This window comes from Symphalangus syndactylus, chromosome 21 (genome assembly GCF_028878055.3).
Source record: "Symphalangus syndactylus isolate Jambi chromosome 21, NHGRI_mSymSyn1-v2.1_pri, whole genome shotgun sequence".
Classification (NCBI taxonomy): Eukaryota; Metazoa; Chordata; class Mammalia; order Primates; family Hylobatidae; genus Symphalangus; species Symphalangus syndactylus.
The window spans coordinates 49,555,063-49,676,958 of record NC_072443.2 but is presented as its reverse complement, the minus strand read 5'-3'; the positions used below and the strand labels follow the sequence as shown (position 1 = coordinate 49,676,958).

The 121,896-nt window shown below is 44.9% G+C and overlaps 2 protein-coding genes across 10 annotated transcripts in view; one reads left to right on the top strand and one right to left on the bottom strand.

The window, feature by feature from the left end:
- The first annotated feature begins 5,389 nt into the window (after nucleotides 1–5,389).
- On the top strand, nucleotides 5,390–87,611 carry SLC41A3 (solute carrier family 41 member 3). Of its 6 annotated transcripts, XM_055259196.2 has the most exons (12): nucleotides 5,391–5,573; nucleotides 21,914–22,213; nucleotides 42,650–42,757; nucleotides 59,684–59,755; nucleotides 66,860–67,004; nucleotides 70,393–70,539; nucleotides 76,417–76,561; nucleotides 77,718–77,797; nucleotides 80,539–80,673; nucleotides 84,703–84,851; nucleotides 86,741–86,852; nucleotides 87,404–87,611. In XM_055259196.2, exons 2-12 carry the CDS (start codon nucleotides 21,941–21,943, stop codon nucleotides 87,559–87,561), a joined length of 1,524 nt encoding a protein of 507 aa, XP_055115171.2. In that variant the 5' UTR covers nucleotides 5,391–5,573; nucleotides 21,914–21,940; the 3' UTR covers nucleotides 87,562–87,611. The 6 variants fall into 6 exon arrangements, with proteins under 6 accessions (XP_055115172.2, XP_055115171.2, XP_055115175.1 ...); XM_055259197.2 differs by lacking the exon at nucleotides 42,650–42,757 and having other exon boundaries at nucleotides 5,390–5,573; XM_063630201.1 differs by having other exon boundaries at nucleotides 5,572–5,612; nucleotides 86,741–87,611.
- Nucleotides 87,612–109,484: 21,873 nt separating this feature from the next.
- ROPN1B (rhophilin associated tail protein 1B) overlaps nucleotides 109,485–121,896 on the bottom strand; it is a 14,278-nt gene continuing 1,866 nt past the window's right edge. For 2 of the 4 annotated variants that reach the window (XM_055260241.2, XM_055260242.2), the window contains 5 exons: nucleotides 120,834–120,962; nucleotides 117,332–117,449; nucleotides 115,846–116,007; nucleotides 110,497–110,672; nucleotides 109,485–109,689 (listed from right to left, as the gene is read on the bottom strand). In XM_055260241.2, coding sequence (XP_055116216.1) covers nucleotides 109,623–109,689; nucleotides 110,497–110,672; nucleotides 115,846–116,007; nucleotides 117,332–117,449; nucleotides 120,834–120,962 — 652 coding nt within the window. In that variant the 3' untranslated portion in view covers nucleotides 109,485–109,622. Of the gene's footprint in view, nucleotides 109,690–110,496; nucleotides 110,673–115,084; nucleotides 115,535–115,845; nucleotides 116,008–117,331; nucleotides 117,450–118,847; nucleotides 118,942–120,762; nucleotides 120,963–121,896 lie in introns of those variants that run through there. The other 2 variants (XM_055260240.2, XM_063630203.1) reach the window with 2 other exon arrangements.

Below are 121,896 nucleotides of genomic sequence, written 5' to 3'. Positions count from 1 at the left end.
TCTAGTTTAGTTTTTGTCATTGGGAAGTACTCAGTCTTTTGCCATCAGCCCCAGTAAATGTTCCACAAAGGATATGAAATGGAGGATTTGTCCTGACTAGTATTCCAGCTCTACCCTATAGCATGTGAGTTCAGACAACCTTACTAGTTCCCATTTGGTGTGTCCAGTTTCTCAAAAGAGCAGATTTACATGCCCTTAGTTTTATAGCACTAGAAAGGGGAGACATCCCCCAGACAGATGCAGTACCCATTTTCATAAGACATTTAGGTAAAAGGGTGTTACAACTACTTTACATAAAGCTTGTTTAAACATCTTAAATTTCATTATTTTATTAACCTGTACGTTTTTATGTCCTGGTCCCAGGAACCTTTTTCTACCCCAAGACCATTTTACCTTTTCTGGTGAAAAAAGGTTTGGGTTCCTAGCAGCAAGTTGCATCTGCAAAACTCATGAGGGAGAGCAAATTTGATAAGGCTTCTCAAGCAGTCATTATGATTCTGTGGGAGGAGCATCCATGTAAAAGGGACCCCCTCAACCCCCAAATTTACCATGACTTGGGTAATAGGCATATTTGGTGGAAGGATATACCAGTTATCCTAAATCCAGTTACATGGCTTGCATATGAAGCATATTAACTGCTTGTGAAGCATATTAACTGAGGTGCTTGTTTCACTTGGTATTTTATACGGAGAGCTGGGCAGTCCCCTTCTCATGACAAACAGACATTATGGTGGCATTTATCTGGTCCACTAGACTAACTGCTCTCTCAGGAATGACCTCTTCTGCATTTGGATCATATATACTCATTAGTGATTGTTCAATAGTGAGCTGCATCAACCCAAACAAGCTCTTAATTTCTGTAGCATTTAAAATTAAGGATTTTGTCCTAAAAGTGGTTATTTTTACAATCCACTATACACTTTTTTAAGAAGCTGAGAAGCTGATGATACAAATCTACAAAATGAAACAATTTCTTTATATTATACCCTCTGGTTTTAAATAGTTTTGCCCTTCCTCCACATTGACTATCTTTTTGATAGCCACAGGTCTCAGTTAACTTTTGTTGCTCTGGCTTAATTGTTCTATTTAGTTTTAACTGTATATATTTTTTTCTTCATTCTAAAGCAACTCTTAAGTAGTTTTTTACTAGAGAAGAAAAATCTACTTTCCTTTTTTAGCAAAATCAACATCTTTGTGTTGTATAAACTTCCCCAAAAACATATTTTATGCTCCTATTTTAACTTTTAGTAACTCAAAATTTCCAGTGATAAAAACTGAGGTTTTAACATGACTTTAAGATTTTAAATTACTAGAGAGAGTTTTGAGATTAAATTTGCCAAATTAATTTTACCAAAGATTACAAGATCATGTGAATTAAAAATCATCTGAGCTAGCCTCTACCGATCTGATAAGCACTTACATTTTTAAAGTTACCAGGTTAGAGCTCTTTCATGTAGTTTGGTAGTGAAATATCACTTCTACATGACACATATAAAGATAAAGATATAACAGGCATGCAGAATTAAAAGGTCTACAAGATCTAATTTTATTGGCCTGTTTTCAAAAAAAATTATCTCCCTTCAGATAATTTTGTTAATTATCCTATAACTATTATTAAGTTACGGGAACCAACAAAAGGTGAAGGAGAGATCTATTATCCAAGGCCTTTTCAAAAGAGAAAGAGCTGAACTTGTGAGATACCAATCTGCAGAATGTCAAAGAGACAGATTATAGAGTTTATAAATTAAAAACTTATTACATTAAAAATAAGTCAATATTTGTAATAAAATATTGTTTTAGCCAATTATTTAGTTTTGTATTAGTGTATTTTTTAAATATCAAAGACCAATCTCTAGAGAGACTACTATAATTTCTTCTTAATCATAGCCAACTGAACTATACAATCTTTTTTTAAACCAAATTCCTTTTACTAACCTTATTACAACTTACATAGACCATTCACAACATGCTTAAATTTTATGTTGTGTCCTAAATATCTCTCTTTCTTGAACAACTTAGTCATTTTATTTTAGGACAAAAATTCACTACACAAGATTCTTCCTTATATAGTATCACTTTCCTTTTTTACCTTCTTTACCAAAAATTACCTCTTTATGTCTTATCTTTCTCTACATCTCTTATTTCCTAGTTCCTTTTATCTTGTTTTATACATAACCTGTAAATAAGCTTTGAATTAGAAAAAAGATATTTACCATTTAAAAAAAAGTTTTCCTATAATTTTTAAATTGGAAATTACCCAGATACTTAATATTTATTAATAACCTGAGGTCCTAAATTATATGACAAGTTTATTTACAAACACTTATTCCATTACCTTTACCTGATTAATTTATTTGTTTACCTGGATTATGAACAAAAACTGTGACAGTCATTATTTAAGTTATTTCCCTGTTAACAATTTTTATAGCTGTGAATTTCAGGTGTTTACTTCAATAACGAATTTATGATTAAATATGAGCATTTTTTTCCAATAACTCATGATTTAGCTGTTTTTATTAAACCAACCATATTCCATGTCTTATTTATCAAAAATTATACAAGCAAAGATCATTCTGTCTTGGGCTGGGTTTTATAGTTTTATAACCCTATGGCTAATCTTATAGTATTCTGAAGGAATAAGCATGAAGCCACTGGATCAATAAATGCAAACAAAAATACTAACAATTCTTAGAACATTTTAGTATTTTTTACCAATGATTTTAAAGACAGCTTATTTATTAAATATTTTACTTGTCATGTGAACTTGAAAAGCATTTGATTAGTATTTTTTGATAAAGTATTTAAGTGCTTTTATTTTTACTTAAGCTAATTAGAGCTCTTTTACATATTTTTAGTAGTGAAACATTGTGTACACAACACATAAATACATAGTGTATTAGGCATGGCAATAGAAGTACATCTTATGCATTTGTAAGACCTCTTTTTCCCTTAGACTTTTAAATTCATGATAGCCTGTTTCATCACCCTAGGCAGTTGTCAGCTAAATAGTCCTATATTTGCATATTAAAGGAAACAACTCTTAGGTGAAAAATTAGATAGCAAAATTTACATCTCAAAGTACCAAGAGACAGTCTGGTGTGCTAGAGGGAAATTAAAATGGATTTAATTTGCCAATTAAACAAAATTATAGACGTCTATTATAAAATCCTTTTAAACACACACACACACACACACACACACACACACACACACAGATCCTATAGCTTTTACTTCAGAACTTTAGCCATGAGATAAATACAAATTCCCCAGCTTGCAAAAAAAAAAAAAAAGAAAGAAAAAGAAAATAGGCTAGATCCAAACGTGGTTTTTAATCTCAGTACAAAAGTAAAAGCAGATTTAAAGCAGGCAGAAAATATAGAGAAGAAGAGAACTTAGGAACTCTATGGTGTATTGGTCAACCTTAGGGCTCTTTTCCTTAATGTAAATGTGCACAAGGATCATTATATTTCCATTTTACATAAGCTCTGAAAAGTAGAGGCACCATAAAACCAACAGAGTGCCCAAAATGAGGTCATTCTCCTTGTTTTCTCCTCATTCTTAGATCATTTGTTTCCCACTTATTTTTTTCTTAAAGGTAGGAACTGAGCTGTGGCCCAGGGTTTTTGTGTGGTGGATCAATGTGTGCTGCTTGTGGGCAGGACCCCACCATGTGTCACCACTGAGTCGTTTCCACCCTTTTACATGTCTCAGTTTCTCTCTCCAGAGGTCTATTACCTTTGAGAGGGCTCAAAATGACAGGTGATCAGTCCTTATATGCATTCCTGGACAAGCCATTTTTAAAATTAATTTTTGTTGGGGATTTCCCCATAGGGCTGCTGCATGTCGCAGGATGTCAACCCCCCAGACACTCCTGCAAGGCCCCCAGTCACCCAGGAGCACCTTTTGGCTGGGAGGAGCAAATGCCTTTTCTCTTCGGAGTTGAGAAAACTCAGTCTCTCATTTACCTATGAAAACAACAGTTCAATTCCTCACACAAATGTGCAGACAAGCTGAATCAAGATTAATTTTGGGAGGAAAAAGCAATGAAGAAAACCCTTTAGAATGCATCTCTGAACTAGAATTAGAATCCTTAAACAACAACTTCCTAGGAGAAAAACCAGCTCACACTAAACGAAGGACTGTCAACCAAAGGGAGATCTGGGGCTCAGGAGGACTTACCAGTTCCATCCGGGGAGAAGCTAGAAGTCTGGGAGGCTTCGATGGGGCCCACTGGTATCTTAGCTCCGAGTTCAGGCAACTCCTTTGGGGTCCTGAGTCTTCTCTGAGGCCCCACGTTGGGTGCCAAATTATTGTCGATGAAAACAGTCAGACTCTGTAAAATATTTGAAGAGATTTATTGTGAGCCAAATATGAGTGACCACAGCCAGTGACACAGCCTTCAGGAGGTCTTGAGAACATGTGCCCAAGGAGGTTGGGGTACAGCTTGGTTTAATACATTTTAAGGAGGCATGAGACTTCAAGTTTAGTTCATTTAAGAAATAAATTGTTTGATCCAGAACAGCGGGAAAAGTCAAAGAGGGGGAGGGTGGTTCTAGGCCATAGGTCAATTTAAACATTTTCTGGTTGACAATTGGTTGAGTTTGTCCAAAGACCTGGGATTAAAGAAAGGAATGTCTGGGTTAAGAGATTGTGGAGACCAATGTGTTTTATCACGCAGATGAAGCATCCGGATAGGATAGCAGGCTTCAGAGAGAAGAGGCTGTAAAATGTTTCTTATCAGTCTTAAAGTCTGTGTTGATGTTAATGCAGGAGAGGGATAATGAGGCATGTTCGGCCTCCACTTCCCCTTATGGCCTGAACCAGTCTTTCAGGTTAAATTCTAAAAGCCCTGGCTGAGGAAGAAGTCCATTCGGATGATTTGGTGGTTGGGGACGGAGGGTGCCTTATCATTTATTTTTTGGTTTGAAATATAATGATATATTTTACCAAGTCTAGTGAACCATCAGGCCTCCCTCAGGCCAGGACTGGGAATTGCCAATTTCGTTAGGAGTGATGATAATACTATGAGAATGTTTAAAAAATAGGCCTTACTGATTAAACATACTCGAGTATTTAAAGGAGAATTTATCTACTGGGATGCTTTAAAATTACTCTGGGAAAAAAGGGAAAACGAAAGGCATGTGTGGGGTGAAGCACAGACTTTTTGTTGTTGTTTTTAAAGCAAAAGGCGGGTCCCAAGGGAAGCTGGCTGTCGGTGGGTTCCCTTCTCTGTACCTTTCTACCTTGACAGCTCCATAATAAAAACCTGCAGCCGCACGGGCTCCTCTCCCTTAGCGCTCCCGCGGGGGCGGCCAGTGGGGCCCCAGCTGTGAGGAGGGCTCGGGCTCGCGAGCCTCGGTCCCCCACTTCCGTCCCCGCGGTCCCCGGCGGGGCTCTGCGTTGCCAGGGCTTGGGCGTCTGCTGCCGTCCCCAAACGCCAGGTCGTCCGAGGTCTGGCCGCCCGCCGGGGCGGAGCCAGGGAAGCCCGACCTTCCCGCTTCCTGCCTGAGCCGCAGGCCCGCCCCTGCATCCTCCGCCCGCCTCTTTCCTGCCGCTGCCTGGGAGGGGACCCGGTAAGCGCGGCCCTGTTCCGGGCGGGGTTGAGGCGGAAGGTGGGGTCAGCTGGGGCCCGAGGGGGGTCGGGGAGGCGCGCGGGAGAGGGCGCCCGGGAGGGGGTGCGCGGGAGGCGGGTGAACCGGGCGCCGGGCCCTGGGGGCCAGGTGGGAGGGGGAGCCAGGTGGGGGCCGGGATTTGGGGGACTAGGTGAGGGGAAGGCGCGCAGGAGATGAGGTAAACCCGAGGGATCGGAGGGGCGACCTGGGGCGGGGTGGGGCCATGCCTGGGGTAGGCCACGCCTCGAAGAGGCCGGGGGAGGACCCAGGCGCTGGGGGTCGCGGGGGAGAGGGCCGGTCCTACCCTTAGGTGTCTGAGGCCGCTCCCCACACCGCGGCGGTGTGCATTCAGCGGCCCTGTCTCCTCCTTCCTGGCCTGCTCAGGGCACGGCTCCTGGTTGGATGTCACACGCGTGACTCCTGCAGCTGCCCTCAGCGCCCGCGCGCAGGGAGCCCTCGCTGCCTCAACCAGACCTCCTGCCAGCCTCTGCCACAGGCTCAGCCCACTGTCCTGGGTGGGCTCGGTGCAAACCTTTGGTGAAGAAAGCCTCCTGGGGGTGCCCAGCCGGGAGTCTCTCTCAGAGTCCCACACTCTCTCCATCCAGGAGAGCCGGTGGGATAGATCTCTTTAAAATCCCATTATTGCCGGGCGCGGTGGCTCACGCTTGTAATCCCAGCACTTTGGGAGGCCGAGGCGGGCGGATCACGAGGTCAGGAGATCGAGACCACGATGAAACCCCGTCTCTACTAAAAATACAAAAAATTAGCCGGGCGTGGTGGCGGGCGCCTGTAGTCCCAGCTACTCGGAGAGGCTGAGGCAGGAGAATCGCGTGAACTCGGCATGCGGAGCTTGCAGTGAGCCGAGATCGCACCACTGCACTCCAGCCTGGGCGACAGAGCGAGACTCCGTCTCAAAAAAAAATAATAATAATAATAAATAAAATCCCATTATTTATGTATTTATTTTTTCCTCTTTCTTCCAGTTTTTTTTCCATATGACTTTAGTGATCAAATCCCACTTTTTTTTTAGAAGGCTTTTACACCAGTGGTTTTCAAACTGTGGTCCCAGGACCAGCAGCACTGCCTTTCCTGAGATCTGCTAGAAATGCGGGTTCCCTAGCCCCACCCTGACCGTCTAAATCCTAAACCTTGGGGGTGGGTCCTCATACTTGTCTTTAGCAGGTCCTCCTGGTGGTTCTGACCATAACTGAAACCTTAGGGCTTTGAGGAGTCTGAACTGGGGTTGAGGATGGGCCAGGTGCCCTGTGATGATAATGCATGACTCCATTTAATCTTCACAGCCCTACAGAGTAGGTAGTATTACCCCATTTCACAGATTAGGCAACAGGGGTACAGAAAGTTTAATTTTTCCAAGGTCACAGACCTAGAAAGAGGAGGAGCTGGGATTCCAACCTTGGGTTATGGCTCCAGAACATTCCCACTGAGGTGAGGTCCCCTGTGAAAGTGGGGAGGGGTGAAGCCCAGAGGCCGTGGTGGCCTCCCTGCCAGGCAGAGACCATTAGTTCCAGAATCACGACCAGCCAGGTGCGTGGTCAGCAGTGGCCCTGCCTGCCTGCCTTTGGGTGAGCCCTGGTCTGTGTGAGCTGCTGGGACCAGGCCCCAGGGCAGGATGTGTTCACACTGGGGTGCTGACCGGGCGCCCAGAGTCCTGGGTCCAAGGCCAGCCTCACAGGGTGACACAGGGATGCTTATGGGTGACAGTGTTTCCTCCTCAGTCTGATGGGGGTGGACACCCCCCAACCCCATGCTGGCATCTGGGAGGGTGGGCAGCCTCACATACTCAGGCGTGGCTCTGACCTGTGGCCCCAGGTGGGCCATGACCTGCCTTGCCCAGCCCAGCCCCTTTCAAGGCACAAGGGTCTCTGACCACTGTCCCATAGCAGGGTTTCTCGGCCTCCACACTACTGACATTTGGGGTGGGGCAGTTCTTTGTTGTGAGGGGCTGTCCTGTATCACCCCCTCTGTCGGGACAACCAAAACCATGTGCAGACATTGCCCAGTGTCCTCTGTGGGGACCTTGGAGGCGATGCCTCCACTGGCATCTTGGCTCCTCCCTGGGGCTCTGGGATTAGAGGTTTCCTGGCCCACGGCCCACTTTCCCACAGGAGCCTCCTCCAGCCTGTGCTTGGTTGTTCATCTGCACTAGCTGTCAGTGACACAGGGACATTGGAACATGTTCTCCTTGCAAACACTCCAACATTCAGGTGGAGCTGAGGGGCCTTTGGCCACGTCCACAGCTGTGAGATCCCCCACCCTGCAAGGGGCACAGAGCAGGTGGGAATGACTGTGGTGCTGACACCAGCTGGGCCCTGCTCCCGGGTCACCCTGGCCAGGCCTTCCTCTGGCACCATGTGCAGGCGCAGTGAGGGTGGACCCAGGGCTGGGGCTCTCTAGGTACAGCTGCATGCGTGTTCCCAGCACGAATCACGGATCAGGGCTGCACTAGCACCTGCTGCTCTGGTGTTTGCTATCACCAAGCACAGTGGCTGTGCACTCTTGGGTTAACCTCCTCAGGCACGCGTGTAAGTGACTCACCAAGACTGGGGCTGAGTGAGGATGTGTGGCCTGGAGTGGTCACTGCCCAGTTGCCTCTGGCAGGGGCAGACCCAGAGCCTTGTGGCTGTGTTCCAGGCCCTTCTCTCCACCCCTTGCCCTAGTGGTGGCAAGGTGAGGTGCCTCACACCAGGTTCATTTATTTATATTAAAAAAATTTTATTGACACATAATAGATGTACATATTTTTGAGTTGCCTGTGATAATTTAACACGTTCATGTAACTTGTAAAGATCAAATCAGTGCAATATAGACATCCATCATTTTAGAGATTGGTCTTTTATTCCAGAAACATTTGAATTTTAGCTATTTCAAAGTATAAAATAGATTATTGTAAACTATAGTCACCCTATTGATTCATCAAACACTATTTCTTATTTCTTCCATCAAACTGTGTATTTCTAGCCATGAACCATCCTCCCTTCTTCCCCCTGTCCCGCCACAGGCTTTGGTAACCATTGAACTTTCTACCTCCTTGAGATCCCCTCCTTCAGCTCCCACATATGAATGAGGCCATGTGATGTTTGTCTTTCTGTCCACGGCTTATTTCACTGAATGTAATGACCTCCAGTTCCATCTATGTTGTTGCAAATGACAGGATCTCATTCTTCTTTATGGCTGGATATTGTACTCTGTTGTGTATATGTACCACATCTTCTTTATCCTTTCATTTGGTGTGGAAACTTAGGTTGATCCATATCTTAGCTATTGTGAATAGTGCTGCAAGAAACATGGGGTACAGATATCTCTTCAATATCCTGGTTTCCTTTCTTTTGGATATGTACCCATTAGTGGGATTGCTGGATCATATGGTAGTTCTGTTTTTAGTTTTTTGTTTTTTTTTTTTCAGAGATGGAGTCTCGCTCTGTTGCCCAGGCTAGAGTGCAGTGGCACAATCCCAGCTCACTACAACCTCCACCTCCTGGGTTCAAGTGATTCTCATGCCTCAGCCTCCCAAGTATCTGGAACTACAGGCATGTGTCACCACACCCAGCTAATTTTTTGTATTTTAGTAGAGAAGGGGTTTTGGCATGTTGGCCAGGCTGGTCTCAAACTCCTGGCCTCAAGTGATTCTCCCACCTTGGCCTCCCAAAGTGCTGGGATTACGGGTGTGAGCCACCACATCTGGCTTGCTTTTAGTTTTTAAAGGAACTTCCATACTGTTCTCCATAGTGGCCGAACTAGTTTACATTCCCGCTGACAGTGTACAAGGAATGCTTTCTCCACATCCTTACCAGTGTCCATTATTCCCTGTCTTTTTTATAAAAGCCATTTAAAATGGGGTGGGATGATATCTCATTGTGGCTTTGACTTGCATTTCTCTCATGATTAGTGATGTTGAGTACTTTTTGCATATATGTGAGCCATTTATGTCTTCTTTTGAGAAATGTCTATTAGATCTTTTGGCCATATTTTAATTGGATTTTTTTTTTATATTGAGTTGTTTGAATTCCTGGTACTATATATTCTGGTTATTAATCCCTTGTGAGATGAGTGGTTTCAGATATTTTCTCCCATTCTGTGGGTTATTTTTTCACTTTGTTGTTTCCTTTGCTGTGCAGAAACTTTTTAGCTTAATGTAATCCCATTTGTCTATTTTTGCTTTGGTTGCCTGTGTTTTTGAGGTCTTACACAAAAAGTCTTTGCCCAGACCAATGTCCTGCAAAATTTCCCCAATATTTTCTACTAGTAGTTGCATGGTTTTAAATCATATAAGCCTTTAATCCATTTTGATGTGATTTTTTAGTATAGTGAGAAATAGGGGTCTAGTTTCATTCTTCTGCACATGGATATCCTGTTTTCCCAGTCCATCTATTGAAGAGACTGTCCTTTCCCCAGAGTATGTTCCTTGTGCATTTGTCAAAAATGAGTTGGCTGTAAGTGTGTGGATTTATATCTAGATTCTCTCTTCTGTCCATTGGCTTATGTGTCTGCCAGTACCATGCTGATTTGGTTACTATAGCTTTGTAGTATATTTTGAAGTCACTATGATGCCTCAAGCTTTATTCTTTTTGCTCAGGATTGCTTTGGCTATTTGGGGTCTGTTGTAGTTACATATAAATTTTAGAATTGTTTTTTCTATTTCTGTGAAGAATGACATTGGTATTTTGGTAGTGATTGCATTGAATCTGTAAATTGCTTTGGGTAAAATTGTCATTTTCATTGAAATTCTTCCATTCCTCAAACATAATGTATCTTTCCATAAGCTTTCATTTTTATTTCCCTAACCTCTCCTCAGGTGGCTGTCTAGGCTGTCTTTGTGTTTCTCCAGCTGAGCTCTTGTTCCCATCCTGTGTCAGTTTCTTCATGGTTTTCTCTGTAGGAGTTCTTCATTCTGTTTGCACACTTATCCTTTGTCTCTTGTATTGGGTCCAACTATTTTCTCCTAGGCTTTTGCTTGCTTTTAAATTTTATTTAGAAGTTTTGTCCTACAGAATATTTAAACTTCGATGCAACTAAGTTAATCATTTTTCCCCTTTGGTTTTTGCTTTCAATTGTGTGTGTGTGTGTGTGTGTGTGTGTGTGTCCCTTACCCTTAAGGAATTTAAATCCCTGATTGTGTGTGCGTGTGTGTGTTTCCCTTACCTTAAGGAGTTTAAATCCCTGATTTAGGTTCAATTTTTTTTCTGACTGTCCACTTCCCTGGTTGCTCAGGAGATCTAAGCCCTGCCTTTCTGGCAGAGGGAGCCGGGAAGTTAACTGCCTCTCTTTGTTCTTTCTGTAAGCCTTGGGCATCTGGGTGCCTGTAGCATTGCTAAGGTGACCGCGGGCCTTGGGAAGAACAGTTTGCATCAGGAGAAGAGGAGGGGAGGTGAGAACACACTGTGGGCATGATTCTTTGTATAATTTTGCCATGAAGAGGAGGAGGGGAATGAAGTGAGAGCTAGCTTGAGGTCAAGGCTGGGTTTATAGAGGCAGATCCTAGAGCAAGTTTCTCTTCTCATCAGATGATCCCACAGAGGTAGAGGGGAGAAACTGAGGAGGCGGGAGAGAGGGGTTCCTTGTAGGTGTGACCCCTTGAGAGGACCCCAGTAGGGTCCTAGGCCTAGGGGAGACACTGGCCTTTCTGGTGCTCTTTTAATCCTGTTTCCTCTTCTGCGTAAAGTGGTCGATAATAGTCTAGCCTTCCCACGGTCCCATGAGGATTAAAGGAGGTAAAGGCATACTGCACAGGTCATCGGTAGCTGTGTCTGTTATTTTTTGAAAAGATTAGGGATCTGGCACTGCAGGGACCCCTTGATCCCCACCCTGTTCTGCCAAGCATCCTTCCTCCTCATGGTTCTGGGGCTGCCACCCAGAGAAACAGAGTGGAGCCTGGAGAGCCGGCCGATAGCTCAGCTCTGTGTGGTACGGGTTCCTCCCAGTGTGGGCAGGGTCCAAGTCCTCCTCCTCTCCTTTTTTCTCCACTAGCTGTCTCTCCATGATCTCTAGGCTTCCAATGTGAGCCTGGCTCAGTTTTACCAGCATTGCTACAGAGGATGTGATAGGAATTTAAAGAAAATGGCTGGTCTGGCCAAAGGGGTCAGGCTGGAAGTTTGAGGATGAGAAGGTCATGAGGAAGGTGGAATGGGTTCTACTGTTAGGACTTAAGGGATGCAGCAGTGGCCTTGCCCAGCCAGGAGAGTGGCCATTCCTGCCTGTAGGAGTGGGGCAGAGAGTTGGAGGGGCCTGGCGTGGTGAGAGGGAGGCATTTTCTGCCCCTGGCATTAGGCCCCTGCAGGTCCTTCAGGGAAGTGGGAGGCAGGTGAGAGTAGGCAGTTCCCATCTCTGTTTATTGCCTCTTGGAGCCACACCGGTGCCGCCTGGGCCCAGGTTGTCTGGGCTGGATGAGGGGCACCGTTCCTACCGGCGAGGGTGCCGCTGACTCAAGAGGCCTCCCCGTGCCCCGTCCCAACTGCACGTTGCGGTCGCCCAGGCCGGCGGCTCCTTTGCTAACTCATCACCTGCTCCATTCAGGCCCCTGAGAAGGAAGCACGGAGGAGGCAGGAGGTGCCGTGACTCTCCACTTCTCCCTGCTGCAAGGCACAGTGTGGGGCACACATCCCTGTTCAGTTCTTCCATCAGCTCCTGCTGAATCCATAAATTCCTTGAGAAAATGTTTTACCAGCAGTTGGGTGGCATAAGCCTACCACCTCATTCCTTGCCTGAAACTGTGATTGACAAGCAAGGATGACAAGCAGGCATGTAGACATCTTACTGAAGATGGGCCAGAGATGTATACATTCTATCAAATAAAATCCAGGATCTAGAACATGGATTAAAAAAACACAGTGAGTGTGTGGGCCTGTGTCTGTGTGGGTAAACATTGGAAGGATATACACTAGACTTGCACTGATTATTTTGGAATAGTGAAATTGTCAGTGATTTTTAAACGGCGTTATTTTATTTATTTATTTATTTATTTATTTATTTATTTATTTATTTATTTTTTTTTGAGACAGAGTCTCACTCTGTCCCCTAGGCTAGAGTGCAGTGGTGCTATCTTGGCTCACTGCAGCTTCCACCTCCCAGGTTCAGGTGATTCTCCTGCCTCAGCCTCCTGAGTAACTGGGACTACAGGTATGCATCACCACACCTGGCTAATTTTTTGTATTTTTTGATAGAGATGAGGTCTTACCATGTTGGCCAAGCTGGTCTCAAACTCCTAGCCTCAAGTGATCCACCTGCCTCTGTCTCCCAAAGTGCTGGTATTACAGGCATGAGCCACCATGCCCAGCCTCGTTATATTATTTTATATTGTCTAAATTATATTTTTTATTAACACATGTCACTTTTGTAATTAGAAAAATAATCCAGTTATTTTCATTTTGGAAAGGAAAGGAGGCAGAGGTGGTTTATTGATTGTAGAATAGAGGAAGAGATTGTGGGGCAGTCATACAGTTCAGTTTTCTACAGCAATAAAATAGATTCAGCAGCATGGCTGAATCTCAGAAATCTAATGTCAACTGAAAGAAACTGGACATGAAAAGAATCCGTGGAGTGTTACTTTGTTGATCTAAATCGCAAAGTAGGCCAAACTCAACTGTAACACTTAGGGCTGCACACATTGTAAAACTAAAGAAAAAATAAAACAGATCGAGGAATGGTCATCCCCAGAGTGAGGCTAGTGTCATCTCTCATAGGGAGGGATGAGTTGTTATCAGAGAGGGGCTCAGAGTGGAGAGGCTGGTCATGCTTTGCTTCTTGAACTTAGTGGGAGTATAAGGGTGCTTGCTTTAATATTATCTCATAAATGATTCATAATTTTTTTATTGTGATATAAAGTTCATACCATAAAATTCACCCCTTTTAAATGTACAGTTCAGTAGAACAGAAAACTCATATTCACACAAAGACTTGTACATGAATAGTCATAGGAGTATTATTTATAATAGCACCAAAGTGGAAATAACCCAAATGTCTGTCACTCATTAGTGAGTAAGCAAAATATGATATGTCCATATAATGGAATGTTACCCAGCTGTAAAAAGGAATGAAGTACTGATTCATGTAACAACATGGATGAACCTTGACAACATTATGTTAGGTGGTATCTTACTGTAATTTTGATTTGCATTTTTCTAACAATGCAGCTGAGCATCTTTTAATGTTAAGTGAAACCATCGTTTCATGTGCTTATTGGCCATTGTACATCTTTGGAGAAATGTCTGTTCAATTCCTTCGTCATTTAAATTGTCTTTTTATTGTTGAATTGTAAGTATTCTTTATATATTTGGGATACTAAACCCTCATTAGATATAATGATTGGCAAATACTTGCACATTTTGTGGATCGTCTTTACTTTCTTGAGAATGTTCTTTGAAATACAACTTTCAAATTTTGATGAAATCCAATTTGTCAATTTTTTCTTTGGTTGCTTGTACTTCAGATATCACATCTAAGAAACTGTTGCCTAATCCAAATTCCCTGGGATTTACACCTGTATTTCATTCTAAGTGTTTTAGGTAGTTTTAGCTCTTATGTTTAACTCTTTAAGCCATTTTGAGTTAGTTTTTGTATGTGGTTTGAGGTAGGCGTTCAAATTCGTCCTTTTGCATGTGAATACTCAGTTGTCCCAGCACCATTTATTGAAGAGACTACTCTTTCCCCATCCAATGGTTTTTATACCTTCGTAATAAATCCATTGGCCATAGATGCATGAATTTATTTATAGACTCTCAGTTCTGTTCTATTAATCTATATTTCTATTCTTTGCCAATACCAAGTTTTACAATAAGTTTTGAAATTAGGAAGTCTGTGTTCTCCAACTTCATTCTCTTTTTTCAGGATTGTTCAGGATTTTCTGTTCCCTTGCATTTCCATTTGCATTTTAGAATCAGCTTGTCATTTTCTCCAGAAAGAAAGAAAGAAAGAAGGGAGGGAGGGAGGGAGGAAGGAAAAAAAAAGACCTCTGGAATTTGAATAGGGATTGTATTCAACCTGGAGATCAATGTTTTATACTTTTCAGGGTACAAGTTTTGGACTTCTTTTGTTAAATTTGTTCTGAAGTTTTCTTCATTTCTTGCATTTCTATTGCAAATGTAATTGTTTTATTTGTTTACTTTTAGATTATTCATTATTAGTGTATAAAAATAAAACTGGCTGAGTACAGTGGCTCACAGCTGTAATCCCAGCACTTTGGGAGGCTGAGGCAGGAGGATCAGTTGAGCCCAGGAATTTGAGACCAGCCTGGGCAACATAGCAAGACCTCATTTCTACAAAAAATAAAAAAAGTAGCCGAGCATGATAGCATATACCTGTAGTCCCAGCTGCTCAGGAGGCTGAGGTGGGAAGATCACTTGAGCTCAGGAGTTTGAGACCAGCCTGGGCAACATAGCAAGACCCTGTCTACAAAAAATAAAATATTAGCTGAGCATGGTGGAATATGCCTGTCGTCCCAGCTACTCAGGAGGCTGAGGTGGGAGGATTACTTGAGCCTAGGAGGTTGAGGGTGCAGTGAGCTATGATCGTGTCACTGCACTCCCGCCTGGGTGACAGAGTGAGAGCCTGTCTCAAAACAACAACAACAAAAACAACCAAACAATCCAAAAACCCAAACAACAACAAAACAAAAAAACTGACTTTTGTGTATTGACCTGCGTCCACCAGTCCTACACATTGCTGAACTTGTTTACTGGCTGTAATAGTTTGTGTGTATGTGGATCCCTGATGATTTTTTACGTATAAGATTATGTCATCTGTGAACGGGGATAATTTTACTTCTTCCTTTTCAAGCTGGATACGTCTCATTTCTTTTCCTTGCTGAACTGTGCTGGCTAGAACCTCAGGTACAGTGTTTAATAGAATTGGCAAAAACAGCGATTCTTGTCTTGTTCCTAATCTTAGTGGGAAAACTTTCAGACTCTCGCTAACTATGTTAGCTTTGGGTTTCTCACAGATGCCCTTAATCAGGATGAGGACATTCCCTTCTATTCCTCTTATCATTATCAAATATCCTTCTTTGTCTGTGTTAAGAATTCTTGTCTTAACGTCTAGGAATAGAAGGGAATATCCTCATCCTGACTAAGGGCATCTGTGAGAAACCCAAAGCTAACTTTTTAAAGTGTTTTTATCGTCAAAGAGTGTTGGATGTTGCCAAATGCTTTTTCTGTGTCTGTTGAGCTGTTTTCTCCCCATTATTCTATTAATTTGGTGTATTCATTGATTTTCATATATTGAACCAACTTTGCATTCCTGAAATAAATCCCACTTGGTTATATTGTAAAAGTCTTTGTATGTACTGGTGGCTTGAGTTTATTAGTATTTTGCTGAGGATTTTGTGTCTGTATTCATAACATACATTGGTCCGTAACTTTCTTGGGTTGTCTTTATACTGGTCTCATACAAGCAGTTGGGAAGTGTTCCCTTCTCCAATTTGTTGTTGAGAGTTTATGAAGGATTGGTGTTTTTTTTTTAAAATGCTTGGTAGACTTCTCTAGTGAAGCCATCCGGTCTTAAGCTTTTCTTTGTGGGAAGTTTTTTGATTACTAATTCAATCTCTTCAATTGTAGATCTATTAATATTTTTTATTTCTTCATGAGTCAGTATTACTAGTTTAAGTGTTTCTAGGAATTTGTACATTTCATCTAGGTTTTCTAATTTTTTTAGCTTTATTTTTTAATGTTTAGGTTCAGGGGTACATGTGCAGGTTTGTTATAAATTAGGTATCATGGGGGTTTGGTGTGCAGATTATTTTGTCACCCAGGTAATAAACATAGTACCCAATAAGTCGTTTTTTGGATTTTTTTTTTTTTTTTTTTTTTTTTTTGAGACAGGGTCTTGCTCTGCCACCCAGGCTGGAGTGCAGTGGTGCAATCTCGGCTCACTGCAACCTCTGCCTCCCATGCTCAAGCGCCTCCTGCCTCAGCCTCCTGAGTAGCTGGGACTACAGGTACACTCCACCATGACTGGCTAATTTTTGTATTTTTTATAGAGGGTTTCACCATCTTGCCTAAGCTGGTCTTCAACTCCTGAGCTCAAGCAATCTGCTTGCCTCGGCCTCCCAAAGTGCTAGGATTACAGGTATGAGCCACCGCATCGGCCAGATAGGTAGTTTTTTGATCCTCTTTCTCCTCTCACCCTCCGTTCTCAAGTAGGCCCTGGTGTCTGTTGTTCTCTTCTTTATATGCATGTGTACCCAATGTTTGGCTCTCAGTTATAAGTGAAATGTGGTACTGGGTTTCTGTTTCTGCATTAGGTTGTTTAGGATTATGGCCTCCAGTTCCATCCATGTTGCTGCAGATGACATGATCCTGTTTTTTCATGGCTGCATAGTATTCCATGGGCATATGTACTACATATTCTTCATTCAGTCTTCTGCTGACAGGCATTAGGCTGATTTTATGTCTTTGCTATTGTGAATAGTGCTGCGATGAACGTACCTGTGCATGTGTCTTTATGGTAGAATGAAGTATATTTCTTTGGGTATACACCCAATAATGGGATTGCTGGGTTGAATGGTACTTCTGTTTTAAGTTCTTTGAGAAATCACCTTCACTGCTTTCCACAATGGCTGAACTAAATTACATTCCCACAAGCAATGTATAAGTATTCTCTTTTGTCCACAACCTCACCAGCATCTGTTATTTTTTGACTTTTTAATAATAGCCATTCTGACTGGTGGCTTTTCCAATTTGTTGGCTTACAATTAATCATATATTCTCTTATAGTTATGTTTAGTTTTGGTTGTAATGTTTCCTCTTTCATTCCTAATTTAACTATTTGAGTCTTCTGTCTTTTTTCTTCATCAGTCTATGTAAAGGATTGTCAGTTTTGTCGATCTCTTCAAGGACCCAACTTTTGGTTTTGCTGGCCTTTTTTTTTTTTTTTTTACAATTCTCTTTCATTTATTACCAGTCTAATCTATATTAATTCCTGCCTTCTACTTTTTTGGGTTTAGTTTGCTCCTCTTTATCTTAAGGTGGAAGATTGATTTATTAATTTGTTCATTTCTTTTTAAAGAAATTGATATTTATAGCTATAAACTTCCCTCTAAGCACTGCATTAACACATGCCATGATTTTTTGGCATGTTGTATTTTCATTTTCATTCATCTCAAAGAAATTTCTAATTTATCTTGTGATTTTTGTCATTGACCCATTAGTTATTTAAGAGTATGGGCTGGACATGGTGGCTCATGCCTGTAATCCTAGCACTTTGGGGGGCCAAGGTGAGCAGATCACTTGAGCTCAGGAGTTTGAGACCAGCCTGAGCAACACAGTGATATCCCATCTCTTCAAAACTTTAAAAAATAATTTAGCAGGGCATGGTGGCACACACCTGTAGTCCCAGCTACTTGGGGGGCTGAGATGGGAGGATTACATGAGCCCCAGAGGTCTAAGCTGCAGTGAGCTGTGATCACGCCATTGTACTCCAGCCTGGGTGCCAGAATTAGACCCTATCTCAAAAAAAAAAAAAAAAAGTTGTGTAATTTCTGCATATTTATAAATTTCCCAAATCTCCTTCTGTTATTGATTTCTAATTTTATTTTGTTGTGGTTGGAAAACATATTTTGTATGATTTCAGTCTTAAATTATTGAAGTTATTTTTCCTAAGATAGAACAAGCCTGCAAAATGTTCCATGTGCACTTGATAAGACTGAGTATTCTGCTATTGTTGCACAGAGTGTTTTGTATAGATGTGTTTGATCTAATTGATTTATAATGTTGTTGAAGTCCTCTTTCTTTTACTGATATTCTGTTAAATTGTTTTATCAATTATTGGAAGTGAGGTATGTCCAACTATTATTATTGAATTGTCTTTTTCTTCCTTCAATTCTGCCACTTTTATGTATTTGGGGGCTTTGTTGTTAGGCATATGTATGTTTGTAATTGTTATAGCTTCTTGATAGATTGACCCTTTTATCATTATCAAATATCCTTCTTTGTCTGTAGTAAGAATTCTTGTCTTTATGTCTGTTTTGCCTGATATTATTAATAGTATTAAAGCCACTCCAGTTATCTTTTGGTTACTGTTTGCATGGTATATTTATTTAAATCCTTTTACTTCCAATCTATCCATTTATACTTAATGTAATAATTGATAAGATGGGATTTATGTCTGCCCTTTTGCTATTTGTTTTCTGTCTGTTTAATGTCTTTTTTCCCTGTTTCCCCATTACTGCATTGTTTTGTACTAAGTAGATCTTTCCTAGTGTATCACTTTTATTCACTTGCTATTTCTTTTACATTTTTTTTCTTAGCAGTTGCCCTGAGGATTACAATCAGCACCTTGGTTTATAATAATCTTGTTTGGATCAATAACAACTTAATTCCAACTTGATTTATGTGGTTGTCTTTAAATTGAATAAGAGTAAAAAGAGTTACTAACAAAAATGTGTTTATACTTAAAAAAAAAAATCTGTCTAGGTGGTTACCTTTGCCGATGCTCTTCGTTCCTCTGTGTGGATTCAAGCTAGTGTCTAGGATCCTAATTCGGCCTGAAAGATTCCCTTTAGTGTTTCCTTTAGGGCAGGTGCTCTGGGGACGAATGCTCTGTGTCTGTTTATCTGAAAATCTCTTAATTTCTCCTTTACTTTGAAAAGATAATTTTGCTAGTTAAGAATTCTTAGGTGACAGCTTTTGTTCTTTGAGCACTTTGATGCCATCCTGTTGCCTTCTGGCTTCTATTTCTGATGAAAAATGAGCTATTAATCTTACAGAGCAGTGGTCCCCAACCTTTTTGCCACCAGAGACTGGTTTCGTTGAAGACAATTTTTCGATGGACTGGGGCGGAGGGGAGGCACTGGTTTGGGGATGAAACTGTTCCACCTCTTCATCAGGCATTAGATTCTCATACGGAGCACACAACCTAGATCCCCTGCGTGCGCAGTTCACAATACGGTTTGAGCTCCTATGAGGATCTGATGCTGCCGCTGATCTGACAGGAGGGGGAACCTGATCAGGCAGTGATGCTCGCCAGGAGCCGCTCACCTTCTGCTGTGTGGCCCAGTTCCCAACAGGGGTTGGGGACCTCTGCTCTAAAGGATCCCTTGTACATCATGAGTTGCTACTCTCTTCCTGCTTCTAAGATTCTTGGCAGGTCTTGGTGTGCTCTCTCGGAGTCTATTCTGCTTGGAATTTGTATGGATGTGGAAATTAATGTTTTATGAAATCAGGAAAGTTTTTGCCCATTATTTTTCAAATATTCTTTCTGCCTTCCCCCTTTTCAACATTTATATTGTTATGCTTGATATTCTTCCATAGTTCTCGGAGGTCCTGTTTCTTTTTCTTTATTCTTTTTCATTTCCGTTCTTCATACTGAATAATCTCTCTTGATTTATCTTTCAGTTCAGCAATTCTTTATATTCTCCCTGCTCAGATCAGCCATTTGCTCTTCTAGGGAATTTTACATTCCAGCTCTTGTACTTTAAAACTCGTGGCCGGGCGCGGTGGCTCACGCCTGTAATCCCAGCACTTTGGGAGGCCGAGGCGGGTGGATCACGAGGTCAGAAGACTGAGGCCATCCTGGCCAACACAGTGAAACCCCACCTCTACTAAAAATACAAAAAATTAGCCGGGCGTGGCAGCCTCCCCTCAGCTACTTGGGAGGCTGAGGCAGGAGAATGGCATGAACCCGGGAGGTGGGGCTTGCAGTGAGCCGAGATCGCGCCACTGCACTCCAGCCTGGGTGACAGAGTGAGACTACGTCTCAAAAAAAAAAAAAAAAAAAAATTAAATAAAACTCGTGAATTTCTATTTGGTTATTTTTAAAAATAATTTTTATCTCTATATTGATACTCTGTATTCAAGTAGACATCATTCTGAAGCTTTCCTTTGCTTCTTCTGGTACGGTTTCTTAAGTTCTTGGAACATATTTAAAACAACCAATTCAAAGTTTTGGCCTCCTTCAGGGACAGTTTCTATTAATTTTTTTTAATGGGCCATACTTTCTTATTTCTTGGCATGTCTCATTTTTGTTGTTGAAAACTAGACCTTTAACAGTATGTAACGTGACAGGTGTGGAAATGAGATTCCCCCCTCCCCAGGATTTGCTGTTGCTGCTTGTTGTTGTTTGCGTAGTGATTTTTCTGGACCAATCCTGTAAACATCCTCCATTCTCTGTTGTATGTGGTCACGGAAATCTCTGCCCAGTGCCAGCTGATGACCAGTTACAGATTTCCTTGAACTCCGTGCCTGGAACTCCATGCCGGGAATGAGTGTGCCTCCCGGTCTTTACCCAGGGGCTCTGTGTACACACTGGGTATATCCAGTCCGGTGCTCACCAGAGCCTCCCCAGCCTTTACCTGCTGCTTGTGCAAAGTGTCCAGGAGGTACAAACTTGGGGCCTTCCTAGGAATTTCCTGAGTGTGTTCCTAGCCATGAGTGTGGCACTATCCATTGGTGGCCTATTAGGTTGGTGTGAAAGTAATTGCAGTTTTTGCTGTCAAAAGTAATAGCAAAAACTGCAATTACTTTCGCACCAACCTAATAGATTCCCAGAGTGTGCGGTAATTTTTCGAAACCGCTGTTGACATCCCCTTCCTCAGCTTTTCCTTTTAAGTGTTTTCATTAGTCTGTTTTTCACCCCAGCTGGTAGCCACTGTGCCTATAATTGTTTTCTACTAACTTCTCCCAGGGCAAAAGGTTTTGCACCAGGTGAACTCCAAGTGGGATTAAATATAGACAGCTCTCCAAGTGGGGTCTTCCAGGGATCTCCAGATGGGTCAAAAAATAATTCTTTGGGCATGGGGACTTGAAAGAACTCCAGCCTTGTCATGCCCTTCAGGCTGCTGCCTCTCACTGCAGTTGTAGGCTGTCAATTTTCAAGGCTAGGGCAGAGCTGGAGAGGGTAGCGGGACCCGGCAAGTCAGAATGTCACCAGCATCTTGAATGTTACAAAGTGATCTTTCTTGCTGAGAGTCAGCAATTTTTCTTGAATAGGTACTCCTGGATGCCTTGAGCCTTTGGTATCAGTAAGAGTTCTGAAAAAGATGATTTTGACAGTTTATGCTGGGTTTTTTTTAATTGCTTTTATAGAAGAGAGGATTTTCAGAGGCCCTTTTTTGCTGACTTCAGCCCATATATGTTTGTGCTCTTCTGTATGTTTTGTGCTCACGCATGTGCATATTAAACAACAAACTATTGTAAATTGGGGTGCAGGAGGCTGGTGGAGCAGGTGCTGATTAAGGGCTGTGGGTTGGATGGCACCATGCCGGCCTGGGGCTGGACAGGTGCCTGAAGCTCCTTAAGTGTTAGTGCCAGGGGAATCAGGAACTTGGCCCTACAACTTTGTGTCTCCCACTGTAGGGCTGCCAGGTGCCCAGCTGTGCCCAGATGGATGGGACAGAGACCCGGCAGCGGAGGCTGGACAGCTGTGGCAAGCCAGGGGAGCTGGGGCTTCCTCACCCCCTCAGCACAGGAGGACTCCCTGTATCCTCAGAAGATGGAGCTCTCGGGGCCCCTGAGAGCCAAAGCATGACCCCCAAGCCACTGGAGACGGAGCCTAGCAGGGAGACTGCCTGGTCCATAGGCCTCCAGGTGACCGTGCCCTTCATGTTTGCGGGCCTGGGACTGTCCTGGGCTGGCATGCTTCTGGACTATTTCCAGGTAAGAGGGAACTAAATGGGGACAGGGAGGGGGGCACTGCCAAACGTCACCTATAGAGTAGGTAGCTGCATGCAAGGTTGAGCTTAAAGGTTGTCGGGCAGTCCTCTCAAAAAGCCATTTTTTTTTTCTATATATTGGGCAAGATTCTTTTAGTCTCTGCTGACAGAGACTAAATTTTACCCAAGTTAATCTTCAGTAGACAATTTATTAGCCCATATGACTGATGTAGACCAAAACTTACTTAATCATTTCCCTTCTAATGTACTTTGAAGTTTAACAACTGTGTCAGTCAACTGCTGCTGCCATAACAAAGTCCCACACACTGGGGGGCTTCAACAACAGACATTTATTTTCGCACAGTTCTAGAGGCTGGAAGTCCAAGATCAAGGCGTTGGCAGTGTTGGTTTCTCCTGTGGCCTCTTCCTTGGCTTGCAGACGGCTGCCTTTTCTCCATGTCTTCACGTGATCTTTCCTCTGCATGTCTCTGTCCTAATCCCTCTTCCTAAGAGGACACCCATCAGATTGGATTAGGGCCAACCCTAATGACCTCATTTTAATCTAATTACCTCTTAAAGGCTGTGTCTCTAATTGTAGTCTCATTCTGAGGTACTGGGTGTTAAGACTTCAACATACGAATTTTTGCAGGGACATAATTTAGCCTATAACCGCTTAAAAAACAAATGCTGCAGTGAATCATCTTGACATAAATCATTGTATACATCTCTGAATAAATTGGTAGGATAACTTGTTGCGAGTAGAATTGCTGGGTAAAGAGCATGTGCGTTTGTGGCTTTGATGGAGATCACCAAATTATCTGCTTAGTGGTGGGAGGGTCCCACCCACGTACCCTGACCTAGCGACGGGTGAGACATGTACATTGACACAGATATTTTGCCTGTCAATCCAGCTAAGGGGCTCTGCTCTGAGTCTGCAGCATCGCTCCATAAGCCGGCGAAGTTCGTATTTATTTAGTACAGATTAAATGACAAAGGCTTTGAGTCAACACACCTGTGGGTAATTAATTTGGTTGCCCTCCACCAGAGAGAGCAGTCCTACAGATGATCAAAGGTTTGTCTTAGGACCACATGAGTAAACAAGCTATTTAGATAAACTCCCCCACATTCCCTTGTTATTTGCTCTTCTGCTGTCAACTCAAGGTAAAGAGGATTAGGCTGCCTTCAGCTAAATCTTTTACTGAAGCTATGCAACACCCCAGCCTTCCAAGAAGGTTTGTGACTATTTCCTATAACTATCTTTATAATTTTTCCTCTATAATTTTTCCCACTACCCTGACTGAACTCTCACATAGTGGTAGGATGTCATACTTCCTCCAGTACCACAGGGAAATGCTCGTTCCCAACACTCACCAACACAGGTTTTTTCAACCTTTTTGATCTTTAGTAATCTGCCAGCTGGAAATTGCATTTCATTGTATTAATTTAATTTCTCTTGATGCCTAACAAGTTATCTCAAAACTCACACATTATATTAAGCCTGTGTGTATCCCAGTAATACACACAGGCTTCATATAATAGCATGTATTATCTCATGGTTACTGTGGGTAAAGAATCCAGGTGAAGTTTAGCTGGCTTTTCTGCTTCATGGTCTCTCCTGAGGCTGTGGCACCAGCCCAGCTCACTTAGAGGGTGACATTCCTGGCAGATACTGGACTGCGAGCCTCAGTTCCTCACTGCTGTTGCCCAGAGGCCCCCTCAGGTCCTGTCCATGTGGACGTCTCCATCATGGGTACAGTCCAAGACAGAAAAAGAGTCTGCTGGCGAGACAGACATCACTGTCCTCTGTAACCTAGTCATAGAAGCGGCATGGCCTTGCTTCTGTTGGTGAGAATCAGGTCACCAGGTTCAGCCACATTCCAGGGGAAGCAATTGGCTAAAAGCATCAGCACCAGGAGGTGGGGTCGGGGGCCTTCCTCGAGGGCTGCTGCCCGTTGTGGTCATTATAGTGTGATCTGTGCTTCTTATTATGAGTGAGAGAGGTTGAGGATCTTGATATTTCTATTTATATTCTTTGCTCATTTTTCTATGGGGTGTTTTTCTGTTTTCTTATTGATGCCTAGGGGCTTTGTATATATTAAGGAAATTGGTCATTTCATTGTGATGTGGATTATAAATGTTTCCTATTTTTTTTCGTTTATCTTTTGACTTTGCTTTTGGTGGCTTTTTGCTATGCATTCATTTTTTAAAATACAGTCTCTGTCATCTTTCTTCTAAGGCTCTGAGCTTCTGCCCTCCTTAAAAACAGAAGCTGCTTTTTATACAGGTGCCCATCTGCCCGTGTGCGTGCACAGGGCAGCACATATTAGAGACTAGGGATGTGTTCCCATGAAGAAGAAAACTGTATGCTACAAGTCTGCTTTCTTTCCATTGCATATATGAGAGGTTCAAAGTGGATGTACACAGCTGTCATGCTGGTCTGCATCGGATTGTTGGCTGGTTAGTGTTCAGTTCAGTGCAAACATTTCAAAACTGGAAGCTTTTCATTACAGTGCTTATATTCAGCTCCTCTTTAAAACTCAGAAGATTTGGCAACATGTGGTTTATGTATCAGTTTTATATCGCTGTGTTCCACATTACCACAAATTTAACAGCTTAAAACAACATGCATTGATTAGCTCATAGTTCTGTAAGGCAGAGTGCAGGCATGGTATGGCTGGGATCTCTGCTCAGGGTCTCAACAGCTGAAATCCATGTGCTGGCCAGGATGCATTCTCTTCATGAGGCTCTGGGGGAACATCCACTTCTAAGCATAGTCCTGTGTTCGGAACTCACCTCCTGGTGCTGTGTTCCTCCCTGAGGTTGAAGGACTGTGGTTCCATTTCCTTGCTGGCTGTCAGCCAGGGGCTGCACTTCACTTCTCGAGGCCACTCCTGTGTCTTGCCATGTGGCCCTTCCATCTTCAAAGGCAGCAGTGGAGAAACCTCCCTTGGGTGAAATCCCTCTGTGATTTCAGGAAGCGCCTGCTCCCTTTAAAGGGTTTACCTGATGAGGCCAAGTTCATCCAAGTTAATCTTTCTGAAATTCCACCAGGACTTCTCACTGGAATGCGTCGAGCAGGCAGGAATGCCAGCAGTCTCCAGAAACTGATCCAGTCCTGGACTCTGTGGGTGGACTGGGATGAGCATTGTGTGCATGTGCCGGGAAGAACGGGGGTCTCCAGGCAAGCTGTGGCCTTACAGAGACATGCAGCAGTCTAGAAAGGCCAGGAGGGCAAGAGGGCTGGCTGGAGGGGTGTTCCATGTGGGCAGAGAGAGAAGACTGGGGGTGCAGGAGAAGGTGAGAGCAGCCTGTTTTAATTACCTTGTCTTTACTCTGCTAGTGAGGGTGGGGGGTCCTGCCCTAGGGTTATGGGGATGGTGGACACTCAACACCTGGCTCTGGACAGGTGAGGACCACGGCAATTTGTTAGTCCTCATACCAATCACCCAGGCAGGAGGACGCTGCACACCTTGCAGGGCCACTGGGGAGCAGAGTGAGCCAGCAGGGGATGTGGGGGGCAAGATTTGTCATAACGAGAGTGGGAAACCCGCCCTCCATTCCTGACTATATGCGTAATTCCACAGGGTGGCAGAAACTGAAGCATGCTCCTCGGGGATGTGGAGGGACAGTTCCTGCCCTGAGATAAGGAGGCTCTTGGGCTGGGAACCTCATCCACAGGAGCAGAGTCAGGAGGGGAACATGCCGCTCACAGCATCTTGCTTTCTCCAGGTGCTGACGCAGCACTTCGTAGTTTTAGGCCTTACCCCACCATTGACCCATTGATGGCTTGATGCCAGCTTAAGTCTTGATGGTGACTGAGACTTCCAGGTAATAGAAGAGCCTCTCCAGGAAGCAGGGTAGACCCTTGGCCAGGAGGGAGAGTGCCATGTGGTGCCTTTGAAAAGTGTCTGTTTTGTGTCTAGGAAGGGCAACAGAGGGATTTAGTGGCCTGGGTATGGGGAGTGTGTGTCCCCGGGGGGGTTGGATCTGGCTTAATCAGTGCCTGTGACAGTGGTGACACCCAGTGGAGGTCCCTTTGCCACCTGTCACTTCATCAGAGTTCTTTGAGGGGCCCATGTGCCTCCTGCTAACCCTGGCTGCCTGTGGCCCACCCGGGAAGTAGAGGCTTCACTGGGTGCTTCCTGCAGAGCTGGTGCTCTATATTTCAAGAAGGAAATGAGGGCCTTGGCCACTGTCAGCCATGCCTGAACATTAGAGAGGATCAGCAGTGACTGTCTGAGGCCTTGTGTGTGGCTGTAGTATATGTGTGGGCATTTGTTACCCTGTTTTATGTTTTGTGTGTCAGTGAGGCAGGAAGTTTCCAGAGCTCTCTACCCCCAAGTGGGGCAGCTTTGAGGCCCTGGGCCAACAGCCTGTGCCCAGGTGCAGAGGGAGCTGCCAGCAGGCCAGGGCGCCCATGCTATTGATTGCCTGATGCTTGGCCACTGCGCTGACCCTTGGAGGTTTGCTCTTTATCAGGGACTTCCTGGTTAAGATGGGAAGCAGCAGCCTTCCCATGAGCTCCCTTGCATATTACACGGCAGCACCCTCCATGAACCTATAGCTCCCACCGTGAATGGCCAGCCCATCTCAAGGGGCCTTGGGTAGCCAAGGGGCCCAGGGAGGGGTGACTCCTCTGGCACCATGGCGTCTGGCAAAGGACTGAGGACAGGGGAGACCACCCCTCCTGCAGGTGGCATATGCCAGAGAGCCCAGGTTTGGCTCCATTCTATTTTTAAGGAGACCTCAGTAGCTGTACTGAGCTTGGGGGTGCCACATGTGAAGGCATAATGGGCAGTGGGAATGGAGGGTCACAGGCACAGCGTCTGTGAGAACCTATGCTTCCAGGAGAGCCTAGCATGCGTCCAGCAGCTACTCCTCTGATGGTGCGCAGTGTGGGGTGGAGGAGAGCATTTCCCTGGATCCGCAGCCCCTAGACAACTTACGGCCATCAGCCTGCAGACTCCAGGGCTTGAGGGGAGGTTGCTAATGCCCCTGTCTTCCATGAAGGCGTTTCTGGGGGCACTAATAAGAATGACTGCTGATTTTAACTTGGGCAGATCCTATAACCTTTTGTTGGAGTGGCCCGTTTGAGTTGGCTTGCTTTGCAGATGACAGCATAAATGGGCGTAAGTAAAATTTGTAGATGAGAAATATGTTGCTTCCAAAACCCAAAGAAAACTAAAAGATATTGGAGACTTGTATTAATGTTGTGGATGCTGAGAAGGTTAATAGTTCTTTTGTTGCAGTGTTGGGGATGGCTCTCAGTTTACCAAATAATTTTCAGGCATTTAACCAAGGTGCCAGGCCTCACACCACATGTGGGGTGATGGCCCCCTCTCTCTTTGTGAGTGCCTTTGTGAGTTACTTGTATGCCCTTAATAAGTGTGTCAAAAGAGCCTCTGTGGAGGAGGGCATCATCAGTGTAATGTAACTGTGCTCCTGAGAAAGGCAGATGCAGGGGAGACCTTGGCCACATGACTGTGTGTGATGGCAGAGCTGCGGAGGTCCCCGTGGACCTGGAAAAGGTATCTGCCTGGAAAAGGTATCTAGTGTCCCTTTAGAGGTGAAGGCCAACTGTGTCTGAGAGGCTGGTGAAATAGGCACTGAACAGAACGTGTTGGCCAAGTCTATAGCAGCAAAGTACAAGTTGATCTGGATGGAGTCAGTGATTTCAATAATATTCGGTATTGGATGTGGGGGTCTGAATGGACAGGGTCATGCCATTAAGGCAGTGGTAATCCACCAGGAGGCACCCTTTCGTTCTCTCCAGGTTTAGGAACGAGCCATATTGGCCTGTGTAAAGGAGAAGCAGGGGGATTGACATACCCTATTTAAGTCTCACATAATAAGTTTCCCTCCTTGAAGGTCCTGTTGTAATTTGCATTGGGTAGTATTAACTGTTTTAATGGTGAGCAGGGGAGGGTCTGTGGGGTCTCATCTTGTCAAGCCAATTTGTAAGTCAGACCAGGTGGCAGGAGTGCCAGGGAGCACCCACCAGACTCACACCAGCCTTTAGTCAGTTAACAGTGGTTCTCGTCATGGGAGCGAAAACAACCCTTTAGGGTGTGAGGAGATGACAGAGCCCAAGAGAGACAGCAGAGGTTCAAGCCAGCAATTGGCAGTTGCATCCCACCTGGCTGTGTGGGCTTGTTAGCAAGCAAAGAGCAGGCAGGTAGAGCTGGCCAGGTGTCCTCAGTCACGGTGGGCCCATCTGTTCGTGAGCCAGTTGTTATGGTCACCTCCTCTTCACCTCATCGGTGAGGGAGGGGGTCTCACCCTTGGGTTAAGGGTATGGTGGACCCTTGACACCCAGCCCTGGACAGGTGAGGGCCACAGCAGTTCGTTCATTCATTCGTTCATTCACTCATTCAGGCAGCATATACTCTGTACCTGTGCAGGCAGACAGCCCTGCCCTCATGCCGCTCACACAGCAGGTTCTGGGGTCAACGTTGATAGCAGTGAGGGCTGTGTGCTCCAGCAAGTGGTGGGAGCGGCCCTGAGGAGGGAGGCCAAGAGGATCCCCCTTCCCCAGGAGGAGGTGTTGCAGGGGAGGCAAGAGAGGCTGCTTGGAGACAGTGCGGGAGCAGGCCAGCCTGGCAGGGGGTGGACAAGTCTTTCATCTTCACCTGTGGGTGGGTTCTGCCAGTCGAGATCAGAAGCAGAAAATAAAGAAGAACCTTAACAGTTATTTAAAATTTAATTGGCCTGATCTGTGAGACCTGAACAAGATGGGGGAAGAATTCATGCCTGTAAGAATGACCATCTGGCCCAGAACCTGCCGAAGGTCAAGGTGACCCTGAGAAATGAATTGGATGCCGCATTGGAAACTGCTCCTGGTAGACGAGCAGTTCCCACTGCAGTGTCAGAAATGTACTCCAGAGCCCCTGCCCACGCTCTGTGGACCCTCCCCTGAAAACACACCCCAGTAAGAACGAGGCAGTGGGCAGAGATCAGTGGTCCTCAGCATTCTGATCCTGTGGTCTTTGTGGGGCCTGGGCGGCCTGTTGCAGAAGCCCCTCAGGTGGTCCTGGTGCCCCTGATGGGTGAGCACCACTGATCTTGTGCCACTTGCTCATGCTGTGGGCTGTGGGGTGGGCTGGAGGCCCAGCGAAGGTCACGTAGAAACCGCCAGACCCAGCTTCCACCTGCTGCTCCATGCAGCTGGAATCTAGTTCAAGCTCTTTGAGATTTTTCTGCTGTGCTACTGAGCTATTTTTAAAACCACACTTTTGATTTTCTGGATTATAACCCAGTGAGCTGTGTTGACATGTTTTGTTCTCAGGTTTTCACAGCAAAGTCATTTTTCTTATATAATTACATTGTTTGCTTTTGATAGTTTTTTTATTTATAAAAGCAAATAATCATAATTGTCAGAATAGACAGAAAATTATAAAATAAAGATTACTTATGAACCCACCACCCAAAGGCAACTACTATTAACATTTTGGTATATATCCTTCTGAACGTTTCACTGTGTGTGCATGTGTGTATGTGTATCCTTCCCACTTTTTTTTTTGAGACGGAGTTTCGCTCTTGTTTTCCAGGCTGGAGTGCAATGGCATGATCTCGGCTCACCACAACCTCCGCCTCCCAGGTTCAAGTGATTCTGGTGCCTCAGCCTCCCGAGTAGCTGGGATTACAGGCATGCGCCACCACGCCCAGCTAATTTTTGTGTTATTAGTAGAGACAGGGTTTCCCCATATTGGTCAGGCTGGTCTCGAACTCCCGACCTCAGGTGATCTGCCCGCCTCGGCCTCCCAAAGTGCTGGGATTACAGGTGTGAGCCACTGCACCAGGTCTCTCACTCAATTTTTAAACAGATTTGAGAAACATTTTTGTAATGATTTGTAACTTACTTGATCAGATAACTCTTTCTATATGAGAGTATGCAAATGGTTGTTTATTTCTGCGTCTCCTGTGCTGATGAGGGTGGTTCCAGGATTCACTGTGTATGATTATACGTTGTGTGATGATGTTTAACCACGTCCAAAACTATGATGACACTGCCAGAGGTGCTGACACCTGAAGGAAGTGATCACCTGTCTGGGGGCTGCTCAGCAGGTATGCCTTGGGAATGTGCATCCCACAACAGGCCTTGAGCAGCCAGGGAAACTAGGCCAGCCTTAAAGACAGAGGACTCTGTCTTTAACCAGGTGATGCCTTTAAACCAGTAACCTTCTGCAACACTTCTCTCAGAATCAGGCCATTTCTCTCTTCCTCCTGCTGGTTCAATCTCCTGTTTGAACAAACTGATCCTAACCACGGATGACGGGCAGCGATGGGGTTGGCAGGCAGGAGTGACAGCCCAGAAGCTGAGGGTCTTGGCCTGCCTTTGACACTAACTTGCTGTGTGATCTTGGGAAACTGTTCATTTTCTTCATTTGCAAAACAGAATGCTATAGTTCCTGTGAACATCCCAGGGCTGTTGTGAAAATTATAGAATGTGAGAGAGCTCTGAGAAATACAGAGTGCTGCACAAGGGAACAAATGGGCATTCCTTCATCCATTTGCAGTGACTGTTACAGGCATTCCTTCATTCATTTGCAATGACTGTTTGCGTGTGGCCGAGTCTGCTCTGTGCCCTCGTTATGCCCTGGGTTTGCTTCAGAGCACTTGTCACAGATCATCATTTATTTATTTATTTATTTTTGACTATCTGATAACCTGTGTTCGTTCTGCTCACAGTGTACCCTGGCATTTAGGGCGGAGGCTGGCAATTACTAGGCCCTAAGTACTGATCTGTGGAATGGAGCCATGGAGAATCCCCAAGATTGCAGCAGTGAGAAGGGCTGTGTTCTCAGGAGGGGTGCGTGCCAGGGAGGGAGAGCAGATACACCTGCATTTCATGCTTCTGGTATGGAAAAGTGGGACCCATCTTCAGGGAGGTTCAGAGAGTACATTGGGAATTCTGGGGAAAGAGCCGTTAGGCTCTGGCTGAGAGGAGGTGCCTCAGCTGGCCACGAGGCCTGGCAGACGTTTAGCCTGGGTGATGTATTGGCCTGCAGCAGAGGGGAGGAGCATGGGCATGGCCCCCATGAGGGTCGTGAGAAATTCCCTCTGCAGCTGCAGCATATGACCGTGTACTTGAAAGAAGGAGGCTCACGTGGATGTGTCTTTCCAGATTGCAAGGGGTCCGGATGCTCCTTTCTCAGGCAGTGTGTTGACCGCCGTGGAGGATGTGCGAGCAAGGGCCATCCTCACAGTGCACCTGTGGGTTGTGCCTGCGAAGAGCACACACTGGTTTTGTGAGGAGACAGATTAGAGGGACAAAGGGCCGTGGCGAAGGCAGCGTCTGTGGGCGGGAGTGGGGGACAGCTGTGGGAGAGGTGTGGGGACAGGCAGAGTGGATGTGGGACTGAGATGGTAGGGGCTCAGAGTGAGGCTTGCATTTCTGGCAGAACCTTTCCTTGAAGCAGGCCACCTGGGAGAGGCAGGCTTAGAAGTGGCAGTCCTGAGAGACTGGTGGAGTAAGACACATGCTCATCCCTACCAGAGCCTAGGAATATGATCTGAAAGCTCAGAGGAGAGGTCTGGGCTGTGAGAGTTTTGGGAGTTGCTACATCTGAAATAGCGAGATCACAGATGGGGAAGAGATTCCCCAAATGCAGTTAACTATGGCTACATAACAAAGGACACCAAAGCTTAGCAGTTTGTTTAAAGCCAATTATTGTTTGATGCCGAATCTACAGGTTGGGCAGGGCCCGGTGAGAAGAACCGCCTGCTCTGCGTGGTGGCTGTTGGGCCAGCCCAAGACGGCCCACTCATGTGCAAGGCTGGGCTGTGGGCAGGACCCTGGCCTACGGCCTCTACGTGTGACCACGTGGTCTTCCTCACAGCAGAGTAGGTGGGAGCATGAGCAGCCCAAGAGATAGGACATAGAAGTTGTCAGTTTCTTAAGATCCATGCCCAGAAACTGACTGCCACAGCGTCTCTTCCACTTTGTTCTCTCGGTTAAGCTGTGGGGACAGAGGGAAGCGGGGGACAGGAACTCTAGCTCTCAATGGGAATTGTGCTGGAGTTTAGGGCCCGTTATGCATTGCTCCTATGAGGGGCTTAAAAATATCTGTTGAATGAATGAGTAAATGAAGGGTGTGCACAAAGACGCAGTGCAAGAAATATTGGGGGCACGAGGGGAACAGGTGCTGGAGAAATTCGTCTGGAGTTCAGTTGCAGGGACAGCCTTGGGGAGGCCGGTAGGATCCACACTGGGGAGGGCAGTGGACTCCAGGCCGGGGTCTGCACTTGAGCCTGGGATAGGCTGTCTGACGGGAGAACCAGGTAATGGGCCCACTAGGGTGACAGTTTAGGGATGGGAGTGGAAGTGAGGCCTAGACCCGTCCACAGTGCTGGGTTCAGCTGGTGTGAGTCTGACCCCCAGCTTCGGGCTTCTGCCTGCCCCAGCCTGCCCTCAGGCCTGAACATTCTGTTCCTGGTGCCTGTGGAATGCGCAGAGGACACACCCAACAACAGAACCCCAGGAGCCAGAGGTGGCTTCCCAGCCCCTTCTCCTTCTCTGGGTGAGGAGGGGTCAGCAGGGCCAGTCTGACCTTTGTAGCTGAAGAAAGTGAGGCCACTTTGGAAGCATGTTTATGAGTCTTCCAGGCCATGGAGGGAGAACAGGGCTGCGTTTTTTTCTGTCAACACAGATTCCTGTGGCCATGAACCCCCTGGCTGGACACAACTTGAGATGACCCAGGGCGTGGCTTCCTACTTGGGGACCCACAGACTGCTTGACATTGAGGAATAAAACTCGAGGTCTGTAGAACTGGCCCGAGGAGGCAGCCCCTCTGTGCTGATATCTCCCCAGGCCCTCCTCTGCCAGGAGGGGAACAGCCCAGGACACTTGTACAGGGCGAGGTGGCAGCAGACCTCTGTGTGGGCACTCACCAAGGCCAGGCACCAAGTGGGCTCCAGCTCTGTCCAGCCCAAGCCAGTATGGACCGGCCTGCTGGGCTGCTGATTGCTGTCAAGGCCGGTGCAGAGGGACCGTGAGCCTCCATGGCAGGCTGGCAGAGGGAGGTCCCGGCGGACACACAGCCACTGTCTGACGAAAGCCTGACCTTCAGGGAGGGACAGCAGGGCCTGGCAGAGTCTCTGTAATGAGGCCCTGAGTCACACTGGCCTTTGTTCCTCACTCATCTGTGCTGGCCCTCGGCCAAGGAGCTGTTGGGGAACTCTCTGCAGGCACAGGGCACCTGGTGACTGGGAAGCTTCTGTTTGTGTGGACTTCTTGGGAACAGCATCCTGGTGTGGGCCAGGAGGAGAGGACTGGAGCACCTCAGGCTCCAACTTCATGCTCCTGGGATCGTGGTGCATTGCCTGGCCATGGTGGTCACCCAGCTGAATCTGGAGTTTTGCTTTCAGGGCAAGAAGCTGCGAGGCTTCAGCTGTGAGCTCACCCGGTCCCCACATGGGGTCTTGCCTGAGTCTTTCTTCACCATCATGTGCCAGGTCGTGGTGCCCATTCTGCTGTCCGGCTTGTGCATGATGACGGCCGGCCTGGTGATGAACACCGTTCAAGTGCGTACTGGGTGTTTGGGGGATCAGGGGTGGGAGACACACAGACTGGGTCTCCTGGCACCACAGACAGGGCAGGCTGGAGACATGAGGGGCCTCCACAGTGGGAGAGCAGCCCTCAACCTGCCCTTGCTGCTTGGGCGTCCCGGGTGTCAGTGAGGCTGGCAGGAGGGACCTCCAACGCTGAGACCTCAGCATTAGAGATTCACAGAATGATGGAGGTTTGTCAGAACCTTAGCCTGCATGTGCCTCCTCAGCTCAAGGAGCTCAAACCACCTTCCTCCCAGTGCATGTGGGCTCAGGAGGCAGAGTCTGCCACTCACCAGTGGAAGGGATTTTTAGTCACACTGTTCTTCCTTGATTTCCCCATCTGTAAAATGGGGATAATGAAAGCCCCACCTCACAGAACTGTGAGGACCAGATGACTGAGTCTGTGTGCTGTGGTCCCTGTGGGGTGGGGGCATGGCCGCTGTGGGCAGAGCTGCAGTGTGCCCAGCCCGCAGCATCCTGGTGTGGCCCCTGGTAAAAAAGGACAAGGTTTGGAGCCTCGGGGTGCAGGTCGGAGGGCCACGTCGGTCTCCCTGCAGTGGAGGCGTGTGCTGACGGAGATTCGCTTATCACAGTCTGTTTCTCCCCTAGCATGGTTCAGGCAGCATATTGGAATCGTTGAGAGGTTTGTGCTATCTGTCAACTGAAACATTTCGTACAGTCAGTTTAGAAAAATTGGAAAATACACCCAAGCAATGGAGGAAGGCTGTCCCCTCATCTCTATCACCGCTGCTGTGGACCTTTCAAGACAATTTTCTATGTACATATAAACATATACATATATGGTTTATACTATGCAGTTTTGCTTTTTGTTTTTTTGAGACAGAGTCTTGCCCTGTCGCCCAGGTTGGAATGCAATGGCATGATCTTGGCTCACTGCAACCTCCGCCTCCTGGGTTCAAATGATTCTCCTGCCTCAGCTCCCAAGTAGCTGAGATTACAGGCGCCCACCACCACACCCAGCTAATTTTTTTGTATTTTTAGTAGAGACGGGGTTTCACCATGTTGGCCAGGCTGGTCTCGAACTCCTGACCTTGTGATCCACCCACCTCAGCCTCCCAAAGTGCTGGAATTACAGGCCTGAGCCACCGTGCCTGGCCCGCAGTTTTGCTTTTTAATCTGTAAATATAAATTTAAAATTTCAACCCACGAGGACACCCCAAATGGCATTTCATGTTCCCGAGTGTACGCAGCACCTCCTTCCTAATGGCCACTCAGAGTCTTTCTGTGCCCCTGGGTCCAAGTTGGAGAGGGGCAGTCTGTACCCACCAGGCCACCCAGCCTCCTAATGTGAGCTCACGATGCCTCCCAGGTGGCTTCTGCTTGCTTGTCTCAATTGATGGGACACTCATCCCCTTTTGGGGCTGGGGTGGCCTTTTGCATCCTGGCCAGCCCCCCATTAGAAAGCCTGTGCTTCTGTGGGTTTGCAACCTGAATACCCACTTGTTCCCCCAATAGCCTCATCCTAGAGCTGTGCTGAGAGCTTATCGCTCCTTCCCTGAGACCACCCTGCTGATGCTGGGGAGAGAGACTGTCAGGCGTTCCGGAGGGCTGGGCAGGGAGTGGAGGCCACAAGCAGGTGTTTGCCTGTGAAGGAAGAGGGAGCAGTCATTGTTCCTAGGGGTCAGGGGATCTGCAGAGGAGCAGGACAATTTGATTTGGACTTTAAAGGTAATGTAGCAATTTCCAAGATGCCCTGAAAAGACGTGAACATTCCAAGCAGAGGGATTTGTGTGCAAAGATATGGGCGAATGATAGTGTGCATTTGTGGAAAGTGAGAGACGGGTGGCCGCTGTCATGGGGACAGTGATACTGGGCAGGAGTGAGGGGCTGTGTCTATTCTGCCCAGAGGGTATGCTGTGCACTGAGTGTAGCAGGTGTTTGCTTTATGTTAAATGAGTGTCTTGCTGGTTTTATCGAAGGGTAGCATAGACACGTAGGAGAGCACACAAATCCTGTGTGCGGCTCCATGGACCACCTCAAGGTACAGGGGCCTTTGCAGCCCCACCTGGGGCATCCTCAGCAGAGCCCCAGCAGAGTCCTCTGTGCTCAGCCGTCTCAGCCCCACCTCTGACTCCAGTGCTGTGGGTTTGCACTGACTGTTCTTGACATATGCTTGTGTGTCTTTGGGGTTCATAGGACTTATGTGTTAGGCATACTCAGGAGAGGAGTTGGCAGTGAAGGGTTACAGGTGGCTGAGTGATGGGGTCATATTTGTGCCACAAAACTCACCCCAGGCAGTGGTGTCAAAGATGACCCTGAAGGTGAGGCCAGAGGAGCAGGGGAGAGCTGGGGGACTGTGGGCAGAGTTCAGAGCCCCTCAAGTGCAAGAATCATTATTTCTGATGATTTAGGCCTACCCAATGACTGATATAGGCATCTTTACAGTGTTGCTGGAGAGGGCGATGGCAGAATTTAAAAGTTGTGATGACTTGAATGTCAGATTGGGGAAAAGAAGGCGTTGAGTCCTGGCTGGCAGAGCAGGAAGGACACGGGTGGCAAGGAGAAGTTTGGAGATTTGGGGTTTGAGGTTCTTGTGGGGTGTCCAGGGTTCAGTCAGAGTTGGATGGGCAGATCTGATGCTCACAGAGACTTCTGAGTCATAGACATTGGGAGGCACCCACACAAGCCCAGGGTATCAGTCAGTGTATTTGCTATTGGCTGCAGGTAACAGGAAACCTAACTCAAAGGGACTTTAAAAACAAAGACACTTATTATCTCTGTAAGGAAGTCTAGAGATAGGACAGTGCCAGAATTGTTTAATTACTGGATTAACAGTGTCACCCAGTATTTTTTCACTTTACATTTGTATTAGTTTGCTAGGACTGCCATAACAAAATACCACAGAGAAGGTAGCTTAAACAATAGAAACTGATTTTTTCCATAGTTCCGGAGGCTGGAAGTCTGAGATGAAAGTATTGGCAGGGTTGGTTTTTGAGCTTTGCAGATGGCCCTGTGTCTTCACATGGTCTCCCCTCTGTACATATCTGGGTCCTAATTTCCTCCTCTAATGAGGATGCCACTCACACTGGGCTAGGACCCACCCTCATGACTGCATTTCAACTTAGTTATCTCATTAAAGACAGTCTCTCCAAATACAGTCATGTTTTGGTAGTAGGCATGAGGACTTCACCATACGAGTTTTGGGAGACACAGTTCAGCCAGTGTCCGTAGACTTTGGTCCCATCAGAGTTGTGTGATACCCGATGTGACCAGACAGGACTTCTCAGATCTCACTGACCAGTCATAGCAACAGCTGGTAAGGAGGATGGGACCACCATGCATCAGGATTCAGCTTCCCCCACCCCGTCTCCCACCTAGGCTTCCTGCTGAAAGCCCCGGGAGCATGGAGCAGGTGGGGTGGCTGCTGGAAGATAGTGCTGTGTGTGGAGTGGAAGGGTACTCGAGCTGTGGAAGGGAGAGGGTGTGGGGAGAAAGGAGAACTGAAGAGAAAGCAGGAAGGAAGGTCAATATTAACATGGTCAGGAGGAAGAATAGGGGCCAAGACGGGGTGGATAGTGAGGTTGGCACAGGACTGGGGGGTAGAAGCCCAGAGGCCAGGGGAGAGGGTACAGAGCTGTGCCTATCAGCAGGTGCTATATCCGTGGAGCGGGGGACAGTGCCACCCTGCAGGGAGAGTAGCAGATGGGGTTTACCCATCAGAAGGCCACCACTTCCTTTAGGGAGACGATGAGAGCCATAGAGTTGCAGCACTGAAGGTGATGGGTGAGAACAGGCACTTGTTCAGAGTTAGTAGTGCTCAGAGAGCAGGTGGAAGGCTGTTGGGTGGGGCAGGCTGAAAGGAGGGGTTTGCTGTGACTTTGGGGTTTGTGGGTGCTGGGTCTTGGGTATAGGCAGAGAGAGTGCCCACGAGCACGCTGGGCTCCACAGGAGGTTAGGGAGGGTGTGGGTGGTGGTGCCCGAAGGCCAGCTGGGGAGTACGTGATGGCCTTGGTTCCCCTGCTGAGGACAGAGGCCCACCCTATGTGGAGGGTGTGCAGGCTGAGAGGTCAGCTGCACAGAGCTGTGGCCAGATGCCACCAGGAGACTGTGAGGTGTGGGAGGACACCCTGCCTGGTGGCATTGTTTTCTTCTCAAGTTTTAAGAGAGGGCAAACTCAGAACTCCATCAGAGCTGGAACTGGATTCTGAATTCCACAGCCTAGTAGATAAGGTACAGGAAGAAACTAAACAGTGCTCATCTTCCTTGGTCTGAGAGCAGAAAGGAGTCTTAAAGGGCCTCTGGCCTGATCTCTTCACCTTCACGCCCCATCAAGCCTGTTGCTGGGCAGCTTGTGGATGACTGTCCAAGTCCCTAGAGGCTGGGTGGATTTGCACATCTTTACACAGCTCTTGCCTTGTAGGGGATGGACAGGGCCTAGATCCCAGGCCGCCTTTCTCCTTGATGACAAAGCAGGGATTTGTTTCCAGGTCTAGCATTCCAAAACCAGGAGAAGCTTCTAGTGTTAGGCATCAAAGATCTCTGTAGCAGCCAGACAGGCAAAATAAATCAGTAGGATCAGATGGGGCATTAAAACTGATTTAGGGGAACATCTAATTGCACGTTAAACAGTTAAGAATTGTTTTCACCTCTACCAGTAAATGTTTTCTCTTCCATTTTCCTTGAAGCATGAATCCCTTTCATCTGCCTTTGAAGTTACTGATTTTTCTACTTTTAATGGGATAGAAGCATATTCTTTTTTTTTTTAATTGTACTTTAAGTTTTAGGGTACATGTGCACAACGTGCAGGTTTGTTACATATGTATCCATGTGCCATATTGGTGTGCTGAACCCATTAACTCGTCATTTAGCATTAGGTGTATCTCCTAATGCTATCCCTCCCCCCTCCCCCCACCCCACAACAGTCCCTGGAGTGTGATGTTCCCCTTCCTGTGTCCATGTGTTCTCATTGTTCAATTCCCACCTATGAGTGAGAACATGCGGTGTTTGGTTTTTTGTCCTTGCGATAGTTTACTGAGAATGATGATTTCCAGTTTCATCCATGTCCCTACAAAGGATGTGAACTCATCATTTTTTATGGCTGCATAGTATTCCATGGTGTATATGTGCCACATTTTCTTAATCCAGTCTATCGTTGTTGGACATTTGGGTTGGTTCCAAGTCTTTGCTATTGTGTATAGTGCCACAATAAACATACGTGTGCATGTGTCTTTATAGCAGCATGATTTACAGTTGTTTGGGTATATACCCAGTAATGGGATGACTGGGTCAAATGGTATTTCTAGTTCTAGATCCCTGAGGAATCACCACACTAACTTCCACAATGGTTGAACTAGTTTACAGTCCCACCAACAGTGTAAAAGTGTTCCTATTTCTCCACATCCTCTCCAGCACCTGTTGTTTCCTGACTTTTGAATGATGGCCGTTCTAACTGGTGTGAGATGGTATCTCATTGTGGTTTTAATTTGCATTTCTCTGATGGCCAGTGATGATGAGCATTTTTGCATGTGTTTTTTGGCTGCATAAATGTCTTCTTTTGAGAAGTGTCTGTTCATGTCCTTTGCCCACTTTTTGATGGGGTTGTTTGTTTTTTTCTTGTAAATTTGTTGGAGTTCATTGTAGATTCTGGGTATTAGCCCTTTATCAGATGAGTAGGTTGCGAAAATTTTCTCCCATTTTGTAGGTTGCCTGTTCACTCTGATGGTAGTTTCTTTTGCTGTGCAGAAGCTCTTTAGTTTAATTAAATCCCATTCCTCAATTTTGGCTTTTGTTGCCATTGCTTTTGGTGTTTTAGACATGAAGTCCTTGCCCATGCCTATGTCCTGAATGGTAATGCCTAGATTTTCTTCTAGGGTTTTTATGGTTTTAGGTCTAATGTGTAAGTCTTTAATCCATCTTGAATTAATTTTTGTATAAGGTGTAAGGAAGGGATCCAGTTTCAGCTTTCTACATATGGCTAGCCAGTTTTCCCAGCACCATTTATTAAATAGGGAATCCTCTCCCCATTGCTTGTTTCTGTCAGGTTTGTCAAAGATCAGATAGTTGTAGATACATGTCGTTATTTCTGAGGGCTCTGTTCTGTTCCATTGATCTATATCTCTGTTTTGGTACCAGTACCATGCTGTTTTGGTTACTGTAGCCTTGTAGTATAGTTTGAAGTCAGGTAGCGTGATGCCTCTAGCTTTGTTCTTTTGGCTTAGGATTGACTTGGCGATGCGGGCTCTTTTTTGGTTCCATATGAACTTTAAAGTAGTTTTTTCCAATTCTGTGAAGAAAGTCATTGGTAGCTTGATGGGGATGGCATTGAATCTATAAATTACCTTGGGCAGTATGGCCATTTTCACAATATTGATTTTTCCAACCCATGAGCATGGAATGTTCTTCCATTTGTTTGTATCCTCTTTTATTTCATTGAGCAGTGGTTTGTAGTTCTCCTTGAAGAGGTCCTTCACGTCCCTTGTAAGTTGGATTCCTAGGTATTTTATTCTCTTTGAAGCAATTGTGAATGGTAGTTCACTCATGATTTGGCTCTCTGTTTGTCTGTTATTGGTGTATAAGAATGCTTGTGATTTTTGTACATTGATTTTGTATCCTGAGACTTTGCTGAAGTTGCTAATCAGCTTAAGGAGATTTTGGGCTAAGACAATGGGATTTTCTAGATATACAATCATGTCATCTGCAAACAGGGACAATTTGACTTCCTCTTTTCCTAATTGAATACCCTTTATTTCCTTCTCTTGCCTAATTGCCTTGGCCAGAACTTGCAACACTATGTTGAATAGGAGTGGTGAGAGAGGGCATGCCTGTCTTGTGCCAGTTTTCAAAGGGAATGCTTCCAGTTTTTGCCCATTCAGTATTATATTGGCTGTGGGTTTGTCATAGATAGCTCTTATTATTTTGAGATACGTCCCATCAATACCTAATTTATTGAGAGTTTTTAGCATGAAGGGTTGTTGAATTTTGTCAAAGGCCTTTTCTGCATCTATTGAGATAATCATGTGGTTTTTGTCTTTGGTTCTGTTTATATGCTGGATTACATTTATTGATTTGCGTATGTTGAACCAGCCTTGCATCCCAGGGATGAAGCCCACTTGATCATGGTGGATAAGCTCTTTGATGTGCTCCTGGATTTGGTTTGCCAGTATTTTATTGAGGATTTTTGCATCAATGTTCATCAAGGATATTGGACTAAAATTCTCTTTTTTGGTTGTGTCTCTGTCTCTGCCCAGCCTTTGGTATCAGGATGATGCTGGCCTCATAAAATGAGTTAGGGAGGATTCCCTCTTTTTCTATTGATTGGAATAGTTTCAGAAGGAATGGTACCAGTTCCTCCTTGTACCTCTGGTAGAATTCGGCTGTGAATCCATCTGGTCCTGGACTCTTTTTGGTTGGTAAGCTATTGATTATTGCCACAATTTCAGAGCCTATTATTGGTCTATTCAGAGATTCAACTTCTTCCTGGTTTAGTCTTGGGAGGGTGTATGTGTCAAGGAATTTATCCATTTCTTCTAGATTTTCTAGTTTATTTGCATAGAGGTGTTTGTAGTATTCTCTGATAGTAGTTTGTATTTCTGTGGGATCGGTGGCAATATCCCCTTTATCATTTTTTATTGCATCTATTTGATTCTTCTCTCTTTTCTTCTTTATTAATCTTGCTAGTGGGCTATCAATTTTGTTGATCTTTTCAAAAAACCAGCTCCTGGATTCATTAATTTTTGAAGGGTTTTTTGTGTCTCTATTTCCTTCAGTTCTGCTCTGATTTTAGTTATTTCTTGCCTTCTGCTAGCTTTTGAATGTGTTTGCTCTTGCTTTTCTAGTTCTTTTAATTATGATGTCAGGGTGTTAATTTTAGATCTTTTCTGCTTTCTCTTGTGGGCATTTAGTGCTATAAATTTCCCTCTACACACTGCTTTGAATGTGTCCCAGAGATTCTGGTATGTTGTGTCTTTGTTCTCATTGGTTTCAAAGAGCATCTTTATTTCTGCCTTCATTTCGTTATGTACCCAGTAGTCATTCAGGAGCAGGTTGTTCAGTTTCCATGTAGTTGAGCGGTTTTGAGTGAGTTTCTTAATCCTGAGTTCTAGTTTGTTTGTGCTGTGGTCTGAGAGACAGTTTGTTATAATTTCTGTTCTTTTACATTTGCTGAGAAGAGCTTTACTTCCAACTATGTGGTCAATTTTGGAATAGGTGTGGTGTGGTGCTGAAAAAAATGTATATTCTGTTGATTTGGGGTGGAGAGTTCTGCAGATGTCTTTTAGGTCCACTTGGTGCAGAGCTGAGTTCAATTCCTGGGTATCCTTGTTAACTTTCTGTCTCGTTGATCTGTCTAATGTTGACAGTGGGGTGTTAAAGTCTCCCATTATTATTGTGTGGGAGTCTAAGAGGCATATTCTATCTGTTTTTAAAAACCCGGAGCCCCACAGGGTGCTCAGTGGCAGCGTGCACGCAGTCTCTGGACCTGGGGGCAGAGGGAGGCAGGGCCTGCATGGCCTGTGTGAAGATCCTTGATCCCCGGTAGTGTCAGGGCCCTTCCTCCACCCAGCCGTCTTACGGGTGTTTCTAGGCCTCCCCATTCATGAGAAACTCCCCAACTTTCTCATCTGGGACCTGTGCATGCCTCTACAGAGTCCATGGTGCAGAGCACACGCAGCATGGCTGCCACCCACTGGCCTCCAGCCTGGCCCAGCCCCCGGTGTGCTTTGGCCTCTGATGCTGATTCAGTGAACAGCACTAAAAGGTTTTCACGGCTTCATTTATTTCTGTTTAGTTTAAAGCCATTTAAGAAACTACTTAGTCCTATTTGTTCATTTTATAGGGAGTGAAAAGTGACTTGCTGAAGGTTCTCTCAAGAAATTTCCAGAGATTTGCTGACGTGTGTGTTTGGCTTATCTCCTTACTGTTTCCCTACCAGCACTGGCCTGTGTTTGTGGAGGTGAAAGACCTTTTGACGTTGGTGCCGCCCCTGGTGGGCCTGAAGGGGAACCTGGAGATGACACTGGCATCCAGACTCTCCACAGCTGTAAGTGGACACCTGGACATTCGAGGCGACCACAACGTGGGGCAGGCCCGTCCCTACCACCTGGTCTCCCCTGGCTCATGGGCGGTGGGTTGGATTCTCCAAAACAATGGATATTTCTGGGTTTTGTTACCTCATGATGCTGTCCATTGTCCCTCTCCCAGCCCAACGCCTTGGCTTTCCACTACCAAACTGGACAACTGAGGGATGTGCACAACCCCGTTTGCCCCTGTTCCTCCTTTGACCTAAATGTCAGTGGTTGCCATGTGCCCCAAGTCTGCACACCACCCTGCCACCCGCATCCACCTGGACCCTGAGCTCAGCCCCATCATGCATTCACACAGAAGCCACAACAAGCAATGCAGACCTGATGGAGGGTTCCATGGAGGAGACCGGAAGGGTTTGTCACCCAGGTTAACCTTTCTCAGTGGCTTCTGCTCCCCAGAATGGCTCCCTGAATGCTTGATCACTGGAGGTGTCTTCTCTGGGCTCTTGAACCAACACAGTTCCTAGCTTTGCCAGCTCTTCTCACACCTTCCCAGCTATCCCAGGAGACTGAAGCTTTTTGCCTTCTACTACACAGAATGGTTTCTCCATTTCTCTGATGCCCATGTGATATCCTATAGGTGATAAAGACTGTGACAAGAGGAGGTTGTGGTGTGTTCAAGGAACTGAGAGGACAGCAACGTAGCTATAGAGCAGAGGGCAGGTGGGGTGGGGGCAGGGGGCTGCCAAACATGAGGCTGAAGAGATAGGTGAGGTGCAAGTGGCCGAACAGTAGCCCCAAAGATAACCAGGTCCTGGTCTTGGAACCCATGGATGTTAACTTATAGGGAAGAGACCCTTGCAGAGGTGACTAAGAGAAGCCCCTTGGGATGAGAGATTGTCCTGGATTATCCAGATAGACCCAGTGTAACCACAGGGGTCCTTATAGAGAGGAACAGAGGGACATTTCAGACAGGAAAAAAGACCATGTAGTGGAAGCAGCATAAGAGAGGAAAGATGCTGTGCTCCTGGCTTTGACGACAGAGGAAAGGCCGTGAGCCAAGAGATGGAGCTCTGTGTCCTGGGAAAGAGAAGGAGACAGATTCTCCCCTAGAGCTTTCAGAGGGAATGAGGTTTTGATTTTGACCCCATAAGACTCATTTCAGACTCCTGTCCTCTAGAGCTATAAGAGGATAGATTTCTTTTGTTTTAAGCCACTAAGTTTGTTACAGCAGCGAGAGGAAACTAACACATGGGGCCAGATCATGTGGAGCCTTGTGGGATGTGGAAATGTCTGAGCAGCTGGTAACATGATACAGCCACACATATGCACACACAACTCATGTATACACATGCATACGTGTGTGCACAATTGTTTTGGTCAGTGTTTGGGAGGGAAAAAAATGTTGATAGTAATCTCTGCCATGGAGGCATTTCAGGTGTTTGTTTCATAGTGCTTAACTGCATTTTTTTTTTTTTTTGAGACAGTTTTGCTGTGTCACCCAGGCCAGGGTCCAGTGGCATGATCTCGGCTCACTGCAACCCCTGCCTCCTGGGCTCAAGTGATTCTCATGCCTCAGCCTCCCAAGTAGCTGGGATTACAGGTGTGTGCCATCACACCCGGCCAATTTTTGTATTTTTAGCAGAGGCAGGGTTTCACCATGTTGATCAGGCTGGTCTTGAACTCCTGACCTCGAGTGGTCTGCCCGCCTCAGCCTCCCAAAGTGCTGGGATTATAGGCATGAGCCACCATGCCCAGCCCATAACTACATTTTAAACACTTCTCTACAATGATCATATCTTAATGTTTTAATTCTCTTAAAATATGTAAAACATGAGAGGAAAAAAAGAACTATTAATGTAATTCTTGAACTTCTGACCTCGTGATCCACCCGCCTTGGCCTCCTAAAGTGCTGGGATTACAGGCATGAGCCACCGTGCCTGGCCATATTAATGTAATTCACTACAACAATCTGTCAAAGGAGAGCAGACACATTATCATCACAGTAGAACCTTCAAAGGTTTTACTTTGTTTTTTTTTTTTTAAATCAGTCTTAAGGTATAAATTGATAACAATAAAAACAGAGGGTTTAAGTTTGCAGGTCAATGACTTTTGACGAATACATACACCTGTGTAGCTGTGACCCTAGTTGAGACACAGAACATCTCCATCTCCCTGGAAAGTTCTTGTTGCTGTTGCAGCCCACTCCCCTACTCCATACTGGCCCCCTCTTATCTACCTTCAATCTCTATCTATTAGTTTTGCCTTCAACTCCCATATGTGACTTACAAACATACTCTTAGTGCAACTTGAAACAGAAGAATATTTTATTTATGTTGTTCTGTGTACTCTGGCTAGTATAATAAACTAGGAAAAGAAAGTAAGAGTCTTAAACATTGGAAAGGAAGAGAAAAACTTATTTTATTAGTGATATGCTTGCCTTCTTGGAAAATCTAAGCAAATCACTTAGAAAACTGTAAAACAAACAGTAAAGTGGGCCAGTTTCAAAACATCTAAATGAAATAAAATATATACATTAACATACATAAACATGTCTCTATATACTCCCATACACACTGGAAATAGTGGTTTATAAGGTATAATTTAAAAAGAGATTCCCTTCAAACTATTAACCAGTTTTTAAATAGTTTCAGAATAATCCTCAAAACAAAATGGGCAAAACCTATACAAATAAACTACAAAGCCTTATAAAGAGAAATAAAAATCTGGAGAGAGATGAAGTTCCTGAATGGCAAAAGTCAATGTTGTAAAGTTATCAATTCTCTTTCTTTTAGCTTATAAAATTAATACAAATTTTTCTAATAACTAGTGATGGTGAGCATCTTTTCATGTGCTTGTTGGCCATTTGTATGTCTTTGGAAAACTGTCTATTCAAGTCCTTTGCCCATCTTTTAATTAGTTTTTTTTGGTTGTTCTGTTGTTGAGTTATAGTTCCTTATATATTCTGAATATTAATCTCTTATCAGTATATGCTTTGCAAATATTTTCTCCAGTTCTGTAGGATACCTTTTTGCCTTATGTCCTTTAATGCACAGAAGTTTTTAATTTTCATGTAGTTCATCTATTTTTGCTTTTGTCACCTGTGCTTTTGGTGTCATATCCAAGAAATCATTGCCAAATCTAATGCCTTGAAACTTTTTGCCTATGTTTTCTTTTGAGACTTTTGTAGTTTGAATTCTCGTTTAGGTCTTTGATTCATTTCGAGTTTATTTTTGTACATGGTGTAACATAAGCATCCAACTTCATTCTTTTGCATGTGGATATTTGGTTTTCCCAGCTCCATTTTTCTGAAGACTGTCCTTTTCCCATTGAATGTCCATGGCACCCTTGTCATTTGACCATATATTTAAGGGTTTATATCCGGGATATTTTATTCCATTGATCTCCATGCCTGTCTTTATACCACACCATTTAGATTACTGTAGCTTTGTAATAAGTTTCGAAGTCATGAAGTATGAGACCTCCAACCTTGTTCTTTCTTGAGATTGTTTTGGCTATTCAGGGTCCCTTAAATTCCATAGGAATTTATGAATGTATTTTTCTATTTCATCAAAATACAGCATTTAGTTCTTGTTTGTTTGTTTGTTTGTTTGTTTTGAGACAAGGTCACCCAGGCTGGAGTGCAGTGGTATGGACATGGCTTACTGCAACCTCTGCCTCCCAGGCTCAAGTGATCTTCGCACCTCAGCCTCCTGAGTAGCTGGGACCACAGGCATGAACCACTGCACCTAGCTAATTTTTGTATTTTTTGTAGAGACAGGGTTTCACCATGTTGCCCAGGTTAGTCTCAAACTCCTGAGCTCAAGCTATTTGCCCATTTTGGCCTCCCAAAGTGCTGGGATTACAGGCGTGAGCCACTGTGCTGGCCAGCGTTTAGTTTTTTTGCTTAAATATTTTTTTTTTTTTTTTGAGACGGAGTCTCGCTCTGTCACCCGGGCTGGAGTGCAGTGGCGCAATCTCGGCTCACTGCAAGCTCCGCCTCCCGGGTTCACGCCATTCTCCTGCCTCAGCCTCTCTGAGTAGCTGGGACTACAGGCGCCCGCCACTACGCCCGGCTAATTTCTTTTTGTATTTTTAGTAGAGACGGGGTTTCACCATGGTCTCGATCTCCTGACCTCGTGATCCGCCCGCCTCGGCCTCCCAAAGTGCTGGGATTACAAGCGTGAGCCACCGCGCCCGGCCTTGCTTAAATATTTTAATGTTTAGGTTTTGATGAGATTGTATTAAATTTGTAGATTCTTCAGCTAGTATTGACATCTTTCTTTTCTTTTTTTTGAGATGGAGTTTCGCTCCATCGCCCAGGCTGGAGTGCAGTCGCGCCGTCTCAGCTCACTGCAACCTCCACCTCCCGGATTCAAACAATTCTCCTGCCTCAGCCTCACAAGTAGCTGGGATTACAGGCACCTGCCACCATGCCTGGCTAATTTTTGTATTTTTAATAGAGAAGTGGTTTCACCATGTTGGCCAGGCTGGTCTTGAACTCCTGACTTCAAGTGATCCACCTGCCTCGACCTCCCAAAGTGCTGGGATTACAGGCATGAGCCACCATGCCCAGCCTAGTATTGATATCTTAACAATATTAAGTCTTCCAGTCCATGGACATGGTATGTGTTTTCATTTATTTGTCTTCTTGAATTTCTTCAGAAACACTTTGTGGTTTTTAGTGTACTAGTCTTTTGCCTTCTTGGTTAAGTTCATTCATAAGTATTTTATTCCTTTCGATGCTATTATAAATGGTATTGTTTCTTAGTTCTTTTTTGAATTATTCATTGTTATTGTATAGAAACACAACTGATTTTTGTTTGTTGATTTTGTACCCTTCATCTTTGCTGAATTCATTTATTATAAAAATTTGTGTGTGTGTGTGTGTAATCTTTAGAGTTTTCAGCATATAAGATTACATTATCTGCAAACAGAGGTAATTTCACTTCTTCTTTTCCAATTTGTACACCTTTTACTTTTTTTATTTCTTGCCTAATTTCTCTGGCCAGAACTTTTAGTAGTGTGTTAAATAGAAGTAGTGAAAGCAGGCATCCTTGTCCGGTTCCTGATCTTAGAGCAAAAGTTTGTCTGCCACCATTAAGAGTGATGTTTACTGTGGGATTTTCACATATAACCTTTATTATGTTGAGGTAGTTTCCTTTTATTTCTAGTTTGTTGGGTGTGTTTTTTTTTAATCACAGAAAGGTGTTGAATTTTGTCAGATGCTTTTTCATCATGTGGTCTTTTTCCCCATTGATTCTGTTAACATGGATTGATTGATTTTTGTATGTGGAACTATCTTGTATTGCAGGAACAAACCCACTTAGTCATGGTGCATAATCCTTTTAATATACTGTTGTATTCAGTTTATTAGTATTTTTTGAAGATTTTTGCATCAATATTCAGCAGATATTGGTCTGTAGTTTTTTCTTCCAGTATCTTTGTCTGGCTTTGGTATTAGGGTAACACTGTTTCATAGGATGAATTTGGAAGTATTTCTCCCTCTTCAATTTTTTGGGACAGTTTATGGAGGATTGGTGTTAATTTTTCTTTAAATGTTTGGTAGAATTCACTAGTGAAGCCTTCTGGTCCTGGGTTTTCTTTGTTGGGAGATTTTAATTACTGGTTTCGTTTTCTTAGTTTTCAGTATATTCAGATTTTGTATTTCCCATGATTCAGTCCTGGTAAATTGTTTCTCTAGGAATATATCTATTTCAATTAGGCTGCCTAGTGTGTTTGGATACAGTTTCCTCTCTTGTATTCGTTTTTATTTCTGTAGAATCAGTAGTTATGTCCCATTTTCATGTTTAATTATAGTTTTTTGAGACTTCTTTTTTTCTCAGTCAATTTAGCTAAAGGCTTTTGAATTGTTGATTTTTTTTTTGAGGAACAAATCAATTCTTAGTTTCATTGATTTTTCTCTGTTATTTTTCTGTTCTCTATTTTATTTATCCCTGCCATAATCTTCATTATTTCCTTCTTTCTGTGAACTTTGCGTTTAGTTTGCTCTTTTCTTAGTTTCTTAAGGTATAAGTTTAGGTGGTTTATTTGAGGTCTTTTTTTTAATGGAATTGTTTACAGCTATAAATTTCCCTTTAAAACTGCTTTCACTGCATCCTATAAATTATGATGTGTTATATTTTCATTTTCATTTGTCTTGAGATATTTTCTAATTTACTTTGGAATTTTTTTTTTTTTTGACCCACTGGTTGTTCAAGTGTGTGTTGCTTGATTTCCACATTTTTGGAGATTCTTCAGTTGTCTATTGATTTCTAGTTTTACTCCCTTGTGATTGGAAAATATATTCTGTATGATTTTAATCTTCTAAATATATTAAGACTGGTTTCATGGCCTAACATATGATCTGTCTTGAAGAATATTTCATGTTCACATTTCATTGAGAAAAATGTGTATTCTTCCATTGTTTGGTGGAGAGTTTTGTATATGTCTTTTAGGTCCAGTCGGTTCCTAGTGTTATTCAAACCGTGTGTTTCCTTACTGATCTTCTGTCTGGTTGTTGTATTCATCATTGATGGTGTGGTATTGAAGTCTCCAACTATTATTGAACACCTCTGTGTTTCTTTCTTCAGTTCTGTCAGTGTTTGCATCATGTATTTTGGGAACTTTAATGTTTGGTAAAACGTGTTTCACCATTTGTAATTGTTCTATCTTTGGGGTGATTTCATCCTTGTATCATTGTATAATGTCTTTCTTTGTATCTTGTAATGGTTTTTGACTTAAAGTCCATTTTGTCTTATATTAGCATAGCCACCCCTGCCCTCTTTTGCATCTATTTGCATGGAATATCGTTTACCATCTTTTCACAATAAACCTTTGTGTATCCTTAAATCTAAAGTGAATTTCTTATAGACAACATATAGTTAAATCCTGTTTTTTGTTTTGTTTTGTTGTTAATCCATTCTGCCAGTCTTTGTATTTTGATTGGGAGATTTAACCCATTTACATTGAAAGTAATTACTGATAGGAAAGGACTTACTGTTGCAATTTTATTTGTTTTCTGTGTCTTAATAGCTTTTTTGTCTCTTATTTCTTCCCTATTGCCTTCCTCTGTGGTGTTTTTTTTTTTTTGGCAGTGATATGTTTTGATTGCCTTCTTAATTCCTTTTTGTTTATATTTTATAAGTGTTTTCTTTGTAGTTACCGTGAGGATTACATACAACATCCTAAAGTTATTACGATTTACCTTAAACTGATAGCAGCTTAACTTTAATTGCATATAAAACTCTGCTGTTTATAGTTCTGTCTCAGAACTTTGTTATTGATGTCATAATGTATATCTTTTTATATTGTGTACCTATTAAAATAAATTTATATTTTTGCACTTTTGTGTTTTAAATGCTTATAAAATTTTTTACAAACCAATTTTAAAATAATAAAATTTTTTAATACTTTTTTGTGCATTTGCCTTTATTGGAGAACATTATATTTTCATTTGGCTTCAAGTTCCTGTCTGGCATTCTTTTGTTTCAACTTGAATGACTCTCTTTACCATTTCTTGTAGGGCAGATCTAGTAATAATGAACTCCCTTAGCTTTTATTTAGGAATGTCTTAATTTTTCCCTCATTTGTGTAAAATAGTTTTGCCAGATATAGAATTCTCAGTTGACAGGTGTTTTTATCCAGCTCTTTAAATATATTAATATTATTACCTCTGGACTGCAAGTTTCTGCTGAGAAATCCACTGATGATTTTATTGAGAATCTTTTGTATGTTATGAGTCTCTTTCCTCTGTTGGCTTTGAAGATTCTCTTTTTGTTTTTGACTTTCAAATAGTTTGTTTATAATGTGTCTCAGTATTGATCTTTTTGAGTTTATCCTACTTGGAATTCATATACCTTACATTTCTATATTCATATCTTTTTTTTTTTAATTTGGGAAGTTTTTGGCCATTGTTTCTTCAAATAAGCTCTCTGCCCACTTACCTCTCTCTTTCCTTTCTGAATTCCAAATTGTATTACAATTGAGTGTCCTATAATTCCCTTAAGTTTTATTCACTTTTCTTAAATCTTCTTTATTTTTGTTCTTCAGACTTGATAATTTCAAATGACCTATTTTCAAATTTGCACATTCTTCTGAGTTTGCTGTTGAGTCAATTTTTTTGTTCCTATGACTAGACTGTGTTTCACTTTTTTTTGGTATCCTTTTTCATCTTTTATTAAAAATTAGGTATTTGCAAAACAGCCATCTCTCCCAATCTTTGCAGACTGGCTCTCTGCAGGGAAAAATCTTCACCAATTAGTCTGGCATGAAGACTTAAGGTATTTTCAGGGGTTTTCTGGCATGCATCTCCCAGGGCCTGTGGATGTGCTTTTTCTCTCCAATTCCCCCATATACATGGCTGCTTTTAAATGTCGTACTTTCCCTCAGAGTGTCAACTCTGCTTCTTCTCAGGGCCTTGACATTCTATTGTGTTCCTCTGTCCATAATCTCTTTCCCCCAGGTACCCATGGGCCTACGTTTCCTCCATGGCTCTAACATGTTGGGCACCTCCGTGACTTTCATCCTAGTGTCCAAACTGTGTCACCATTTCCATTTGCTGTTGAGAGAGAGACAGAAACCGGTTATTTGGGCAGTCCCCAGGCAAGCCAGAGGATAGCCAGCAGGTTCTATTCCTTTCTTTCCTTCTTTCTTTCTAGGATTAGGTGGTTCCTCCCAACTGCACCATGCTATGTGGAGGAGGGGGGTGGTGCAAGGGCAAACAAAAACACCATGGAATTTCCTACTGGCTTGAGGGTGGCTTTTTCTTGGTTGGATTTTCTCTTGGTTGTTGCAGATCTTAACTGGTTTCTGAGCTGCCTCAAAGCTATTTTGATCAGTCTGTGTTGCTTATCGGATGTGTCTGTGGGGAAACAAGGGCCTGGAGGTGCCTATTCACCATCTTGCTGGTGCCAGTCTTTCTCAGCTTCCTTTTAAATTTATTTTTGTTTTGATTGAGTACATCCTCTAGTAATTGTTTTAGATAAGATTTGTTGGAAATAAACTGTGGAATTTGGAGTAGGAAAATGCTTTACTTTTTCCTTACCATTGAATGCCAGCCTGGCTGGCTAGGGAATGCAATGTTCACAATTATGTTCCTGCAGTACTGAAGTTATACTTTCAGTATCTTCTTGTGCCCAGTGTTGCTGATGGAAGCCTGTGCCCTTTTGTGTCTCATTTCTTTTCGGTAATTTCCTTATCTTTCTATCTGGACTTTTTGGAGATTTTTTTTCTTTTATCGTCTGTGTGATGGAATTTCACCATGATGTTTCTGGCATAGACTTTTTCATTATCTTGCGTATATCTTGGAGTTTTTTAATCTAAAGACATCTGTCTTCAGCTCTATAGAAAACTTTTTGTTATTTTTTGTATTTTTATATTCATTCCACCGCCCCTCCCCATAACTCCTATTTGGGTACATATTGTAGTTTCTGAGTCTACCTTTTGAGTTTCTTAACTCTCTTTTCATAATCCCTACATTTCTGCTAGAATACTTCTGCTCCATTTAATTTTTCACTGATTCACTCTTCATCACTCTCTCTTCAACCACTGTGCTATTGAAGTCATCTAATGAAAAGATTTTTTGTTTTTTATTTTAAATTCAGAGATTAAGTATGTACTTTCTAGAATCTCAAAAATTATCTTTTTATTTATGAAGGACCATTCTCTGACATCTCATTTAATTAACTTATCCTAGATACTTATTCAGTTTCATACTTTGATTCTGTTTCCCTAGATTTTGTACTTCCATTGGTTGACTTTGATGAGTTTCAAACTCAGAGCCTTGTGATTTGCCTTTAGTGAACAGGTGCTTGTGCATCATTTTATTTTAGATTTACACTTACCTCGTAGATCTGTGAATACTGCCTTTAGAGGAGGCTCCAATCTAAGGATTGGAGGGAGGGCAGTCAGAATGTGTTGCCTAAACTGTGTGCCAGTAACTCTTTTCATGGGTATGGGGGCTCTGTGTCCCTCTTGTCATGGCCACTTGGGGCACTGCCCTGCCTCTCTGACCCCAACATTCTCACTGCATCTGCTTGGAGCCAGGCCACGTAGCCACGTCTCATTCTTGGCACAAACCAAGCAGGCAGGGGAAAGGTCAACCCTCCTTGAAGCTCCTGCAGAGGTCTCTGCAGCAAATGCCCTTTCAGCTGTTCCAGGCTCCCTTCAGCTCCCATTATCCCCAGGACTACCTCTGCCTTTTGCAATAGGCCTTTCCTCTGTCGTTTTCAGTTATGAATTCTCTTGTCAACCCAATTTATCACTTTCATTGTTCAGGGATTCCTTTTCATTTCTGTTACAGTATAGATACCTCTTCTTGTTTTCCAGCACTCTTGTACATTTTAAAAACGATCTCCTCAATGCTAGAATGAATACTGTGATGCTGGATTAGAGTTGGAAATAAGCGTGAACTCATGTTCATTGTAATATGTATGTAGATAGATATTTATGGTATGTATAGATGCATGGATAGTTACTGTATTCTTGAGGTTAAAAGCCAGCGCTCATATTTATTCTATTGTGGAAATGGTTCTAGCTCGATGGCTCTTGCTTCCTGACGTGCCCCTCCCACTCTTGGGCACTCCCTTACTTTTTGGCACTGTCAAATACTCCAGGTACACACCTTGTATTTTCCTTGCCCTGGCCCTAAAATGAGCCATTTTCCTAAAGAAGCTGGTTCCTTTTATTGAAGAACTGAATTTAGCAAACAAGATCTGGGGAGTGGGTGTACTTGTTGCTCCTGGTATGCCACCACTTCTAGTTCCTCTCAGTGCAATGAACTAGGAAACGTAGATATGTATATATGCTAATCTGTGTATGTACACATATCCACAGGTAGGATCCCTTAATACATTATTAGAGTGTGGGACTTTAGAGGGAAGTAGGATCTTTGCATAGCCTCAAAGTATCTCCTTTAAATATGTGTGGATTGCTCTGGTTGTTTTAATGTATGTCCTCAAATCTTGGATATACTGCCTTTGAGGAGCTAAAGTTTAATTCCTTCCCCTTGAGTGTGGGCAAGACCTAATGACTCATTTCTAAATGACAGTATAGGAAGAAAAAAATAGTGTTTGCATTGGAGAAACCTGGCAGACACCACCTCAGCAGTGACCTAGGTCAGCAGCATGGGTGACAAGTCTCGCTGCTATCACCCGTGACAGAGTGCACAGTGGAGGCACCTCACCTCACTGGTCTTCTACCTCAAAATCCACAATCTCAGTTTAATCTTGAGGAAGCCTCAGACAAACTCAAATTGAGGGACATCCCACAAAATAGCTGACTTGTATTATTCTACAGTGAGACTCAGGAGCTGTGGCTAAATGCAATGGGCTATCCCAGTTTATTTCCTGGAACATAAAAAAGGACATTAGTGAGAACACTGGGGACATATGAATACATTCTAGTTTAGTTACTAGTGTTATACCAGTGTTCAATTTTTAGTTTGGTGACTATGTTAGCCCATTTGTGTTGCTCTAAAGGAATACCTGAGACTGGGCAATTTATAAAGAAAAGAGGTTTATTTGGCTTGTAGTGCTGCAGGCTGTACAGGAAGCATGGTGCCAGCATCTGCTTCTGGTGAGGGCTTCAGGAAGTTTCCAATTGTAGTGGAAGCTGAAGGGGAGCCACTGTGTCACATGGTGAGAGACGGAGCAAGAGAGAGGGAGGGAGGAGGTACTAAACTCTTAATCAGCTCTCATGTGAACTCAGAGCAAGAACTCACTCATTACCATGAGGAAGGCACCCAACCATTCATGAAGGATCCACCCCCATGACCCAAACACCTCCCACCAGGCCCCACTTCCAACACTGGGGATCACATTTCAACATGAGATTTGGAAGGGACAAATATCCAAACCAGATCATTCTTTCCCTGGCCCCTCAAATATCTTGTTCTCACATTACAGAATACAATCATCCCTTTCCAGTAGTTCCCAAAAGTCTTAACTCATTCCAGCATCAACTCAATCAAAAGTCCAATGTCTCATCTGAAACCCAACACACGTTTCTTCCACTTATGAGTGATTTACTCCCAAGGTGCAAGTGATTTACTCCCAAGATGCGATGGTGGTACAGGCATTAGGTAAACATTCTCATTCCAAAAGGCAGAAATCAGCTGAAAGAAGGGAGCAACGGACTCCATGCAAGTCTGAAGCCCAGCAGACAGGCATTACATTTTAAAGCTCCATAATGATCTCCCTTGACTCCATGTCCTGCACTCTGGACTTCTCTACCCCTGTGGCTGCTCTCATGGTGGGAGTTAAGTGCCTGCGGCTTTTGCAGGCACACAGTACAAGCTGGCTGGTGGCTCTACTATTCTAGGGTATGGAGAGTGGTGGCCTCCTTCCCTAGCTCCACTAGGCATTGCCCCAGTGGGGGCTTTGTATGGCCTCTAACCCCACATTTCCCCTTGGCACTGCCCTAGTAGGGTTTCTCTGTGGGGGCTCTCCCCCAGTGGCAGGCTTCTATCTGGGCACCCAGGCTTTCACATACATCCTTTGAAATCTAGGTGGAAGCAGCCAAATCTCCTTCACTCTTGCATTCCATGCACTGACAGACTACACCACTTGGAAACCACTAAGGTGTAAGGCTTGCCTCCTCTGAAGCAGCAGCCAAGGCTGTACTTTATGTCCTTTGAGCCATGGCTGGAGCTGGAACAGCCAGGGATGTTGGGAGAAGTGTCCCAAGGCTGTGCAGGGAAGCAGTGCCCTGGCCCCAAAACCATTCTTTCCTCCTAAGCCACTAGACCTGTGATGGGAGGGGCTGCCTCAAAAGTCTGAAATGCCTTCAAGGCTTTTTTCCCATTGTGTTGACTGTCAGCACTGGTTCCCTTTTCTCTCTAGCAAGTGGTTGCTCTTTAGGCCTCTTTGATTTCTTCTCTACCACAGGGCCAGGCTGCAAATTTTTCAAAATTTTATGCTCTTCTTTTCATTTAAATATAAGTTTCAACTTTTAGTCATTCATTTGTCCCCACATGTGTTTGTAGGTTGTTAGAAGCAGCCACACCACATCTTGAGCAATTTGCTCCTTAGAAATTTCTCCTGCCTGATACCCTAAGACAGCACTCCTAAGTTCAACCTTCCACAAATCCCTAGAGCATGGGCACAGGGCAGCCAAGTTCCATGCTAACGTGTAGCAAGGGTGACCTTTTCTCTAGTTCCCAATAACTTTCTCATTTCCATCTGAGACCTCATAAGACTGGCCTTCTCTGTCCATATCTCTATCAGCATTTTGGCCAAAACCATTTAACAGGTCTATAAGAAGTTCCAAATTTTCCCTCATCTTCCTGTCTTCTTCTGAGCCCTCCAAACTCTACAGGCTGTACAAGAAGCATAGTGGTGGCATCTGCTTCTGGGGAGGCCCCAGGAAGCTTTCACTCATGGTGGAGGCGAAGGGGAGCAGGCATCACATGGCAAGAGAGGGAGAAGGAGAGAGGAAGGAGGTGCCAGACTCTTTTAAACAATTAGCTGTCATGTAAACTTAGAGTGAGAACTCACTCATTACCGTGAGAAGGGCACCAAGCCATTCATGACCCAGACACCTCCCACCAGATCCTACCTCCAACACTGGGGATCACACTTCCACATGAGATTTGGAAGGAACACACATCCAAACCATATGCATGACTGTCTCAGGTTATATAAGTATTATCAGGAGAGTTTGGGTACAGGGTATGTAAGAGCTCTCTCTGTTGACTTTGAAACATTTCTGAAGTCTAAAATTATTCCCAAATAAAATGTTAAAAGATTGTCTTACCCCAATCTGGAAAGGAGAAGGATAGCAAAACAGATGTTCCATCTGCCATCTTAATCCAGCAAGTATATTTTGTTATTAGAAAAAAATACGGAAAGTAATGACAAATAATGTGAGTGGGCTAAATGTCCTTCCAAAGGGATGAGTCATCAGATAGGTCAGGATCCTGGCAGGAGAGAGGTGACATACAGGTGGGCACTGAGCGGAGTTTCAGGAAGGGTTCATTCAGAAAACCAAGAAGAGGCAGCAAATCACCCTTGGGCTCACACCCACAGGGAGTGAGTATCACTCCAGTTCTCAAGGGGCAGAGGGAGGAAAGGCAGTTTCCAGATCCTGGCGGGTGGGGTTGGGGCTGTGCTTGTAGCTGTAGGTGAAGGCCGACCCACTGGAGCTGTGGGTTTGGGTGGAAGATCACAGCCCCTGACCCATAGGAAGGGTGCAGGGGTCACATACCCCAGTCTTATTCTCTGTTGGGCCTCCAGTGTCCTCCCAATGGCTCCCCATTGGCTAGAACCAACCAGAAGTGAAAGGGCAAGGGGAGTGTGTTGAGCTTGTTGATGCCATCCTCACAGGGCAGCCTCGCAGGCCCAGAGCTGGTGGAGGGGAGAGCAGGACCAAGGCATGCATGGAGAATACCTGGCGCTGGCGCCCCAAGTTAGTGAAAGCAGGCTGTTTTACGTAGACAGTAAGGAAAGGCTTAGAAAATCTAGAACGGAGACAGGATCCTGTGGGATTTTTCGTAGAAGCCTGGAATTGTCAGATTCAAAGTTTTTTAAAAGATCAATGAAATTTTAAATGCACATTGAGGAAGGGCCTCTGTGAAACCCTTCTGTTGAGGAAAATCTGGGTTGCTCTCCATAGATGCTCCTGCCTCCCACTGGGTTTCTCTTTGAACTCTTCATCCCTATTCAGACTGGCCACATACCTGCAGCTATTTCCCCTAATATCTCTAGGACCTCCATTCCAGGGCAGAAAAATATCCCTATCTGATGGAGACCTGCTCCCCCAAGAGCCCTCTCATGGGTGGCGACAAACACTCCTTCCTTGACCAAACCCAAGTCAGGCTCCTCTGAGCTGTCTTCTCCACTTGCCTTCTGGCTGTGTTCTAGAGAAGAGCCCTGCTAAGCCAGTTTAGTGGAAATCCCCTACCCTGATATCCAGCCAGGCCCCTCTTCTCCACTCTTGGTATCTGATCACGGTGCTCCCCCAATCCTTGATACCCAACTGAATTCACTTAGTAATTTCCATCGGCTCCCTTGCCCTGCATGTTGGCTTTTCACCCTCATTTATCCCTGTACTGTTCAGCGTTGACTACACTCTTTCTCCCTCATGGCAATAGTCTTGGAGGAGGTCCTCTTTGCTGTTTTTGGCAAGCATCAAGATTGTTTCTCTTAGGCAGTGGTCTGTGTTCCTCCACCCAAACCCACAGCTCCCGTGGCTCCTGCTGGCCTGGCTGGCATGCTGCTTCCTGTCTGTCCCATCTCGCCTCCTTCCCTCCTCATCACCAGCTTGGTCAGTCCCCACAGTCCTGGGAAACGTAGTGTTCAGTGGTCTTCTCTATACTAAATCCCACCACCATCCTGGAAGGTTTCAGCATCCACAGGGATGACTCATCCGCAACCCAAGCCTCCAAGTTTTTGGACAGCTCAGCTCTGGTGAGTGCCACCTTCAGTCCACTTCAGCCACCCTGACCCCGAAATACTCTGGACACTCTGAAATCTTAATCCCTTTACACCCTACCTCTTGCCATACTTCTTCCCCTCCCATGTCTCTCTCTCCCACCTCTGTGGATGTCTGAGCTCCTCAGCCTCCTGCCCTCACTGCTTTACCTCTTGGTCTCACTTCCTGCTTTGTGCAGCCTTCACTCAGTGATGTGCTCCTGGATGCCAGTGATGCACTCAGGCTCACTTGCACGGCAAGGGCCAGGCTGCCATGTGGGCTGTACAGGCTATAGATGTGTACATTTATTTTAACTGTTTTATAGATGATAAAAAATATTTTGAGAAAGGAGTGTCTTTTCTGACTCATACTCAGAAATCATATGGGCCAGCACAACTCCCTTATCTGATAAGATCAGCACCCAGGTTGGAGCTGGTTGATTAATACAAAACATGAGTTGAAGCAGCAGACAGGCACACTTAGGTCTCAGTGAACACACAGTGCAGCTGCAGAGCAGAAGAGGGGTGAGTCATTGGCCACGTGTGCTCAGCACACCCTGGGCTCCACTGCGTCTCTACCCTGCCTCCTTCCCTTACTTTTCAAACAGGGACACCTGCGGTGGGTGTCATATCTACTCAACAAGAGTGGACTGAGGCCTACCCACAGTCAGGTGCCACGTCCCAGACATCAGTCGTGCTGAAGACAAAAAGGCTCCCCTTCTCTGTGAAAAGAAAATGAATTATCAAGTGTGTTAGCAGTAGGCGCATTTTTATATTTTTCTCCTTGGAGTTCAGGAACTTAATGAACTGAGTTTAAGGAATCTAGGAAAATATATTTGCTTTGAAAACTTTTCTGATTTATGTCTTGAATTTTATTGGTAAGTGTTATGCTGTTAGGAGCCAAAAACCATTTTTAAAGGAGAAAGTCGTATTTATGATCTCACCTTTTTATCCTAAGAGAAGAGAGACTTATATGTGTTCCTTAAATGGGATGATTTTGCTGAGGTGACATTGAGGGGATTGGTGGTCATTGGAGATAAGGCTAGCTTCAGGGTAGAGGAGGGTGTTGTAGGTGGCAGAGGGACCTGGCCAAAGACTGGGCTTCACAGTAGGAGGCCTTGACTGAGGTCTGCACATGAGTTTGAGAGCTAGAAATGGCCTTCAAATTGCTGGTAACATGAATGCCTGTGTGTGTGCATGCATGTGTGCCTCTATGCATTGTGTGTGGCTATGTGTGCCTGTGTGTACTGCTGTGTGTGTGCAGGTGTGTGCAGTCATATACTTGCATGGTCATGGAGGACTGATCCATGACCCCCATCCAGTTCTCAAAGGGGTCTGTGCCCTAACGTTTCTCCCCACTCCCCATATAAGAAGGCCAGGTCGCTGTTTGGAAAGCTGAGCAGAGTAATTTTTTCTGACGCTGATGAAATGGTATTTGTTGATTTCTCCCCTGAGAGACTGCCTTTCCCAGGAAGGGTTGACCTGGCTTTGGGCCTAGCCAGTCCTACCTTTGTCCTTTTCTCTTCATTCTAGGCCAACACTGGACAAATCGATGACCCCCAGGAGCAGCACAGAGTCATCAGCAGCAACCTGGCCCTTATCCAGGTGAGTCTTCACCTTGTCCGACCCTCCCTTCTGAATCTGTAGCCAGGCTTGCCCAGGTGGGAAGTGTGAAGGCTAAGCGAGCTCTTGTCCCTACACTCTGGCCTGAACTTTGAGAACAGGTAGCTACCTGTCCCTCCCATATCCAATAGACCACATTCACGCAGCTTCTGGAGACTCAGCCCACCTGAAGCAGACCCAGGGTCATCCCTTCAGCTTCCCCACTCCCTCCTTTCCAAGCCCCATTTCTTCAAAGACTCACCTGTACTTGCTCCTTCTCTGTCTCATGGCCTGCACAGTGCTAACAGGCTTCTCTTGCCTCTGATTGTGCTTCCCAGGCCACAGGTGTTCCCCTAACTGAGGCAACCTGTGATTGCCTCTTACATGTGATCTTACTTTTTCTGGGCATCTGTAGATCCTTCCTGCCTGGAAATCCTCCCTTGGCTCTGCTCCTGCCTCTCTGCCGGCTCCTTCTCAACCTGCAGGAGACATCTTAACCCCTTAGCTGCTTCATGCTCCTCTCACTCACACATCCTTCTCCCAGGTCCCAGTTCCACTAAACTCTTATGCTGGGACCTTGCCACAGAGTGTCACTAAGTAAGGAGGCCTAAGGCAGGGGGAGATGAGGAAGAGATTGGCTCAGAGGCAAGAGGAGAGGCTGGGCCTGGACATAGGAGGTAGCTTTATCCTAGAACCTTCTGGGCCTCTCTGGGTGGGGGCAGTCTGTGACAGCACTGAAAATATGGACCCTGAGATCAGATCAGCCCATTGTCTATCCACTGGATAGCCTTGAGCAGGGCTGGCTCCTCCATCCATCACATTAGAATGATACCTACTTTGTCCCTCACCTGGGTTCCAGAACCAGTACATCTAACTGTATGGGGCATCTCCATCTGCCTGTCCCAGAGGCACCCCCAAAACAGCCAAGTCTGGCCTCATTATCTTCTCTGCCCATACTCACCTCTGCTAAAGTCCCCAACTCAGTCTAGTGTGATGGTTGAAAGCTCACTTCGGGAATCAGCCCACTGAGGGGCCTCAGGCAAGTCACTTCACCTTACCTGTGCAGGGTTGTTGTGAAGTTGTCACCATGTCGGAGTGTGGCATCTGGCTGGCACCTGGACATCACCCTGTTCTGCCAGCTGTGCCTTGTGGATGGTCCTTCCCAGTAACCACACCAGAAATCAAGTTGCCCCAGCTGCTTCTCAGCATGCAGGCCCTTTGAGGCTTCTGCCTCCTAGTTGTGCATGAATCCTGCTTCTCCTTCTCCTCCCCTGCCTGGATGATGGTAGACCTCCACACTGCTCTAGCCACTCCCAGGCCAGGAATCCTCCAGCTCCTCCTGGCCACCTGGGTGGCCTTTCTAAAACCCAAAGTCAGTTATGCCTCCTCTCCTTCACTGGCTCCCCTCATCCAACTGTGGGCCTGGCCGCGCTGTCTTACCAGCTTCCTGTCCAGCCCCCACCCCTTCACACCTCCCTGCCATGCATCTTTAGCCATCTCTCCTGGGAAGGTCCTTTCTCCTCTAGTTCAGCTGCCAGTGAAGCTCTTTAAAGGCTCCACTCAGGTGTAAGTTCCTACCTAACACCAGGTGTATCTCTTTCTGTCTTTTACGTCTTTGGTGCCTTATGCATGCTGCTACAGCTGCCCTGATGGTAGTTGTGTGTTTACATGTCTGCTGTCCGCAGCTAAGCTGAGTCTTACAGGCTAGCACCATGTCTTGTGGCTAGGAACTGCAGAGTTGAATGAGATGCTGGGGTTGCCTCTAACACAAGGTCTAGCAAGGGGCAGGTAATAAATGCCTCGACTACAAGTCACACTGGTTGTACTTTGCTGTTTTCCATAAAATCTTTGTCCATATGGATGCACATTTCCACATAGATAATTCTCAACATACGTTTATGAAGCCCAGCTCAGGGCCAGGCACTGGCTTGGCGTATAGTCCCAATCCTAGCATGAATGTAATTTTGTCTCCTCCATTTTTAAAAAAGCTTAATTAACTCTGAATCATCAGCAGTGCAATAAGTTTTATTCATTGGACTTTTTAAGAACTTCAACATATTCTGTCGTATAAATGTGGGGAGGCAGCAGTGACCAAAGGGCAGCCACTAAGAGCCAGTCCCCTGGGAGTCCACTCAGCACCAGCCCTGCCCACTTCCCTGAACCCTGCCACTGAGCGGGGCCTCGAGGTCTTCCTAGCCTTTGACTTACTTGAAAGATTATACTGCATTGAAAGTATCTTTGTGCATGAAATTCTTGAGATAACTTCCCACAAGTTCAAAGGGTGTGAACAGTTCAAAGCTCTAGATTTCCCTCCAAAATGACTAAAAACTATTTTATTTCTTAGTATTAAATAATTAGCCCTACTATTAATATTTGAGCAATATTTGAATCAGTTTCTCTATAACCTCATTAACATTGAAAATGTTCTTCTAAACTACTTTTTGAATTCACCATATATATGTGTGCCCACAGATAATATATATGGTTTTCTGTATTGTTTAAACATAAAAAATTTTACACACGTAATTCTGTGACTTGTACTTTTGTCTTAATAATGACTTATTGAATAAAAATTACTTTGAGCATGGCAGATAGCACTCAGTAAATATCAGCTGTGAATGCTTTATACACATACGCAAATGTTTCTTTTGAGAAAATGCTGAATCAGAAGGTATGTAGATAAATTGTAGCCATAGTTTCCTCCTAAATTCCTGTACCAACATTGACCCCCTTCAATGTATAAGAGAACCATTTTCTCACATACTTGTCAATATGTATTTTATATTATCAACCTTTTAAATTTTAATCTTACCTAATCTGATGAATAAACAAAGTATATCTTGTGCATCCATCCATCTGTCAACCCAGCCACTCACTCACCCACTGACCTACCTGTCTACTCATCCATTTGTCCATCTGTTTATTTGTCCATCCACCCACCCATTCACCCACCTACCTATTCACCCACACATCTGTCATTCATCCATCTGTCCATTGAACCTGTATAAGTACCTGCAGAGTACCAGGCTCTGTGCTTAGAACAGGAGACCCCAGTAGAAAATAAGACAACACTTACCTTTTAAAAGAGGAAGAACAGCATCAGCTGTTAATGAATAAGATAACTTCAAATGGAGATTTTATTTAGAATTTTCCTAACTACTAGAGAAGTTGATCTTTATGCACATCTGTTATCCGTTTGTATTTTCTTTTCTGTGAGTTGCCTATCCATAACCCTTTTGCATTTTTCTAGTTAGTATCTAGAATAATGAAGTCCAGTGTATAAATGGACTTGTGTATATATGTATAATATATATAATTATATATTATATATCATATATAAGTTATAGTTTTATATATAACTTAATATATATTGTTTAAGCATAAAAGGTTAATAATATACATATATTGAGATTTTATTTAGAATTTTCCTAAAATAATAATAACATATATAATATATATTATACATATTATAATTCTATATTCTGTATAATATATATTACATATGTATTATTTTATTTTATGAAATAGTTTTTATGTTCAGGGGTATGTGTGTGAATGGTATGAAGTAGGGACCCATATTTTTCCCAAACCTAGATATCCAGTTTTTCTTACCCTGCTTAATATTTACCCATTCCATCCTGATTTGCAATGCCACCTTTATCCTACTATATATTCATGATTACATTCTTATGTATTAAATTTTCCTATATTCATGGTTCTTTTATTGGACTGTGTTCTGTCCTGCTGATCTACTTGTTTCTGTCAGCACCACACTGCTTTCATTCCTTCAGCTTTAAAATACACTTTGATCATGAATATGCCACAACTCCCTCTTTGACCTTTCTCAAAGCTGTAGCTATTCTTGCACAGTTACTCATTTTAGTGAAATTTAAAATAAGTTGTCAAATGCCATGAAAGATCTTGTTGGGACTTTGACTGGAACTATATAGATTAACTTGGGGAGCATTTTTTAGCTTTAAAAAACTAGCTCTTTGTAGTGTTCATTTTGCATTGCTATAAAGAAATATCTGAGACTGGGTAATTTATAAAGAAAAGAAGTTTAATTGGCTTATCGTTCCACAGGCTGTACAGGAAGCATGATACTGGGATCTGCTTGGCTTCTGAGGAGTCCTCAGGAAACTTACAATTATGGTGGGAGACAGAAGGGAAGCCAGCACTTCATGTGGCCAGAGAATGAGCGAGAGAGTGGTGGGGGGGAGTGCCACATACTTTTAAAGGACCAGATCTCAGCAGAACTCACTCATTGTAGATGACAGCACCAAGGGGTCACCATGAGAAACCACCCCCATGATCCAGTCACCTCCCACCCAGCTCCACCTCCAACATTGGGGATTATAATTTGACATGAGATTTGGTAGGGAAACAAATACAAACTATTTAATTTCACCCCTGGCCCCCCAAATCTCATGCCTTTCTCACATTGCAAAATACAACTGTGGCTTCCTAACAGTCACCCAAAGTCTTAACTCATTCCAGCATTAACTCAAAAGTCCAAAGTCTCATCTGAGACAAGGCAAGTGTCTGCTAGTGCCTTCTAACTATGAGCCTATAATATCAAAGACAAATTAGTTACTTTAAAGGTACAATGGGGGATACAGGTATTGGGTAAATACTCCCATTTCAAAGGGGAGAAATCAGCCAAAGGAAGGGGTTACAGGCCTCATGCAGATTTGAAACTTAGTGGGGCAGTCATTAAATTTTAAAGCTCCCAAATAATGTCCTTTAACTCCATGTCTCACATCTAGGGCACATTGGTGCAAGGGGTGGGCTCCCAAGGCCTTGGGCAGCTCTGCCTCTGTGGCTTTGCAGGGTTCAGCCCTGTCTGCTGCTCTCATGGGCTGGTATTCAGTGCCTGCAGCTTTTCCAGGCTGGCGGTGGCAAGATGCTGGTGGAGCTACCATTCTGGGGTCTGGAGGATGGTGACCCTCTTCTCTCAGCTTCTCTAGGCAGTGCCCCAGTGGGAACTGTGGGCGGGGGGGGCTCCAACCCCACATTTCCCCCAACACTGCTTAGTAGAGCCCTCTCCATGAGGGCTCCGCCCCTGCAGCAGGCTTCTGCCTGGATATCCAAGCTTTTCCATACATCCTCTGAAATCTAGGTGGAGGCTCTGAAGCCTCAACTTTGCACTCTGTGCAACTACAGGCATAACACATGTGGATGCCACCAAGGCTTATGGGTTGCATCCTCTGAAACAGCAGCCTGAGCTGTATCTGGGCCCCTTTGAGCCATGACTGGAGCTTGAGCGGCTGGGACATGGGACAGAGTGTCCTGAGCCCATGCAGGGCAGCAGGGGCCATGGGCCTGGCCCATGAAACCATTCTGTCCTCCTAGGCCTCTGGGCCTGTGAGGGGAGGGGCTGCCAATAAGGTCTCTGAGATGTCTTCCAGGCCTTTTCCCATTGTCTTGGCTGTTAGCACTTGGCTCCTTTTTATTTATGTAAATTTCTGCAGCCTGCTTGAATTTCTCCCCTGAAAGTGGATTTGCCTTTTCTACCGCATGGCCAGGCTGCAAATTTTCCAAACTTTTACTCTCTGCTTCCCCTTTAAATATAAGTTCCAGTTTTACATCATTTCTTTGCTCATGCATATGAGCATAGGTTGTTAGAAACAGCCAGTTCACATCTCGAATGTTTTGCTGCTTAGAAATTTCTTTCACCAGATACCCTAAATCATCATTCTCAAGTTCAAAGTTACACAGATCCCTAGGGCAGTGGTATAATGCAGCCAAGTTCTTTGCTAAAGTGTAACAAAACGAACCTTTGCTCCAGTTTCCAAAAAGATCCTCAACTCCATCTGAGACCTCATCAGCCTGGCCTTCACTGTCCAAATCATTACCAGAATTTTGGTCACAAACAATTAACAAGTCTAGAGGAAGTTCTAAACATTCCCTTATCTTCCTGTCTTCTTCTGAGCCCTCCAAACTCTTCCACCCTCTGCTCGTTACCTAGCTCCAAGGTCACTTCCACATTTTCAGGTATCTTTATAACAGTGCCCCACTCTTCAGTACCACTTTTCTGTGTTAGTCTGTTCTCACAGTGCTATAAAGAAATATCAGACTGGGTAATTTATAAACAAAAGAGGTTTAATTGGCTTACGGTTCCACAGGCTGTACAGCATGGAAGCATGATGCTGGTATCTGCTTAGCTTGTGGAAAAGCCCCAGGAAACTTACAAGCATGAGGGGAATGCAAAGGGGAGCAGCACTTCACATGGCCAAAGAAGGAGCAAGAGAGAGGAGCGAGGTGCCACACACTTTTAAACAACCAGAACTCATGAGAACTCATGATCACTGATGACTTCACCAAGGGGCGGGGCGGGGGGGGTAATGTTAAACCATGAGAAACTTCCCCTGTGATCCAATCACCTCCCACCAGGCCCCGTCTCCAACATTGGGGATTACAATTCAACATGTGACTTGGTGGGGCTACAGAGCCAAACCATATCACTCTTCTCCCTGTACATGGTGGAGCTGTTTGTTTCTATGTCCTTCTTTAATAACGTTTCCAGGTCAGCATTTTGGATTAGAGGTGCCAGTGTTGATGTCCAGATCAGGGCAGCTCCTGGCACAGGCTGTGGTGTGTGCTTGGCAGGACAGAGACGGGAACAGAGCCTGGAAGGGGAGGGTGTGAGCAGGGTGCCAAGGGAGAGACCAAAAGTGTGTGAAGTCCTCCCATGTGACTGCTGTGTGTCATGGGGTTCACCACATGGCAAGTGAGATGTGTTGTCTGCACTGCCGGGAGTTGCAGAGGACTTCTGCTCAGACCAGTGAGAGTGGAGATGCCAGCAAGATACCAGGTGGCCCCTGACCAAAGCCTGAGCAGAAGATGGAGAAATAGATTCTGCTGTTGAAGGCGGCACCCAGCAAGGGAGCAGAGGTGGCCAGCATGGTTTCGGGGGAGTTGAGTTCAAGGCAGGCGTGGGGTGTGGTGTTAGTTTTTCCTGGGGTGAGTGCCTGTGAGATTTTAGGGGAAGGGAAAGGAGGCAGTAGCATGTGGCACCCAGCCCCTTGCTGTGAGTGAGATGTGAAGGCAGGGAGTGTGGCTGTGGCCCCGGAGCCCCCCCTCATGCTTCTGATTTCTGTCCAACAGGTGCAGGCCACTGTCGTGGGGCTCTTGGCTGCTGTGGCTGCACTGCTGTTGGGTGTGATATCTCGAGAGGAAGTGGATGTCGCCAAGGTGGAGTTGCTGTGTGCCAGCAGTGTCCTCACTGCCTTCCTTGCAGCCTTTGCCCTGGGTGAGCCATGCCCCAACTGTGAGCCCCCACCCACCCCCTGCTCCTCTGAGGTCCCACCTCAGGGCTCATTGTGTTTTCAGTTTCTGGGGGTGTGAGTCTCACCACTAATGGGACTGATGGTGGGCTCAGGGTTCTCACTGGTGGGGTGGGACAAGCTAGCTGGGTCTTCATGGCCCACCTTGTGCCCTCACCCAGGCAGGGGTGTGTGCTGCTCCTGCCACCACTCGCCTCTGCTCTCTGCTATGTAAAGACCTGTCCCTGCTCTGCAGATCTCATCAGCTGGTCACACTCCCGTGCCGAGGCCTGACACCTGCACACAGCAGGCTTGTTCATCTGTGCAGTCAGCCTGTTGGTTTTAAACACTATTGAGCATGACCTTACACACAGGCCTGTGATGGGCTCTGGAGGCTGCAGGTGTCCTGAGGGCAAGGCACAGATTTGAGCTTCCATTTCATGTCTTCAGAGAGGCCTTTCTAACCTGTCTGAGGAGACTGTGGCTGCTGTGACGGAGCCCCCAGTCGGCGGCTTGGCGGCAGCAGACATTTACTCCTCGCGGGGCTGCAGGCTGGAGCCCGAGGTTGGGCATCCGCGGGGCTGGGCTTGCAGCTGCTCCCTTTGAGGCTGCAGCCGGGCCTTCTTGCTGTCCTCACACAGTGGAGAGAGGTGGGAGCTCTTTGGGGCCTCTTTCATAAGGGCCCTCATCTCATTCGTGGGGCCCCCATCCTCATGACTTCACCTCCCAAAGGCCCCAGCTCCTCACCTTGTGGGTGAGGATTTCAACATGTGGGTTAGGGGGATAGCAGTGTTCAGTGCACAGCACCGCCCTCCCACATGCATCCACCTCCTCTCTTCCCTTCCCATGGGCCCCGGTTCTGCTTGTGTAGCTCAAATTATCTTGTTGCATCATCTTTCTGCCTCACCTCCCTGCTAAAATGTCAGCTCCTCAAGAGTGGGGACCCAGTAGTTCCCACCTGCTGTCTGCTGCTCCTGTCTCATGCCAAACACAGCTGGTGCTTAGCGTGTATCTGCAGCACATGTGAGACAGAAATGCGGGCAGACATACCCCCTTCCTTGGGGCTCACACATGTGCGGGGAAAGCAGTCGCCACACGTTGGCCACGTTGCATGGTTGTCCATTGGTGATTCAGTTGTCGCTGGGTGTCTGCTGTGTGCCTGGCACCGTGTAGTGCTGGGGATATACTGTCAACAAAATGTGTTTTGATTTTATATTCTAACTCAGGGGCAGACAATAAGCTTGTGAATATACAGGACACTAGAGTGAGTGCCACATGTCGCTTTTGTCCTGAGGCCTCCTCTGACCAACACTGAAGTGACTGTTCCAGCCATGCTTTACGTTAGTGTCCTGTTTTACTCACCTCACCTCAAATGTGTGTGTTCACACACTTGTGTACTGTCTCTCCCCACACCCAACAGGCATTTCCACTGATGGGAACAGAGCCTTTTGGTTACTGTCATCACTTAAACCAGGGCCAGGTTTATAACCAGCTTGCAGATGTTAGCTGAATGAATGGACTCTCCTCCAGCTCTCTCATGGGTCACGTGTCTTTGTGAATCTCCTAGACCATGTGCCTTGCTTTGGTGCAGTGAAAGAAGGAAAAGTTGATAACTTCATAATTGAACCTATGTTTATACATCCATTCCCTCACCTACTTGCTCAGTCAATATCCTCTGGGCTCAGCTCGCTGTGGGTTACCCATGTGGGCTATTCTCATTCCTACCAGGCAGCCGATCAGCCCCATTCCTGTGCCAGTGCATGGAGGGTGTAGGCCAGAAGAGGACTGTGCCAAAGCCAGGCTGCAGGTTTACAAACCATGTGTCCCTGCCCAGGGTGTTGGCTGAGGCTGGCTCCTAGTTACAGCCTGTGTAGGCATGGACGATGGTGGATGCCATGACCCAGCCTGGTCCATGGATGGGGCGGGATGAATGTGCCAGACTTTCCAGAGAACAGTCCAGGAGACCCTCAGCATAAAGTCTCCTGAAAACAACACAGTCTAACAGTCCAGAAGGCCAGCCCTGTCTTTGTAGGGGCTTGTAGAGAACACCATTCCCAGCTCCCCATTTTATAGAAGGGAAAACAGGCCCAGAGATCAGATGAAGCTTAGCAACACAAGCAAAATCTGTATTGTCCATGGCTATTCAGAAGCATTGCGGTTACCTCACCAGGCAGTGTTGAAGAGGCTGTCACACAGCCTCAGGGTAGTGGTTTTCAATAGGTGCCCCCAAACCACTGGTGTTCCTTTAAATGGTCCCTGCAAGATTGTCCCCAGCTCACTGACTCAGCATGCAAACTCGGATTCACTTACAGCTGGCATTCAAAGGAGACAAAGGGCTGTGACTTGTTCACAAGATCAGGCAAGGCACAAACCAGCTTGTTGTGGCAGCTTGAGGATGGCATCACGTGGTGATAGTAATTATTTTTAGGTTACAAGATCCTGGGTAAAGTGTTAAAATGCCAATAGCCACAACACAAAGTATCTTAGAGAACCCAGTGAGAGTCTGTTGAGTCAAGTCCTAGGCTGTGGATGGGGACTAGGAGATCACATGTGATAGTCCCCTCCCCTGCAGAGCACCGTCTGACCAGGAAGGAGGACTTCGGAGGCATGGTAGCCACGGTAATGTGAGCCTCACCTCTTCAGTGCTGCCCCCAAAATCCACCACCACTGCACGTGCTTCCCAGTGCACCACGGATGGCACCGCCAAGCTCCCAGCACAGGACTGTTCCTGGGAGACATGGGGCCCTCCGAGTGTGCCTCTGATAGCCTGGCCGAGTGCACCTAGAAATGCAGTGCAGTCTCAGATGTGCCCCACCTTCGCTTCCCCCCTCCCCTGCGCCCTGCCTGTGTCAATGTCCGCCAGTGCTCCCGGCTCCCTCACGCCCTCCCCGTCTTCCCTCACAGGCCTAGTCCCTAATGAATCTGTTACCCAGCTGTTTCCATCTTGGTGTCTGCTTCTCAGAGGATGCCAGTAAACACAGGAGACCATGAGCTCACCCCAGGGGGGCCCGCTGCTCCGAGTATCTTTGGAGCAGCCCTCATGCAGCATGGGGCTCCGGGCTGCCTGTCTCTGTGGTTCCTGGTGATTTGGGAGCTCGGGTGCCACAGGTCACTCCTTAGCGTCTTGCACACAGGTCACAAAGTGGAGTCCAACTCTCCCAGCCTTCTCAGGCTTCCAGTGTAGTGGGAAGCTCTGAAAGTCAGGGCAGCCTGGCTTCACATCAAGGCCTTTGTGGAGGGAGGCAAGTTAATGAGCAGCCTCCCTGCCACCTGCCAGTCCTGACTCAGTGCCGCCCATCCCTGTGCTGCTGTGCCTGCTCAGAGCCATCTGGCTCCCTGGGATTTGAGTCTGCTCTTTTTCCTCTCTCTCTGCAGGAGTGCTGATGGTTTGTATAGTGATTGGTGCTCGAAAGCTGGGGGTCAACCCAGACAACATTGCCACGCCCATTGCAGCCAGCCTGGGAGACCTCATCACACTGTCCATTCTGGCTTTGGTTAGCAGCTTCTTCTACAGACACAAAGGTAGGGAGTCTTCTTCTATAGACACAAAGGCTCCACGGAGGAGGGGCCCTGGAGCAGGTCACCACTGAGGCTGAGTGGGTACTTTTGCACCCAGCCCATGTGTTGTTGTTTGAGTGTGTCCCCCACATTTCATGTGTTGGAAACTTAACCCCTAACTTGGCAGTAATGAAAGGTGGGGCCTTTAAAAGGTGATTGAATTAATGGATTGATGGATTAATGAGTTATCATGGGAGTGGGACTGGTGGCTCTATAAGAAAAGGAGGTGAGACCTGAGCTGCACGCTGGGTTCCCTCACCATGTGGTGCCCTGCACCACCTCTGGACCGCAGAGTCCCCACCAGCAAGAAGGCCCTCACCAGATGCGGCCCCTCGACCTTGGCCTCCACAACCATAAGAAATTTCCTTATGAATTATCCAATTTCTTGGTATTCCATTATAAGCAAATAGACTAAAGCAAAAAATTGATACTGAGAAGTAGGGTGTTACTGATGTCAACCTTAAATAACAATATCCAGAGAATATTGTTACCAGCGGTGAGTCCAGCTATCTGGAGAAACTCCAGAATGACAACTTTGCAGCAATTTCAGTTATTTGTCTTCTGGAAGGAAAGATTTCAAATGAGAGACACAGGCAAGGTTTAAAGCAGGAGGGAGAATTTATTTTAAGCAAAGCAAGAGTTTATTAGAGTACACTTGAAAGAGAGCCATGTGGGCGACTTGAAAAATCAAGTGTGTTTGCTTCAGTCATGCCCACCACATCCATTCCTGGGCAATTGTTTAAAGGCATTTTGTTCCTAACTGCCTCCCCCATTATCTTCATGTACCTGGAATTTGTGATACAATGAACAATAATATAGCCAATCCATAGCTTATGTTATTTTAATGTAAATTCTTTGTAAACAACTTAGGAACAGCCTCTTCCTTTATCTTTAAAATCCCACTTGTAACTGCTACCAATTGAAGTGTATATTCAGGGCACTTGAATCTATGCTCCCACTGAGCTGTTCTTAAGTTTTGGGCTCAGGTGAAGTCTAAACTTAGTCATAGAATAGGGGGTTAGACATGAGCAGGGCAGGAGAGAGGGCCCCCAAGAATGTTGGGCAGTTGTCAAGCCATGGTCAGGCAATTATAAATCTGTCCCCCTGAAATAATGAGCAGGACAAGGGAGGAACCCCAGAGCTATCTGGTTCTCATTAAGTAACGGACAGGCAGGCATAAAACCGTCCCTCTAAGGTAATAAGTGGCCATGACTGGTGCCTGGAATGGCAGGAGTCTTAGAACAGACATTAGCAAGCCATAATCCCCGATAGGGTTTCAAGCATGTGCAGTGAAAGGGCAAGATGGTGAAATTTAACTGGTATATGACCTTCCTCTGGAGCTCTGGACCAGTGAGAACTGCCCCTACTGAGCATGTGCACCACTTCAATAAACACACTGCACATGCAGCTCTCCCAAGTGCTGGCAGGGCCGCTGCACATGTGATAGATAAAGGCCCGCCCAAGGGAAGAACAAAAGGAGGACACAGAAAGCCCAGGAAAAGATAGGGGGTATAAAAACTCTAAACAGGCCAGGCGCGGTGGCTCAAGCCTGTAATCCCAGCACTTTGGGAGGCCGAGGTGGGCGGATCACGAGGTCAGGAGATCAAGACCACCCTGGCTAACACGGTGAAACCCTGTCTGTACTAAAGATACAAAATATTAGCCAGGCATGGTGGCAGGCGCCTGTAGTCCCAGCTACTTGGGAGACTGAGGCAGGAGAATGGCATGAACTCGGGAGGCGGAACTTGCAGTGAGCCGAGATAGCACCACTGCATTCCAGCCTGGGGAACAGAGTGAGACTGTCTCAAAAAAAAAAAAGAAAAAACAAACAAACAAAAAAACCACTCTAAACAAAGAAGCAAACAACACACCTGATTTTGACAATTAGTTGGGTTTATCTAAAGACCTGGGATCAATAGGAAGGAATGTCCGTGTTAAGAAAAAGGATTGTGGAGACAGTTCTTATTTGCAGAGGAAGCCTTCGGGTAGCAGGCTTCAGAGAGAAGAGATTATAAAATGCTTCTTGTCAGACTTAAAGTCTGCGTTGATGTTAATGCTGGAGAGGGATAATGAGGCATGTCTGACCCCCACTCCCCGTCATGGCCTGAACCAGTCTTTCAGGTTACATTTTAAGAGTGCCCTGGCTGAGGAGGAAGTCCATTCAGATGGTTGGGATGGAGCTTCGAATTTTATTTTTGGTTTACCTGGTGAACTCCTAGAGAAAATGGAAACGGCGGGAAAATTTGGAATATTTTTAGCCTGGCCATATGGTAGAGAATGAAAGAGTTTCCAGGAGAGGGATCCAAGGGTGTGACTGAGCCACCAGTTTCTAAGGAGATTAGCATGGCTGAAAGGGAGCTGGGAGCTAATAGTCAAGACAAGGGGGAAAAGGCCCAAAAGTATTTCAGAGATTTTTTGAGGCCCCCCCCTCCCATCACAGGCCCAGAAGCCTAGAAAGACAGAATCGTTTCAGGGGACAGGCCCAGGGCATGAGCTTGCTGCCCAGGGCCACCTAGGGACTCTGTTCCCTGTATCCCAGTGCAACGCTCCTTGGCCATCCCAGTCATGGCTCACACGGCTCGGGTGCAGCTCATGCTGCCGCCCCAGAAGGTACAAGTCATAAACCTAGGTCCATGTGGTGCTAATTGTCCAGACTTGCAGAGAGCAAGGACCTTGGAAGCTTAGTAGCCACTGCCAAGTTTTGGAAGTATTTTGTCCAAAGCCTGGGGGCCCAGATAAAGACTTGTTTCAGGGCTGAAGCCACTGCAGAGCTCCCCTACTAGAGCAGTGCCAAGCAGAAGTGTGGGATTCGAGCTGCTCCACAGAGTTCCACCAGGACAATGCCTGGTGGAGCCATGGAAGCAGGACTCTCACCAAGACCCCAGGACTGCAGAGCTGTTAGTGTGCGACTTCAGCCTGGGAGAGCTGGGTGAACTGAGCACAGCCCAGCCATGGTTGGAGGTAGGAACCTCAACCCCCACACCAGCGTGTAGAGGATGCCTGGCATGGAGTCAGAGGAGAAAGCTCTGGAGTCATAAGCCCCAGTGTCTGCTCTCTCAGGTTTTGGCCTATTGGTCTTTTCCTTTTGTCCATTTCTCCCTTTTGGATGGGAAGGTCTGCCTTATACCCGTACCACCATTGTATCTTAGAAGCAGGTAGCTTGTTTTGATTTCATAGGCTCACATGTGAGACTCTGGACTTTGGTCTTTTGAGTTAATGCTAGCATAAGTTAAGACTCTGGGGCTATGGGGATGGAATGAATGTATTTTGCATGTGAGAATGACATGAATTTGGGGTACCATGGGTGGAATGCTGTGGTTCGAATGAGTTCCCTAAATTTCATGTGTTGATCCCCAATGTGGCAGTATTGAAAAGTGGGGCCTTTAAGAGGTGATTGGGTCATAAGGGCTCTGCCCTCATGAATAGATTAATCCATTCATGGATTAATAGATTAATGGGTTAATGGATTAATGAGTTACCATGGGAGTGGGACTGGTGGCTTTAAAACAGAGGAAGAGAGACCTGAGCTACATGCTCAGTTCCCTCGCCATGTGGTGCCTTGCTCCACCTCCGGATTCTGCAGAGTCCCCACCAGCAAGAAGGCCCTCACCAGAGGCAGCCTGTCAACCTTGGACTTCTCAGCCATTATAACTGTAGGAATAAATTTGTTTTCTTTAGGAATTACCCAGTTTCTAGTGTTCTGTTATAAGCAACAAAACTGACTAAGACACTGTGACCTTCAAATCAGCCATTATTCCCACAGGAAGGACCCTGCTGTATTACAGTCAAAAATCCTTTTACAGAGGGAAAGCCTGAGGTTATTCCACAAGTTCAGGGAGTGCTCAGGAAAGTGCTTCAAGCTCTCCAAACCATGTTAGGAAGAATGAGCAACTGAAGCCTGCATTTATATGGGCTGTTAACTTCTACCTTTAGGGCACAGGTGTACTAGGAGGTTGAGTGGGGCCTGAGGCTGGTCGGCCACACTGATGTGTCCTCACAGGATTGGAGGGCAGTGGGCATGCAGTGACAGTTGTTGAAGAAGTGCCCAGACAAAGGGAAGAGCCTCAGCAAAGCTGCAGTTTGTCACTCCCCATGGGAATGTAGGCCTAGGGATTTGAGAAAGCATCCCATCTTTACCTGTTGGCAACTGAAGCAGACAAATAAACAGCTGTGATTTAGAGGGTATGGGCACTGGGACCCTTTCTGTCCCAGCTTTGGGACTGTCTCCTTGCCATCCTGGTGTTGCCTGCCAGCAGTGATGTTTAATCAACAGGGAGATTCGCCAAGTTTACTTAAGTGGCAAGGGAGATCTGTAAGAAATAAGATGACCTAACTTTACTTTTAAGCTAAACTGAACTTAAAACAAGAAGATTTGTATATGCGTTATTTGAGTTGGATTTGCAAAATAAATGAGAGTTCAGGCATCACGTGAACCTTTCCCTCTGCCCCAGGCTGTACTGTGTCCTCATTTCCACACGACTTATGATTTAGACACAAAATCACTGTTGGGGCATCTGTCTCTCCAGTGAGACTGTGACCTTCTCTCTGTTGCACTCAGGAGTCACTGGGACTGGCTGTATTAGATAAATCTTGACCCGCTGAAGTATGAGCAGCTGACTGTAATACCTGCTGGGTGTAGTTGGGAATTGGCATTGCACACTGGGGAGGTGTGCTGGGGAAAGCATGAGGCAGGCCCTGGGGGTGCTTGTGAGTAGCTAACTGAAAACTCAGACTGGATTCAAAAGCGTCGTATAAGGCGATGCTTCTACAGGCCGCTGTTTCCCAGAGAGTGGGAGACCTGGTTAGAGCTGGCTGGGCCTGGCTTGTATCTCCTGCAGAGGCCACGCCCTCCTACCATAAAGTACCTTGTCTGTAGCCAGTCTGGGGCACCTGAGGCAGAGGAATGGGCCATGACCCTTTAGTGCAGAGAAGGAAGGAGGGGATGTTCCTGATAACACCACCAGAGAGGGAGTACATAGGACAGAGACCCATGCCTGGGCACCCCTGAGTGTTGGGCCCTCTTGGCAGGTGAGCCTGCCCTCCAGAGGGTGGGGCTGAGGGTGAGGCGACCACTCTAGAGAAAGCCAGTGTCTTGTTCTGTCACTTGTGGGGGACCCTCACATGGAGCACAACACAGAAAGGGAGGAATGAACGCACAAGATGCCCGAGTGTGTCAGGCTCATCCTGGGCCCCCGCAGCAGTGACTGATCCAGCACCTGGCCAGTCTTCACTGGCCTCTCGCCAGTGGAGAAGATGAGATGCGGACGCGAGTAGCTACCCTGGCTGGTGACCCTGTGGTTGCCTGGGACTGGCCTCAGCCAGGACCATGGGTGGCATCCCATAGCCGGCCCTGGCATTCCATGGACCCAGGCCATAGCCCTGACGGGGCTGCTTGCTGTCTAGGCAGCCACCCTTTTTTGCATGTCTGCTTCCTCCTGCTGCCTGTCTGAGCAGGGGCTGTCAAGAAGGTGAGATGAGATTGTGCACACGAAGTACTGAGCATAGTGCTGGCTCATGGTGCGTTCCATACATTGTACTTCTATTTACTTATGACAGTAGCATCAGGGTGGGAGGAGACAGAACAGGGTACTTTATGTGGGGAAAATAGCAAGTTTGCCAGAGAAGTGGAGTTGAATGTGGCAGGAATGGAGGACAGAGAGGAGCTTTTCCAGTTACTTCTTGGGATGGTGAAAGTTCTTTGAAAAGTATGGCAAGGCAGTTCCTGCTCAACTGATGAGGACAGGAGCGTCCTCACCCACCTCTCACTTGTGAAACCCAGGCCCAGCCTGTGTGTGCTGGCCTTGGCCACACAAGCCGCGTATGTCCGTGTTCTCCTTTCAGGTAGTCGGTATCTGACGCCACTGGTCTGCCTCAGCTTTGCGGCTCTGACCCCAGTGTGGGTCCTCATTGCCAAGCAGAGCCCACCCATCGTGAAGATCCTGAAGTTTGGCTGGTTCCCAATCATCCTGGCCATGGTCATCAGCAGGTGAGCAGGAGCCAGGGCCACGGCCCCTCTTCCTCCTCTCAGCCATGAAGGCCCCTAGAACCAGGGTGACACTCACTGCCTTGGGGGACGGGAATGGAGTGAAATGTGGCTGTGGGCTCTTTCAGTAACTCCCATTGCTGATTGAATCATACCTTTTTCCTTTCTTCTCTCTCTTTCACTGAGAACCCTGGGCCTTGTTGGTTCTAAGAGAGGCTGCCCTGATTACATTTGCCAGAGCACCAGGGACCCAGGAAGAGCCAAAGCTGGGGCCAGCACTGGAGTGCACTGGAGCCCCAAGGGAGACAGCGGCTTTCAGGCCATGGCCACCAGAGCTTTGCTGGCCCAGATCCCTGCTTAGGTGGCAAGTCCCCCACCTCGGCCTCAAGGCCACATCTGCTGACTCACTCGTCCTCCTGGTCACTGGCCACGCATGGCTACTGGTGGGACCTAGACAGCTGTGGGGTTAGCGCCCCTCCAGAGCCTTAGAACCTTCAGCTGAGCCCAGGTCCATCACCCTCTAGCTGCCTCTCAAGGCTCATTTCCTGGGAGTCGACCTTGATGGGGGCCACCCCAGTCCATTCTGATGGGTTTTTCTAACTTTGAGTCTTGGGGAGAAGAGGTGATAGAGTAGGTATCCTTGCTTCCAGGAGGCTCCTGGGCTCCTTACACAGATTGACCTAGCTTCTTCAGGGCTCTAAGAAGTTCCAAGGGGTGGGAAAGCTTTTGCTAAACTACAGTGGCCAGTGGGAGCAAGGTCTGGCTGCAACATTTTCTGAGAACATGGGGTGGGCATGAGGTGATCCTCCTGCAGGTTCTGTTTTCTGCTAAAGAGCATCTCAGTTGTGGTGCCAGAGTCTTGGGACAGCCCAGTGAGCTGTGTGCCTTTGAAAAGGCATTTGTTTGTTTTGCAATAAGTGGGTATTCTCGGATGGCCTTCTGCAATGGTTGAGGCTCAAAGTGGAGATGGAAAAGCATGAGCAGGGTGCAGAGGATGCTGGGGAGACCAGTTTGGCCACAGCAGATATTTTGTGTAGGGGAGAGGAGACTGACAGCCAAGGATGGGAAGCCAGGCTGAAAGGGTGATTTGTGTGGAGAGTTGCAGGGCCATTGTAAGCGTAAACTCTGATAACTTGACTGCTGTCTGCCATTTACCCAGTTTTGGAGGACTCATCTTGAGCAAAACCATTTCGAAACAGCAGTACAAAGGCATGGCGATATTTACCCCCGTCATATGTGGTACGTATTTGAAGGGTTCCCATGTGGTCCCTGGGTTGGGTTGGCCCACAGGATTGGGTTGGACCTGAACAGCAGACCTCAGAGGGGCAGCACCAGCCCCGCACAGGCAGTTGGGCAGGTGAGCCATGGACAGACTGCTGCCTTACAGGGATGCCGGAGCAGGTCTTCTCAGTTGGAAGAAGCCTGGGGAGGAAGCCCCACACACTGTTCGCAGCAGCTCAGACCCGGCTCCTCACAGGCAGCCCCAGGACATGAGCTCTCCTGACAGGACCAAATTCCAGGCTTTGCAGGCACTGAGTCAAACTCCGGCCTCAATGGCACCTGCCAATTGAGCATGGCCTTCAGAACCAGGGCGCTGGCTCTTGTGGCTTTTTCCTTTTTTGGATTCATTGCTGACATCAGAACTCAGATATTTACACTTAAAAATCTGGATTTCTTCTTCTTAAAAATTAAGACTAACAAATACCGCGTCTACACTCGGCACTGCAGCAGTTCCTGAGACAGATCCAGGACTGTGCTTCCCAGCTGCCTTGATCTCCCCCTTCCCTGCTGTCTGACACCTGGCTCTCTGCACATACTCACCTCCTAGGCCTACACCCTGTGGGGTTTGTGTGGATGACCCCTCTTTTAACCAAAGCTTAGCTTGGTGTCTGGTGTCTGATAAGTTTCTGTAAATGGAAGTGATCAGTTAGGAGAAGAACAAAACATGTTTTGTCCAGTTTAGCTCCCAGGCCCTGGCCTGCAGGGACTGAAGAAACAGCCTTCAGAGGCTCCTAGGCAGCCCCTGCATGTCCACAGTGTCCCTCCTCCCTTGCTCCCTTAGGGGACCATGTCTTTGTTCCTTGCATGTCAGTGGGCTACCCTGCGTGTCCTCACCCCAACAGTGCCAAAGTGCCTTCACATTGTGAGTGAGGACAGCAACAGAGGGCATATTACATTGGAGTGATTTTTTGGGATGAGTCACCAACTCGGATGCCCTCAGTGGCCACTCAAACAATCTGCATGAATTACCCAGGCCAGGCAGCTAGACAGTGAGGAATGGCAGGGGCAAGCTGCAGAATGTATTTCTCATATGAACAGCCTGGTGCCTGTCCAGCTCCAGCCAATAGTTGCGTTGGAAGAGTGTAGATCCAGACTTGCCACAGCTGACTTGAGAAGAGAAGCTGGGAATCTGTATTAAGGGTCTAATTTGCAAATAGTACCAATTAATTTGAGATTTTTTTCCTTTTTAAAATTATGTATGGGCCAAGCAGAATAGATCGCAGCAGTCCTCTGCCTGAAGACAATTGTTTGCATCCTCTAGAACAGCCTATGTGGTTGGCCTCTGCCCCAGAGGTCACTGGTGCACACCTGGCCCAGCTAGGGAGAGTTCTCCATGGCACTGAGAAAGTAGGATGGGGGAATCCCCACCTTCCATCAGCCCGCCCCCCCACATCTGCCCCCACAGAAGGAGCGCTCAGCATGGCCTTTGTCAGCTGGGCCATCTGGCCCTGGCAGAGCACGAAACCTTTTTCATACCCCATGGGATCCCGGAGCCTCAGCAGGAAGCCCTGGTGTTCCTGGAGACCGCATGTGCTCGTGGTTTTCTGGGCCTCATGACTCTGCCTCTAGGGTTCTGTGTTCTATGCCCTGTCAATCTACACATGACCCCGCTCGTCCTGTTTCCCCTAAAGCCACTTGCTCTAGGCACACACCCAAAGCATCTATGAATGTGGGAGTTTGCACTGACAACTGAGCTCCGAGAGAGGGGCTCACCTAGCACCACAAATTGAAATCACACAGCAGACAACGTCTTTTCTTCAAAGCTCTCAGGCCACACAGCCATGAGAGGTGTCCCAGGCATGTCTCCTGCCGCATGCTTGCTTTGCCACCTGCCTGTGATCATCTCTCTCCTCCCCTCGCCTTCCCCCTCGTTCCTTTTTTTTTTTTTTTTTGAGACAGAGTCTCGCTCTGTCACCCAGGCTGGAGTGCAGTGGCGCAATCTTGGTTCAGTGCAATCTCTGACTCCCGGGTTCAAGCGATTCTCCTGCCTCAGCCTCCTGAGTAGCTGGGATTACAGGTGTGCACCACCACGCCCAGCTAATTTTTTTTGTATTTTTAGTAGAGACAGAGTTTCACCATGTTGGTCAGGCTGGTCTCGAACTCCAGACCTCAAATGATCCACCCACCTCAGCCTCCAAAAGTGCTAGGATTACAGGCATGAGCCAGCGTGCCCGGCCCCCTCTCATTCTTATCCACTGTTTTCATTCCTCTTCTCTCCTTCTCACCTTAAGTGAAAAAAAAAAAAAAATCACTTTCATTTTCTCAGATATTGCAGGCTGTAGTCTGGTTCCTGTCAATGCCTGTGGCCTTGAGGTCTGACTTATCCAGACTGCCTTATCACAGACCTTTCTATCCACTCTCCCCTCATCCTCACGTTGTCCCTGGATCCCCTCCCTCCCATCCTCGCTCCAGCCAACAAATATTTATTGAGAACCTACTTTACACCCACACTCCCCTCACCTTAAGAGATGCCAGCAGTCAAGGTGATGCAGTTACTCCCTGGATACCTCACTCACAAGCTCTGGGCCACCCTGACTTGCTGCCAAACAAGATCTGTAGTCAAGCAGGAGGAAAGGAAAAGATAATGAAATACTGAATTAACCAAAGAAGGCTTCCTGGAGGAAGGGAACTTAAAATAAGGGATACAACTTAGAGACTGGTGTAAAGAAAGGGAAAACAGATTCCTTTTCTCCTCGTAGGTGTTGGTGGCAATCTGGTGGCCATTCAGACCAGCCGAATCTCAACCTACCTGCACATGTGGAGTGCACCTGGCGTCCTGCCCCTCCAGATGAAGAAATTCTGGCCCAACCCATGTTCTACTTTCTGCACGTCAGGTGGGTATCATGTCTTTCAGAGGCCATGATAGCCATTTCTTTAAACAAGAAAATATCCGTAGGCCGGGCGCGGTGGCTCAAGCCTGTAATCCCAGCACTTTGGGAGGCCGAGGCAGGCGGATCACGAGGTCAGGAGATCGAGACCATCCTGGCTAACACGGTGAAACCCTGTCTCTACTAAAAATACAAAAAATTAGCCGGGCGTGTTGGTGGGCGCCTGTAGTCCCAGCTCCTCGGGAGGCTGAGGCAGGAGAATGGCCTGAACCCGGGAGGCGGAGCTTGCAGTGAGCCGAGATCGCGCCACTGCACTCCAGCCTGGGTGACACAGCAAGACTCCGTCTCAAAAAAAAAAAAGAAAATATCCGTGTCATTGGAATCTGGTGTTTGTAGCAGTGGATGCCTGAAGCCAGGGCTGATCTCGGCACACATCACCTTCAGGGCCCCAGAAATGAGATCCCCGGCCCTGCCTTTCCTTCATTCCTTCATTCAATTATTTATTGAATGTCTGCTGGGCACTAGGTGTCAGGTTGGTGGTGAAACACGGAGAGCTGATTTCTTGGCCTTGGAGTACACAGTATAGAAGGGCAGATAAACACAAGTGAGCTCGTAATTACAAATTATGGTGGGTACCGAGCAGCAAAAGTGCAGAGTGCAATGCAAAAGAATTAGAGGAAATCCACTTGGGATAAGGAAGCTCCTCCCTGAGGACAAGTGGGTGTTGTTGGGAGGAGGAGGGCCAGAGAAGAAGGGGCTTTCACGGTAGTGGGTGCAGTCTAGCAAAGGCCCAGAGGCAGGGAAGAGTGTGGCAAGTCTGAAGAACTGAAAGGCCAATGTGGCCTGAGCTGAATGGACAGGAGGGGATGAAGGAGGCTGAGGCCAGAGAGGCCAGAAGGAGGTGATCAGACAGGGCCTTGGAGTTGAGGAAGGAGCCTGGATTCTACTCAGAACCACTGGAAGCTTTTGGAGATGTTGTATCTTTTTGTTGGCTTTGAAAAATTAGATCTTTTTTCCTGTTACATTGTTTTGGATTTCCTTTCTGTTTTAAGAACTACCTTTAGCCATCTTTTGGGTTGGCTGCTGGCACATTTCTGAAGGATATTTTCACTGGTTATAAAATTTGGTGTTGACAGTTGTCTTCAAACACTTGAAAAATGTGCCACTTCCTTCTGATTCCATGACTTCTGATGAGAAAGCTGCCATTTCAATGTATTTTGCTGTATAGGTATGGTGCCATTTCTCTCTTGCATATTTCAAGACCTTGTCTTTAGTTTCTAGGAGTTGGATTATGATATGTATTGGTATGGACTTCTTGGGGTTTATCCTATTTGGGGTTTGTTAGGCTCCTTGAACACATGGATTTATATCTTTTGTCAAATCAGAAAATTTAAGCCATCACTTTTTCAGCTGCACTCTCCTTTTTGATATTCTAATGACATGAATGTTAGATCCTCTGTTACAGCCCCACAAGTCCCTGAGACTCTGTTTGGTTTTTGCAAAGTCTGTTACTCTCCTTGTTTATATTGGCTCATTTCTATCACTTTTTTCTCCAAGTTGACTGATCTTTTTTTCCCCTGCCCTGTCCATTCTGCTATTGAGCCTATTCACTGAGTTGTCTGGGACTTTTGGGGGTATTGTATGTGTTTAGTTTTAACATTTCCATTTGGTTCTTCTTTCTATCTTCTTTTTCTTTTCTGAGACTTTCTATTTCTTTGCTTATACTTTCTATTTTTTTGTTTGTTTCAGGTGTGTTTGTGATTGCATGATGAAGCATTGTTGTAGTGGCTTCATTAGAATGGCTTTCAGGTGATGCTGACGTCTGTGTCATCTTACTCTGCTGTCTGTTGGTTGTCTTTTCTCATCCAGGTTGAGATTTTCTGGCTCTTGGTAAGATGAGTGATTTTCATTTGAATCCAGACATTTTGGGTATTATGTGACAAGACTTTGGATCATATTTGAATATCTACTTAGCTGGCCTCCTTTGACACTGCACCACTGGGGAAAGGGATGGACTGCTGCCCAGGTGGGGATGGAAGACTGGGTTCACCATTCAGCCTCTATTGCTATCCTGGGAGAAGAGGAGCACCTTGTTATTGCTGGGCACAGTGCGATCTAGGTTCCTCACTAGGCCTCCTCTGAGACCACCCTGGCTGGGACAGGGAGAGATGCCTTGTTGTTGCTCCCCACATGGCTTCACTGACAAGGTGGGGGCCCCATTAACCCTGGGTAGAGATGAAAGTTCTGAATCTCACCCTGCCAGCCACAGGAGATGATGGTGGTCCCAGCAGGCCTTTCCTGATGAGGTCGGGGCTGCAGTTTTTCCTGTGGTGTCTGTTGGAATAGAGTAGTTATTGTCTGAAAGTTGTCTGTTTTGCCAGGCTTCCCCTTTCCTGGCCTTTGGCGAAAAAGATCAAACTTCTATGGAGTCTCTTTTTTTGAGACCGGGTCTCACTCTATTGCCCAGGCTGGAGTGCAGTGGTGCAATCTTGGCTCACTGCAACCTCCACCTCCCTGGTTCAAGCAATTCTCCTGCCTCAGCCTCCCAAGTAGCTGAGATTACAGATGTGTGCCACCATACCCAACTAATTTTGTATTTTTAGTAGAGACAGGGTTTCACCATGTTGGCCAGGCTGGTCTCGAACTCCTGACCTCAAGTGATTGCCTGCCTTGGCCTCCCAAAGTGTTGGGATTACAGGCGTGAGCCACAGTGCCCAGCCTATGGAGTGTTTTTTGTCTATTTGTATCTGCATTTCTTGATGGCTGAGGCCAGGACTTAGTCTTGGATATGTGAGGCAAATAAAGAAAGAGAAAAAGGACAATTCAGGGGACTCACGACCATGTTGTTCATTGCAGCCCAAGGTCCCCAGCCAGCCTTTCAGAATCTGCTTATGTTTGTTTTATATACAATGTTTAGGGCTTTCAGTTGTACTTAATGGGAGAAATAGGACGAAGTGTGTCTTCCCCATTTGTTCAGAAGTCAAACTCCCTGTTATATTTTCTAACTTGTTATTTGTATATAGAAAAGCTGTTACTTTCTGTGTTGTGCACCTAAACATTTTATTGAATTCTTATTGTTTACATGGTTTTCCTCTAGATTTTCTTGAGTTCTCACACCAACTTTCAATAGTAGCTTCTTCCAATCATTTTGCTGCTTCTTTTTGATATTTTTAAAAATAATACTTTTATTCCATGTCTGATTTCTCATCATGAATAGATGTTGTTGCCCCTCTGCACTAGCTTTGAGCTACATGTGACCTTTTTTCTCCTTTTCTTTATTATTTTGGTGAAATACATATATTAACTCAGAGGCAAATGGAGACCTACTTTTCATTAGAACTCTATTTCCATTTGAGAAATCAATCATATTCATGTTAGAATTTTAAAAAGTGTTTGTGGTAGGGCCAGGGTCAGTCACACTTATTGTAAAGTCTCAAACTCAGAGCATGGGAATCTAAAGGAAACCGGGGGCTCACTGGCACATTGCAGGTGTGCTGACAGGGCCACAGAGGCTGCTGTGAAGAAGGGGCTGCCCGAGGTCCCCTTTTGAGCCAACTGCCCTCCCCAGATCACCAGCGCTGCATTGAGTGAAGCACCGTACCCAAAGCTCTTTTCCTCCTTAAGCCCCTTGTATGTTCTCTTTTCTCTGTTCAAACTCCTCTCCCCCAAATTCAAATCCCAGCTGAAATGTCATCTGCAGGAGCTCATCCCCACTGATACACACTTCCTGCTTTTTGCCCTTCTTTTTACCCTTATTTTCTTTAAAGTACTTGTCACAGTTTGAAATAGCCTTTCTTGCTTCTTTTTGTTTCTGCTTACTTGATTCTTGTTTCTCTTCTCTAAAATATCAGCTCCACGAGGGGAAGGGGAAAGACTGTATCCCCATCTGCCAGAACGTGCTTGCCACAGAGTAGGTGTCCAGTGAACACTTGGGAATAAATGGATGAGTGAGTGTGGATACCTCACTGAGGACTGTCACATGCCAAAGTGGCCTCGCTTCAGGTCACATGACCTTCTTGGTTCTGTTTCTTTCAGAAATCAATTCCATGTCAGCTCGAGTCCTGCTCTTGCTGGTGGTCCCAGGCCATCTGATTTTCTTCTACATCATCTACCTGGTGGAGGGTCAGTCAGTCATAAACAGCCAGACCTTTGTGGTGCTCTACCTGCTGGCATGCCTGATCCAGGTAAGCCTGGCTGCAGCAGCAGAGGTGTGCAGCTGTGTAGTCAGCCAGCAGGCTTGATCTCTTGTCTGAGTGAGAGGCTGAGGGAGGCGGGTGGGGGTGGCTGGACATGTGGGGCACAGTCCTTATCTTCCAGGAGTTGAGTCAACTTGTCAAATACAGAGGCCATTCCACACTGCACACCACATGCTGCATGCCACACGCTCCACACCACACAGTGCATCCCACACACTCCACACCACACCACAAACTCCACACCACACACTGTACCCCACACACCACACCACACACTCCACAACACAGTGCAACACACACACTCCACACCACACACTCCACACCACACAGCGCATCCCACCCACTCCACACCACACACTCCACACCACACAGCGCATCCCACACACTCCACACCACACACTCCACACCACACAGCGCATCCCACACACTCCACACCACACAGCGCATCCCACACACTCCACACCACACACTCCACACCACACAGTGCATCCCACCCACTCCACACCACACACTCCACACCACACAGCACATCCCACACACTCCACACCACACCACAAACTCCACACCACACACCGTACCCCACACACCACACCACACACTCCACAACACAGTGCAACACACACACTCCACACCACACACTCCACACCACACAGCGCATCCCACACACTCCACACCACACACTCCACACCACACAGCGCATCCCACACACTTCACAGCACACACTCTACACCACACAGTGCACGCCACACACACTACACACTGCATGTCACAGTGCATGCCACACGCATGCTACAGAGTGTGTGCTGCATGCTACACGCTATACAGCTTATGCTACGTACTGCACTGCATACTACACATTTCATCTTGCACATCACCCCTCACATTATATACTGCATGCTAGACACGGCACACAACACGCCACACACTGCACACAGCACATTCATCATGACAGGATAAGAGGAGCAACCCTGAGGATGAAGCATGTTCCCATGGAACAGGCTGATGAGTGGTCCAGCTATCCACTGCCTCCCCAATGGTGGGTGGGCAGGGCCACGCCCCTGCAGGGGGTGCTGCTGCAAGGCATGCGTAGACATTGATCAGGGCTGGACAGCAGTGAGCATGGTGAAGGAGATTAAGCTGGTACCTGTGCTGGGCAGGTATTCAGCACACTGTCTGCCTAGACTGCAGCGGGCTGATGGTCCCCAGTGGGCCTGGGGCCTTTGCAGGGAGCACTGTGGGCACTGGAGGGCAATTCTATGGGCGTGGCTGGTACTGGCACTTTCTCATCTCCCCAAGTTTATGGCATTTGTAATTGTGGTGTTCCTGACCCTAAAGGGTAGGATTAGGGAAATCCCAGAAGTTGTACTGAGCAGCAGCAGCTTATGACTCCATCTGGGGCGAAGGAAGGAGCTGGGGTTAGCCTGGACAAGGGACTGAGGAGCCATGAGACCTGAGCAGGCTTGTGTGGACTACCCCATGGCACCTTGAGGAAGGGCTGACTGTCCTAACCTCCAGGGGAGAAGGGCTCAGGCAAACCCAAATGGACATCTTGGCAAAGTCCCATGAGTGGAGCCTATCGCAGCAGAGAGAGCCCCAGCTGGTGAGTGGCAGTGGGTCTGACTGGCCCTTCAGGGTGCCAGAAGCAGGGCCCACCAGAGGGAGGCTAGGAAAGTACAGATGAGGGTCACCTCTCTAGCCACTGCTTGAGCTCAGAGCTGGGCTTCAGACCCCAAGAGAAGCTGGATGAAGGAGGCTGGCTGGGGTTGACATGTCAACGATCCACCTTGGTATCTCTCCTTGAGCCTCAGCTAGTGCTTCCTGCCTGTACTTGGCTTTCTGATTGGGTCTTCTTTTGTGTCTCTTTGCCCTTCTGACAGGTGACAATCCTGCTGTACCTGGCAGAAGTGATGGTTCGGCTGACTTGGCACCAGGCCCTGGATCCTGACAACCACTGCATCCCCTACCTTACAGGGCTGGGAGACCTGCTCGGTACTGGCCTCCTGGCACTCTGCTTTCTCACTGACTGGCTACTGAAGAGCAAAGCAGAGCTGGGCGACATCTCAGAACTGGCATCTGGACCTCCCTAACTGGGCGCCGCTGGTCCCATTTGCTCATTAGAATTTCCTCTCACATCAGTGGGATACAGAATTCAGTTTCTCCCTTGCCAGGTCCTTGGGATGGTTGACCCCTGCCTCTGCAGTAGCCTTTTGTGAGTCTGCTAAGGTAGCCCTCACACACCTCAGCTCTGGGGTGGATACCTGAGCCCGCAATAGAGCCCTGAAATCAAGAGCATGGCTTGAATGTGTGAATATGATGTGTGCACATGCTTAATGAGCGTGCGAGTGTACACACGTTTGTGGAGAGGAGGGTGTTCTGGCCTGAGAAGCTACCAAGAAGAGGCCTGTCCAGTATGCTTTGCAGGGTGTGTTTGCTCTTTTCCATGCCCATGCAACCCAGATTGGGGTGGAGCAGGAAGGAGCTCTTTTCTGTTCCCAAGCCTCAGGACTCTTGAGCTGTGGCTTACTTGCTGTCTTCACCAGGTTCAAGCTCCATGGGCCACACTGCTGCTGTGCCAAGAAGGTGTACAGCCTCCCCAGGATGGGGCCTTGTACAACCCTTCATCTGCACTCCACAATTAATCGTGTCCTTGCTGTCTTTTTATTTTCCTTTTTGTTTGTTAGCAAAAACCTCTATTTAGATTTCAATAATCAGAGAAGTGTAAAATAAAACAGATTATATTGTACTTGACCCTTTATGTCTTTAAAGATAGTTAATGCAACCCTGAGGCTTGGGGTCTATAAATAACAAAAGCATCTGGCATTTCTCTAGTGCAGTATTTCTCAAAGTGGTCTTCAGGCTAGAAACATCAATGTCACCAGAAAACTTGTTAGAAGTGCAAATTATTATCCCTCACCTCCTGGCCTGACCAGCCAAATCAGCATTTCTTGGGAGTAGAGCCAGCTATATGGGTTCCACAAGCCCTCCAGGTTTCTCCTGCACACCCACATTTGAGAACTACTACTCGAGAACATCATCTTTAAAAAATGTATGATCATTTCCTGTCTCTTATTAACTCATCAGGACAACTGTAGCCGTGTTTGGACCCGAGGATTATTATCTTCATGTGGTAAAACAGACATTTATTAATGTATTCAACAAATGTTGATATAGAACCTCTTGTATCAATGTTCTAGAAGGAAAGACATGGTACATTAACTGGAATAATTGAGCAGAGTTTAAGGAAGGTGCATGGGGACCAGAAGAAGGGGTAAAGCATCCTGGGGCCAGGCACTACCAGACATTCACCTGTCCTGGAGAATAGTTGGGATTGTGGTTTCATGAGATGCACGGGGATCTCTAATAAAGAGACACAGCTACATCAGCTTGTGGCCTGGCAGAGAAAGCCAGGGAAATAAATATCCCAATCTCATTCTCTGTCCACCCTGTTATCTCCTGCCAGTGTCTCCCATTGGCCAAACCCAACCAGAAGTTCAATGACTGGGGAGCTGCTTGACGATCCACAGAGGTTTCAGCCTCCTGGGGCACAGAGCCAGGGGAGGCTGGGGATACATCTGGAGAGGCAACTGGAGAATATTCAGCACAACTATATGCCAAGCTCCAGGCTAGATACTGGGGAAACACTTGTGGGCAAAGCACTCATCATCCCTGGTTCAAGTCCCTACTAGGAGAGATAGTCAACATCACACAAGTATTGAAAGTCCAGCTCTAGGCCGGGCGCGGTGGCTCACGCTTGTAATCCCAGCACTTTGGGAGGCCGAGGCGGGCGGATCACGAGGTCAGGAGATCGAGACCACGGTGAAACCCCGTCTCTACTAAAAATACAAAAAATTAGCCGGGCGCGGTGGCAGGCGCCTGTAGTCCCAGCTACTCGGAGAGGCTGAGGCAGGAGAATGGCGTGAACCCGGGAGGCGGAGCTTGCAGTGAGCCGAGATCGCGCCACTGCACTCTAGCCTGGGCGACAGAGCGAGACTCCGTCTCAAAAAAAAAAAAAAAAAAAAGAAAGTCCAGCTCTGATAAGTCCTGCAAAAGACAAGCATGTGATGCTACTGAAGCACGTAATGAGAGCTAAGATCTATCAAGCACCTTCTGTGTGTCTGGTTGTATTCTAAGCATTTGACATGTAAACTCATAACCTCACAATAAGTGATGCAGTACATACCACTCCCATTTGTAGATGACTGAAGCATTGTGAGGCTTCTCAACTAGGCCCTATGGCTAGTGAGTGGTGGACTGATTTGAACAGACATTTGGGCTCAGACCCAAGCAACGTGTGTGCTGAAGAGGTTTGACCAACACAGTGTTACAAGATCCTTGAGGTGTTGCTTTCCCAGTCAGAAACCTCTGTGGCCAGTGGTGCCTTTGCCTGAGTTTTGCTCAGGCCCACTGGGCTTGTTCTGTCCACTCAGCCTGGCAGGCTGCGCTCAGCTCACACTACCAGCCTGGGATGCCACACCTGCCAAGGGTGAGCCAGGCATGGAGTAATGAGGGGTATGTGAGCGAGTGAGCATGAGGTCCAACCACTGCACACAGCCAGGCACCCCAGCTGCTGTGGCAGGGCAGGCAGCTCCAGGCACTGGCACAGGCGCCGGCTCCACGCAAGGCTGCAGCTGGATCAGATGTACCACAAGCAGCTTCCACTGCGGTCACCCACATCTGGACAAGGGGAACATGGTGGTGCCCAGAAGCTTGGAGACATCAGGAACCGCAGAGCCCCAAAGAGGGTGTCACAGCTCTGGCATGGGGAGCTCCAAGGTCTGGGCTCCCAGAAGGGCTACAGCTCTTCTCTCCTTCTCGTCGCTGCAACATGGCAAGCGGCAGGCATATTTCAGCCCTGTTTGTATTGCAGCTGTTTGAGTCTTGCCATTCAGCGTGTCCCGAGTTCTTGTCCTGCCTCCAGGAGGAATGAGGTATGCAGACAACTGGAGGGTAAGCAAGATAGAGGGGAGCTTCACCAAGTGACAAAACAGCTCTCAGGAGACCCGGAGTGGGTAGCTGTTTTCCACAGGCAGGTTGTCCCAACAAGTGTGAGTCTGCCTGAGTCCAGGGTTTTTAATGGGCACAGAAGGGAGGAAGTGCATGCTGATTGGTCCAGGAGTGGCTATGGGTGGGCCTGGAAAAAGCACCGTAAGTTCTCACTCCGGGCTGCGAACTCCACCCTGAACTGGCAGCCCGGTCCCCAGGCTTCAGGCCATTCCTGGATCAAAGTGGGAATTTCAACAAGACCCCACCCCTTTCTGCCCAGGAACCCGTCTGCCTCCTGCTACCGACATGCTGTCCATGGTTCCCAGGCTGTTTATGTCAAAGGGCACCTGCAGGCCTGTGCCAAGCTTCCCCTAACCACCTCCCAGCCTCCCTCCCAAAGGAGGGGACCCAAAGTTGGCACCCAAAGTCCAGAGAGGGGTGAGGTGGTGGTGGGGCTGGCATGTCAGCGCAGCCATGAGTGCACACAAATTTGGCCGGGTCATGACAGCATCTGGGCTTGGCTTCCACTTTGCTCTGAAATTATAGTGGGTGCCAGGAGTAGGGAGAGGCCAGGGAGTGGGAGCAGGCACTTATAAGCCTGCAGGGGCAGGGGGGCTTCTGGGGCCCTGAAAGCACAGGGATGCCTGGGTCCAGAGCCACGGCTGGGTGGCTGCAGCTGTGTCCAGGAGCACAGGGCTCCTGCCCCACCAATTAAGTAGGGCATGGGGCCCTCGCCTGTTCCTGGCTCCTGCCGGCCCCATGGAGTGTGCAAACCCAGCCGTGTCTCCCCCACCGCAGCTGGCATATTCACATCCGCTGCTCCAGATGGGCCGCCTCTGCCATCAATCCCCCCTCTGAAGAGGTACATCTGCCATTAGGATAGGGACAATGACTGTTCTTAACTGCTTCATGTTGACCAAGGGCATTGTTTTGGGAAAAGTCGCAGTCAGAGATTCTCTCAGAGGCCTATCTAGGGTCCCCTAGATTAAACGGAGCCATTGTCTGAGGCTCCCTTTGAATGACCATTTGGACTTTGACGGCCTTAAGGTGAGAAGAGACAAACCAGATTATTAGAAGACATGGATCAAAATGAAACAAGGGGGTAGGGACAGCTCAAAAATCCCGAGGCTGCCAACACACCCAGATAACTGGTGGCTATAGTTGTATATATAGGTGGCTAAGATTTGGGTACATGGGGTATGACTCTAATTAGCTCCTTTTGTCTTACTTTCCCCAAAAAGGAAACCTCTGGGTTATGGGCACCCCATTTACCCAGATGATGATCTGGCACGATTTGCAAGATAATTGCCCAGAATTAGAATGTTGATCCAGATTTTTACATTACTCATCCCTTTTGTATCATCTGAGCTGCAGCTACAGTTCAAGTTCAAAGTCATCAGAATATGGGCCTTACGTGACAGGGATGTTAATTAGAAATGAGAAGTAGATCTGAATTAGTGTCGAGGTGAAAATGGAAGTAAAATTCAAGCTCAGTTTCAAGGTCTAGGTCAAGTTAAAGGTTAAGATACGTTCTAGGGAATTTCAAGCTTGAATTTCAGGAGCAATATGAAGGTTAAGGTCAAAAGCCAAGGTCTAAATCAAGTTCAACTTCAAATCAGAGCTACACTTGCTCTGCATGTGAAGTGGTCTAAGGGTTTACATCAAAATCAAGGAGAAATTTAAGGTACTGGTCAACTTCGAGTGTGCACATAAGGCTACATCTGGTAGATGGTAATAATAAAAGGACAGGAAGAAAGTCTTAACCAGTCAATAAAAGATCAAAATCAGTGCCAAAGTCAAAGTCAAGATTATATTCAACTTTGCAATTAGTGCTGTATATGATCTGGTTATTGTTCAAAAGCAGGATGAGTGTTAGAACTACAGCAAAGCTCAAGGTCAAGATTAGTGTCAAGTTAAAGATCAAGTTCAAAATTTGTGCTACACATGGCCTAGACATAAGGTGGGAAACAGGATTTTGTTTGAGTTGAGATCAAGTCAAGGTCAAGGTAAAATTTAAAGTCAGCATCAAAGGGAACATCAACACCAATGTCATATAAAAATCAAAATTGAGATAAAAATCAAGGCCAAGTTCAAGTAAATGTGAAAGGAGTGTCATCTAGATGGTGGAGAATGAGTGTACAAAGAGTGATTGTCAAGTACACAAAATTTGGTGTCACAGAAGTTAAAGTTAGATGAGAGAATATGCAAAAAGTGATTGCTGGATTACACAGTAAGTGGAGTACATTACACAGTAAGCTGGATTACACATGAGTGGAGGTTCAATAGCACCTAGTAAGTTTGACAGGATTTGTTGAATGACACAGTGAGTGTACAAAGAGTGAAAGTTGTAAGGTGCTGAATGAGTTTAATTTTTTTTATTATTATACTTTAAGTTCTAGGGTACATGTGCATAATGTGCAGGTTTATTACTTAGGTATACATGTGCCATGTTTGTTTGCTGCACCCATTAACTCGTCATTTACATTAGGTATTTCTCCTAATGCTATCCCTCCCCCATCCCCCACCCCATGACAGGCCCCCGTGTGTGATGTTCCCTGCCCTGCGTCCAAGTATTATTGTTCAGTTCCCACCTGTGAGTGAGAACATGCAGTGTTTGGTTTTCTGTCCTTGTGATAGTTTGCTGAGAATGATGGTTTCCAGTTTCATCTATATCCCTGCAAAGGGGTGGTGGTGCATGCCTGTAGTCCCAGCTACTAGGGAGGCTAAGGTGGGAGAATCACTTGAGCCCAGGAGGTAGAGGCTGCAGTGAGCCATGAGTGTGTCACTGCACTCCAGCCTGGGTGACAGAGCAAGATCCTGTCTTAAATATATATAGCCACTGTGACTAGTGGGAGATGGTATCTCACTGTGGTTTTGATACGTATTTCTCTAATGATTAGTAATGTTGTGCATTTTTTCATATGCTTGTTGACCACGTGTATATCTTCTGACAAGTATCTATTCATGTCATTTGCCAATTTTTTTATTTAAATTCATTATAGATTCCAGATATTAGACCTTTGTGGAATGTATACTTTGCAAATATTTTCTTCCATTCTGAAGGTTCTCTGTTTACTCTGTTGATAGTTTGTTTTGCTGTGCAGAAGCTCGTTAGTTTAATTAGGTCCCATTTGTCAATTGCTGTTTTTATTGCAGTTGCTTTTGGCATCTTTGTCATAAAATCTTTGCCAGGTCATATGCCCAGAATGGTATGTCCTAGGTTATCTTCCAATGTTTTATCGTTTTAGGTTCTACAGTTAAGCCTTCAATCCCCATCTCCAATTGATTTTTGCATATGGTGTAAGAAAAGAGTCCAGTTTCAATCTTCTGCATATGGCTAGCCAGTTGTACCAGCACCATTTATTAGAGTCCTTTCTCCATTGCTTGTTCTTGTCAACGTTGTCAAAGATCAGTTGACAGATCCTGTCATCATGATGTTAGCTGCTTATTTTGCAGACTTGTTTATGTGGTTGTTCTGTAGTGTCATTGGTCTATGTACTTCACTGTGGTTTTGTAGTGGCTGGTAATGGTCATTCCTTTCCATATTTACTGCTTCCTTCAGGAGCTCTTTTAAGGTAGGTCTAGTGGTAACAAATTCCCTCAGGATTTGCATGTCTGAAAAGGATCTTATTTCTCATTTGCTTATGAAGCTTAGTTTGGCTGACTATGAAATTCTGAGTTGAAATTTCTTTTTTATTATTATACTTTAAGTTCTGGGATACATGTGCAGAACGTGCAGGTTTGTTACATAGGTATACACGTGTGATGGTGGTTTGCTGCACCCACCAACCCGTCATCTACATTAGGTATTTCTCCTAATGCTATCCCTCCCCTAACTCCTCACCCCTGCCAGGCACCGGTGTGTGATATTCCCCTCCCTCTGCCCATGTGTTCTCATTGTTCAACTCTCACTTATGAGTGAGAACATGTGGTGTTTGGTTTTGTTCTGGTGTTTGCTGAGAATGATGGTTTCCAATTTCATCCATGTCCCCGCAAAGGACATGAACTCATCCTTTTTTATGGCTGCACAGTATTCCATGGTGCATATGTGCCAAATTTTCTTTATCCAGTTGATAGGCATCTGGCTTGGTTCCAAGTCTTTGCTATTGTGAACAGTGCTGCAATAAACATTATGTGTGCATGTGTCTTTATAGTAGAATGATTTATAATCCTTTGGGTATATACCCAGTAATGGTATTGCTGGGTCAAATGGTATTTCTGGTTCTAGATCCTTGAGGAATCGCCACTCTGTCTTCCACAATGGTTGAACTAATTTACACTCCTACCAACAGTGTAAAAGCATTCCTGTCTCTCCACATCCTCTCCAGCATCTGTTTCCTGACTTTTTAATGATCGCCATTCTAACTGGCGTGAGATGGTATCTCACTGTGGTTTTCATTTGCATTACTCTAATGACCAGTGATGATGACCTTTTTTTCATATGTTTGTTGGACACATAAATGTCTTCTTTTGAGAAATGTCTGTTCATATCCTTTGCCCACTTTTTGATGGGGTTGTTTTTTTTCTTGTAAATTTGTTTAAGTTCTTTGTAGATTCTGGATATTAGCCCTTTGTCAGATGGACAGATTGCAAAAATTTTCTCCCATTCTGTAGGCTGCCTGTTCACTCTGATGATAGTTTCTTTTGCTGTGCAGAAGCTCTTTAGTTTAATTAGATCCCATTTGTCTATTTTGGCTTTTGTTGCCATTGCTTTTGGTGTTTTAGACATGAAGTCTTTGTCCATGCATATGTCCTGAATGGTATTGCCTAGGTTTTCTTCTAGGGTTTTTATGGTTTTAGGTCTTAGATTTAAGTCTTTAATCCATCTTGAGTTAATTTTTGTATAAGGTGTAAGGAAAGGGTCCAGTTTCAGTTTTCTGCATATGGCTGGCCAGTTTTCCCGACACCATTTATTAAATAGGGTATCCTTTCCCCATTGCTTTTGTCAGGGTTGTCAAAGATCAGATGGTTGTAGATGTGTGGCATTATTTCTGAGGCCTCTGTTCTGTTCCATTGGTCTATATATCTGTTTTAGTACCAGTACCATGCTGTTTTGGTTACTGTAGCCTTGTGGTATAGTTTGAAGTCAGGTAGCATGATGCCTCCAGCTTTGTTCTTTTGCTTAGGATTGTCTTGGCTATACGGGCTATTTTTTGGTTCCATATGAAATTTAAAGACATTTTTTCTAATTCTGTGAAGAAAGTCAATGGTTGCTTGATGAGGAGAGCGTTGAATCTATAAATTGCTTTGGGCAGTATGGCCATTTTCACAATATTGATTCTTCCTATCCATGAGCATGGAACATTCTTCCATTTGTGTCCTCTCTTATTTCCTTGAGCAGTGGTTTGTAGTTCTCTTTGAAGAAGTCCTTCACAGCCCTTGTAAGTTGTATTCCTAGGTATTTTATTTCTCTTTGTAGCAGTTGTGAATGGGAGTTCACTCATGATTTGGCTCTCTGTTTGTCTGTTATTGGTGTATAGGAATGCTTTTGATTTTTGCACATTGATTTTGTATCCTGAGACTTTGCTGAAGTTGCTTATCAGCTTAAGGAGATTTTGGGCTGAGATGATGGGGTTTTCTAAATATACAATCATGTCATCTGCAAACAGAAAACTTGACTTCCTCTCTTTCTATTTGAATACACTTTATTTCTTTCCTTCCTTGATTGCCCTAGCCAGAACTTCCAATACTATGTTGAATAGGAGTGGTGAGAGAGGGCATCCTTGTCTTGTGCCGGTTTTCAAAGGGAATGCTTCCAGCTTTTGCCCATTCGGTATAAAATTGGCTGTGGGTTTGTCATAAATAGCTCTTATTATTTTGAGATACATTCCCCATCAATACCTAGTTTATTGAGAGTTTTTAGCATGAAGGGGTGTTGAATTTTATCGAAGGCCTTTTCTGCATCTATTGAGATAATCTTGTGGTTTTTGTCATTGGTTCTTTTATGTGATGGATTACATTTATTGATTTGCATATGTTGAACCACCCTTGCATCCCAAAGATGAAGCCAACTTGATAGTAGTGGATAAGTTTTTTGATGTGCTGCTGGATTCCATTTGCCAGTATTTTATTGAGGATTTTCGCATTGATATTTATCAGGGATATTGGCCTGAAATTTTTTTTTGTTGTGTCTCTGCCAGGTTTTGGTATCAGGATGATGCTGGCCTTATAAAATGAGTTAGGGAGCGGTCCCTCTTTTTCTGTTGTTTGAAATAGTTTCAGAAGAAATGGTGCCAGCTCCTCTTTGTGCCTGTGGTAGAAATAAGCTGTGAATCTGTCTGATCCTGGGCTTTTTTTGGTTGGTAGGCTATTAAATAATAAAATAAAAACGTTATTGGTCTATTCAGGGATCTTAGTTTGCTGGGCTCCATGGGGATGGGACCACTGAGCCAGACCACCTGGCTCCCTGGCTTCAGCCCCCTTTCCAGGGGAGTGAATGGTTTTGTCTCACTATCTCACTGGCATTCCAGGCACCATTGGGGTATGGGGAAAAAAAAAAAAGAAAAAAACCTCATGCAGCTATTTCAGTGTCTGCTTAAATGGCCACCCAGTTTTGTGCTTGAAACCCAGGGCCCTAGTGGGGTAGGCACTGGAGGGAATCTCCTGGTCTGCAGGTTGCGAAGACTGTTAGGAAAAGTGCAGTATCTGGGCCAGAGTGCACAGTTCCTCAGGTTCAGTCCCTTACAGCTTCCCTTGGGTAGGGGAGAAAATTCCCTGACCCCTGGCACTTCCAGGGTGAAGCAACACCCCACCCTGCTTCAGCTCACCCTCCGTGGGCTGCACCCACTGTCCAACCAGTCCCAGTGAGATGAACCAGGTACCTCAGTTGGAAATGCAGACATCATCCACCTTCTGCATTGATCTCGCTGGGAGCTGCAGACTGGAGCTCTTCCTATTCAGCCATCTTGCCAGCAATCCGATGTCATTTTTTTCTTTTATTCATCTTCTCAAACTGAAACTCTGTACTAATCAAACAATACCTTTCCATCCCCTCTTCTCCCTGACCCTAACAACTACCATCCTAGTTTCTATGAATTTGACTACTCTAGAAACTTTATATAACTGGAATAATACAATATTTGTCCTTTTGTGACTGGCTTATTTTACTTAGCATAACATCTTCAAGCTTCATCTATATTGTAGCATGTGTCAAAATGTTTCTTCCTTTTTGAGGCCAAATAATATTCCATTGTATGTATGTACCATATTATTCACTGTTTTAATTAATGTGACATATTCTCAAAATCCACAATTATAGTTTAATTCATATATTAAATTTATTTTATGTAAAATGTCAAGCAAACAACACATATATTTGTTCCTTAAGTCTATTTAAGGTGAAAAAGAAATTGAGATATTTTATACCAGAAGTAACTACTACACTAAGTTCAGACTATATTAATCCCCTAAAGATGTTCTATAGTCCCAAATTCTTTGAAATATACAAGTTAATTCAAGATACAGAACAGAGTTCTTAACTCTGGTTCCTTTTATGTACATTCTTTAGAATGCCTGATTAGACCATCAAATAAAAACTCTACTTTTCTCTTTATCTACATCTCATTGTCTTAATCTTTCTTTTTAGACTTACATAGCACTGTTGTTTTCTTAAATTTTTTTTGTTTTAAAAGTGACATAATGGATTACCTTTTGTGTAGAAAAACAGGAATAGGCATTTGTTTTTACCTGCATCCAATATCTTTGGAGTTATGCCAGAAACAGCTAATCACAGTTGCCTCTGGGGAGAGAAACTGAGTATCTGGGGGACAGAGCAAGAAGGGACACTTTTCCATGGTATACTATTTTATATCTTAATAACTTTATATCAGATAAATATAATCTCTATTCAAAATAATTTTAAATAGACATGAGTTAAAGTCCCTGATTCCCCCCTAGTTCCACCCTCCAGATGTAGTCACTGTTGGCAGTTTCATTTATAATTTCTCGACATATTTACATATTTCATCTCAAGATAGCTTTGAGCAGTAACTACCAAACTTTCTGAAGTTATATATTCTATTATATGCTTGAATATGTGCTCCATCCTTCTAAGAATGTCCCTGAGAATACATTTTTTAAAAAATTGGGTTGATAAGAGTTATACTTCTTGAGATAACTTGGATTATGATGGAGGGTCATGAAGCCAGCAGTGACAACCAGCAACGTAGGAAGTAAGACCTTGTGTAACATCACTCCACTGGTCTCTGTGTCACACTCTCAGGGTCTTTCCCTTTGGTATATCTATGTCGATGTCCTGGCTGGAATTATAATAAAAAATCCAAGCCATGACACTATAATACTATACCCTGGATCAAGTCCAAAAACAACTACCACAATTATTCTTTCAAAAAAAAAAAATTTTTTTTTTTTTTTGAGACGGAGTTTCGCTCTTTATTTTGCCCAAGCTAGAGTGCAATGGCACAATCTCAGCTCACCGCAACCTCCACCTCCTGGGTTCAAGCAATTCTCCTACCTCAGCCTCCCGAGTAGCTGGGATTACAGGCATGCATCACCACGCCTAGCTAATTTTGTATTTTTTAGTAGAGTCAGGATTTCTCCATGTTGGCCAGGCTGGTTTTGAACTCCCGACCTCAAGTGATCCACCTGCCTCAACCTTCCAAAGCTGCTGGGATTACAGGCATAAGCCACCACACCTGGCTGAAAAAAAATTTTTTTAAAGTACACCGTCTAAGGTACATGTCTGGCATAACTGTAAGATTATGTATGGCATTTCTCAAAAAAATATACACAAGGCTATATTATAGAAAATCTGGTAAAGAAAATTACCCATAATAAAAGCACCTTGAGACAATAGCTATCATATTGGAACAATTCCTTTCCCTTTTTTTTTTGTAGTTTCTACTATGAAATAATAGAACAAAGAAGTCCTGTATATGCTTCACTCAGATTCCGTGACCCTTGACATTTTCCATTTTCCATGTTCTCTCTCAATATATATACACAGCATTACTTTTTGCCTGAACCATTAGAGTTAAGTTGCAGATATACTACTCCTTTACTCCTAAATAGTTCCTAAAAACAAGGCCATTCTCTAATATAACCACAGTATAATTATCAAAACCAGGAAATTAACAATGATACAGAATTATGATCTAATGTTTAGACCTTATTCGCATGTTGCCAATTATCCCAATACCGTCCTTTACAAAAAAAAAAAAAAAACCCTCTGGTTCACGCCAAATCCAGGATCACGTTGCATTAAATTGTCATAGCTCTTTAGTCTCCTTTAATCTATAACAGTTCCTCAGGCTGTCATTCATTGTCTGTTATAACCTTGACACACTTAAAGAGACTAAGCCGGTTATTTTGTACAGTGTCCCTCTCGACACTTAGATTTGTCTGATGTTTACCTATGATTAGACACAGGTCATGCATTTTTGGCAGGAATCCACAAAAGAGATATGTTCTTCTCAATAAATAGACACGTCAGTTTGTCCCATTATTGATGATGTAAACTTTATTACCTAAGATGGTGTCTGCCAGGTTTTTTATTGTAGTTTCTACTTTTATCTTTGTTAATTGTTAAGCATTTTGTGAAGAGATACTTTGAGACTATATAGATATCCCAATCATGATGATTCTTGGCTGAATCAATTGTTTGACAAATGGTGATTTTCTATGTAATTCCTTCTACATTTATTAGTTGGCATTCAACTTTAGGGAAGCACTTTTTCCTTCTTCCTTGTTAGTGGGGACTCACTGATTCCTATTTTCTTCAGTGGGTTATGATCCCTTATTATCATTTTATTTTGATGCTCAAATTGTCTCAAATTTGGTCACTGGGAGCCCCTTGAAGTTGACTCCTGTATCATTTTAACATGTCCCCATCACTTTTTGAGCCGTTCCTTACTTTCTACAACAAGGTGCTCCCAGTTCTTTTTTTTTTTTTTTATAATTGCCACAAGGGTATTTAAAATGAGATCTACCTTCTCAACAAAATGTAGTATTAACTATAGACATGATATTGTACAGCAGATCTCAAGAATTTCTTCATCTCACATAAATGTAACTTTATACTCGCTGAATAGCAATGCCATCTCTCTCTTCTAACAGCCCCTGGCAACCACCATTCTATTCCGTTTCTATGAGTTTTAACTATTTTAGATACTTTATGTAAGTAAAATCATGCAGTATTTGTCCTTCTGTGACTAGCTTATTTCACTTAGCATAATCTCTTCAAGGTTCATCTCTGTTATTGCATATGACAGCTATTTCCTTCTTTTTAAAGGTTGAATAATAGTCCATTGTATGTATATACCATATTTTATCTATTCATCTGTAGATAGACATTTACGTTGTTCCTACATCTTGGCTATTGTGAATAGTGCTGCAATGAACACAAGAGTGCAAGTATCTCTTCTATATCCTGATGTCAATTCTTTTGGATAAATGCCCAGAAGTAGAATTGCTGGGTGATATAGTTCTATTTTTAATTTGGTGAGGAATCTCCATATTGTTTTCCATAGTGGCTATACCATTTTACATTCCCACTGACAGTGTACAAGGGTTCCAACTCTTCCAAATCCTTGCCAATACTTGTTTTTGTTTTTTTAATAAGTCATCCTAACAGGTGTTAGGTGATAGCTCATTGTGGTTTTAATTTGCATTTCCTTGATGATTAGTGATGTTGAGCATCTTTTTATATACCTGTTGGTCATCTGTACATCTTCTTTGGAAAAATGTCTGTTCAAATCCTTTTTTCATTTTTTAACCAGGTCATGTGTTGTTCTGCTTTTGAATTACAGAAATTCCTTATATGTATTTTGGATATTAATTATTTATCAGATACATGGCTTGGATTTCTCCCATTCTGTAGATTGCCTTTTCACTCCATTAATCATTTCCTGTGCTGTGCAGCAGCTTTTTAGTTTGATGTATCCACGCTCTTCTTATAATTCCCCTGCTCAGCCCTGGAGTTGGTCATTTCTCCAAGAAGCCATGACTCCTGAGTGGACAGTGGTACTTGGAAACCAAGATCTAGGTACTAGATGTGTTCTTTGCTATTGGAGCTTCCAATCTTTTTTCATATGCATTTTTTACTTAGTCATATTAACTAGATATTTGCAATTTTGAATCCTGTGTTTTCTACTTTTAAATCTTTTTCATATTAATACTCAAAAATGTTTAATGGTTGTATAATATTTCTTTCAGTGGAAATAATATAATATGGTCTTGGTTTGTTTCATATTTTTCATAATTAAAAAAACCTGGAATAAGCCTAGCTCTTGAAAATAGCCTTCTCATATTTAGGATTAAAAGGAAAATTATTTGGTGAAAGGTTATTGGCAATTTAGTAACCCTTGATACAAACTGCAAAGCTGCTCTCCAAAAGGAGTGTCCTAATCACAATACAGGAGAATCAGTTTGCTTTATTTTACACTTACTTCTACGGGGTTATCATTAAACTTTTAATTTTGCTATTTGAGAATCATATAAGCATTTCTTAGTAGTCATATCTCCTACCAACAAGTACAAGATAATGCTGCCTTTGTAGAATGACTTACAGTGTGCCAAGGTCTTTCATTTCCACTTAATCCATACCCTGTGAGTTATTATTTGTGAGGTGGGAACCTACATTTCAGAAAAGTGGTTTGTTCAAAGTCATACATCTACTAGGTAAAATGTTTAAAAGAAGAATGGACTCTGGCATCACCTTTGTGAGTCTGAATCTTGATTCCACAGCTGTGTAACCGTTAGGAAGTTATTTGAACCCTCCAGCCTGCAATTTCCTCATGTATAAAAGAGGGAAATGGTACCTACCTCATAAGGATATTGTGACTATGAAATGGGTTATTCTATGTAATACATAAAAGCACTTAGAGTAGTATCTGCCACATAAGTCCTATCTAAATGTTAGCTGCTGTTATCATTAAGATGGTGGCTACGTGTTTTTAAGGGAACTAAATTCTGTTGCATGTCTACGTCAATTGTGTGATCGATGTTTTTACCGGGTTCTCTCATTTAACCTTCCCAATTCTTTGAGACAGAATTTTATGCTTGTTTCTGCCTATTTTGCAGATTAGGAATAGTAAGTTCCTAGAAGTAAAAAGTAGTAGAATCTCAATGTGCAAGTAACTGAAGCTAGGAGAGCTTAAGTCACTCGACCCAGCGGCGAAGGCTGGGACTTGAACCCGGGCCTGACCCGAAAGCCGGCGCTCTAGAGGGCTAGGACGATTTAAACAGAAACACATCTAGAGACCAAGCGGCTGTGTTACGAAGGGAAGATTAGGTGTTCCCTGCACCTCTGTCCCAGCACTTAAATGTCGTCGCACGGTCTCTTTTTTCGAGCAGAGTTTTACAAGTTTCTGGCCTGAAAACCCCCGTCCCTCTCCATCCCCACGGTGGACTCCTCAGGTCCTCAGCCCTCACCTGGCCCGGTCAAGATCCGGACCTGACCATCTCTCGCAGCCTCAGAGAAGCCCAGACCGAGGGAAGTGAAGCCTCACGGTAAAAACAACTAACTGCCGTGGGCTCCTGGACCTTCTTGGCCCGCCCCCCGAGCTTCCGCTTCCGGAAAGGATCACGCGGAAGGCCGCTCTTTATAGTCTCCGACACACCTCCACGCCCTTTTCTCCTGCTCTAGGCCCAGCGCTTTGGACGTGCACAGTAGATGCTTCCCGGCTTCCTGGCTTCTTCCCGGCTTCCCGGCTCGTCACCCTCTGGCAGGAGGTGAGAGAAGCCAATAGACAGCGAACGGGGCGGGGCCGAGGCATGGCTGGGGCGGGGCCGGGGCCGAGCCGCCGAGAAGAGAGTTAAGCGGCCGGTTCCAGGGCTTGCAGTGGGGGTTCGGGATGAGGACCCGCCAGCGCCAGAGGAAGGGACAGGAGTAGGAGGCGGATAGGTTTCAGAAGGAATTGCGCGCAACTTTTTGGATTTTCGCTCTTTATTTTTAGTTCGGCATCGTGTGCCTTTTGGATGATTTTGTTCTTGATATTCTATAAAAATAAGACCTCTGGGTTGTTATCTTGCGTAGGTGTGATGCCAATTTCAGAATTATTCCCTGTGGCCACTGATCTCAGAACGACGCTCGTTTGTTGGGATTTTGGGTTTACTTCCATGCGTACTTGTCTCCTCTTGCGTTGAGGTAATTGCTTTTGATGAAGAATGACACAGCGTTCTTAGTATTGGCATGTGCACTCATTTTAATGAGGATTTTAGTCATTGGTTTTTAAGGCATTGGGTTTTGGGTTGATGATTTAAATCAAGTTGAAGAGAGAGAACTCAGTTGATTCCATTTCAACTGTCGCCCAGGCTGGAGTGCAGTGGTGCCATCTCAGCTCACTGCAACCTTCGCCTCCCGGGTTCCAGCAATTCTCCTGCCCCAGCCTCCTGAGGAGCTGGGATTACAGATGCGCGCCACGAAACGCGGCTAATTTTTCTATTTTTAGTAGAGACGGGGTTTCACCATGTTGGCCAGGCTGGTCTCGAACTCCTGACCTCAGGTGATCTGCCCACTTTGGCCTCCCAAACTGCTGGGATTACAGGAGTGAGCCACCACGCCCAGCCTCATTTCTTTTTAATGGAGAAAAGAGCTACCCTTTAAAAGTCTGTTACAATTAATGTCAAAGCCCAGGAACTAAAATATATCCACCAATATATCACACACTTATCCTGAGTGATTTTAGGAAACGAGTATTTCACAGATTTAGTTTTGAATTAGATCAAACTGTGAAAACCTCTCCTTCTCCAGCCCTCTCATAACTTCATAACTTTCTAACATATTCACCTGAAATTAAGGGTTTTTTTTTTAGTTAAGTTGGTTTTTTAAAATTCATGTTGACTTTTCTTAATACATGTTTATTTTAGAAAATATAGATAAGCAAAAAGGAAAAGACCACCCATAACCCCATTGCCCATGAGTTATCACTCTGAACAACTTGGTGCATTCCCTTCAAGATTTTTTCCACCTACATATAGATGTATAAATGTATTACAACAATATGAAATAATAGGTATTACTGTAACATGAGTGTTTTCTCTTAATATCTAATCAACATTGTTTCTCATTAATCTACAGTTATACAATGGCCGCCTGGTGTTCCATGATTCATTTCCCTAGTGTTGGGAATGTTATGCCCCCACCCCATTTCATTTTGTTGTTTGCTATTATAAATAATGTTGCAGTGAGCTGAGATCTGCAAATGAACTAGATAGAGAGTGGAGAGCAGAGTATTCTAAAGAGGTGGAGACAGCATGATGTTGAGAAAGAGAAACCCAGAGAGGCTCTTGCTGCTGAAGTATAGACAGTGGGGATGGAAATGTATGTAGGGCCAGACGATACAGTCCTCATGGGCTACATGATTTGGCTTATTCCTAAGGCCACTGGGAATATGTAAAAGTTCAAGCAGGGGGCACAGTGAACTGACTGGGGTTTTACAAAGATCCATGGCTGTAGTGTAGAGCAGGAATCTGAAATCTACAGTCCCTGGCTAAATTCAGTCTGCCATTCTTGGATACAGCCTGAGAACAGTTTTCACATTTTCAAGTAGTTTTTTCTAAGTCAAAGGAATAGTATTTTGTGATGTGAAAAGTTACCTGAAAATCATCTCAGTGTTACAAAGTTTTATTGGAACACAGTCACACTAATGTGTTTACACATTATCTGTGCTACAACTGCCAAAGTTGAGTATTTGTGATAGAGACCAGCTAGCCGGCCAAGCCTAAGATATTTACTATCTGGGCCTTTACAGAAGAAGTTTGCTGATCACTAGCATAGAGGGTGCTTGAGGGAAAGGCAAGTATGGGTGTGAGCACATTCTCTCCTCCTGCATCCATTCTCTGTCCTCTCCTTGGACTGACATCAGTCAGACATGCCCTCCAGCTTCAGGTTCTGTTTAGTCAATAGAAGAGGGAGAGAATAGGATAGTCCTCCTATCTCAGCACCATTTGGCTGATGCACTGGCCCTCTGCATCATCAGGGGAGCCCCTGGAGCTCCAGTCCTCTCACACTCTAATAAAACATGTCCTTCCCTTCGTCCCTTCAGTCTTAGGGGTGATAATGGTTTGCTAGTCCCTGGGTGCCTCAACCCGCTTGTTGTTTTCCTTGTCCATTCTGTAAAACTTTTAATTATCTTCAAAACTCTAGATTGTCTTCTGTTCCCTGTGAGGACCAGATTGATAGAAAGTCCAGATGAAATATATTGGTAGCTGGGAGGGGATGAGGGGACCTAACGGAGGTGGTGGTGAGGGAAGGTGAAGAGGACATATTTGAGAGATGCATAGGAGGTAAAATGGAGAGGACTTGGTGATAGAGTTGGAAAGTAAGGCGGGGAGAGGTATTTGTTGACCCTGGTTTTTGGGTTTTGTATCTTGGCGGATGATGGGAGAGATCCACATTTAGAAAGGAAGCTTATGAACTCATTTCTCTCCAACATTTTATTATGAAAAAAATGCAAACCAGGAAAGTCATTTTTGGATTTGTTAAATTAGGGAGTACTTTGGTGTCATCCAAGAAAAGATGTCAAGTTAGCTACTGGATAGTTGAGTCTGGAGCTTGGCAAAGATGCGTGGGCCGCAAATACACCTTTCTGAGTTGCCTGTGGCTTCCGAACTTGCTCTCAAATTACTTCCTCAAGAAAGCCTCTCTATCCTGCCCCTGCAAACTAGCTGTGTGCCCCATGCTACTATGTAGCAGCATCATTTCTCACAATTATAAACTTGTGTTTAGTTATGTAATGTCTGTCTTCCTAAGTAGAATTTAATCTCTATAAAAGCAGGGACCTCACCTTGTTCACAGCAGTATCCCCAGTGCCTAGCACAATCCCTTGCACTTGTAGGAATTTCTTAATTATTTGTTGAATAAACCAATGAATCAATTGTTTGGACTGCTTTGGTGCATTGGGGCTGACAGCTACTTGAATGTCCGAGGCTCAGGATTATCCAGGACTAGCCCTTTGAGCTTGGTCCGGAGGTTTAGTCCCTCTAGTATCATGGATACACAACTCTGGTTGTCTATCCAGTCTTTCATAATTCAGCACATTGGACCAATGACTTTGCCAGTTGGCTCACCTCTGAAGTGTGAAAGTCTCTGTTCAGGTTTGACCATGTTCCAGTTTATAGGAAACGACCAAAGTTGAAAGTATATGAAGATCTAAACTAAAAACACAGATTTATGGCCAGGATCTAAGATTCAAAAAGTAAGAGGCTGTGGATAAGGAGTCACATGTTGGGAGCGTGAACTCAGTTCTGCTTGGAAAGATCTGAGAGACTGTGCTGTTGTCTTTCTTCAAGACATTTAGTGCTCTCTGAGGCTATTTTGAACCCAAAAGTTCTTGGCCTTTTGAGATAATATACAACTTTGAGAAACTGCTCAAAGCCTTATAATTTTTTCTTCAGAAAAATGCTAATGAGCACATTTTGGAAACATAGTTTTATATGTAATGTTATCAGAGGCACTGAGGAGACTCTCCAAGGATTTCAGGTTAAGATTCCCATTCTAACCTAGTTCAAAACCAGCCTTCCACACTGGGGTGTCCAGCTCCTTCTGTTGCAGGGCCCTGGTGATCCTGGAAGTAGTTGGTTAACTAGGGATGGTAGATCCCTGATGGAATAGCATCAAGGAGAGGAAGGGCATGGAGCATAGAGAAAATGGAATTGAGCCATAATCTTTGCATTTCCCACTGAAGCTTGTATATCTGCAGTCTTCACTTTAATCAAAATAGCTTAATTTAGGAAAGAAAGAGCCCAGTTTTTGCTTTATAAAATCCTGATTTTATGGCTTCCTGAAAATTTTTTTAAAGGAGAAATACAAACCATATGTTACAAGGGCCTTCGTTTGACAGTTTAACTGGGGTCATGCTAGGACTCTGTAGATAATGCTGATTATGATAGGAAAGCCAGTGGGATGGGTCTGACAAGGATCTGTTGGCAGCAAGAATCAAGGGACCCCCTTTGGAATGATCCCATCACAAGGAAGAAATGGTTGGGGACAATGTGTCATGTTTGTGGGTCAGTTGTGAATTTTAATACAGCACAATGACGGTCACTTATTGCCCTGCAGACCCTGAAGACTTCTGCGTGACCCAAAGAGAGAAACATTAATAGTGATTAAAATGTTAAAATTTTGTTTTATTAAAATATCTGTAAGGCAGTGTAGCAGATGCAGGTGGCTTCTTATTGTGAACATCTATGATTTCCTGGCCGAGAGCCTTTTTCCTGGAGGAAAAGGAGCAAGCTGAGGCAAGCTGGAAAGGCAGAACATTAATTCCCCTGGAAGAAGCCCTCAGTCAATGACAGGTGGGGATTATCCAGTGATGGATGAAGAGCTTCCTCACCCTTCGGTTGGGATAACTCTGAGATGTGTTCTATGCTGTCTCCCAGAGTTCCCCAGCAGTATTGGGGTACAGGGGTAACTGGCTGGATAACACACCATTTATTAGCTTTCTTCCCATCACTATAATATCTTACTTTTCCTATCCCTCTTCCCTGTTCCTGGGATCGCCTCCTAAATAAACTATTTGCATGTAAATCTCTGTCTCAGGGATTATTTCAGGTGGGGGTGGGAGGAATCCCATACCTAGACAGTCATTGAGGATATATACTAGGCATCATAGGTTTGGAATCAGACAGATCTGGATTCAAATTCACTAGTGACATTGAACAACTTAATTTATCTAAGATTGTTTCTTAGAGATAATGACACTGACTTCATAAGGTCATATTGTAAGGAAAAATTTGAGAATGTATAAAGCAGTGTACACAGTGGCTTACACATGGTAAGTGCTTAATAAATGTTGGGTATTATCATTAATACAGTATTTATAATATTGTTAATACAGCATAGCCCAGGTAGAGGGCAAAGCACAAAGCTGTTTTCCATCCTTGGGGTGACTGCAGAAGCAGGTTGAGTTGGCAGATGTGCTGTAGATACTGTGTCCCTAGTGAGCAGCTGTGGCATAGCAATATCAATAGCTTAGAGCAAGCATTGCCCCAGTGAGCCAGGGCGGGAGAGGAGGAAGATGGTGCACACCAAGTGGTGGCTCAAAAGATGAGCAATTGGCAGTGAACAATGGTATTGCCAATTGTGCTTAGTCTCAGTACGCACAGATAGCTACAGCACCAATAACTTCATGTCTGTGTCTAGTATACCCTTGGGTCATTGGAATGTCATTAGCCTCACTCTTGAGGGATTATGTTCAAGGCTACCAAGACTAAGTTTCTGATTTCAACCTGTTTTCCCAAATGTACGAAGGACTCCTGCTTTTGTTTGTTACATTTATGAACCTAATTTGTTATTTTAAGATCTTTCAAATTGGAGCTGTCTCTTCTGTCCCCCTTTATTCTCTATTTGCAGACAAGACCATATTTCAGTTCTTTGGCCACAGTGAAAGAGAAACTGACACCAAGAATCTGAGGCAGGTTAAAGGATTTCACTCATTCTCTAATCCTGATTAATTACAGTGCCAGGTTTCAGCTGTAGTGCTTCAGCCTTCTCAAACAGCCTTAGGTTCCAGAGCAGATAGAAATGAGGGGGCCACTCACATGTATACATATGTAACAAACCTGCACGTTGTGAATATGTACCCTAGAACTTAAAGTATAATTTAAAAACTAAAGAAATGCGGGGCCACTTTGGCTAGGAAGGCAGACAGCAGGTAGGATTAGTTGTTGCCCATCCCTTGCAGGTGCAGCCCAGTGCTGTGGGGGAAGAATTTGTTTCAGTCTCTTTTATTGTTTCACTCGAGTCAGAAATCAAGGACCATGGTAACATCCAATCACAATCTCCTCTTACCTTTAGACACTAATAGACAAATTTCTCCTCAATTGATGTAGAGAGACATATGCATGTAACATAACACGATTTTTGAGCAAAAGCAACTTTTAAGAGGGGATAGTATTACAAATACAAGGGACTGACCCAGCGACCTTGGCACACCTGACATTAAGAACCATAATCACAGCCTGTTAATCTCATCTGTTTCTTTCGAGAAAGGAAAATCTTTAAGACCTTGTCAGAAGGTCTTAGGCTCCTGTAGGGGATTTTCTCTAGTAGGTTCCATGACATCTGTATATGGTTTCAGAAAAATCCATTGACATTGACACTTTCTGGAATACTGTTAGTTCTTCTCAAGGCCATTTACATGAAAGTAATTTACATTCATGTCTTTTCTTATGTTAGACTGTGAGCTCCTTGAAGGCAGAATTCAGATATTATTTGTATCTGCTCAGAAACCAGCATAGTTCCTGGAATGTTGCCATGTTTAGCAAAAAACAAAACAAAATATTTGCTGTTTGTCTGAAATTCAAATGTAACTGGGTGTCCTGTATTTTTTCTGGCAACCCTATTCCTGGCACATAGCTAACCTCAGTAAATATTGATGAGTGAGAGGATGAATGAATGACTAGCATAGTACCAACAAATGTTAGAGATAAACTGGTAAAAACTTCAATTGACCATATAAAAGACACTCATCTAAATTATGCCTGACAATCACAGAACAACAACACTGTGTCTGGTTAACATACTGCTTTTTAAAATCTGACAGTCTGGCTTTGATTGGAAATGCATTTTCTATCCATGCTTTGTCAGCCACTTTTACTCAGTGTCCACATGGGAAGAATACTAATCTGGTAATGAAGGTGTTTTGTTCCAACAATTTCACATCTTAATTCTGCACATTTCTGATCTCATATGTTTAATTGTTTATTAGTGTGTACCAGTTGTACAAGAAAATTGATTTTGGGTGGTATATGGGTTTCAGTCATTCTGAAGTACAATCATCTCTATCTTCCTTTAAAATTGCCAAAATTGTGCTGTTACTCCAGCCAAACCCTGGGGTTTTGGGTAAAATCATTCACCGTGATTAAACCATCAGGGCCAATTCTGTTTGGATAAAGGTATATCTGCAGTTAGTTCATTGACAGTTAATCTTAAGAAAGACATTATACAAACAACTCTCTCATTTCAAATTAATTCTGCTGTTGCTCCTTTTTCTCTTAACTTTATTTTTCTGAGACAGGGTCTGGCTCTGTCGTCCAGGCTGGAGTAACTGGTGCAATCTTGGCTGACTGCAACCTCCGCCTCCTGGGCTCAAGCCATTCTCCCAATTAACTGATACAGACACACACCACCACGCCCAGCTAATTTTTGTATTTTTAGTAAAGATGGGGTTTCACCATATTGCCCAGGCTGGTCTTGAACTCCTGAGCTCAAGTCATTCACCCACCCTAGGATTACAGGTGTGAGCCGCCATGGCCAACCCTCTTTTCCTCTTAACTCTTGACTCCCTGCTCCTCCTCTCATCCTCCTCCTCCACTTCTGTTCCACTGGTCATAGCTAAGCATGAGTCAGAGTTACTAGGGGGCTTATAAATACACAGATTCCTGGGCTCCACCCCTAGAGTTTATGATTCCATAGGTCCAGGTGTAGCCTGAGATTCTGCATTTCTAACATGTTCTCAGGTGCTGCTGCCGCTACTGCTAGTCTCAGTAGCACTCAAAGAATTATTGTCCTATATCATTCTTTTCCTTCCTCTTCTCCTTCCCTTTCCCCTTTTCTTTCAGATCCATATTTCATGTCCTCACTTTTCTGTTCCCAGAGCAGTATAATGCAATAATCTCACTCTGTCTTGGCACCATAGATTTGTTTTCCTGGTATTCTTTCACCTCCAGTTGGTAAAAGTTAACTTACACTTCCTGTTCCATGTAGTTTAGCATCCTGCTGACGTGTGATGCAGAGATCTCCCCATCCACTTCGGCAATATACGTGTAGAGAAACTGGAAGGTGCTGAACGGGATCCGGGGTGACCCACAATTATGGTCACATGATAAGACCTCACACACTATCTTGAGAGTTTTGGTAATAGTCTATAAAAGTTAGATAAAATGAGGAGAAAGTTACTCTTCCAGGCAATATTCCTGAGATCCATTTAGATACAAGAAAGAAAACAAAAATATTGCTCCTATAAAATGAAGTGGGAACAATTTAAGATTCTAGAAAGCTTGAAATTTTTACATTCAAATGGCACTAATTCATTCTAAAAAATATTAAGTATTGGGTATCTTTATTTTTCTTTCTTTGTTGGAAGACTACTCAAGGAATTAAATTTATACATTCCTAAGTACTTTAAGATATTTGTTACTTTAGCCCGAATAACCTCACTAAAGGAGGGAAGTTGATTTGCATTCTATATAATTAGAATTATTTCTTCTTATTACCCTCCAATCTTATCTCTAAAGGGCTGAGATAAATGGTCTAGCCTATATACTCCAGCAAGATACTATATACTCCAGCAAGGCACAGTAGAGGAGAAGAAGGTAAGAGAAGGATAATTCCCCAGGAAAATAGAGTCCCAGAAAGATACTGGAAAAATGGTCTTGAACATCAAGATAAACATTCCTCTAAAGCATCTGGGTCCATCTAAATAGAATCAGCTAGTGCTTTATTTCATATTACATAATACTAACCCTTATATTGCTAGGGAAATATTGGCTGATAATGCGTGCCAGGAATTTTAATAGAAGGGTTACTACAGAAGCAAACCCTCCTTACAATGAAACTTGAACATTAAAGGAGCATGCTCAGAACTAATCTCATGTCTTTAAATAACCCCACCCTTTGAATAAATGTTACAAGCAAAAGAGTTGTGAAATGAAGGTCAGCAACAGATCTTGGTGGTTTACTCAAACTGATGATGTATGGATCATCCTGACACACTCTTCCAGGGATCAGTGAAAGATCAGTCCTGAGTCCTTAGGGTGAGTGAAAAAGCAGCTGCTGTATCTTCCCACATGATTAGTAGAGGAGACTTGTCCTGCCTTAGCAGTTGATGTTTGCTGTTCTCCTCTCATCCTCTCCCAGAACAGAATGATTGCCTAGATGGGGCTTCTCTAACTGTGGTGTGCGTTACCCAGGAGTGTAAGTCTGTGTCAGGAGGTACTGAGGATGTGAATAAACTCTTCCTTGAGTGATAGTTTTACTTGATGGCAAGTAATTTAAACATAATTTGTAATAATTATTAATTTTGAGTTAATATTTAAAATTTGTTTCTTTACATTTAATAAGCAGTTATTTTATGAAACAGAATCTTCAATAAACCACATGATGTCAAAAAAAATTGAGTTTGAGGCAGGCCACTTTCCTTTCCTCTCCTCTGCCCCTGGGGGTCCTCTCATGGAAATCGTTGTGAAACACTGCATCTTCTAGGCACTTCCACTTAATTCAGAGCAGGTGGGAGGGTGGGCATGGGGCTAACTAGTATATATGAGGCTGTCTGGGAGGATGGTAAGTCATGCATGTGAGTGGGAGAATGCTTTAGGGTAGATTTGCAAGCACACTCTGAACTTTATAATTTCCACCCACAGCTCACCTGTTTCTGTAAAAAACAAACGAGCAAACAAAAACAACCCTCTGCACCCCTAATGCTTTGTTCTGTTGTCCTCTCCCATGGGGTGCTGGTATGAGCTGAATTGTTCCCCCTAAAATTCAAATGTCGAAGCCTTAACCCCAGAACTGGAGAATGTGATTGTATTTGAACATATGACCTTTAAAAAGATAAGTTAAAAGGAAGTCAGTAGGGTGTCTTTATAAGAAGAGGAGTTAGGGCATAGAGCTACCAGACATGTAGGCACAGAGGGACACAGTTTGAGAAGCTGGCCATTTTTAAGCCAAGGAGAAATGCCTCAGAAGAAAGCAATCCTGCTGACAGCTTGTTCCCAGAACTTCTGTCCTCCAGGACTGATAGACAACAAATTTCTGTTGTTCAAGCCACCAAGTCATGGCAGCCCTAACAAACTAACAAAGGGGCTTTCAACTCTAAACATCATCTTTTATTGGTTATTCAAACAATAAACCTTCAAATTCTATTGCCTCGTAAGATTTTTAAATATTTTTAAAGATTTAATAAATAGATGAGTGGATAAATAACCCTTTGTACTAGAGCTATTTGGTAAACTGACATAAATGTAAAGTAAACAGATCTTCATTCTCTCACACAATATTTTTTTGGGGATCCACTTCACAGAGGTAGTCTTTAAACATCTTGTGAGCTTCATTTTCAAAATCAGAGGTGAGAGCCTTGAAATGTGAATAATTTGCTTAAAAAAAGTCATTCTTTCCAGTGAACATGATTATTTTCTACATACATGATCTCTTCCTTTTTCAATAATCAGTTCAGTGGAACAGGAGGTGGCATAGGCCAGTCCAGAGGAAGGAGTGCTGAAGGGAGGAGGAATACAGGTCTGCATGCCATCCCTTTCTGAATAATGTGTATTAGACCCAGAGAGCTCAAGATGGAGTAAATGTACCTATTACCTACTGGAGTAAAAATTCCTGTCACTAGACTCTTCTACAAGGAACAAACTGGCTTTTCTAGATGACACAGAGATCCTGTCTTGCTGTTGAATCAGCAAAGGAAAGAGAAATTCTGGGCTTGCCTCTAAGCCCAGAATTAATATGAATTAACTAGGATGCAAGGTCTCCACCAGATGGTGACCCCTGACTTAGTCTCAGTTATAACAAAATACCTTAGACTGGATAATTTATAAACAACAGAAATTTATTGCTCAGTTTTGGAGTCTGGGAAGTCCAAGACCAAGGGGCCAGCAGATTTGCTCTCTGGTGAGGGCCGGTTCCTCATGAATGATGCCTTCTATGTGTCCTCACTTGGTGGAGGGGGCAACTTTTATAAGGGCACTAATCCCATTCATGAGGGCTCCACCCTCATGACCTAATCAACTCCCAGAGGCCCTACTTTTAAGGCCATCATCTTGGAAGTTGAGATTTCAATATATGAATTTTGGGAGGACACAAACATTCACACCGTACCACTGACCAACCCCACATTTAAGATCCCAGAAAGAGTCCAGCATGATAGAAATGAATATAAGGGTATTGGTTACTGGATTCATAGGGCACCCCTTATTTACAGACTTAACCTCCAGGCTGACTTTACCTCTAGGGGTTCTTTGACATGGGGATGATTAGGAGCAAAGTCAGATATGTCAAGGCCTCTTAGAATTGGAGGAGCTCACTGTTATTCAGAGGTAGGCCTGAGGGTGTCTCAGAGGAAGCAGAGAAGTCTCAGAGGAAGCAGAGAAGTGGGGATAGAATCACAGGATGTCAGAGGTAGATGAATCTCATGGAACACTGAATCCCACCTCCTTGTTTTAGAAGGGAAGTAGAAAGATCCAATTCACCTCATGATTTCCCCTCTCCAGTTTGGGAGGCAGGTACATCAGAGGAAACTTAGCATCTATATGGTGAGCTAAGCAGAGAGAGGGTTGGAATTTGACTTTCCAAAGTCACTCTTTGTTACTCTGAGGTATGGGGATAAGGGAAGGGCTCAGACACATCACACACTGGTGAGGGGCTGTGAAGTAGACCACCAGAGCCAGGGAGCAGATAGCACACCCTGGCAAAGACTCAAAGAGGCCCTCAACACCATTGAGAACTGAAATGAGCCAGTTGGGGAGGCATCATCAGCCTTTCACCAGTCTGGGAGAGATGAGACCAAAAACTTAAGCTGCAAGCAGCTAGCGACCAGACAGACAGGCATTGCCGTGGAGACCAGAGATGCCAGAGAAGACTGAGGGATGTGAGAAACCCTTCACTTGACTGCTCTGTGGTCCTAGAGTCACCTCTTTCCATCTACATTCAACTGCCATCTTGGAGAAGAGAGCATGGTGAGGAAAAACCTGAGATACTGGGAAATTTACCTTTAGGCTGTTTCAGTTACTGCATCAGACTAAAATTTCAGGATTTGATTGAATTTATTTATTTTCTTATTTGACCCTTTGTGGGTGGGGTAGACCAAGAAGATCAGAATTAACTGCAGATGACATTTTAAAGGTACATTTTCCCCCAAAACATCCCCGAATGTGGTGTGAAAAAAATCTGTAAACGTATAAAAATTTAATAAAATATGTTCTTTTTTTATCTTCCCGTTTGTGGTTTTCCCCAGTCCTGACTGACAATTCATAGGCCTCTGCTGCTTACTTTCCTTTCCTCCCCAGAGGATAGTGATTTATTCAGTAATAAATGCTATAAAGGACAATGAAGAAAAAAAGCCACAAATGTCCTCTTGTTTACTTCTCTCTAAACAATGATAAACGTTGTAGGGGAACCTATAGGAAAAGTTGGACTACAATATTTCTGCTAAATTTTCTCAGAAACAAACCTGTCAAATATGCATTCCAAGCATATTTGAGAAGAACAAGATTGTATTTAGATATGCTGAATAATTCAAACTACATTTTGATACCATTTGGTTTTGGCAGAGGCAATTATTTTCTCAATAATTTTCAAACTTGTATGTATCTCAGGGATTCTTTTTAAAAACCATGTTTTTGATTCATTTTAAGTTATTTTAACAATGTTTAACAATGTAAGTCCACACATAAGATACCCAAGCTTTAGATATCTATACATATAAACTGATTTCAGCATCTTTGGCTTCAAAACAGTAAAATTGCTTTTCCAATATCAAACAAGTCAAATTTGGAAAAGGCATAAATCTGTATGAACATCCTGCATCCATGGAGATGTCATGACTAAATTCAGAAATAGCCTCATCTCTCTTTTCTTTTGCTTTCTTATGTCTGAGTTCTGCATCCAATTCTGTTTGTTACATAGTAGTTTTCTATAAGATTGTACCCCCTTTAAAAAGTGTCTATTGATACATATTCTAGGTGTCTGGAAGTCTTTTTCTACAGTCGGCTCTTGGTTGTCTCTGGGAATGTGAATGGAGGGAGCGGAGTCAAAATAAATCTGAGGGCAATATTCATAAATGATCCAAGAGCTACACTGTAGTCAACTCTCCCCAGAGCCTGAACATAGTGTTTCCCTCTCTCCTCCTCCCAACCCCTGCTACTGCCTGACAAGCACAGAAATGACCTTCCTTTAGAGAGGAGAAGGACAAGATGAGAAGAGGCATGTTTATCATCAGCCCTGGAGAGTTGACCGCGTGTATAGATGCACTGCCCTTCCAGGCCCAGAGGAAGATTTCCCCTTCAGGAACAAAAAACAGTCAAACTAACTTACAACTCCCAGAGCACTGCAAGCAAGGGCTAAAAACTTCAGCCACTCGATCTCCTCCGTGAAGCGACCCACATTCATCACACTATTAAACAGATCTGTTGGGAGATTCACCACTTTCCACATCTGGGCCAGCTCCTCTGCACGGATGATCAGTCTGCCAGCAACCTGCAGGGCAGGGGACAGACACAACAAAGAGGATGTGGGAGAAGCTGAGACAAGGCCCTGAGAAACACCCCACCCCCAGGCCAGGTCCACATCTCCCAGCACATGGCAAGGGGCGGGAGGGGGTGTTAGGAAGGTAAAGATGGCTCTGTGTGGCAGTTATCTTTGCAAATCCTAGTGAAGAGCATGCTGAAATATAATTTATTAATTGTTAAACTTTAGGTGTCAGAATTATGCAAAAGATATACATTTATATTACATTTTAATTTCTGGTAATGCTTTTATCTGCTATTGTATTCCTAAATTGTTTTATTCCTTATATGACAGATAGAAGAGCCTGAAAACAAAACCAAGGGGTAGAGGGCTTACCTGAGACCACTAATTAATGGTAAAATTAGAACAAGACATAGGTCTCTTTCTTCCAGATTGCACTGAGTTCTTAGCTCTAGACCTCAAGTGCATCCCTCATGCTTTCCCAGGAATGATATGGGGTATGTGGCTGACCCGCAGGGATTTGGTCTGGCTGCCTAATGTTGCTTGATCCCAGGTACTTTAGAGCTCTGTCATGTTCACTGCACAAGGTACTTGGTGGATAAAAGGAGGGAAGGTGACTGGTTGTTGGCCATCAATGCAACAAGAGCACAGATGCCCCTGATGAAGTGCTCCAACACCTTTCCTGACCGTCTGATTCTAGTGAAATGCTAAGCCTCTGGGACCAAGGTAGTTAGCCAAGCCAGTCCTAAATCACCCCAAACCGCTCTGTCCTGGATCATAAAGCAGGGTATGGTGGTGCTCAACCATATTTCCTGGGAATTGGCCAAACCACAAACTTTCTCAAGCCGGACCCTCCTCATGCATTCATTCACCAGGCAGCTCCCAGAATGATGTGGCTGTGAAGAGGCTCACAGCCTCTCCCTAAAAGCTAAAAGCAATGTCTGGACCTGGGATAACTGGGGAGCTAAAATATGCCCTTCCCCAAACTGTGATTGGCATCATATTATGGTCTTGATCAGTAAGGAGACACTGTCGAGTGACTGAGGACCTGCACTTTTCTGGAGAGACGAGATGAGCATTGCATTGAGCCCCTGTACATTCTGCCAGCTTCAAGGAAATCTGGGATGACCCCACCAATGACTCAGCCTACAGCCTATTTCAAAATTATTCCCATTTCCCCAAGGGAAGATTTACTTTCAGTCCATGGTTTAGTGTATTTTAGGGTGGTGCTAAGTGGTCAGCTGACTGGCAGGAGAACAGAGGGTTTCGTCTGTACCCACCCAGCCTCAACGCTGTCCCTACATTCTCCTCAATGCTGCAGCAGGGCCCTTACCTGAGAATGCAGGATCTTTAACACCTCCGGTGTTAGCTCTGCCCAGTTACACAAAGCGACTGACTCAGACCTCTCTCTCACCAGAGGTGTCTTTCCACGGGACACGGCCTCAAAATAACTACAAGAAAAAAAGTCAGAGAGTAGGAGGAGCATCCTATACTCCAGTGGCCTCTGGCGGTTCTAGCAATCCTTCCCCCTTCTTCTGAGGGAAGGAGTAGAGAAAGGAACCTTTGTTAAGTGGCTTCTATGTGTCATTGTGTTTAGTTCACTTACATATGGGAAAAGCCTGAATGTGTTACCCTCCACTTAGGGCATAGAGAATGCTTAGAGAATACAAAGCTTTGTTCTTCTCTAAGGATGAGGAAGAACCAAGAAAAGTTTGGGTATGCAATTCCCTGGAGCATATTGGGTTCGGGTTTCTTTTTCAGTCATCTCTGAGTGTTTTATACACACAGATATATGTTACATATGTATATATAATCTTGGGAAGAGAAGTTGGAAGAGAACTAAAAAGTAATGTACATAAGAAAGGGGAAGGCAGCACAGGAATGGTGGCTAGGCCTGTAATCTGGCGACTCCAGAGCCTGAGGCTGGAGGACCACTTGAGCCCAGGAGTTTGAGGCTGCAGTGAACTATAATTGTGCCACTATACTCCAGATGGGGTGACAGAGTAAGACCCCCATCTCTGAAGAAACAAAAAAGGAGGGAAGGGGAAGAGATGGAAGTGTCCTGGGGTGAATCAGGAAGAGTTTCTGGTGGGAGGTAGTGAGGCCTGGGGCTTCAAGAGGGAAGGGAGAGAGGGTTGGCAGGGCAGCCTGCAAGGCTCAGGAGAGAAGACAAGCCAAAGAAGGTTTGAGACAATCTTAAGCTATGAGGTGCCTGTGAAATAAAACTGTTTCTCCATCTTCCCTTAAAATTTTCAGTAAAATCTGCCTGCTCCTCAATGTTTTGTGGAGTGGACTTTGTTTTGGGGCATTGTGAAACAAGTGCTGAGTTCTGTTTCAGGATTGGCATAAGATGAAAAGAGGCTGCCTGCAGCAGGGAACGGACATGAGCCACTGACATGTGGGTCACCAATGCAGTATGGCAGGGTCTGTCTCCATCAAAAGCCTGGTTATTGACGATCCATGAACCACAAATTTCTGTCCCTCCATGCTTTTTTCCCTCCATTACTTCCTCCAGATCCAGGTAGCATGAAGATAATATAGAGGGAATTTTGTAAAAGCCCACTTTAGGGTCAAGCCATACAATCATGGGCTAACCATTGCCTGTCTCTGAGCCACATAGCAAGGCAGAGCGAAAGCTACATGGACTAAAGGAGTAACTGCCAGTCACCGCTTGGAGGTCATCAGCAGGAAGGACACCTTTAACAGTGTGCATGAGAAATCTCTGCACACAGATCAGTGTTGGGGTGGGTGGGGTGTGGGTGCACTGTGACAACAGGAGGAGGGTGTGGCCTCAGGCTTTATAACCAGACTTGGGTGGTATAAATGGGAGGGACAGAGACACACAGCACCTCATTCCACAGAAGTGCTGCCCAGGTAGAGTAACACTCAGTACCAACATCTCTGGACTTCTTGTGGAATTGGTTAGACAACATGGAAGCAAAGCTGCAATCATGGATTTCATTCTTTGGGTTATTGAGCTTCATTTGCAAGTGATCAGGTCCATGGTTATACACATATATTGAAAATTTGTGTTGTAACACATGCCTACCAGAAGACAAATAAGTATATGTCCTGCCAATACCTGGTAAGAGGTTTCTTTGTTGACAGCACTTATGTAGGGAAATTCTTACTTGCAATGGATTAAATATGTATTTTGTCTTTGAAATACTTTGTAGAGTTTTATTCTCTAAAATGCTACTGGCTTTAATAAGTCACATACAACCATCTGAGAGGTGCTTTTCATGTCTGGATAGAATGGAGGCGGCTCTTAGGTCATGCCCTTCTTTTTCACTGTGGTTAAACTACAAACTAAGTTTTCATGGATGTCTAAAAAAATTATAGCACGTGATACAATACGAGAGCAAGCAGGCTACAATAGTGGAATGCCTTCTTCCATAAATGTCAGGGACAATACTAAGCAATGTCATTTTGCTTACTATAAAACGGCAGCACAAGAACAATCAAATGGGTTTGAAACTAACGTATAAGATAAAGTCTATCTGACTACGTCAAAATAAATTAGTCTTCTGAAGCTAAAGTTCAATCTTAGAGGCAATATATAAAATTTAGAATGGAAAACTAAACAGGGCTCATTACTAGGCAAAGCAACCCCCATTTATGTTTCTTTTTATGAGCACCACTGGCTTATTTTCCTTCCAATTGTAAAAGCTGCATCCTAATCCAGTCCAGGAGCACAACACTGGCTCAGAGACTCCGAAAGTCCCCTCTTAGATGACATTTTGTGTCGTCTCAAAGGTGTCCACACTCTCCCCACCATCTGCGCAGGACACCCACTCACAGCCTCAGGCTGAGGACATCTTCCCTTCCCCAACTCACTGGCTTTCTCTCAACGGCCTCTCTCACTGTCACTTTCCCACTGAAACCCTCCTAAGCAGGGAATCATCAAACAGTAAAAATAGCCTGAAAATGGTCCGTGAGGTCTAGTTATCTTCCAACTCCTGTCTCAAGTCCTGGTTCCCCAGTCTCAAGCAGGCAAGTTTGTCTAAGGAGCAATTTCATAGCTGAGAGGCTTTCTGTGCAAAGCTACTTCAATCCCGCCGCGATTGTTGTGTAAGCTCCATCTACTGAGCAGCCTCTGGAGGTCTCTCCTGAAAGAAAGCACCCGTGTTTGAGGCACACTGTTTTCAGCCATGCCTGAGGACCCCATCATTCTGCTTGGCCTTTCCCCAGAATGCAATGTGCACTGTGCGGACATCTTTATGTTGGCAGAACAAATCAGTTCAGAGAAACACCAAAGAAAATAACAATAATTTCCTCAAAGACAAGATACAAGGCCTCTTTGGTTGGGTCCAAGTATGAGTTTTAACAGCAGGGGAGGAAGTGTCTCCTTAAAGGGGTGAACTAGCTGGACTGGTCCCACCCCATCCACCCGGGGCTGTCCCTTCCCTCCCCTGGCTGCACTGCTGCCATCTAGTGGTGAGACAGGAGAACGAAGAAAGGCAGATTAAGCTTCAGAGATTCCCAGCCCTTCTTTCCACCGGAAGTGGGAAAAGGAGTGCAGGGAGGAGGTGGGTGTGCGTACGCTGGTGCGACGCGGTCATCTAACTCTTGCTGCTTGCCCCAGGACACGGCCTATTGACCTGGCGTCCTACTGCTCAATCTGGCTCGCTTAGGGGAGGCATCCCATCCTTGCCCAGCTAGATGTAGTATTTATGTGTGGATTTTAAAGCATCAAAGCAATGCAAGAGCTAAAACAAAGACGATGCCAGTTTGTCCCGACCCCCTGGCTGCAGCCATGACAACCTCCGCGGTTTTCCAGGACCCTCTCTCTCCGGCCGTCCTCCAAGGGGTGAAGGCGAGAAAGGAGCACGTACTCGGCTGCCCACTGGATGAGGTCCTGCGGCTGCACCCTAATGGCGGCTTTGGCAAACTCCTCCAGCATCTTCGGCAGCTCCAGCGGGATGCATGTTGGCTTATCTTGTCTGAGCCATTGATTGGTTGGCCTATTCTCAGGAGAAAAAAATACATAAGATGAAAACTTCGATTAATAAGATGAGAGCAATCCTGGACAGGAGGTCACCCAGCCTCTGACACTCAATTTTGGGGACTCTGCAAGACAAATGCATTCTATTGTTACACAACGCCAAGGTTAGAAAGCCGTCTGCTAACCCCTACTTTTTGTTGTAAATAGTTATGTCCTTTACATAAAAATTGCACAGCCCTTGTTCATTTAAAAAGTGGAGGTCAGCAAAAAATTCCCTAATGATATCGCCCCAAAATAATGATATCACCCCCAAAATCCAGAATTTTTCAGTATATATGTTTGTAAAATAAAAAAATAAGATTATACAAAACAGCTTATTTACTCAAAAGTATATCATGAACATCTTTCCATGTCGTCCAGCACTTATTAGTTGGGTAAGAATTGTAGCAAAATTTACTCTGAACCCTCTATGAATTGACATTAGGCCATTTCTACATAAAAATAGTCATTAAACAGCCATTTGATGAGCATCTCTCTTTGTAGCTGCATGTTCTTTTCCACTCTAATTGTCAGGTGGAAAATTCGTACATTTTCTCTCAAAAAGTTCCAGCACAAATTGAAAGAAAATATGAAAATCCATAAAGTGTATACAATTCCCTCCACAAATAAATAGACCAAAAGATTTTTTTCTGCTTTTAGTAGAGAAAGGGACAGACTAGATATGCTAAAAAGCTGTCCCTCTTCAAAACACCTAGAGGCCAGACAAATCTCAGTACAAAGCTTTCACATTGCCTTGCTGCGCTTGCAATGAAGTGAGAGAAATCTTCCAGTGGCCAATGAGGTGAGTAAAGTGGAACCCGCAGTGCTGGGCAAATGAAGAAACTAGGGCTTATCTGGGCAAATGTAGATGGCAGGAACTTGAAGCTTTGAGATAAATGGCCAGGCAGGGTGGG

Coding starts and splice junctions, on each gene's coding strand:
- SLC41A3 (XM_055259196.2), top strand. CDS start 21,941: ATGGATGGGACAGAGACCCGGCAGCGGAGGCTGGACAGCTGTGGCAAG. Junction 67,005..70,392: donor CCTTGCAGCCTTTGCCCTGG/GTGAGCCATGCC, acceptor CTCTCTCTGCAG/GAGTGCTGATGGTTTGTATA. Junction 70,540..76,416: donor CTTCTTCTACAGACACAAAG/GTAGGGAGTCTT, acceptor TTCTCCTTTCAG/GTAGTCGGTATCTGACGCCA.